Genomic DNA, 142,072 nt, shown 5'->3' on the forward strand with positions numbered 1-142,072 from the left:
TGGCTGGTGGCTCAGTCCCACTTAATGTGACCTCTCATTCTCCAGTTGTCTAGACCAGCTTTCTTATGAGGAAATTGCCTCCCCGTCTGTCCTATCTTATGCCTCACATTTCCTGATCATCATGTCACTTTTCTTAAGTGGCTTAGGTGAGTCTTGGTTTCTTTCTACCAGAGGAGACCAGCTAATAAGCCCAAGCTCTTATGTGCATGGCACCCATTCTATGGGGTCAGTTGTCCCACGTAGGTTTGGAATTGGGACCAAAAGACCTCCTATAGAGAGGGGGCTATCCTGGGTCCCAACCATCCCTCACCATGAGGCAGCCTGCTCTTGTGCAGTCATCTTTGCCTTGGCCCTAATGGATGGCTTCTGTGAAACACTACCAGCATCCATTGGGTTCTTATGAGTATGTTACGCTTTACTTCGGGTGGCTACCTGGCTTTTCGGTTCATTCACTCCCTCCACAAATGCTTGTTGTATATGTTGGAAACACTCACTCTCTTAGGGAGAACCACAGACCCAAAGCTATTAAATAAGAACAAATTTGTGAGTCTTCACAGTGTTTGCAATCCAGTCAGTCAAATCAAACATTGGAACAATTCCCAAGCCATAGCCTTACATATTGCTATGCTTGTATTTGTTTAACTCGTTTAAAAAGTACAGATGATATACACACACATTTTTAAAAATTAAAGAGTACTAAAAGGCTTATGACATAATGTGGTGGTTAATTCCCCGCTCTATCCAGTTCTCTTCCTATGAGGCAACCACTAGACTCTATTACCGATTTCTTCTGGAATTTAATGATTTCTATATATCTAAGGGTATACCTATGCTGTTTGCCATCTTTTGGTTGCTTAATTATAGGCCTTCTTGATTAATGTCTTATTGTGATAGATGAGGCTTAGTACTCTTACACCAATATTCTCTCTCCTTCCCCTCACCCATCCTTCCAATATGTTTATTTTATAACTTTTGTTTAGATCAACATTCAGAGCCTAGTTATTATGCCAATTATGCTTAAAATTATTCACAGCTGAGTATTGTAATGCATGCTATTGTTTTTTGTTTTTTTTCTTTTGTTTTTCCTGTAGTTAATAATTGTTTTGTTGTTTTCATCTTCTCAACTTTCTTTGCACACATTGCATATTCTTTCCATAGCAGACCTTTCTTTCTTTCTTTCTTTCTTTCTTTCTTTCTTTCTTTCTTTCTTTCTTTCTTTCTTTCTTTCTTTCTTTCTTTCTCTCTCTCTCTCTTCCTTCCTTCCTTCCTTCCTTCCTTCCTTCCTTCCTTCCTTCCTTCCTTCCTTCCTTCCTTTCTTTCTTTCTTTCTTTCTTTCTTTCTTTCTTTCTTTCTTTCTTTCTTTCTTTCTTAATATATTTTATTGATTTTTTACAGAGAGGAAGAGAGAGGGATAGAGAGTTAGAAACATCCATGAGAGAGAATCACCGATCAGCTGCCTCTTGCACACCCTCTACTGGGGATGCGCCCTCAACCAAGGTACATGCCCTTGACCGGAATCAAACCGGGATCTTTCAGTCTGCAGGCTGTCGCTCTATCCATTGAGCCAAACCGGTCTCGGACATAGCAGACTTTTCCATAAGGTCAATCCTAGGGGGGTAATCTGCCATTTCCAGTTGTTTTTTTCCCCCGGAGGTGTCCCTCCTGGAGACTTTCATGTTCCTCCAATCTTGACTTGCTGTTCTCTTTGCCATTGAGTTGTCATCCTGGGACTTCACTTAGTTGTCATCTTTAAAATTCCCATTCCCTTTCTTTTGGGTCAGGGGTCTGTGTGTCCTAGATCTCATAGCTTTCTCTTCCTTGGTTTACTCCCTTGCTTTGGTAAAGCATATTCAGGCAAACAGTGTGGTCTAACAGCAGAGGGCATGATTATGATCCCTCCAGTCTGGACTGACTGCCCTCCGAGGCTTCGCTCCATCCTCTGCCACAAAATTCATTTGGCTTTTCTCTTGATTGGATCTCCTGCTTCCTGAATCTCTCTTCCTTGGTTTTAGTGGTGAACAATTTGTAGTTTCTTAAAAAAAGGGTCTGGAGTGGTAATTGGAGACTTTGCACAGGTTAAAACAAACAAAAAAACAAAAAAAACAAATAAAACACCCAACTTTTTTTTTATATAATATATTTTTGTTGATTTCAGAGAGGAAGGGAAAGGGAGAGAGAGATAGAAACATCAGTGGTGAGAGAGAATCATTTATAAGCTGCCTCCTGCACACCCCACAGTGGGGATTGATCCCACAACCCAGGCATGACCAGGAATCGAATCATGACCTCCTGGTCAAAGCTCAGCCACCGAATCATGCCAGGTGGGCCCAACTTTAATGGATAATAAATAATTTATATTAATAAAAATAAAAATATATTATATTATATTAAAATATAATAAATAATTTGTCTGGATAGAGAATTCTGGGTTATCTGTTCTTTTAGAATGAGGAGGGTCTTGCTTCATCTTCTTCTCTACTACTATGGATGCTGAGAAGTTCAAGTCCATTGGGACCCCTCATATGGGACCCGTGCTTTTCTCCCTGGAAGTCTGAAAGGTTTCCCCTTGTCCTCAGTGTCCTGAAAATTTCCAGTGATGTGCGTTGGAATGGAACTGTGTTTAGCCACTAGGCTGTAGGCTCAGTGGGCTATTCAGTCTGCATGGTGCAGAATTATTATTATTATTTTTTAAATATATTTTATTGATTTTGTACAGAGAGGGAGGGAGATAGAGAGTTAGAAACATCGATGAGAGAGAGTCATCGATCAGCTGCCTCTTGCACACCCCCTACTGGGGATATGCCCGCAACCAAGGTACATGTCCTTGACCGGAATCGAACCCGGGTCCCTTCAGTCCCCAAGCCGACGCTCTATCCATTGAGCCAAACCGGTCTCAGCACAATGGTGCAGAATTATTAAAAAGACCCTGGGTTACCTAGACACAAGCCAACTAGACCTCAGGGAACTACACATAAGCTTAGCTTTCTATAGTGGCACCAGCTTCCTCTCTCCCACCCTTCCTGAGTGGAGCCATGAGGTATATCTACACTTTCCCACAGACTTCAAGGTCATCAAGTGCTGGGCAGTTAGCATTACCCAGCAACGCAAAAGTCAGGTACCCTGAATCCAATCTGCCTGGTGCCCAGGAGCTTGCTATTTCCTCCTTGACAAGACTGCTTCCTTACAGTTGCCTATAAAAGGGAGACCCTTAGTGAGGGCGGGGGTACTTCCACTGGAACCAGACTCACACTGTGGCCCAGCAATGCTCTGTCCCCAACACGCTTCTCCAGGGCATGATTGAGAGTCAGGGATTCTCAGCCCTTGTCTTTATGTCTCTTCTTATATGTGTGTGTTTTTCTTTATCTTTTTCCAGTAAAGACTCTTCCTCACCACTTACTGGGAGATGTTGTGTAATTCTCCTTGAACCCTGGTGCATGTCAGAGGTGAAGACCCAGAAGGACCCATGTTTACAACAACCCTATAACTCATGTTCTTCCGGGTGGGGAAATAGCCTTAAGTTATTTCGAGAATGTTTAATCATCTCCATTTGCTCTGTGTGTCTCCAACCAACACACACACACACACACACACACACACACACACACCCAATGCTAGAGCTCCTAGGTTTTTCTTGTATTTGTCTCTGTCTCCTTTCTGGGAGATTTCTTCAACTTGATCTTCCAACTCTTCCCTGTTTCACATGTCTGCTCTCATGGTTTTTTTTTGTGTGTGTGTGTTGTTGTTTTTTTAATTTCCAAGAACTCTTTTTTTTTTTTTTTTCCTCGTTGTTCTCTAAATGTTTCTTTTTAAAATAACATTCTGTTCTTAGTGTGCAGCATTTTCACTTATTTCTCTGGGGATATTAATGATCTTAAAATTTGTTTTTTCTTCTTCCTGCACAGTGTCTGCTGCCTCCAGGTCATTTGGTCTCTGTATTAGGGAGGCTTTTCTGGGAAGCCTGGTAACCTTTGGGTGTCTGTTTAGGATTGAGGGTGGTGATGGGGAGGAGGGACCAAAATGATGATGGGAGACCGAGTGGTGCGTGGGGCTCTTTGACTTTAAGCTTCACTATAGGATGATTTTGGTGGGCTCTTTGCTAGGAAACGTCAGGGTCAACGCCCTTTTTAAAATTATTTTAAAGAGAGGAAGTTGGGGAAGAGAGAGAGAGAAAGAGAGAGAACACATCAATTTGTTGTTCCATTTAATTATGCATTCATTGTATGTGCGTGGGACAACTCTCTAACCAACTGAGCTACCCTGCCAGGACTAAGTCAATGCTGTTATTTAGGCCATTTCTTTTGGGTGATCAAATGCCCAGAGGGTTCTTTTCTGATCTCTTGTCGGGAGGGCAAATGTCGGGTGCCAGTGTTGTGGAGGCCGTGTTGGAGAGAATTTGGGGTGAGGGCACTAATGAATTCTCTGCCCAAAGATTCTGTTTTATCTTCCATAGAGGATAAACCTACAGACTCCCTGCGCTGATGGAGAAAGGGGCTGGATGCCCAGCACGGTGGAGTGCTGTTCAAATCTCCTAATTTTCAGCAGCTCCTTACTCCAGTTCTAAGGATACCCACCTTAGCAGGCAGCTCTTGAGCCCTCTGAGGATTCGGCAGTAGAATCTAATCCTTTGTCGGTTTTCTCTCATTGACTTAGGATTCAGCTCCCTTGGGCCGCACTTTCCAGTTACCTCTTGTTCATTTGCTTTCCAGCCCCCAACCCTCAAGCTCCCCAATTTGTTGCTGCAATATCATCTCCTGTCTTCCCTGGCCTTGTAGGTTTATGTCTTTAAAAAAGTTTTTTTTCAAATTAGTTTTGAATTGTGGAAGGCAACAAACTCAGGTGTGTGACTCAATCTGTCACTTTTGCCTGACCTCCCACTATGCTCTGATTATCCCACTGAGTGGTCAGATCCTTTTAGAGGCCTCTGTCCTGTTCACTTCACCTCAGTGGCCTGGCAGTTAGTTAGGCCCCCGCTGGGCTGCTTCTCAAATTGTGGCAGCTGGGAGGCAGGAACTGGTTCCCCAGGGACAGAGCCCCTCACCCCCACTCTTCCCAGGCCTCTCAGAGCCTCAAACCTGTGGTTCCTTCACAGGGAGCTAAGATGGATCAGTTAGTTCTTTGTGTGAGAGGGGACGGAGTCTAGCCAGATAAGGCCAAGGACAACCCAATCCAGCAGTTGGTGGGCCTTCATGTCCATGTGGCCAGATGCTGTGATGGCAGAGAGGATGGACCACCCCCTGGAAAGGAGCTGACATTGTTCTTTCTTGTCTTTATTCAAATGCTTGCCTTTTGAAGCCTGATCATTTTGGGGCCCAGGTTCTTTCTTTTCAGAACTAAGGCTCACTCTTATCTGTCAGGTCAACTCCTTCTTGATGACAATGTCCTCACGTATGTTAGAGGCTATGGTCTGCTTGCCTATGTCCCTCCCAATTCATGGGACACTGTTGGTACCCACTCAACAGCCCTCTCTTCCTGTTTAACAGAATATTGATTGTTGGGCCAACCCTAGATGGTCATGAGCAGTCAAAGCCAGTCACAGCAATCCCATTGCCCTGTGTCAAAAACAAGCCAGAAAGATATAGGAGGCATCAAGCAGAAAGAGACTATGAGGGATTCTCCTGATGCTGCCACTGAGTACATCAGGCCATGTACGGGCATTGTACTAAGGATGTTATATTCAACTAGAGATATATTCTTATATTCATAAGAACCCTTGGCTGGTTTAGCCTCATGCTGGGGCAGGTGAGGAGAGGACCAGCAGGGGTAGGTGTCAAGCTCGGAGGGCATCTTGGCAGAAGAATGAACCAGGAATGGCAAATTCAAGCACCCTCAGAGGCAGGCAGGTAGTGAAATGAGATGTGTGAGTCTAGGTAGGGAGTAAGACCATAGGAAGTGGGATTCTGTGGTGGTGTGAAATGCTTTGACACAAAAATCAAACACCACCACAGCTCTGTTAGCTAAACAGCCATACACAGGAGGCCCCCACCTCTGCTGCCCTGGCCGTCCTCTGTGACCAGGCAGGAAGCGGCTCAGGCCCCTTGCTCTCATCTCAGGTGGTTTCCAGGTGTCTCACTGCACCCTCCCCGCCTCGGGCTGTGTAGGAAGCTGGGACTCACTCTTCAGCCTTGTTTGGAAGCCCCTAGGAGGAACATGTTGCAGACCTCTGGCTAGACACTTCAGAACTCCCTGACCTGTAGCCTCATTTAAGGGCAGCCTCTGGGTCAGATGCCCGCAAAGTTTAAGGATCTGAGGGTGGAGCGTGTTAGGACAGGCAGGGTCTCTGGAGAGCATTTGGATGACCTCCTCAATGTGCAGATGGGTAGATGGGACCCGGAAAGACAGACACACATGTAGGGAGGAGCCCTATGTCACCTTGAGTATTTTTGCAAAGGCTGAGTGACTACTCGTGGGTGATGCTACAATGAAGATTCCCTTCCCGAGTCGGGGATGAACCGTGTCTTCTGGTTCTGAGAGTATCTGTCTGACCCAAGGCCCCCCATGAAGCCATTCTCCCTGTGGATGGCAGCTCATTTCCTTTCTCATTCAGTTTGAACACTCCCCATCTGGCTTTGCTTTGGAGCAGTTATTATTGCTAATCAACCATCAATCCAGCCCTAATGATGCTGCCTGAAACAGTGTGCAGTGAGGGCTGGACCACATCTGCCATGGCCGTCCTGGGGCTGCCAGATTGTGACCTGCCAGGAAGTGGCAGGGGACATCCCCAGGACAACTCTGACCTCTTCCGACCTCCCTCCAGGCCCTTTAGAGGGTAGAGACCAGGCCTCTGCCCTAAGCCTCTCCCTCCCCTTTCCTTATCTTAAGGACAAGTGGGCCTCTCAAATCCACCTCTCGGCCTGGCTAACACTTGAAACTGACTTTGGAGTCTGACCCACGGCATGGAGATCACCCAGAGAAGTGGGGAGAAGAGACTCAGGAGAGGGGGAAGGGAGACAAAGGCTCTGGAGGTCAAGTCAGCTGACATGGTTAATAAGGAGGGATGCCCATGCTCATCTTGAGCTGTGGGAAGACTGAGCTCCTGGTTGTGTGTGTGGGGGCCAGGGAGGGGAGGCATTCATGCATAACTGTACTTGAACCACCATGAGCTGGGTCCTATGGTGGAATGATCAGGGTTAGGAGGCATGCTGAGTGTGAATTTTTGCCCTTGACTTAGATAAAATGACCTACGCTTTCAAAGCCTCAGTTTCCCCAGCCGTGAAATGAGGACAAGCACAGTCACTATGCCCACAGCAAGGAGGGGTGAGGAGCCCCATGGGGAAGGCCAGTGGACACTACAGGAAGCTCTGCACACGTGAGGCCTTGGCTCTGACTCTGCCTCCCCGCTACACCCTATCTCTTCCCTCCAGGTCTTCTCAGGCCTTGTCTCCAAAGGATGAATCACCTAATACCGACCAAGAGTTCATTGCAGGCCAATGAGACACTGGCTACAAAGGGAGAAAGTAGGCTGAGGATCAAAGTGTTGTCCTGAGAATTTTTTTTAAAGCAACTCCTCAGTTCCTGTTGGATTAGACGTTTCTTTTGGTTCACCCTCAGCAGGCTCAGGGCAGCAGAGCCAGTAGGAGTGGGTGTGTTTTTGAAGTCACTCTCCTGCTCAAGACTGCACGGCGGCTCCCCATTGCCAACAGATAGGCATTGAGCAGCCACCAGGGCCACCAGTGTGCCAGGTGCTGGGTAATGGGCATATGGTGGAGTGCAAGTCACAGTGTAACAGTAAAGATCTTCCAGCTGGATCTTCCTCACCATCTAGAGGAGATTTACTTGGGTGGAGGCAGGACTTGAATCAGCATCATTAGGGCTGTGACCTGGGGATCTACCTTTTAAGCAAATTCCCCATGTGATTCTCTGCACACTGACGTATGAGAACCAGCCCTTAGGGATCGTGAATCTAGGGGTTGCCCTTTGCCCCCGTGTGGATTTTCACCCCTCACACACCCCCAATACCAAGTAAGAAGAATGAGAGAACTAAGGAGCCGAGATAAAGTCACGATGGCCCAATTGCCGACAAGGACAGGCTCTCATTCATCTGTCACCTCCAATTTGTTCGATCTCCCCAAACATTTGTTGACTACATTTGGGCCACTTCCTCCCTGCTTTCCCTTTCTGGTTGCCTCTTGATGCACACGAAAGTAGTGCCCCTACTTAGGAACTTACAACGGACACATATCCTCATAGCCCAAACATGTCACATTGTCTCAAACCCACATAGGCAGAAATCAGGGTTTGTGTGGTAATTTTACACCTGATGGCACGTGGAAAAAGTGGGAGAAAGTTGCAAAATAACAATGATTTCAGTGAGATAGACATTTAATTCTTTTCTACTTTAAAGAAGCCATGGAGAGGTGTCGGGAGGTGTAGGATGGCTTTATGAAATCACCCAATATGCAGGCACTTTCCAACTTGCTTCTCAACCTTCTGCATAGGTTTGCTATGAACTTTCCACTTATGGTCCTCTGTGTCTGCTCCAGCTCCTGCCCTTATAACCACCTTCCCGTTAGTACAAAAAATAAAGAGGGGAAGAAAAGCATACCTCCTTGCCTTCAAGACACCTTTTGGGAATGACACATTCCTTTTGCTTACATCCCTTTGGTTATATCTTTGTCATGGCTCAAAGGAATCTGGGAGATGTAGTCTTTATTTCAGGTGGCTGTGTGTACAATTAAAAGTCAGAGGTTGTATAATCAAAGAAGGGGAGAACAGAAAATGGGGGTCGCTAGCACTCTGTGGCACCATTATAGTTCTTCAAGCCGACTCGTGTTTGCTGTGGTGACAGCTACATTGGAGTTGATTTATAAATATATATGATTATCTTACCTCTATTAAGAGCAAAACTGGAGAAAATATGGAGACGTTAGTAAGAGTTAGAGTGAGATTATTACAAAGTGAATAAGAGTAACTTGTAACTTTTCAAATGAGCATGTATAATCACTTTGGATTTCGGAACAATTGGGTGTGGAGACCACCTTTGGAATACTATATCCTCCTAAGGGGAGCAATGCCCACAGAATATTCTTTTCCGTGAAAAATGTCAGGCATGTCCTCTGTTCCTCCTTCACACCCATACAATCAGGATCAATGTGCCTTTCCTAGTCTGACTTTCAACCCCACACCATGATGTATCCCTGATTTCCCCACCCCTGGAGTCTACCCTCACCCCATTCATTTTGTGCATAGATTACTCTTTCTGATCAGTCCACTCCTTTGCTCAGAATGCTCCAGTGCTCCACACATGATTTCCATCAAATAAAACCACTCACTGTTTCCTTAACTCACCCTGGGCCTTGGCTTCTCCAGGCTTCTGCCTAAGCTGCTGTCACTGGCTTGCTTTAGCAAGTTTCCACTGGCCCTGCTGGAGAGGAGCATGTGCTGGCCGGCCCGAGGAGGATGACGGACATGTGGAGCAGAGCCGCCAGCCGCCCACAGACCAGCCTGAGAAGCAGCACCACCAGCTGCCTTTGTGCAGGGAGGAGCTGGCCCGCACAGGTCTGTGAGAATACATGCCTATTGGGTGCCTCTGCGATTCTATAACTATTTCTTATGTATAATACTATCTTTGCAGCAAGAGCTAACCTATACACCTAACTAGATACACACTTCCCACAGTGGTTCAGCCAAGATAGGAGTTTATTTCTCTCTCATGGTAAAGCTGTGGCTGGAGCAGTCTGGTTCCGAGCCCTCCACGCAGCAGAGTAGAGACAATCAGAGGGGTGGGTGGGAGTGGAAATTCAGCCGAACTCCCAGCCCAGGGCTGTGGGGAATATGAGGAAGAAGCACAGTTTTCTAACTTCCCCAACCTGAGGAAATAGCTTTCTGTGTTCCTACAGAGAGCAAGGATGCATGCCGGCTGTCTTGCTGTGTTTTTGTTTTAACTTTTTTTTAATTCTTTTAAAAGAATATCAAATGTAAACTATATTAGTCAAGGTTCTCCAGAGATACAGAACCAACAGGGCATGTGTATAGATATATAGAGGAGATTCTTTATAAGGGATTAGCTTACATGATTATGGAAACTGAGAAATCCCAAGGTCTGCCGTCTGCACGCAGACGAGGAGAGCTGACCATGGAACCCCAGTCCACGGAAGGCCCCAGGACCAGGAAGCCATAGTCTAAGTCCCAGCCTGAGTGTGAAGGCCCAAGAACCAGGAGCACCATGTCCAAGGGCAGAAAGTGGATGTCCCAGCTCAAGCAGAGAGAGTGAATTCAGCCTTCCTCTGTCTTTTTAAAAGAAATATATTTTTATGGATTTTAGAGAGAAATGAAGCAGGAGAGAGAGATAGAAACATCAATGATGAGAGAGAACCATTGATGGGCTGCTTCCTGCATGGCCCTCACTGGGGATCAAGCCCAAAACCTAGGAATGTGCCCTGACTGGTAATCAAACCATGACCTCCTGGTTTATAGGAGGTCAATCACTGAGCCACGCTGGCCGGGCTCCTCTGCCTTTTTGTTCAACACCGGTCCTCAGTGGATTGGATGACACCAACCCACATGGTGAGATGTTTCTTTATTCAGTCTATATTCATTTGCTCACTGCTTCCAGAAGCATCCTCATAAACATCCCCAGAAATAATGTTTTACCAGCTTTCTGGGCATCCCTTAGCCCAATCAAGTTGACATATAAGACGAATCATTACAAAAACAAAAGTAGAAAGAATAATATAATGAACCCTCATGTATCCTTCATCTAATGTCAACAATTATAAACTCAATACCAATCTAGTTTCATCTATACCCCCTCACCCTGAGAGAAGTAAGAAACTTCTAGACATCATCCTATCTAATAAAGAGATAATATGCTAATTGACCGTCACACCCTCACAAAGATGGAGGTGCCCACAGCCAATAAGAAGGGAATATGCTAATTGACCGCCATACCCTCAAAGATGGTGGTGCCCACAGCCACAAGATGGTGACACCCAGTTCCCTTAGCCCCGCCAGGGTGGCAGGTGCATGGCATGACTAGACACTCCCTGCCCACCCCCAACCCCACCCCCCACCCTGCCATCACCACCATATTTAGCAGAGGGCTGTTGTGACACCAATCACACTGATTGTAGCATGGCTGTTTTGCACAGATTTTGAAAGTTGTATCTACCTGATGCCAACACAACCTGGAGAAAAGCAAGAATTTTGTCCTCAGTCTTGGAAAAAATTTTTGATGTCTACATGACTGGTATGCTTGATTTATTTCCATTTGTTGAGTAAAGGGTCTTACCCCAGATCTGATGTTTAGCTCCAAAGTAGTTATTAGAAATATATATTATTAATTTCAGAGAGGAAGGAAGAGGGAGAGAGAGATAGAAACATTAATGATAAGAGAGAATCATTGATTGGCTGCCTCCTGCATGTGCCACACTGGGGATTGAGCCTGCAACCTGGGAATGTGCCCTTGGCTGGAATGGAAACCAGGAACCCTTCAGTCTACAGGCTGAAGCTCTACCCACTGAGCCAAACTGGCTAGGGCCAAAGTAGCTCTTGAAACAAATGCTTCTGGGCTCCATAAACACGATGCTCTGCAGCAGCGTTTTTCAACCGCTGTTCCGCGGCACCTGGTGTGCCGTAGGTGCAGACAAGACAAGAATTTTATAATTTTTCACTATTTTGTTTACTTAATATTTCATAATAAAGTAATTATAAAATACTTTCTTTGTGTTTATTTGATTCCTATTCAAGAGAATTACTTTATATATAGTCAATATAGGCACAGAGTTAAATTTTTTAACATTTTCTAATGGTGGTGTGCCTCGTGATTTTTTTCATGAAACAAGTGTGCCTTTGCCCAAAAAAGGTTGAAAAACACTGCTCTACAGGACGGTTTCTGCAGGTGGTCGGGGTGGAGACAGAGGTGACAATGCTATTTCTACCCTACAGGGTCATGGTCTCCATTTTGGATTGGGAATTATAGATTGCCTTCACCTTTCTTTTCTTTTCTTTTCTTTTCTTTTTTTTTTTTTTTAATGCTTTTTACTGAGTTTTACATGCTAAGCCAGCAAATATGCCCTAGGTGTTGGTTTTGGCAGGAAGAATATACAAAGAAAATACCCCGATGGATGGAGTATTCCTACAAATCTTTCTGTCCTCAAGAATCTGCTTTGCTGTACTTCTGTGGACTTTAATGGGGGTAGGGGGAGTAAAAAACAGTTATCTCAGCCTGATGGAAGAATATCGAAAGTAAGAGCAATACTGGGCCATGTGCTGGGAAATGTGGATTCCAGTTCTAACTCAGCCAAGAATGGTTGTGACCTTGTGGATAACCCCATTTCTAAGCCCCCAGTCTCCTCATTTGTGAAATAAGGGGTGGGTAAGAGAGTAATCATTTCATTCTTGGAGACAGCACTGCATTTATGTTTTTTGAATTCTCTGTACTGCTTACAGCCTTCATAGCTATCTCCTCATTTGATCCACACAATGAGCCTTTAGGAAGGTTTGACAGGGATCAGCATTATCCCCATTAGACAGATCAGTGCATTGAGGCTTAAGAATGATAGGTGTTTACCCAATATTTCCTTAAAAATGCAACTCCCCTTCCTAATCCACAATAATTCCTTCCTAGCAGGAGGCTCGTGCCTGTTGATATACTGGTGAATGTGGGCATCTGTCCTGAGTTTCTCTGACATGTGAATATGAAGGATACATTTAGCAGGTGGATTTCCCTAGGTTTACAGTGCTGATCTGTTCCTTGACGATTGCTTTTGTCTGATGGAAAACTGGGAGCAAATTAAATGTCTAAGAATAGAGTATAATTAAGTAATTTCATGGTACACTCACTTGTTGGAATACTATGAAAACATTTAAAATGGAAATTATGAAGATAATCATGTAGAAGGACAGGAACATTTCTGATAGAATTTTAAGTTTAAAAAGCAGGATAAAAATATGCAGATTATGGCGATGAATTTGATATATATGCATATTGACAAAGCCTGAAATAGAACAGGAAACAGTTCCTAGTAGCTAGGTATTCAGTCTTTTCATTTTTAAGATTCTTTTTTAGTGGTGGCATCGTGTTTACTTGACAGGTAATGGAAAAAGGAAAGAGTTGCTGGCAGGACTTGGTTGAAATGACCTGGCGTGTGGCTTGGGAGGTCTCCCCTGACTGCCTTCCTCCCTGAGTTCTCTGGGGGCCGCGGGGGTGTTTAGGGTGCGGAAGAGGATGCATGGGTTTGTGAGAAGAAGGTGTGCACTGGGATCTTGCCCTGCTGTCACTGCTGGGAACATGGTTATTGTCTTTTTTCCTTTGCCTCACCTCACTTCTCCTGTTCTTCATTCTTCAAGTCTCAACCTACAAGTCACTTTCCTGGAGTCAACCCCACCTGCCCTCCCTACTTCCCACCCACTAGGCTATGGGCCCTCCTACGGGTCCCTTCCCCAGCACCTCAAGCTGTCACCCATCTCTGCACCTGGCAGGCATGGTGATTGTATTTGCATTTTAGAGGCCCCTTCTAGGCTGCAAGGGATGGGGTCCTAGAAGCATCTGCATCAGTTCTTCGCCCTGACACAGCACAGATATATTCAGTGAATGGTCCTCCTTCTCATCTTTAAAAGGGGGCCTGATTGGGACAAAAGAAATTTCTTCTTCCAGTTCCACATTCTGTAATTTTACCATCCAGTTTGTACCAGATTCATTATATCAAGGAGCCCCTGGGATTTGAAGACAAACCCCAAATTGGAAAATGGCCTCTGTCTGTCTGCCTGTGAACACAGCATACCTTGGTGTGGACTGCAGTCTGATCTGAAGGTCATGTTGGGAGTTTTCATGGCAGGTGGGCTGGGTGCGGGAACAGTCTTAGCAGTCTTCTGGACAACCGGGCTGCAGGGTGAGGGCATTTTGCGTTTCTCTTGCTTGTGCCTGGAAGGCCAGCCACAGACCACATGTGACAGTGTGGCTGTGCCTCCGAGTGTGAATCTGAAGAGCCAAGAAGAGCTGAGTTCCCCCGATGTCCTGTGTGCACCTGCCTGCTGTGGAAGTGGGCGTGTCTGTGCACATGGCTGGCTGTGTCTGTGTCAGAGCGGGGCGAATGCTGGTGGAATGGCTGGGTTTTCCGGGCAGTGTTTCTGTGTAGAATGTTTGCACATGGCTTGGTGGATGAGTGGGCTTCAATTCAACACGTGATTACTGCCCGCTTTGTGCGGCAGGCAGGGCGCATACGTATCCGCACTGTGCACATAGCTGCATTGTGCTCGCCTCTGTGTGTCTTTGGGAATGTGTTCTTGGCATGCACACCTCCTGCACGAACAAGGCTTTGGGTGTGCACATGCCTGGGCTCTGTGTGCGGCTACTGGCTCGCGCACCAGCTCCGCTCGTGTCCGCAGTCAGGCGCGGCACGTGCGTCGGCCTCCACGCGCGCAAGTCCCCGGGTGACCCGCGTGTGCAAGGCCCTCCCGGGCGTGTGCATTTGGTGCGCTCCTGCCTGTCTCCTCGCACGCAGGCACGGACACACCTCCACATGTCTGAGTGCACGTTCCCCTCTGTGCTAAGTGCGGGGCGCTTCACGCGCGTGTGCTCCGGGCTGCGGGCGCCCGGGCATCCGCGCTGGGTTCCCTGCGTCCCCCGGGGCTGACCCCCGCCCCACCCCTCCGCTCCGGGCCGCGGGCCGCCGCGATTGGCCGCCCGCTCCCCCTCCGTCGTCATCCCTCCCTCTCCTCTCCCTCCTTTCCCCCCTCTCCTCCCCCCTCCCCCCCTCGCCACCCGCGCGCCCGCGGTCCCCGCTGTCCCCCGCGGTTCCGGCGAGGCCGCGCCGCGCCGCGCTCCGTTCCCATTGGCTGCGCGCGCCTTTGTGTGGCGGCAGCTGCGGCCCCAGCGCCTTTGAATGTCGAGAGGAGCCGGGAAGGGAGCCTTTCCATGGGCCATCTGTCTCCCCGCCAGCCGCCGCCCCGCCGCCGCCCGCGCCCCGCGCTCCGCCTCCCGCCCCGGCGGCTCCCGCAGCCCCGCCGCCCGCGCCCGCGCCCGGGAGCCGCGCCACAAAGGGCCCGCGCGCTGCCGCCGCCGCCGCGCGAGGAGCCAGGATGGTCCTGGTCCACGTCGGCTATCTCGTGCTTCCCGTGTTCGGCTCTGTGCGAAACAGAGGTATCGCTTTCTCCTTTCGGGGGCCGCCTCGGAGCGGGGGTCGCCGCGGGCACCGGGGCGGGGGCGGGCGCCGGGGCGGCGGGGGGCTCGGGCACACCCGCGGGGCGCAGGGCGAGCCGCGGCTTCTCCCCTCTCCCTTTTTTGGGGGGGACCCCTGAATGAGGGGGCGGCCGCCCTCGTGGGAGCTTTTGTAGTGAAGTTAGGGTTTGGCGGATTGAGTCCCTCCCTCCCCAGCCCCATTTTTCATTCTTTGCAGCGATCGCAATGCCCCCAGTCAAGGCCCCTTCCTCTGATCCCAGCCCCGTGTGATCGGCAAACGGAGATACATGCCTGTGCGCGCGCGTGTGCGTGGGGTCGTGTGTGTGTGTGTGTGTGTGTGTGTGTGTGTGTAAACATACTTCGTTTTCTGTGATGTGCTTTTTTTTTTTTTAAAGGTACATGTGTGTTTTGTGTGTGTTTTTTTGTGTGTGTTTGTGTTTCATTTTTTGGCCATGGATACGGATGGCTGGGTAGCTGGGATCTGGTCTTGGCCCCATCCCATGCCCTAGCCCCCAGCCCTCTCTTGGGCATTTGCATGATTTCCCGTCCCATCCTTTTCTCCCTTGAATCCTTTCTGTATTTTGCCCTTGTGCCACCCCCTTTACTCCCTATTGCCTTTGTATGACAGTTGCATTCACGGGTTCAAAATGCTTGGGTGTGTGCATGTGCGTGTGTGCGTGTGTGCGCAAGAGTGTGCGCGCCTCGGAGAGTCAGGCATGCACTGCTGGGCACCTCTGGGCCCAGCTCGAGCCGGTGCCCGGCCCTTGGGTATTGCTGTGAGGACGAGGTGGGGAGCTGCCCTGCCTGGCCGATGCCGGGGCAGGCGTGGACCCCGCAGCAGGCCAGCGCCGGCTTTGTTTTTAACTGTGATAGATGGGGTGTGTTTGCACGGTCCCCTTCCTCACATCCCTTTCCCTAACATTCTGCTACCGTAGCTTGATTTCCCTCTCCCCGCATTTCTTCCATCCTCTTTTAATAATAATAATTTTAAAAATCCCCACTTCCCAAAGCAAATCCGGGATGCATTTGGATTCATTTTTTATTCTTTTTGTATTCTGCTTCTGGACTCACATTTTTCCTCTTGGAATTGTTTCTTCTGTCCTCTCCCACTCCCCTTCTGCTTCAATCCCTGCTGGCGAAGCCCTCCCCTCCCCTCCTGCAGGCAACGATGATGTCTTCCCTTAGCTACCCTACCGGGCTGCTCCACCAAGACCGAGGGGGGTGGGTGGGGGTGGGGGGTCGAGGGGCCAGAGCCTCAGTGCGCCCCAGGGGCCCGATTGGGCGAGAAAAGGAAAGCCCAGCCCCCTTTCTCCCAGCCCAGCTGTCCCCAATCCCACGCCTCTCCCCAGAACCCAAATGGCAAGGTTGACCCTCTTAGGCCTGTTTGAACCGCAGTTTTTTTTGTGTGTGATGATAGAACGATGACATTCTGCATTTATCAAATCTTTTTTTTTTCTTCATTGTGTAGCTCAGTGAATGGTCAACTCGCTGCTGTGTGCGCTGTGACCCTCTGCCTCCGCATTTAGCTGTATTGTGACACCCCTCTTAACCATCTCCTGTCTCCATCTGAGGAAGCATTGCTATTTAAGCGGCAGTATCCCCTATCTCAGGCCAGCCTAGCACTGGAGAGGGGTGGGGGGAAGTGGGTGTGTGAGGAATTGGAATGGGGGGGGGGGGCTGGATGAGGTCTCCCTTGATATGCCAATGCCCCCTCCCCCAAATCACAGTTATGTTTTATTACTTGGCATTTCCTCTGAAAACGAATGTGGGACATTACACGAGGCAGAAATTAAAAAATGATTAAGAAGGATGTTGAGCCTGAAAGTATAATTATCCTGATTAAATCATTATCATCCTCATTAATACCACCGATCTCTAAATACCATTGCAGGATGCCGAGTCCATGTTTTGAAATTCAAATTGCTCAGCTGTCTTTAAATTTTATTTTTAATTACCCCCTCCCCTCACTCACTCCCCCCCCCAAAAAAAAATCCAACAGAAAATATCCTGCTCTTAGGTCAAAGTTTACTTTCAAACACGCCCACAAGAAATTCAAGGGCTGAGGATGACTGGGCTGTGGGTAAAAATGAGCACAGTGTGATAAGAATTCATGACCTTCTGATAGAGGATACTAATGCTTAACCCAACGAGGTCCTAAACCACAATCTTCTTGTAAAACTATTAGACAGCCTGCAAGCTTAAATCTGTTCTTTTTAGTTTCCATTGTAGTAATATAGGATGTAGGCCATTTCAGAATAGATGTAGAGAAATAACCATTTTTGTATCTTCATCTTGTTTAGCCGAGTACATTGCACTGTAAATCCCTGTTAAGTGGATTCCTTTTGCCTTGCCTTGGCGTGGAGGCCATAGCACCCCATTTCCCACTTATCTGGGTGACCATCAGCTACCTTTCCGGCAGCACCCAGGCATAAGTGAACAGATCACATTTAGTCGGAGGCAAAAAATAATTACACCTCTGAAAACCTTTGATAAAATGAGAGTTGCTGCTACTCCGTGGCCTCTGAAAATTTGGTGCAGCAAGGTTCCTGGCTTAAGGGGGAGCCATGGCCCATGGTGTCTTAATTGTTTAATTGTAAAATGTCAAGTGCATCTTTGGACATCTGCCTTGGCCCTCAGAGCTGCCCCTTTAATGGCCGGCTCTCCTCTGCAGCCTCACTGGCCAGACCTGCTTGAGACAAAACAGAACAATAATGAAAGAATAAGGCCCCTCCTTCAAGGGCCCTTCCAAAATAAAGTCACATGTGGCCTCCCTAGATTGCCGTGTGGCAATCTGAAAAGAAAAGGGGGCGGGGGATGGGGGAAAAGAAAAAAAAAAAGAACCAAAAAGGAATCAATCCCCAGCAAAACGGTGCTCCATTAAACAGGGATAACGTGTTCTGCTGTGCTGAATTACTTCCTGTTCTTATTTTGTGGGTAATTTTTTTCTGTACCAAATATCCTTTTGGTTGTGTATCTTTTTTCACCTTTTCTTGTACTAAAACTAAAGCATGATCTGTATTTTTTTCCATCCCCCAGTTGACAATGTACAGCGCTCGGTTAGAGATGTTACCCTGCTGAACCGCACTGTGGTCGTGTAGCCCCGGCCATCTGCTCATTGTACGCTGCTTTTGTTCTGTTGCCCTTCGAAGCATGGTGGACCCAGCCCTTTTCTTTTCTTTTCTTTTTTTTCCTTCTTTTTTCTTTTTTTTTTTTTTTTGTATCGTGTGCATGACAACATTGTTACACACAGAATCCACTAATACTAATATACAATCTCTCAATAAAGAACTAGTTTCCTATATTAACCTAGTGTGCTTTTTCTCTTGCTGTTTCCCCATTTATTGTCGTATCCCGCTGTTTAGATATCCCCCTCGCTTTTCTACCCCCACCCTCACCCACCCACCACTCCCACCTCCCATTGTAAGACTTGAGTGAATGCCTTTCCCCCCCCCCCCCTTTTGTTTTGTGGCACAGATATGGTGACCTTAATCTCATCCAGTCCATATCTTTTCACATTAGACCTCTGAGGTGATGGGAGGGGCGGTGGTCCTGTCACACCCAAACGGCTCAACTGCGTAGAGAGAACCCCTATCTTTGGCCACCGGTGCAGCTAGGAGCCTCCACATTTCATCCTGGTTTCCAAGTTACACGGCACTCGGGTTGTGATGCTGGTGACGAGAAGGGGCTATAACACTCACGTTGAGAAAAGGGATACTGTTCTTAACTAGCAATCTTGCAGCATTTCAGACTTGCCTGAAAAACTCATTTTTCTCAGTTGTGTTTTAACTTTTCCTTTTACTGTCTCATTGATTGACTGTCCTTCAGAACCATTCTGGGGGTCGGGGGGTGGGGCTGACATGTCCCATGAGGTTGAAGTCATGATCTGGAATCTTAAAGTACCCTCTTCTGTGTGCATATTTACATTTTGGGGACTGGCGATGTGAGGTGTGCATGCAGATCTTGCAGAAGGAGGATGCGTGAAACAGAAGCCAATCGGATCGCCCCTGCATTCACCCCAGGGCCAGCCGCCTGACTGTTAGCATAGGAATAAGGGGTCTGTGCCCTCTGCAGGCTGGGAGCCAGTTAAAGCTGATTATAGCCTGGTCCCTGACAGCTGTCTCATCGGTGACCCTAGTGCCTCTCCTGAGAAAGAAAGCCAGAGCTCTTGGCCTTGTGTGTGTGTGTGTGTGTGTGTGTGTGTCTGTTGGGGAAAGGGGGTGGGGGGGGATCAAGAAGGAAGCCAGCACCTACCTGGAAATTGAATTGGAAGAAGAGGCCTTAAAAATGCATCTTTCTCCATAATTTCATTGGAGAGGTATTCCCTCCCCCACCCCCACCCCCACCCCCACCCCTCTCAGTGGAACCCAAATTCAAGCATTTGTCAATTACAGCTATTCAGTGTCAGCCCAGAAACAAGCCTTGCTCAATGAGGTGTTTTAGACACCAAGGAAATCAGTGGATTGAAGAAATCCACGGTGCCTTCAAAGGGTCATCATTTTGGAGCCACTTTTCCTTGGGCTGACATGACGCCTCCTCTCTCCTCTGGGCTGTCTCTCTGGCTTGCCTCTGCCCTTCTGTCGGCCTTCCTTCCTGGGCAGGCGCATCCCTGTCTGACCACAATGCTTCCTGGCCCCTCTATGGCCAAGGGGGTAGGGGGACTCTCCTCTCCCTCACCGCTGCCCTTGTGGCTCCAGCCCTTTGTTCTCCTGCTCTCGCAGCCCGAGTGGGAAAGCTGAGCTGATTTACTGCGACACATGGACACACACGGAAGTCCCCAGTGGAGCTCATGCTGTAGTTGCACAAGGAGAGAGATGCAGGTCTTCCAGGATTTTTCTTCCTTTTCTCCTCCTCCTCCTTTCATTTTGCTTTACATGAAACTTTACATTTTGTAACCAGTTTAAGAAATAAAACAACCCACCCCTCAACAATAATAAAACGACTGCAAATCAGAGGTTCCCCCCGAATTCTTGTCCTAAGGAGCTGTGGCTCGTTAGATCATTATTGACCAACTCCAAAATTTTTTTCCTTCTACATTAGTGTTCTGTGTGTCAGAATTATTCGACCAAGACATTTCAAAAGTGGTTTAGCAACCTAGACATAATACGGAAAGTTAGAGTGTTAACGGGAAGTCATGTTTTAGCATCTTATCAAATGCATCCTGTGTTTTCACCCAGATTGTCGGAATAAACACATTTATGTGAAGTAGCCTCCCACCTAACCTCCCCAACTGGATGATCCAATCATTACAAAGCCAGTGCACTTCATATCTACCCTCTCAACCATCTGACATAGATCTGTCTTAACAACTTTTGACTCCAGGGTTTTGGAAAAGCCATCTGTTATGTAGATCCGACACCGCACTTTCTAACAAGAGGGAGCACAGCTCTTGTTCACAGCTCCCCTTTCTGAACAAGAGAACTTCTCTCTAAAACCAGAATCAGATAAGGCCCACTTAACTGATGAGTTGTCTTAAATGATAGTTTCCCATCAACTAGCCAGTACTGGTGAGAGCATTCAAAGTTAGGGGGAAAGGCCACCAAGAGTCTCCATGCCCTAATACGCAGATGACAGAGACTGGGCCACTTCTCTTTCTTTTGCAGTTTGCTCACCTCTTGGTCCTTTCCCCACCCCCGCATCGAACCAGCCTCCCCCAACATCTTTCCCATCATTACATAAGCAGGCAGCAGTGCCACGCTGGAAAACCCAATGGTTTCCTGGGCTAGGGAAGCAACAGCTTGTGCAGGACCCAGGTGCAGTGTGGGGCCCCTTTCCTGCACAGGAGACACAGGCCCTGGACTCCAGTCCAGGGGTGACCGTGGATGGCTCAGTCCTCCTCAACCACTGTTGCACAATGTACAAGACCCGGTGCCTTAGTTTTTCTATAGATCTAAACCGCTCTTTAAAAATTCCTGGGTTAACATAATCGGAATGTGAATGAGTATTTATTGGTTTCTGGCATGGCTTAGCCACAGGTGAACTGATATATTTCCAAGAGAACTGGGAGAGAGGGCAGCTAGGGGCAGGGGGGCTTATCTTGAGAGACTCAGATTTTCTAGATGACTTCAGAGGGAAAAGCAAACATTCATAACCCCACATCTGAACCACTCGCATAGCCTGCACCTTCATGCGTTCAGTTCAGTCATTCATTCACTCACTTGTTTGTTCACTTAGTTAATGAGTGTTTATTGAATACCTACTTGGGGCCAACTGAAAGGGGATATGAGAACAAGGTAAGATCTGGGTGCCTGGCCTCCTGAGGCTCATGCTGAGGCTGGGAGATGAATGCTAAAATGTTATGTGCCTAAGTGCCCAAATGAGGGCAGAAGATTTGGGCACTTGACTGGTGAGATGCAAAGAGCTTGGAACAATTCAGGTTTGAGTAGTAGCCCCGTCTTGACCTGAAAGGGTGAACTGAGGCACTGCTCTGAGCGTCAACTGAATGACCATCATAATACCTACCTGATAGGGTTGGTCAATATTTGAAGGCCCGACACACAGCAGGGGCCCCCATTCCCCACAAGTGTAGGCGTTGACTAGCCTCAGGGATCAAATAAAGTCAGAGATGACCTTGCTGAGGAGGTGAGGTTGAGATGTGCATCAAAGAGTGGTGTGTATATAGGAGGGAGGAGCTCCATGTGGGTGATGGGGAAGGAGTGAGACCTTGGCCAAGGCCAGTGGTTCTGGTTGGCAAGAACAGATAGTGTATATGAGGAGGGAGGTGTGTGTATGCATGTGTGTGTGTGTAGGGGTGCGTGTTCAGCCCTGTTACATTGCACAGCTACAAGAGGCTCTGAGACCATTGGCATGTCTTTAAATGAGCACAACTCCAGGAATTAAGCAGCAGAAGTCTGGAGAATGGGGGAGAAAAGCCTGAAGGAGACATTGTCTCTGAAAGCCCTGGTAGAGTGTGGATTTGCTCCGTTAGCCATTGGAAGCCCTCTGGGAAGAGTTCTGTTTCAACCACTTATTTTGGCAGCTGATGACACCAGGGTGATCCCAGAGGGTGGAGGCCAGGGAGGAGGCCACGACACACTTCCAATGGTGACAGAGCCCAAATCAGAGATGTGAAGGATGGGAAGAAAGACACAGGGGCCTTATGAAAGAAGAAGTAAGCGGAACTGAGTAAGCATAAGCCTTTTTTTTCATGTTTTGCTAGGCTATTTTCATAAGCATCATATATCCTATCTAATAAAGAGGTAATATGCCAATTGACCATCACACCCTTTCAAATATGGTAGCACCCACAGACAGTAAGGAGGGAATATGCTAATTGACCGCCACACCCTCAAAGATGGCGGCACCCACAGCCACAAGATGGCGGCACCCAGTCCCCTCAGCCCTGCTGGGGCGGCAGTACAGGTGCATGGCACCTGCCTCGGGAGTCCCCAATCCCTTCAGCCCCCCAGCTGCCCAGGGTCTGCCTGAGGAATGATCAAATGACTGAACAAGCAGGCTGCATGGGGTGACCGGGCCAGCGGAGCTGGGGGGAGAGGGGCATGAGAAGCAACCAGGCTGGCAGAAGGACAGTTAGGGGTGACCAGGTCAGTGAGGAGGAGCAGATAGGAGTAACCAGGCAGGCAAGGAGGGGGCAGTTGGGAGGTATGTGTATGGCCGGCAGCGGGGTGCAGTTAGGGGCAACCAAGCAGGCAGGCAGGTGAGCGATTAGGAGCCAGCAGTCCAGGATTGTGAAAGGGATGTCCAACTGCCTGGCTTGTCCAATTGCCAATCTAGACTGGCAGTCGGACATCCCCTGAGGGGTCTTGGATTGGAGAGGGTGCAAGCTTGGCTGAAGGGACCCTCCCCTCCATGCACGAATTTCATGCACCAGGCCTCTAGCGTTTGTGTGTGTGTGTGTGTGTGTGTGTGTGTGTGTGTGTGTGTGTGTGTATGAGATATATATATCTCAGCATAATATTCCACTTGATGGTGGCTCTGCCCTCAGGCTCCATGGCTTCTGAGGTACTTAAATGGCCCGGATTGCAGAGCCACTCCATGCTGGTCTGCCTACACCTTCCTTGGGCTGTTTGGGAGGAGGTGGTTAGTGGAACAGGTCTGACAGCACCCATGCCTTTCTGCCCACCATCAGCCCCTTCCAGACAGGCCAGATAGGTGGAGGGGAGGGCCGATAAGAGAGAGCTTAGGGAGGGAAGAAGATCTCGATAAATTCTTCTGAGATCTGGGTGCTGGTCTTTGTTCTGCCACAAATTTCCTCTGTGATCTTGAGCAAGTCAACTTCCTCCACCGGGCCTCAGTTTCCCCATCAGTGAAAGGGCATTCTGTGCCCTGGGCAAATGAAACAAAGCGAGAAGCCAACCACAGGCCCCAGTAACAATAATGAGGCACATTATCACAGTGGCAGCCCTCCAACAGACCACCCAGCACAGCAGGAACAGCCCCTCTTCTAGCCCCACTCTCCTCTAACCCATGGCCCAGCTCGGTGCCTGTGCTTCCTCTCTGCCAAGGGACAGCATTGGCCTCATTGTCCCTTCCTGCTCCAAAAGGCTGTGATCTCCTTTTGACGAGAAGAACATTTCCATTCTTTTCGCCTCCTCTTCTCCCCTACCCACCCGCTCGTTAGCGCTCAGTGGACAGGCACGCACCTTCCGCACCTTCCGCACCTTCCACGGTGGCTGTGCCCTGGGAGGGAAGGGGAGCAGCAGTTACTCTGGTGGCCTGTGCAGAGCCCTGAGTACAGGCCCCATGGGGCCCAGGCTTAGGGTCAGTCCTGCTTCCTGGCCCTGCCGCTCTGGTCCGGCCTCTGAGCAAGAAGCTCCCTGAGAATCACTGCTCCCTGATGCGGCCCTGGCCTTAGAGGTTGTTCCGAGGGCTGAGGACTGCGGGGCCGAGGCTGGGCTGGGGGAGACTGTCAGCCCACCAGGAAGTCACCACGCGGTGGCTGGTCCCCAGGCGGTGGTGGCAGTGCTGCACTGGCCTCCGGGAGCCCGGGAGGGAAGTGAGTGTGCTGCTGACTCAGCACCAGGCTGCGGGTGGAGGGGGTGGAGGAGCTCTCGGGCTGGGAGGAAGTGAGAATTCAGCCAACACCTGTCTCAAGGAAGGGCAGGAAGCTTGGAACAGCTGCTGCTCCCCCTCTGGGGCTGTGAGTGGGTGGGAGCGGGGAGGCTCTCTCAGACAACCCCCTCCCAGGGTGGCTTGCCTTGCTCATGCTCTCCTCTCCTCTCCTCTCCTCTCCTCTCCTCTCCTCTCCTCTCCTCTCCTCTCCTCTCGCAGCTGCCAGGCCTCCATGCTACCCCCTCCTCGCCGCTGAGGGGCTCACAGTGCACCTGTTCCCCAGGCCACCCCACTCCTAGAACAATTGCTTTTGCTCCCAAACCCTGTGGGCATTAATGGGTTAATGTGCCCCCCTCCACCTCATTCCCCATTCCCTCAAGTCCCCCAGCGCTGGAGACACTGGCTTTCCTTAAGTCAAAGGGTGGCCCTTCCAGGGGGTCCTTAGCCTCCATGGCACTCCTGGGAGAGGGCAGGAATGCACTGAGGGGGATGCGCAGGGCCTGTCAGAGCTACACCCCCACCTATGAGGCCCCCACCTGTGAGGCCCCCACCTATGAGGCCTGCTGCTGCTGACCAGAGCTGAGAAATCTGCCTGGCAAAGGTGAGGCTGTCACAGGGGAAGACCGGGGCACACAGGCTGGCTCCCTTTTTCAAGGCTCCCTGCACAGGTCACCCACTGCCCAGCAGTATGGGTGCCCAAATCTGTGCCAGGGAGAGTGACAAAATGAGCTGGTCAGGGCCCGATTCGGTTGGCATGCACCGGAGCCCCTTTGGACACCAGGGTGGGTAGGTCCTGGCCTTGGCCTCACCTTTGGTGGACTCCCCTCCGCCCCTCCCAACTCCCCACCCTCCCCACATCCCTGGTCATAGATGGAGGTCAGGCCTGAAGGTGGGGGAAGTGGGTGGGGGGTGCGGGCAGTGCTCAGCTGCTCTGAGAGAGGCAGGGCCCAGGAGGCAGCTCCTGCCTGACATCCTTTGGCTGAGGAGATACTGAGGCTGCCCAGGTGGGCTTGCCCAGGGACAGAGCTGTCGGCCCAGAGCAGCATGGGAAGGGCAGCAAGAGGCAATGGGAGAGAGCCTTGGCCCCACCAGGATCCAGGAATCCAGCTGTCTCCTCACAAAGAGGATCAGGACAAGGGGAAGGAGGAGGGGAAGAGAGGCCATCTGGGGGAAGAGAACACCAGCCGACTGCCCCCCGCCTGGGAGTGAGCCGGGAGTATCATGTGGAAGGTAAAAGAGAAGCCCAGATGTGAACCTGAGGTGGCGTTTTCCTGTTCTGCCCCTTCCCATCCCATCTTATAGAGTCCCTGACCAGTGCAAGCTTCCTCTGGAGTTGCGGGTGGGGCCGAGAAGGAGCAGAAAGCGTGGGAAGGTGGGAGGAGGAAGTTAGAAACCTGCTCTGCTGTCTCGCTCCTCAACAGGTGCCACTCATCACATGGGTGCCCACCAGGTCTGTGCCCATACCTGCCAAGCCCTGCCTGGTGCTGACATGGGTGGGTGGGCGCATCCAGACCAGAGGGGAGCCTGGCCAGAGGGGTGTGACAGACCGTGAGCAGAACTTCTGCTCAGCACTAAAAAGAGCTTCACCACCCTACAGGGTAAACACAGCCTGGCTTCCTGCTTTGCTACTAAATTTGGGGAAAAGGTGATTTTTATATTAAACTAAACAAGGAACTCTTACGTCACCAGTTGCAAATTTTGCATGAACTTTTGATAAAAACATGGAACTTTGATGACATATTCATTTGGGGTCCCTCAGCTTGGCCTGCCCCCTCTCACATGCGGGAGCCCTCAGGGATGGGAGGCAATCTGGCGATCAGGGGAAGGTGATTCCTCATCACACCTCTTTTGCTGCCATTGCTCGCAGGGCAAGCCTCGGCTAACCCTGGTTACCTGAGCCTCGGGTGGCCCTGGGCAGTTGGGCAGCCACCATCCGAGGCTTGCCTGTGCCTCCAGCCTGCCCTGGGTGACTGGGAGGCTGAAGGGACTGGGGACTCTGGAGGTAGGTGTACAGAGTGGGGGCAGGCCCAGCCTTTCCATGCACCTGCTGCTCCCGTGAGGCTGAGGAAGCTGGGCACTGCCATCTTGTGGCTATATGCACCGCCATCTTTGAGGGTGTGGCAGTCAATTAGCATGTTCCCTCCTATTGGATGTGGGAGTTGCCACCTTTTGTGATGGCGTGAGGGTCAATTAGCATATTCCCTCTTTATTAGATATGATTATTATGCCTCCTCATTGTTTCATAGGGGTCTGTCAAGACTCCAGCCTTGTTTTCTAGGTCTTAAAGGGCAATGCCCAAGTCTCATCCTTAGCCCTTTGCTCAGAACACTTGGAGCTCTGGGTAGAGGGTGTGCACTTTGTTTTTGACAAAAGCCAATCAACCAGCAGCAATGCTGATCAACAGGCAACACTGCTGTGCTGACAATGAGGAGTGACAAAGCCCAGCTCCCTCACAAGACATCAGCCTCCTCCCACACCCCCTCTGCAGTACTCTGCTTCTCAGTCCACCCTGTGTCCCCACAGCCCCTCTGCCTGCAACACCCTGGTCAACCTCACACATCTTTGAAGGCTCAGCTCAGCATCAGGCACTCCGGGCACGCCCTTCCCAGGACAACTCCCCAGGATGGCTGAGAGAGCACCAGCACACACTTGAAGCATACTTTCTGATGGTTCATGTGTCTGGTTCTCAACAGACTGAGTCTCTTTAGGGCAGACAAAGCGCTTAGGAGAGTGCCAAGCACAGAGCAAGTGTGACAGGGGTGTTTGCTGTTGCCATTATCATCCCTAGGTCTCCAGTGCCTGGCACGGTGTCTGGTCCAGTACAGGTACTCAGTGCATATCAGTTTAATGAGCTGAACAAATCCATGATCAAACCTGAGCCTCATTATAACCCTGTTGGGGCTACAAGGATTGTTCCCATGGAGCATAGTTTGGAAAATGCTGGCTTGGGACCTGGGTCATCTAGGCTCAAGACTGGCCCAGGGCAATTCCCTTATGCTGAGAGGAAATGGAGACTGAGAGGAAGACCAGCAAAGGTGGCTCATCAGGTAGTGACTGCCTGCATTGAAGGCCCCCTCATCTAGTCTTCCAACCACAAGTGCCATCCCTCGCTGCTCCAGAGAAGACTCTTAGGTTAGAAGTCAGTGGAGAGCCGGTCACTCTCAGTGACACACTTGCTGGCCAGCGAGGCTAGGCCAGCAAGTGTGCCTTTTATTCTTGACCTTACCCAGATTTCTTGGGGGTGGGGTTTCTCCCTACCAGCTGGGAGCCCCTATGGCCTTTAACCCCCAGCTACATTTGACATACTGCACACGATCCAGGTAGCACTCCATGTTCACAGAATAGTGCATCCAGCTGCCCATCCCTGACACACACCCATCTCCACACAACCCCCATGTAATCCATATCCTTATACTACTACCCCAGACATTTAGCACATCAGCATATACACTCATTACTATCTTTACACAGTAGACCAGAACACAATATATACACACACTCACATTCTCAGATGGAAATACATACACACCCTTAATCACATGCTGCTCACACAGAGATGTGCACACAGGTACATGCCATAGTTCCTATGCACATTATCTCAGGAAGTACAAATTTAAGGGGCCCAGGCCTGCTGGAGAGCCCAGGCCAGTGGCATCCAATTGTCACTGCCCCAATTGTCACTGCCCCAATTGTCTCTGCTGTCTGCACAGGCCCATGTTGGGGCCCAGGAGGGGCAGTGTCTCTCTGGGCTCCTGAGGGAGCACAGCTGATTTATCACCTTCTCCACTGTAACCACCTGGTGATGGATGAAGCAAACATTGCAAAGTCCCTTTGGGATGCTGTGGTTTGGAGGGCTTGGTGGAGGAGGTGGGTCTCAAGTTGGGGTTGAAGAGTGAGTTCCATGTTAGTAGAAAGTGAGAGAGAGGAGGACAGTGAGGTGGGGGGAGGCTGCCTGAGAGGCATGGGGAGGAGTGAGCTTGGCTTGTGTCCCCCCAACCCTGAGAATCCTGCATTAATTACAGGGTCAGTTTGGGCTGAGTTGAAAGAAGAGGAGATGAGGCTGGGAAATGGTCAGCAGCCCTGCTTGACTGGGATCGCTGAGCAGCGACCCTGCTGCCTGGGAGACTCCTCAGCCAGTGCTCAGCCTCTGCACCAGGTGGCCGGAGGAATTAAAGAGATGGTGCATTAATATTAATGTTGCTGCCCGCTTTATAAAGTGTCCTAACAAGCTGTTGAGCCAGGCACACTCAGTCTTATTTACAGCTGCTATTATTTCTCTGACATTGAGATTAATTTGACGATAGCTGTTTATAAGCTCTTCTATCATCAGATGGGCCCATTACCTGGGAGGCGAGGAGGGCTGGATTTAATTTGTGTTCAGCGCACTGGGTTCTCCTGCTCGCGGAGTATGTGTGGGAGGAACAGCCATAAATCACGCAAGGCACCAGTGGTGCTGAAACCGGAGGCCTAGAGCGCCAGGCACTAGCACACTGTGCGAGAGAGGGCATCTTGGCAGGTGGGTGTGTCTGCAGACCCAGACAGTTGATGGCAGGTGCTCATCAATAGCCATGCCGGGAGAGAGACCCTGGGACGTCACCTGGCCAAGGAGCTTCAAACTCTAGAGTCTACACCAAGTAAGAATCACCTGGAAGCCTGTTAAAACCCAGATTCTCTCAGCCTTCCAGACCATCGTCACCTCTGGGGGTGGGGCTTGGGACACCTGCCTGATACACTCCTGCCTCAATGAGTCTTTAATACACACAAACATACACACACACACACACACACACAACTTTTAAAAATGTGATTTGTTTGTTTGTTTATTTATTTATTTATTTATTTTCTTGTTGACACTATTACAGTCTTGCTCTATGAGGGCAGGGAGAGCTGTGCACAGGCCTGAGCTGTACCCTCCAGGTTCCCTTGCTGTAAGCACAGGCTCCCTTCCCCAGATGCCAGAAGAGAAAGGAACGGGGAGAAGGGCTGGCAAAGAATGAGGTTGCGTCTTGAGCAAATGGTCAAGTTTGCAAAAGCCGTCTCTTTACACCCACAGCGTCCCCTCCACCAGTTGTGAGCCCTCCCGCCAAGTAGGAAAGAAGCCTCAGTTCCTGACTGTAACACTGGGCACCTTATAAGCATCATCTCTGTCATATTATGTTGATCTCCAATGACCTTTTTAAAAATCTGATTGAAGGATAAGAAAATGGAGGAGTTGCAAGAGGCAGTTTTCAGTTACTGCGATGGGGTTTAACTCCAGCTCACACATCACAAAGTCCTTTCTATAACCTGGGGGAAGGACCCAGCTGTGAATTGCACGCACAGATAATGCATCCTCAGCTGTCAGTGAAACTACCCGTGTGTGCTGGAATGGGGTCCACAAGAATTCGAGGTGGCAAAGAAAGGGATCCTCCTGCTCCATGCATCTAAGGAGTCTTCTTCCGAGGGCTGGGTATGTTTTCCCGGGTGCCTCTGGAGCAGAAGGCAGTGGATCCTTCTCCACTCGTGCTTGGCTGACCCTGTCACTGCAGACCAGTGGTCGAGATAGTTGTGGGGCAGGAGGGCTCAATGCCCATCATCCAGGAAACAGAGGCTCAGAAAGAGGAAGGGACTTGGCCAAAGGCACTAAGCTGAGATAAAGACCATGACCCCCCTCTTCGCCATTCTCCATTCTCATTCCTGGACCAGGAGGGCAGGAGCCACAAAGTCTCCATGTCTGGGGAAGGCCCAGGGAGGGGCGTGCAGGTTAGCAGAGGCACCTGCAAGAGGTGAGGATGGACGTCTTAGGGAAGCAGCTGTGATGGGAGAAAGCATTGCAGGGTCCGGACTTGGGGGCTGGGCTCAGATGCCAGCTCCCAGACTCACTGGTGTGTTGAAGGGTCAGGGTGGACATTAACTGACATAAGTTTGTAAACTATCAGGGGTCCCTGAGATGTGAGGGCTTCTGTCCATTTGAGCTGTAAAGATGAATTTTCTCATGCATGAGACACAGTGTGATCAGGATGTGTGGTGCTGAAATCTAACAGTGCTACGGGAACACGGGGCCCCTTATATCTTAGAGGTCAAGCAGGAGGAATCTATACAAGAGTCTCAATAGCTGGTTAGGACATCTCTAGGGTCTCTGCTTGATACTCTTCAGGGCTTTCAAAGAAGCTCTCTACTGTCTGCCACAGCGTTGTGAGCTTCTGAGATGCACACACTTTCACATTTCTCAACTGAAACTGGGATGTACCTTATAAATACCTGTGTGTCCTAGTTTTAATTGTCTTTTAAAAATTCTTTAACTGGTTCATATAGTGATGGTGCACTGTGCAACTGATGGCCTCTTAAGCTGGAAATTTGTCACTTTTTTTTTTATACCCTATTCACAAAATTTGGGGGACCAGGGGTAGGTCTGTAGAGGTCACATTTCCCTTCATCTTGTTTTAACATTTCTCAACTCCTCACATCCAAGGTCTCAAGAGAATGAACACACCCAAGAGGACTGGAAGTCAGGAAAAGGGAGATGAGAGTTCAATGGTCCTCTGATGGGGACCATCCTTGTTAACCCTGTTAGCCTCCAGCTGGTCCAGTGGGAGGAGTACCCTCTTTCTGCTCACTTTTCAGGGCCTGGTGAGGATCTCAGGGTATACTTGCTGTTGAAAAAGCTTCAGACATGCCCCAACTAGAACAAATGCTAACTTCCTTAACTTTCTCTTTCTTCTCAAACCAAGCTGTTCTAGCCTCCTTTCTATACCCATCTGAGGACCATCAATCTTCCAGACACTCAGGCGACCTTCTGGAATGCTGATCCCTCCCTCTCCTCTAGCAGCCATGGTATCCTAGTCCTCTGGGACAGCCCTTCCCGGGGCCTCTGCTGCCCTGCATTTAGTGCCTGCTTGGCCTCCTGGTACCTCCCCACCCCTTGTGTACTCAGATGTCCCCCTAAGACTTTCCCTAAACCCAACATTGCACTGTGATCCAGGGCTTTCCATGGCCTCACTGTGCCTGCAGGACCCCAGCACCTAAATACCCAGTTCAAGCCATGACAGGAGTAGGGGAGGTATCCAACTTACATAGATGATGATGATGACATGGAAAGGTCTCCATGGTGGGTGGACTCATGGGCAGTTGCTGGGCTTAGGCTTCAGGGCTCATCCTTGGCAGGGTTGTCATGGCCCTTGGCTCTAAGTTAGGATGAGGTTGGCTCAATGCAAAGCCAGGTCTATATCTCCACCATTCTTCCTCATTTACTCCTTTATTATTTAAATAATTACAAAGTTCCTACTCTGTGCGAGGAACTGTGCCGAAGCTAACAAAGAGATTGCCTAATCTTCCTTGCATTCATACATTCATTCATTCATTCCACAAATGCTGATTGACTGACCCTGTTTCAGGTGTGTTCTAGACACTGACAAGCAGCAGTGAACAAGACACAGACAACTGAGAGCCGGGAGAGTCATGGGGTATCACTCCCAGGGCTTTGCCTCCCCAGACCCCTCTCAATAGCATTGTACTGGCTCTTCTCATAGTGTCACCTTTCCCCCACTGACCCTGTGCCTTCATTCTATACCTTGGTTGCATCTGATCATGGTGCACATGCAGAGGTTTTGCACTCAGGAGAAACTGATAATCCAAAGACTAGAGCAACTGCCTACCAGGCCAGACAGAGCCTGGGTTGGATAGACAATATTCTGTACCTTGAGCTGCAGCATTGACTTCAGGTGAGGACACCTGGCTTGGTCCAGTTCTTACCCCATCATTGGATTACCTGGGAAGCTTGCAAAACTCATTCCCATGTCCCACAGCAGAGCTATCTTTCTGGGGTATAAATCTGTATTTTTATTTATTTTAAGTACAAGCTAGTTGTTTTGTAATTAAACATGAAGGAAAATGTAAGCAGCATGGAAGACTCATCGCTGAACAGTTTAACTCCTGCTCCCCTACCCACGTCACCTTCGCCCCTAGGTCCCTCCCCAGAGGTGACCACTGGTCATGCTCTTCCTGTGCCAAGCACAGTGCTAGACATTGTGCATGTTGGCGTGAACATAACCCATATGTTCCTGCCTCATGGAGCTCACAGTCTAGTGGAGATGACTGGGCAGGACCAAATGACCCACAAATACATGCATAATGTGACAAAGGTCAGGCACAAGCAGAACAGAATGTCAGGAGAGAGAGTATCAGTGACAGTCATCTTGGTGGGCTGTGCTGCAGGAAATGGGTGTGGATGGGATAAAGACTTCACAACTACCTGTCAGAATCTGGATGATTCTGAAGGAATTCTTGGGGGGGGGGCGGGTCTCCCCTCTCCATCAGGACCCTCTCCATCATTTCTCACTTGGTACCTGGGGTACAGAGGGGAGTAAGACTCCCCTGATGTTTGGGCATCACCATCCAGTTAGGTAGACAAGACATTATCTGTAATTAGGTTTCCTAAGGCTGCCATAACACATTACCACAAGCTGGGTGGCTTCACACAATAGAGATCTGTTCTCTCACAGTCTGGAGGCTGGGGTTTGGAATTAAGGTGCTAACAGGGCCGTGCTCCCTCTGAAGTCTCTAGGAAAGGCTCCTTCCCGCCTCTTCTAGCTTCCAGTGGTGGCTGGCAATCCTTGGAGTTCCTTGACTTGTAGACATATCACCCAAGTCTCTGCCTCTGTCATCACATGGCACCCTCCCTGCTGTCACATGGCCTTCTCATAAGAACACCAGTCACTGCATGAGGACTCCCTCTAACCCACTCATCTTAACTTGATGACATTTACAAAGAATCCCGCTTCCAAATAAGGTCACATTCACAGGTACGGGGGTTAGGACTTTAGGGTATCTTTATTTTTGGGGGGAGGGAACAGAACTCAACACACAACAAGGATGAGACCTGTAGTCCCAGAGACCAGGACAGCCTGTGAGGGCTGTGAGGATTCAGGGAAGGCACATGGTCCCTGTAGGCTGGGTGGGCAGGGCAGGGCAGGCTTTAGGAAGAGGAAAAAGCTCAGTCCACGGGGTGGACCGGCACCTGGGGAGGAGGGCAGAGCGTGTGCCAGTGAGTGAGCGGAAGACGGCAGAGGCAGGAATGCACAAAGCACACACTGCATAGGAAAGAGGCTCTGCTGCCTCCTCAGAGCCCCTTCCAGAACGCAGGCCAATAAAACGAGGCCACAGCGATTCTGAGGGTAATGCGTCCGTCAGGGCGTCCTGAAGGTAGCTCCTCACTCCTGAAGGAAGCTGCTATGGGACTGTGGAGTGTTCTCAGCCTTCCTCTGTGACCTTTCCCAGCTCCCACTGGCTGTGGCCTTCAGGTATGGTGACTATCACCTGGGCCCCTGCGACGAGCTCACACATGACCTTTTAGTCCAGAATTTCTGGCCCTCAATGAGGTGTTCCAAACACCCACAATAATCCTTCTTCTCCTTCTATGCCCACACCAACCAGCTCCCTTTTCTATCCTCTTCCGGGTCCCACACAGGGAGAAACGTGTAGTTGGGATGAATGACATCCGCCTTCTCATCACTGTGTCCCCAGTGCCTAGAGAGGGTCTGCTCAGAGGATGCAAGAAATATGTTTTTCTTTTTAAAAAATGTATTATTGACAGTATTACAGATGTTCCCCATTTCCCCCTCCTTTGCCCCCCTTCACCTCACCCCTGCCCCACTCCAGGCCTCCCCCACACTATTTTCTGTATCCATGGGCTATGCCTATATGCATAGATGTTCTTTTGACTTAAAGCATCCACAGCAAGAGGAGAGACACCTGACAGTCAGCCCCTCAGATCTTGTCCCTGCAGGGCCCAGATTCCCCAGCCCTTCACACACAACCTCGGGATGCCCGGGACCACAGAGCTGTGGGGGAGGCAGAGCCCAGGGCCAAGGCTTCAGTCCATAGCAGGTAACTTCTCATCTGCTTTCAAAGTGGGCTACCATGGGATATTGCATTTCAAGGAAAGTCTAGGCAACTAGAGAAAGTTGAAGACTAGCCTGTCCCTCAGGGAGCAGCTGGTGGGAAATAGCTGGGAAGGGGAGAGGACTGGTTCTGATTCACACCACTGGCTGGTGGCAAAGCCCGGGTGTGAGCGTGTTTCCCAGATGCCTGGCAGAGAGGGTCTTACCCCTGCACCCCACCCTGCTGCAGTCCCCTTGGATTAGATAATAGCTTCTTGATCTCCCGAGAGAAGTGCTCAGCAGCTCTGAGCTGGCCCTCCCCAGCTCCTGATGGGATAATGAAAGCAAAAGATGAACTCTCACCCTTGCTCTCCAACGTGAAATTTCAATTCCACGCCTGTAGCCTAGCTGTTCTAAAAAAAGAAGAAAAATATTAATTGCCTACATTGATAATGATAAATCATATGTATGTAGGTATATGTGTATGTAATAGATATATAGGGTATTCCCCAAAATGCATACACCCTTCAACAGCTGATGGCTCAATTTTGAAAATGAAATGTATTTTAATAAACACTGCCTTTACATATTTTGGGGGACACTATATATATGTGCATATGTTAATATCTGACTGGGCATTACAGGTACACGATAAACCATTGAAAGGCAGAGGGTGCACACAGTAAAAACAGGGTCCCCTCCCCTGTGCCAGTCACCTGTTGGCCCTCCACAGTCTCCTCTGGACCCTGTGGAGGATTGTCATGCTTATTCCACTTGATCCTCCTGATGCCTGTTAATGTGATTCTCAAGATCATTATTAAGTATACATGATTACGGAAGGAGGAAGAAGCAGGCTGACTGGGGAAGAGTCTGCCTCACCGTAGGGTGGTGGTCCAGGTGCAAAGGCCCACCCCTCCCCAGGTGCAGCTGGGAGGCCCAGGAGGCTTCCATCCCCTGCCTGTGCTGGCTCCTGGGTGAATGAATCTCTAACCCTCCACAGCTTTTGTCTCCTACACAAGCAAATGAGGGGGTTGGGTGAGATGCTCTCAAAGATCCCTGTTAGCTTAAATTTCCATGATCCTATTATCTATTACATGCCCCGTTTCCCCACTTAAAGAAATTAAGAAATAGGGCAGCTTTGAAGATAGTAGCTCATTTATGTCCCCGGAGGATTTCAAAGGCGTTTACAGATTGCAAGCAAAATGGAGCTCACATTCTGCTGCAATTGGCTTGCCAAAGGCACCTCCTTCCACTTACTTCCCACTGAAAAGTAGGGGGTGTAGTCAGTGGGCCCTAGGCTCTAGGCTTGGGAGCAGGTCCAAAATGAGAAGGGTTCAGGGGCAGTGCCTTCCCTCTCTGATATCAGTCTTTTATCCACTGGGCCAAGGGGTGTGCCCCACGGGCCTTTGGGATGTATTCCTAAGGAAGCCAGGTTTTCCCATGTTTCTACCTGAGATTTCTTAAGCCCGGGTTTACCATTTCAGAGCCAGCCTTGGGGTGCTCCTAAAAGGGATTTCCCTCAGATGCTTGCCTTCAGGAGTGGGTTGGGGGTGGGGGTGGATATGGAGAGGTCCTACAGGCCCTGGGAATTTGGCCCACCCATCAGCAGTGTCACAGCTCTATCCTGAACATCCTCCTTGTGACTCATGCTCTGTTTTTGAAAACCCTGAAGAGCAGCATGGAAGCCACCCAAATAGATAGATGGTGGCTCAGCCACGCCTAACTCGACTGAACCATTGAGAGCCTCAAAGCTTTGTTACTTACAGACTCAGGGTAACTCGGCCTTGGTCCACGAAATCATGGTAACCTGCTTGGGTGAACAAATAAAAGAGATCTGTGATAACCACACCAAGCTCAGTTGTACTTAGGTGTGTTCAAAGTGCTTGGCAAGTTTCCCTTCTCGACAGTCCCCAACTGGTTCTTTTCTTTAAGTCACCGAAGCACAGCGTACAGGAGTCTGGAGGACTATAGAGATGTGTTCCCTCAGCCCCTCCCTTTAGCAGAGATGGAGACTGAGTGGTGAAGGGGGAAATCATAGGATGAGACAGTGGCAAAGGGCAAGCTAGACCCTAGGGTATGAAGTCTATAGAGATCTTTCCACGCCTCAGTATAGAGTTAAACCAAGGCCAGCCTCTGCTGCCACCGGAATGGAAGGTCACAGGGTATAGGTTTTGCCTGATTTGCTGGCTACTGAATCACCAGCACCTGGCCCAGGGCTGACACATGGTAAATGCTCAATAAATATTAGCCTACCAAATGAATGGGGGTTACAACACATTCTAAATCAGAGGAGTCTGAGTAAGTGTGGCTTTGCTGTGCTGTCAGCCAAGGAAACACCTTTTCTGGGCTTGGAACATGGCCCTGAGGTGAGCGTTCTTAAATTCCTCCACCTCCTTTGGCTGCAGAGGAAGCAAAGGCCAAGTCTATCCTGGCAGAATAGATGGCTCTATTTTAGGTGTTAAAAAATATTGAAAGAAACATGCCACAGTGTCCTCAGCCAGGTCTGCCTTTGTTTGCAAAGCTCTGACTTTCATAGGAGCTGCACCACCTGCAAGAGATGCCTAGACCTGGCTTCTCCCAGGGCCTTTGCTGGTCCTGGACTTAAGGTGTCCACGAATCAGGATTTACCCTATTCATCCCGGCAAGCCCCCTCCTGTGTGTGGTTGAAGCCTTCTCTGTATGCAGCCCTGTCATGGGCCCAGGGAAGGGGACATGGGGAAGAGCAGGTGGTCAAGTCGCAGTCCAGCCCATGGGTGCTGCTGGGCTGGTAGAGGTGCCATGACTAGCATTGTCATAGTGAGCTGGCCTTGTCCCTCAGCCTGGTTGCAAGGTCCTTGATGGCAGGGACATGCCTCTTTGTCATGAGTCTCTTTGGGCTTTTTGAGTGGAATTGAAGAGGTCACAGAAAGTAGTTGGGCTCACCAATGAGAATGTGATTTCCAGGCTTACTTCTCAGAGGGCCTGAGGCCCAGGCACTGCTCCCTGAGCCACACTTTCTTAGGGACAAAAGATCTCCCAGGATCATGCGCTCTCCATCACTTCCCCATACACTTCCCCCAACCAGGAGAAGTTTGCTTAGGTCAAAAAACCCTCCACAGGTAGCCAAGATGTGCTAACGAAGCTTTAAAGAAAGGTTCCCAGGACACAGAACACATTTTTTCAGTAACCACTGAGAGGCTCAGTTTGTGGGGCCTCGAGAGGACTTTACTAGGTGATGTCTGCCTTGTACAAAGTTTGAGGTGACTCCTGGGCTTCAGGCCACTCCCCAAACCTCCTTGTAAGAAACCCTCCTTAATTCATGGCTTGATGCCTAAATTTTAGGACTGGTTTACAATGAGATTTCTTTTCCCTAGAGGTGGCCAAAGAGAGGCTGGAGGTTACCCTTAGGTCTGCTCTGAAGTGTACTGGTTGAGAATGGCCTTTGCTGAGGACACATGGCCTCTGGCAGCATAGCAGCACCAGGAGAACCGGACCCCCTGGACTCCTCCCAGTTCCGCTATGTGCTATAGGCTGGAGGCTTCTGGAAGCAGCTGATTGGCCAGGATTCCTGGAACTTCAGGGAAATTCAGATGGTAGAGGAGCCTGGCCCAGGATGCAGGAGAGTTCCAGCTGAGTCCCTCCCAGGTTCTCTGGGATCTCTCTGTGACAACAGGGAGTGTGTGGGCTGGGGTTCTCTGGGACTCCCCTTGCTTCTAACACCCTATGAGCCTCTGGTTTTTCTGAGATATCCCGACTGTCTCCTTCCCTGCTCCTCCAGCCATGTCCTCTGCAGGCAGCTTCTTGTTCGAGGAGGGGGAGTGGAGTTGGAACCAGACTTGGGTGGGATGTGAGAAGGTTTTGAGCAGCAGGAGTTTGGATGGCAGGTGGTCCCAGCCTAGGCCTTAAGGCTCCAATATGGGCTCTTTAGAAACCCAAGTTCTATGTCAATCACCCCTTACCTCTGATTCAGGGTCACATAGGGTCAAGGGCCCAAGGATTCTGGTTTGGGATGACCTATGTCTGTGTCCAGAAGTCCTTGGAGAAGCCTTTTCTATGCTGAGTGAACACATGTCATTATTTCTTCACAAGGATCCTGGCTTTAAAAAAAAAAAAATTTAATTTTAAAATTGATTTTTAGAGAGGAAGGGAGAGGGAGAGAGAGAAACATCAATGTGAGAGTGAAACACTGGATAACTCCTGCACCACCACCCCCTGCCAGGGATTGAGCCTACAACCTGAGCATGTGCCCTGACCAGTAATCAAACAGGCAACATTTTAGTGCACAGGACGATGCCCAACCTACTAAGCCGACCAGGGCAGGATGCTGGCTCTTGGTATGCAGGATCCCAAGTATGATATCTGGCCAGGGCACCTTCTCATTTTGTGACCGTGGATATCTCACTTAACTTTTGGGTTTTCACTTAGTAACGGGGGCCTCTAACTTTGTGGCTAGATTTTCCTGAGAGTGCAGGATGTGGGCAAAGGAGAGGAGTGACTGACTGCAAAGGAGAGGAGTGACTGACTCCAGCAAGGTGGTCACCGTGAAGGAAGTTAAAATCATTTGTGAACAAGTGATGGAGATCAGTACAAGTTGGGATCTAATTAAGAACTAACGCCTGTGACACAGGCATATGCTCTCTGGAGCATTAGAGAGAGATGGATTGGCAACAACTGGCAGTGTTATGCCGGCCTCCATCCCAAGCCTTGCCCAGTCCCAGAGGGCATCATGTTTTTCCCAAATGCCCCATCAGGCCCTGTAGTTCACTTTATAATAAACCCCTGAGAACGTGGTGCAGGTCATGGAGAATTGCTTCCTGATTTCCTTATGCTCTTTACGTGGGAGAGCCCATTGATACCTTCTGGAAGATTCCAGAACTTTCTTAATAGCACAGTAGTTATTAAATGCTAGATAGTAGGATTTCTGAAACTTCTAAACTGGAAGAAAGTTTTCCTTTCTGGAATGGCTCAAACGTAGTTTTGTCTTGAGACCTTTCTCTACCCTTCCTAGTCCTGAGATTAGGTGAATTCATTCATTCATGCATGCATTCATTCACACCTATGAATTGTCCACTATATGTCAGGTGCTGTGCTAGGGGTTAGGGAAATGAGAGGAAGTGAAACAGTCTTAGAGAGCAAAAATGCAAGTCTAGCAAATGGCCTTCTGTGTCCTGATAGAAAGAATGGATTTTCTGAAACTGGCTTAAGGCCCAGTCCTCTCCTGTTGGGCTTCTGGGATTCACACCAAGAGGAAATTCATCATATACTTAATTTCTAAGAAAAAGGAAATAAATCACCAAAGCAAAACAACACTGTGGACCTTATAAAGCAAACACAACAGGAAGACACCGGGGTTGGGCGGATGAAAGGCTCCTTCCAGGCTGCCCATCTGCTGGGGGATGTGGGATCTCTTCTTACAGGCGCCGAGTTTTGGGACTTTTCCAAGGACCTTTAGGGATTTAGCTTCCTATTCATCTGGTTCAACCATCTCCAGATGTTGGCCAGATGACCCCTGAGGTCTCCTTCTGCTTTAAAATTCTGCAATTCAAGGGGTTTTCTGGATCTAAGCTCAAATTAGAGGATTGTATTAATGTTTAGCACAATTGGCGGAGGACAATTTGTCCATAGTAGCAACCTGGAAGGGAAATGAGCTCCCACTTGGAGGAAGAGTGCTCTCCGTTCCATGCAGTGATGCCAGCCTTGTACGGACACTCTACGAGGCAGAGGAGAATTGGTCTTTGAATGACAGGTGGGCCTGTTGGACCCATTGCCTGGTGTCCTCATAATCAGGCAGTTGCAGTGAAAACGTAGCCCCCAACCTGGGCCGTAACACCCACTTTTCCCAAAGCCTGGAGCAAACTGTGTTAGCAAAACTTCTGGCCACGCACTTCACCAAATAGGCCTTAATTTCCCCATCAGCCTTCTGTGACTGTGCTCAGTTAAGACCAGATTCAGCACCCTTGACTATCAGGTTAGAGGTTTGGTTGTCAAGCCTTCTTAAGCGTCGTCGGCATCACTTCAATGCTTTATTCAGATCACTGGGCTCTACTCCTTGATATTTACTGGAGTTGGTCAGGGATGGGGGCAGGCATCTATATTTTTTTATCACTTCCCTGTGGGATTTTGATGACTAGCCTGGATGAGAGCCACCTGAGGCCAGTGTGGTCCCCTTGGCACTGCCCTTACCTGGGGAGCTTAGTAAACATGAAGATTTGTAGGCCCCTCCCCAGATCTACAAAGTGAGAGCCTCTGTAGGTAATTATGATACAGTCTGATAGTGGAAAACGACCATGCTAGGCTTTGTCTGTTTCCCCAGTCCTCCATGAGCCCAGGTGCTTGTGCAAAGAAATCCTGCCCAATCACTATCCTAAACTTGGGCCATGGGATGGGAAGCTAAGACTGCAGGACAGGGCTTAGTCATGGGGTTGAGGAGCAGAAAGAAGCTCACCCATATGAAGGTTTGTCACGGGTGTTGTCCTCATCGGCAGAAGCCAGTGGGCCCTCCTCCGGAGGTGCTCATTTGTGCAGTTGTCTTCAGGACAGCCCCATGGACTTCAGTCTTCTCAGTCACACAGTAGGTCCAGAAGCACTTACTGCACACCAGGTCCTGGCTGTGAATGAAGAAGTGGGGCGAGCTGTGTTGAGTCCAGCATGGTGGCTGAAATTACAGCCTGGAGCCATAACGCTTGCACTGACACCCTGCTCTGCCCTTCACTCCTGTGTGACATTGGACAAGCCACTTAACCTTTTTGAACCTCTATGTCCTTATGTTTGGCAACTCATATCATTAAACCAACAGCTGTTTATTAAATTCTGATGCACAATGAGCTGGACTTGACCATATGTCATTTCGAAGAGCTGGGTACAGAGTCCTGGACGGGCCATATCAGGCATCCTGAGGACAAGGCAGAGTTCCTTGAGGGTGGAACAAAGGAACTGGTATCTACACAGGAGTGCATCCCCAGGGCAGTGCTGGAGGGCTGTGGGTTGGCTGGCAGGCCCTCGAAGCCTGGTCTGTCTGCCATGCTTCAGCAATGCCAAATCCAGGTGCACTCCAGAAGCTACCAGCTATCAATGAGGCCCTGGTGAGGAGCTCTGGCTGGAGAGGGAGGGGAGCCCATTGTAGTGCTGACCCTGCCATTCACTCATGGGCATCCTTAGTCAAGCCACTTTATTTCTTTCTGCCTCAGTGCTGAAAGAAAACACACACACACACACACACACACACACACACACACACACACAAAAACACGCCCCTGTTCTGCCCAGAGGTTCAGTGCACAGCACAGCTTGGGTTCCGTGGCATCAGGACAACATTGTCACTCCATTATCCCCTGGGTGGGCATCTCAGGCTCACTCCCAGCTCATTTGGCATTCTAGCTTGTTTGGGTCCTAGGAGAGAGGGCCACCATCTGTAGAACTAGTTGATGTTACCCTGGCAACAGGCAGGTATAGTCCTGGGAAGGGCTGGCCTGAAGGGTTAGGGTTCTCCTGTTGGGACAGTGGAGGGGAGGCAGGGCGAGGGAGCCAGCCTTCTCTTGTTCTGGCTACAGGAACAAAGGTTCTGTTGCCTGTGCAGGGCTGTTTTAGCCATCCTTGTTAAACCCTGCACATCAGGAGAGGGACAGAATCCGCATGCTCCCTTTATCTGACCACACTGCAGTGCCGTTATGTAAGGGCTGTGTGCTGTCCAGGAGGCCTCCTGAGGCCCGTGGAAAATGAGATTTCTCCCCCTGGCGCCTCTCCACTCTCCCTTCTCTTCCCACAGCCTCCCAATGGCTCCATCAGCCCCACTGAGGGGGGGGGGGGGCGCTTCCTGCTCTGAAAGGAAGCCGTGTGTGTGTGTGTGTGTGTGTGTGTGTGTGTGTGTGTGTGTGTGTGTACTTAAAACTCCAAAAGTGATGAGTGGACAGAGGGCCCACTCATCCTTCTCATTACTTGCCCCAAGCCCCCTGCCCACTCACTAGGCCCCGCCAGAGTGTAGTCTCCTGTAGAACGTGAGCTTCACACTGCGGTGCTTGGTCTAGCACAGCCAGTGCTCAGCCTCTGGGGAAAGACGATGCTAGCCAAAGGCCAGGCAGGCCTAGTCACAACGCACGTTCCCACAGAGCATCATGCAGGCTTTCTTGCATCCTGACAACCACTGCCTTCACAGGCAGATGAGGAAAGTGAGGCTGGGAGGGAGGGGGGAAATAGGTTGGATTGGCCCAGCCAGTAGTGGGCTCCGTCTAGGCCTCTGACTCCCAGTGGCCCCCCGTGTCCTGCCTGAGAGGACTGGCCTGGTTGATGCCTCCCCAAGAGTAGGTCACCTAGTGGTGTCTCTTGCCTTTGATGACCCAATCCCAGGAGATACAGTGATAAGCGAGAGCATAGTGTTGTGGCTGGGCTTGGTAAAGCCCTGTGATGCCAAGGCCGCGGCCAAGCATCCCAATAGGCTCCATGGGCTCCATGATTGCCTGTCAATCACCCCAGAGCAGACACGTGTGTGAACAGCCCTCTCTGATTCTTGCCAGGACTGGACCCTCTCCAGCACCCAAGGGGTGGGGGGAATTGTCATCTGCATCAGGCCTTGGGGAAACTCTGAGGTAGGCCTGCTCCTGCCACCTTAGCCCCAGCCCCAGCTCCCAGCCCCCAGCCCCCAACCCAGACTCCAGCCTCCAGCCCCTAGCCTCCAGCCTCCAGCCCCCAGCCCCCAACCCAGCCTCCAACCCAGCCCCCAGCCCAGCCTTCAGCCCAGCCCCCAGCCCCCAGCCCTCAACCCAGCCCCCAGCCCCCAACCCAGCCTTCAGCCTCCAGCCCCTAGCCCCCAGGACCCATCCCCTATCCTCCAGCCCCCAACCCCCAGCCCCTAGTCCCTAGCCCACCCCCAGTCTCAGCCCCCAGCCCAGCCCTCAGCCCCCAACCCAGCCCCCAGCCCCTAGCCCCCAGCCCCCAGCCCCCACCCCAGCTCCCAGCCCCTATCCCCCAGCCCCAGTTCCCAGCCTCAGCCCCTAACTAGCCCTAGCCCCCAACCCAGCCCCAGCCCCCAGCCCCAGCTCTAACCCCCAGCCCCCGGCCCCCAGTCCCCAGCCCCCAGCCCCCAGCCCAGCCCCCAACCCAGCCCCAGCTCCAACCCCCAGCAACCAGCCCAGCCCCCAGTCCCATGCCCCCAGCCCTGTGTCCCCGAGCGTCCCAGCAGCTGCCCGCCTTCCCAGAGCAGATGGACAGTAGCTCCCACAAAGGGATATGGCCCCCGTGCTGCGGTTCCCATGGCAAACTCAAGCCCCTCGTGTTTCTAATTATCCTGGGGTTCTTTTCTTCCCTGCATGAGCAGGGTGAGCAGGCCAGGCAGGGCACTCTTGTCATCCTGGTACCCCGCCCCCCACCAAGGGGCTCCCTGAGGAGGCCTTCTCACATCAAGAAAACTGGGGCTCTGGCAGCTTGCACACCAGCAAGAGAGCTTTTGTTTCTTTTAAAGTTAATTTATTTAATAAATAACTAAATTGCTCTGTACCTGCCGTTAGGCCACTGGCTTTTAAACAGCAAAGCCATCGCCCATCCTTCCTGTCCACTTTAAGTCCTTTCTAAAATCAACATACAAGAGGGAGGAAAGGACATTAGCCGGCTGGCTTCTCTGTGTCCAGAATCTCTGTGAGGTAAGTGTTAGTGTGCCCCTTTCCTGGACAAGGAAACTGAGGCTCAGGGTGGCTAAGAAGCATGCCCAGGACAACATGGGCGGAATGTGGGAGAGACCACAGCCCAGTCCAGGCAGGACCAACCCTGAACTTTGCTCCTGGTGAGAGAAGAGGCAGAGCAGAGGTACAGGAGATAGTTTTGTCGGGGGGGGGAGGGGGGGGGAGGGTGTCTTTTGAAACTTCCCAGATGGGATCTCCTCACCTGTATGCTGAAATATTAGATGAGAATTTGCAGGGTGTTGCAAAATTATGGCCTGTGACTTGGGAAAGAAATTCTTTTGGGGCCTCAGTTCAGTTTATTTGAAGTTAAGTCAGTGAACATCAGTTCAAGAGGTTTTTTGTTTGTTTGTTTGTTTGTTTGTTTTAAATTTTATGTGGAGGGTGGGGAGGACCTCAAAGATGCAACACCAAGGCCCTGCCCCTTGAGAGCCCAGGCTTCTGGGAGGAGGTGACAGCGCATGAGACAAGCACTGGGCTGTGGCCACTGCAGCCCCAAGTCAGTGCACAGACTGCCAATGCTAATTTACATTGTGGATACATTTCTATGAAAAATCTTAACAGAGGTATAAATGCATCCCATTTAATTACATCTTTAGTAAACAGACCTTAATGAAAAGAATAAAGTTTCATAAAACTGAGATGGAAATTTGAGACAGAGAATGCCAGCCCTCCCTCCCTCCTCTCCAGCATTTATTGGAACCTGCTATGTGGGAGACACACGCTGAATGAGGAGCTTTCAGTGCGGTGAGGGAGGCAGACAGATAAAAGGCAATATCGAACCAAAAAGTGCTCAAAAATGAAGTCTGTTTTTTAAAGAGGAAAGCTGTATCAACAGTGCTCCAAAATGGCTGTGCCTGGAGGTGTCACAGGAGCTCACAAGAGGGCTGCTCGCTCAGATCTGGGGCTAGGAGAGGTGACTGGAAGGACAGAAGTATTTTGCCAGGAGGTTGAGGTGGGGAGTTGGCCAGAGGGTATTGAGAAGAAAGGAGAACATGTATGAAGGTTCTGTGACCCACGTGTATGCCAGGCTGGAGGGTCTTCCCTCTCAGCTCTGCTGTTTTTGACGTGGTGACCCCTAAGGAAAGGGAGAAGGGACAGGCTACTGCTGGGAAGTATGGGGACCACAAAGGAAGCCTGAGTCACTGTGCGTGTTCTCAAGTGGCCAGTCTGATGCTGCCTGGGCTGGGGACCCGGCAGAGGGTGTCCCTGGGGCTGTCTCTCTTTCTCCCCCATTGGCTTGGGTTGGGTGTGCAGAGGCATCGCCTGAAGGAGGACAGAAGAAAACATGCAAGGAATGTGACTCCAGCAGGGCTTAGGCTTCTTTCCCTCAGAAATGAATCCATCGTAGAGAACCTCTTTGACTCTTGGGCTCCTCTGGCCGCATGTGAGAGGGGTGGTGTGAGTGTGGTGCAGCCTTGGGCTCTACTGTTTCCTGGGTCTCAGTCTCCCATCTGTAAAATGGGGCACCACTATCACCCTGCCCTCCCCTGAAGTGAGGAGGGCCGCTGTTACTGCTAGCCCATCTCGGGGACAAGACCAGGCACATCCTGTCATCCACACTGACGCCAGCTTTCCACCACGCTTGTCTCTGGGGAACCAGGCTCTCCCTCTCAGGTCCAAGGGCAAGTCCAGCCCCAGGAAAGAGGGACCTGGGCCCAGGCAGTGCTGTGCTCTCTGCCCATCGCTGGGCCTAAGTTCTCGCATCGCTGCTCAAGTTGCCCCTGGCCCAGTGCTCCTTGGGCTCCCAGCTGCATCAATGTTGGCCCTTCTCAAGGTCCTCCTATTTCCAGAGAGGCCTCCTGGAGGGAAAGCATCCTTTAAGATTCCCAGGAACAAAATAAACACTGGGGGCAGTGGCGGTGGCGGTGGCGGTGGTGGGATTCCAGGGACCACCCATGGGAAGGTATTTTTGGGGAGATGCATTTCTCCGTGGCTCTCTGTCCCAGGACTCAGCTGTAGCACCTGTCATACCTGTCCTTCCCACCAACCCTCTCTTTGCTCCGTCCCAGCAGACCTCACAGGCAAGGTGCTCCTCAAGGCCCCGTCAGAGCTTCCAGAGGAGCTGGGCGAGAGCTGTGGCCAGGGCAGCTCTCCTGAGCACCGCCTTACTCTGCAGAGCCAGGCGGCTTTGGGAGGATTGGTTGTTAAATGAGAGGCTGCCAGGATTTCAAACACAATTTTTTTGCAGCTGAGCAGCTGGGTCCCTGGTGGCACAGATCTCTCCTGGACCACTGTTTGCCCTCCTCCTGAGAAGGCAGGCCCCGTGGTGGGAGAACCTCCAGATCTGCAGCTGGGAAGACAGGGAGCAGGGCAGGAGGACATCCTGGACCGATGCCACCAGGGCCCCAGGGCCCCAGGACCCCATCGCAGGCTCTGGCTCCAGACTGCCTGCAGAGCTCAGACTCCCTGCTGAGTTTGGTTTCTGCAAATCTGTGGATTCCAGAGATGAAAATTCTTTTTTGTTTTGTTTTGATTAGAATCCTTCCCCTTATGTATCATTTAATATTTGCAAATTAATTAATGATTACACTCATCTAGTGTCATCTCTTTCTTTCCCATTGTTTATTTTACCTACAGCTGAAGGTAAAATTTCGCCCACTCCACGAATGCGGCAGGCTCTCTTGACACTTGCACATCCTCCTCCATTTCCAGCTTTTCCAACCACCCTCCATCCATTGTCCATCTCCTTTGATGTCACCACAGCCCAGGCATGGCCCCAGTGTGACCTGTGACCTGTGACTTGTGACCACAGGGACAGAAAGTCTGAGACTTCCTCCTGGTGAAGTGCAAAGCCTGAGGTGTCTCCATCCCCAGTCCCCAGCTCTGGAACCTCACCCACACCTAGCCGGCCAGGCCAGTGTGGCCAGGTCAGGGAACCCAGCTTGTGTCCTCCTTCCTATCACCAAGGTGGGCCAGGTGCCAGCCGAGGGCCCAGCCCAGGCAGGGACAGGAGCTGCCTGGGTGAGACAGCCTCAGGCCAGACAGTGGCTACCCAAGAGGGAGAAACACTCAGGCCCCATCCACTGCGGGAGATGGTCAGTTTTGGGGGCTGAAGACAGCGTCACATTTTCAAAATGCTAAAAACACAATTCTCCTACAAATATATAGTGAGCATGAGTCAAATATTTATCTAAGTCGTTAATGAGGGAACCAGCAGGATGTTAGTCAAGAGGAATTTCAAGATTATATATATATATATATATATATATATATATATATATATATATACACACAGACACATTAATGGAGGGAAAAGAAGAATGCTGAGATAAGATTGCTAAATTAGACTTAAAGCTAGTTAATGTCCAGCAGATAATAAGGCCATACCCTTTGGTGTTATATTCTCCACTGGACAGAAATCATTTGCGCCTTATCGATTTTCCACGGGTAATGTCTAACTTTGCAGAGACGGGGCTGTCTGTACCAGTAGTCAGGAGTAAGGCAAACAGTCACATTGCCCTAGAAAGCCAGATGGCTCTGCGGCAGGACTCACAGACAGCGCTCTAGTGTGACTTTGAAAGGATGCCCAGTCTTCTTCGTGCCTTATGTCAAAGTTTTGGATTTTGTTCTTAACAGCAGCCAGAAGTAGTCAGAAAACCGAGGGATTCCAGCCAGAGAGAGCCCAGGACCAATGGCACAGCAGGATTTTAAGTCCAAGGCCACTGCCCACTCTGGCCCTGCCTTCACCTACTTGGTTGACCCTTCCTCCCAGCTAGAACTCCACTGTGGTTATTAGAACAACCTGGGCCGTTTATGATGGACATGAATCCCAGAGGGTGGGAGTGCCCAAGACCTCATCCTGGGCTCCCTGCAGGCTGATGCATGTGTGCATGTGTGTGGGATTCTGTTTCCTTTCCTCACAGGCACTCTCCTTCAGGGCGCTGCCCAGAGCTGGGGCTTGAGAGCCTTTTCCTTCCTGAAACACCTATGGCCCTGTTTCCTATCGTCTCCCAAATCCGTGGCTGTTTCCTTGCATTTCTCCCATGTTACATTACCCCACCGCACACATTATAACACCTCCCATAAGCAAACCCACTCCTGAGAGGCTTCGTGAAACAGCATGGCCACAGTGGAAAGGGGCCATCCTTACCGACCACTCCTCACGTGGGACCAAGGGTAGCCCACCCCGCACCACTGCACTAATTAGAAGATGGCTCTGCCTACCCCTGGCAGATGCAGCCAGAGCCAGTGCACACCCACAGCTGCTTCAGCCCCAGGGACAGCTTTGAGCCCGCACAGACTGCTCATGCACAGGTAGATTTCCAGAGTGGCTTCCAGGGCTCTCTTCAACCTCTTGGTTGGCAAACCTTTTACAGTCCCAATGGGACATAGTCCAGCCAACACTGGCATATGTTCTCCGGGGTCCTGCTCACCACGCTGGTGCCAGCTCGTATCTCTTAAGTTAGAGGCTGCAGTTGCCAGGACGATGTGATGTCAGGGGCTAGCAGAAGCCCATTCTACCCCAGCAATTACAGGGTTGCTTCCTGGGCCTTAAATCAAATGGCACAGAAATGAGAGGGACATGGTGTGCTCTCTGGGGATGTGAAAGTGGTGGCATACCTTCCCAATTGGGTATAAATGACTATGATAGAGTGTCTTGGCTGGAGGCCCTGGACACCGGGAAGACACTGTGTGTGTGTGTGTGTGTGTGTGTGTGTGTGTGTGTGTGTGTGTACAGGGTGTTGAGGCTGAAACTGGAGCTTTCTGTTTTGGTTCTGCTGATCCTTGTGGACAGAGAACTGCCCCTGGAGCCTCTAAATCCCCCAGATTCGGCTCCTCTCTGCTGATACGTGGAAGGAGAAACAAGCTTCATTTAAAAAATGCACAGAGAAAAATCTAAGTGCAAGCCACAGGCCCTCCTCTGAAGGTGTCTGCTCTCACCCTCGGCAGTGTGAGCTGAGCACCCACCACCTCTTTCCAGAGCTCTCTGCCATTCACTCCCCATCCTCTTGATCCACTTTTGCAGTGTTGGCAGGGCCCCCTGGAGGTAATTAATTATTAAATTAGTGTTTGCCTTCTTAGAAGAGTGATTTTTATCCCATCTGTAAGTGATAAGTATTTCAGCTGAGCCCGTGAGGTGTCTGGGCTGGAGGAGTTGCCTTTATAATACTTGCCAAGTAAACGGTGATATTGTCTCCTTAAATGAGGGGATGGGGCCAAATGGCTCCTGGTGGTGTCTGCCAGCTCTGACATGGGCTCCGCTCCATGAACCCATGTCCACAGGGGGCGCTGTCAGGTCATTGGGGCCTCCCTCTCAGTTGCTTTGCCTCATGGAGCCTTGGCAGCACATGCTTGACCCATCAGTTCAGAGGGAATGCTCTCACGGGTGAGAAGGGAGTGCTGCCGGGTACCCACAATACCAGGGTCTCTCCTCCTCCTGACTGCCCCAGTGGCCACACTGGCAAGGCAGGCTGCGTGACAGGCTTCTCCCTCCATGTTCAAGGATCTGTAGGCTCTGACACCCCTGGGTCTCTTTACTCATCCTCGTTGTCATCATTATCACCATTGTCTCTGACATTTATACAATCTGATGGTTTACCAAGTACCACCATATGTATCGTCACCCTATTTGAGACACAAACTCCCACTCTGATAGAGTTGGGGCAGGTATAACCGTCACTGTTGGATAGGAAACAGTGACTCAGAGGGTTTAATATCAATTGTCTTCTAAGGCCAGTAAGTACTGAGGCCAGAACTAGAATTCATGTCTATTCTCATGTCTTGACCCTTAGATTATTTAAAAAATATATATTTTTTTATTGATTTGAGAGAGAGAGAGAGATAGAAACGTCAGTGATGAGAAAGAATCATTGATTGGCTGCCTCCTGCATGCCTCCTACTGGGGATCGAGCCTGCAACCTGGGCATGTGCCCTTGACTGGAATCAAACCCAGGACCCTTCAGTCTGTAGGCCAACACTCTATCCACTAAGTCAAACTAGCTAGGCGACCCTTAGATTTTTCCTTCCTTCCTTCCAGTTGCCCAAAAGCAGACTCTTGAGGCAGAAGGTGATTTCAGAGACAGCCAATGTAGGCTGTGCAGGCTGCCAGCCCAGCTCCTGGGATGCAATTTGAAGAACCTGAAAGTCCAGAAAATGGCTCTTGCCCAGCTGGGCTCTGGAGTCAGATCTGAGTTCAAAACCTGTCTCTGCCCTTGAATGTTGGCTGATGGGAGGTAAGGTGTGCACTGCATGGCTGGGCTCTAAGCGGCTCCACTGGGGCTGGCTCCTGCCTTCACAGAAAGCTCACAAAGGCTGCTCCAACCTTTCCCTTCAGCTTCCTGCTGCCCCAGAAGATGAACACCTTGCTGCCAACCAGACTCTCACTAATTTCCGAGTTCCCAGAACTTCCTTTCACTTAGGTGCAAGTGACTAGGGATCATGAGCATGACCTCTTGCAGAGGGATAGGCTTGTAACAGGGAGGAAACAGGAACCCAGAGTGGGCAGGTGTGTGCCTTGATTTCACCACAGAAGGTCTTCTTTCAGAGATACACACAAGAGCCTTGGCCAGGGCATCTGGAGTTGTGTTCCCCCCCACCCCCTCTTACATCAGCTTACAACCAAGACCTAGACAGCTCCATCCTCACCTGCCAGATATCCGTGACATTGGATTGTCCCCAATGAATCAAAGCTCGGGCATGGTGGATGGGGGATGGGGATCAGAGCTCCTGACAACGTGACAGTGCTGGCCTTGCACACCACATCCAGTTGTGGCATCCTGGACCATCCAAGGAAGGGCACTTCAGCTTCTGGGAACTTTCCAAGTTCTTGGCACCAGGTGGGCTGGGTCATTTTCTGCTGATTTTTCAATGGGCTGAACCAATCCAGTGGGTGTCTTCGCAGCCGGCCGACTTCCCTTTCCCTTTGAAAACCCAAGAGCTGAGGGGAAATCTGAGACCGAGCTTGAGAGTCTCCACAATGCTCTCTGTGTAAGGCAGCCAGAATGGGAGAAGCCCTTCAAAGCCCCGGATTCTTAGAAACAGGAAGCTGACTGCTGCCTTCTGCCAGGAGTCAGTGAGGTTCGCCTTCCTGGGCCAGGCCTGGAGTCTAGGCTTCGAGTTGGCTGAGGGGGCCAGGCATCCCTTCATCCTGCCCTCCAGCTTGGGGGAGGAGGGCAGGGACCTTAATTAGATGTCATTCTCCTCTCACATCTTCCTTCAGCCTTTCCCAGGGTCAGGAGTGGGGTCCCGGGTGGGCAGGAAAGTGGGATTCCTTCCAGATCAAAAAATATTCGACAGTGTCCATGGCTTCTCAATGGTACAGAGAGCAGGGATTACTGTGTCATCACTGAGGGCAGGGTAGACTGTGTGTGCTTGTGTGCATGTGGTCAGAGAGGTGGCAGGTGGGAGGAAGGAGGCAGGTAGAAGGAAGAGCCAATACCAGGAGACCAGGTGTTAAATGTCAGGTGAACATCAGGTGGCCTGAACCCTTGCCAGGAGCTGTGGCTGGTCCAGGAGAAGAAACTCAGCCCCTTGCTCCTAAGATGCCCACGGCCAATTGGGATAAGAATCTGGCACAGGTGAGACCATTGGCCAGTAATGCCAGGCTATATCCTATGAAAGGTCAGGTGGTATGGCCATGACTGCAAGGTCAGAGGAACACACAGAAGGAAGTCAGGGAAAGCTTAAAGAAGAGGAGAGCGAGCTGGAGTGATGCCATGGGGCTGTGGGTCTTGAATTGCAGGGGACTCGGCATGGCTGCCTGCTGTTGACTGAAGCATGAAGTCCATTACCAAGGCCTCTATGGAGACTAGGCCTAAAGCTGTTACCATCAAGGGATCTGGTCCCGGTGACAGGAGAGGTCAAATATCCTAAGGGCAATGACCGCTTCCCCTTGGCGCAGCACTGCTAGGTGGGGTGGGTGCTCACTGTCTTTTTCTCCCTGGTTGATCTGACCTTAGGCTTTTGGGATGCTAGGAACTCTGACTTTTAGGGCACCCCCCAGCTCAGCTTGGGACTCCCATCTCTTAGCCTTCACTGGCTCCATTTCTCCTGGTCTCCCTCTTTAGCTCTGACTTTAAGGCACATGTGTCAAACACAAGGCCCGCGGGCCAAATCTGTCCCGCCAGGCCTTGCAATGTGGCCCGCACCGCGCTGTCATCACTGCACTCCGCTGCATTTCCATCACAATGACAGTTTATGACTGTTCAGTAAACCATTCGGCCCGCGATTTAGGCTGGATTTTAGATTTTGGCCCCTTCTCTGATTGAGTTCGACACCCCTACTAAGGAATGGGCTGGCTGTTTCTGACCTTCATCTTTGTATCTCCTATCCTCTAAGCCTTGTACTCTGACCATGTGGGCAGTCCCTGGTGCAGTCTTTGTACTTGGGCTCGACCCGTTTTTGCCCACGGGCAGGGACCTGAGTGTCCATTTCTTTGTCCCCAGAAGAGGGACTGGGCAGCCAGCAGGTCACCAGTGACTAGCTGTGGCTTTCTTAAGGATGATGGCTTTTCCTGGCCCATGAGAAGAGTGCTGTTGGGACCTTGTCTCCTCTCTGACAGATCAAACAGGGAGCCTCAGTCTGTTAATGAGCAATTTGTAAGATCCCATGTCACATGCTTTGGGGAAATGAGGAAGAGGAGAGATGGGAGCAGCATTACCTATATGATGTCTCTGTGCAGGCTGAGAATCCAGGGCCATGGGCTAGGAACCTAAGGGGAGGCAAGGGCACAGGAAGCCTGGCCCGGGAGCCCGGAACTTGCTTGGTCCTGCTGGGAGGTGAGGACAAAGCTGCTCCACCAGACCCTGTCTGAGGGTGAGGACCTGGGGGCATGGTCCATTTCCCAGGGAGCCCTTTCCCTGTTGCACTAGCCCAGGCAGGCCCGGAGCCTTCCAGGCTCCCAGCCATGTGGGCCACACCAGACTCTGGGTTAGCAGACCGAATTCCAGCCCAGTCAGAGGGCGTCATGCAGCACTTCGCCTCATGCTCTGCTTTGCCAACCACAGGTGCCACTGAGGACATCTTGTTCTTATTGTGGAATTTTTCACATGTCTCTGTGTCACTCAATTAAGAATGAAGTTTCCTTGTATTTAAATTCTATAATGGATACAAGAAATGAGAGCACAAAAGGACCTGAGCAAATCTCATGCTCTTCTGGACAGGCAGTGATTTGCTCATGGCCACCTGCTACTCAGGGCTGTGCTGTGCCTGGACCACACCCGAGTGAGAGGACAGGGTGGGGGCACAAATGAAGGGAGCTGGGGCTCATTCCATATGCCATCTTCCCACCAAATCTCTTCAACCAATGAGCCACCTTCAGGGCTGCCAGTTAAGCTAGTACCAACCATTTCGGCAGCCTTGGTGCACTCAATTGTCTCTGTGGACCTTCCTGGCACCATGGGATGATAGAGGTGAGGGGACCTCGGGCATTTCTTCCGGTGGTTCCCAACAGAGCAGGAAGGTACATTCGGTGTCCAGGAGTCCATCTAACAATATGCACCTCCTGCCAGAGTCGGGGGATGCCAGAGTGGGGAAGGACTACAGTGCTTAGCCCCTCTATATGGTGGGGCTCTTACTAAGACCTAGTCACACAGAAGATAAATAGAAAACCACAGATCTGATGCAAACTCAGAAAACCTCTCTTTGCTACCCCACCCCCAGAAGCCTTGCTTGGCCTGAACTGTCCTAGGGAGAGACCTCACATGTTGCGAGTCATCCTTTCTTCCCTCCTCCTTTTAAAGAGACTTACCGAGGTTTAGCTGATGCGCAATAAACTGCACCTGTTTAAAGTGTCCACTTGGATGGGTTTTCACATATGTATGTTCCTGTGACATGTTCATACTAAAAAGTATTCAGTATTTACCTGAAATTGAAATTTAACTGGCATACTTTACTTTTACTTTCTAACCGGCAACTCTGAGCTCCATCCCCTGAGCTGTAGAGAACGCATGCGTCCCTCTGCCCAGGGATAGCCTTCTGGTGTGTAAAGACACACCCCAGTGCTCCCACGGATATGAGCCTTCCTGGTGTTTCCCCTGGGCTCAATGCCATGAGTTAATTAATGGTGTTAAGATTGTGTTGGTCTTTTTGAGTCTTGTCCCATGGCTTCTGTTGAGCTTGTTCCGCTCAAAACCCATAGCTCACGTTCACTAGAGGGCCATCAGGCAGGCCTCTCCTCCAGCCCTTAGGCAGAGGTTCCGCAACTAAATCTTTGCTTCTCCGTCTGTGGCAGTGATATATCATCTTGTTGGTTTGTAGGCCATTGGAATCTCATGGCAGCCAGAGTCTGTCACCTTGTCAAACACCTGTCCTTCCCAGATTAGAATCTATTTAAATCTGATAAGCCAGGCAGGCCCATACATCTTCATTCAAGTAACTGGTGGAAATGTGGACCAGTCCAAAGCTAAGCACAGAGGCCATTAATGTGCCCTGAAGAGGGCCCTGCTCCCCACCTCCCTCCCCTATTCCTTCCTCCCCCTCCTCCCTTTCTGTAAGTTGACATTAATCAACAGTCATTGGGCCAATTCACCCACGTGTAGTATCTATTACCTAGACTATCTCTTCCTCCCCCTCCTCCCTTTCTGTAGGTTGGCATTAATCAACAGTCATTGGGCCAATTCACCCATGTGTAGTATCTATTACCTAGACACTTCTCATTTCTATCTATAAACAGTTCATGACAGTCCTCTTCAATGTTCAGATGCATTTGTTTCAGTGAATATTTATTGAATGCGCCCTGGTGCAAGGTGCCAGTTGCCTGTGAACATCAGCTCCATTACTCGCTGGTGTTCCTCATGTCCCCACCTGGGTCTCCCAGCCACGGAGCTCATTCTTCAGGGAACTCCACTGGCCCTGAGCAATGATCAGCCTCCTCTCGCTCCCCATCCCCATTAAGGGGTTACAAGCCATTTTAAAAGCCATTAGAAATGAGTCAAGGTGTTTTATATTCCAATCTAAAATTCCTGATGTCATCTTCTTTCTTCATGGGAAAATTTAAACACAGTGAGGTCTGAAGTGTCTGGCCTCTGCTGAGCCCCTTGGTTCCTGGAGACCTGCTCCCCTGCCCTCAGCTCACATCTGTGGTCGTCCCCTGTGCGCACAGTGATATAACCTGGCTGGAAGAGGCAGGCTCAGTGAGCGTGCTGGGTGGCTCCCCTACTCTTTTTTAACTTAACCTAATGGATTCTCACTGAGTAATTTGATGCATGTAGGTCAAGGACTGGAGAGAGGGTGACAGAGGGAAACGAACAGGTATTGAGCACTTATGTTGTATCAGACTTACAATGCATTTAGTGCTCATCATATCCTTTCTCCCTGACCAAACTTGGGTTGCCCTGTTTTCAAATTGGAGAAACGGAGGTTGAGAAGTTAAGCGAGGAGCCCAAGATCACACAGCTAGGATGGCTCTGGGATCCATGCAGAATTCGAGTCCAGCTCTGTGCAGCTTCAAAGTCTGTGTTCTTTCTACTGCCCTTGGAGCTGAGCTGAACTATAAGTATAATATGGCAAATCCCATTTTGGAGGGAGAATGAGGTTCATCATAGAATTCCTTTTAATGTCGGATCTGATTCATATAAAGAGTCTACTGTTTTTGAACACATCTATTGTGTACAGTATGGCAGACTGGGTTGCTGCTCTCGGGACCCAGAGAAATTGAATGACTTGTGAAGTGTCTGAGCTGAGAGTCAGCAGTTCTTCAGCTCTGAGGGCTCCCCGTGACAGCAGCACCTGTGGGAGGTGCCTGTGGCCAGAGGTAGTCAGCATAGCTGCTGGGAGCCATGGAACTCTATAAGCCAATGGGCTGGCGCCTGGAAGGTGGCTGGCCAGAGTGTGCAGGGCAGTGTGGGACCAGAAGGGAGGTGGGGCCAGAGAGGGGTTCAGCCATGACCCAGGCTGGGACAGTGAAGGCCGTAGACTCACCAGAGACAGTAGGATGCAGTGGTGGCAGCGAGGAGTGGTTGTGGGAAGTGGTAGAAACAACACAAGTGGGAAAAGGATTGAACAGAGAGGGTGGAAGAGAGAGACAGTAAGAGGGAAGTGCTAGGAAGGTTCCTAGGATCCTGCCTGGACTTGGGTCCAGGTGAACTCTGTACACCCAGGGGTAGGACCGGTGGAGGAGCAGGTGGGAGGGGAAATGAATTTGATTTGGGTGGGTTGGGTCTGAAATGTATATAGGAGAGCTAGGTATAGAGCTTCCTAAGGTGTGGGGCTGGCTTGAGAGATTTGGGGTTATAGCTGTGAGTGTAGCCAATGACAGGGCCCACCTTGCCCAGGGTCTCCTGCCAGGCAGAGGCACGTTAGGGACTAGAGCACCAGTATCTGGACCCAGAGAGCTCTGAGTGTCCGGAGCACAAGTGTAGCCACAGGGGGTTGGGCACAGGACCCACCTATAGCAATGAGGCCAGACCTTGAGGTCCCTTATCTCATCCTGTCCCACACAGGGCTGCCTGACCTGAGGCAGGGCCTGGCTGGCACCTAGGGGTAGGCAGTGAGGGCAGTTGGCAGCTCCAGCACTAGCCTGTTTGTTTCCAAATCCTGATGCTGATGGGGATGCCCAGGAACAGGGGAGGCAAAGGCAGTTGTCTTTCCTCACATCACCCTCATTCTGTCCCTGAGCAGCCCAGCTCCCCTCTAAAAATGACTATTTATGGAGTTCTTATTTAAGTTTTCTAAAACCTTCTGGAACCTGACTTTTGCCCCTGCCTCTCCCACCTCCTGGGTGGAGATGAGACTATAAATTGCATCCTAGCGCATGCAGTTGGGCTTCCTCTGTCTGGCCTTGAATTCCCTGTGTTTGTGATCTATTTGAGGTCCTGGGATCAGTGACAGGCATACTGCCTCCCTCTGCAGGGAGTGAGCAGCCTTTGCCCCTGAGGGTGGGTAGGAGAGCAGCTCTGACCTAGGCACTCGGCTTCAGACCCACCCAGCCCTCTGGAGGAAGCGCTTTCCCTTCCTTGCAGGGCCCTGACGTTCCCTCTGGCACCTCGGCCGCTGGCTGATCACTGTGCTTCTTTGTACCTACTGTGTTTATGAATCATTGCTGCTCCCAACAGGACCTTGTAAACCCCTTGGTATTTCCTTCTAGATGGTCTCCCTAGGGTTTTGTTTAGTTTAGTTTTTTTGAAGTGGAAGGTTAATCCTTTCTAATGCAGAGGCCATTTCCAGACCTGTGGCTCCAGCAGAGGCTGGCATGGAAACAAATGACTCACAGCTGTTCTTCATGCCTGGCTTTTAAAGGTCAAGGGCAGGCAAGCACTGACTGGGAGCTGGCCTTGAGACATATCGGTAACTCCTGCCTGGGAGGAGCAAACATCCTGGTAAGGGTGACAGGGAAGACATGTGACATCACAGGCATTACATCATTACAAATGTCACAGGTTCCCAGGGAAAACCTTGTTCATGGAGAAGCATGGGGACTGGTGGCACCTTCAGGAACTAAGGGAGGCAGTGAAGGGGCTAGGGAGCCTTCCTGGGAGAGGTGGGACGGTGACTGAGCTTATCTTGTGAAAGCCCACCTGCCAAGACCATTAGGAACACACCTGCAGCCAAACACAGCAAGCGAGAGCACACATCGAGGGAAACTGCGGGCACACCAGAGGAGTTATTAAAAAGGGCACTTAGGGAGTCTGGGCTGGTGCTCTTATAGTGTGATCTTAGAGTTGGTAAACTACTGGCTGCTGGAACAGTTGAAAGTCATATTGTTAGAACACACAAGCCTATTTGGAATAATTGCTGTCAGACCAATTTGTCTGTGGTCTTATCTGGAACCTGTGGGTGTGAGTGAGCTGGTGTCAAAAGAATGTGAGTTTAGATAGTCTGTGCTGTGCCCTTCATCTGTTTTAGGAGTCACTGCACAGACCTCTTTGCAAGTTGTGGCTTCTAATTCAAGTCTCAAGTCTCAAACCAGTGCCTAGTGGCCCGCAGGGCCATTTCCTACTTCAAGTTTGTTTGTGGGCAGGGTGCTTGCCCTCTCTGTGCCTTGGTTTCCTCATCAGTAAATGAGGATAATAACCATAGCTACACCACAAGTCCAGAGGATTATATGAGGTAACATATGGGAAGCACCTAACCGTGCTTGGCACACAGTGGGTTCAGTATAAATGCCAGCCATCTTTATTACTACAAGTCTTTAAGACTGGGAGAAAGAATGTTAATGACTCCACTGCCCCAAGAGAAAGGATTGTCTGCAAGTTTATTTCCCACTTCCAGGAAAGGAAAGGATGTACTGTGATAGGAGAAACTGTGACCGAAGAATGAATGGCAATGAATGAATGAGAGAGAGTTCCAGGTGTTCAGTGTCTTACCAGTGATGTGCCAGCAGCTGTCATCATTCCCACTTCTGTGTACACACACCTGGCTTCCCACAGTTAGGAGGAGAAGGAGGAAGAAGAGGAGGAGGAGGAGAAGGAGGAGGAGGAGGAAAAGGAGGAGGAGGAGGAGGAGGAGGAGGAAGAGGAAGAGCCAGCCAGTTGTGTGTTGTGTGACAAAGGTCAGAACTGCTCAGGCAGTGAAACTGAAAGGCAAACTCACCATTGAGGGCTCTGCTTATGGCCTTCAGTTGAAGGATCCTCATGCTCAGTTTAACAAGGCTCCCTGTGCTAATGGCAGTTTCACCCCAGGAAGGTGCTGATAGAGCTTACATCTTGGCAGAGAGCTGGAGCCAAGCCTGGAAACACTCAGAGCTATCACCAGGAGCCATCCATGGGCTTTGCCGCAGGGAGGGCCTCCCAGGCAAGCGAATGGAAATCTGTCACAAAGGAATTGTAAACAGTGCCCAGTGAATGGAAGTGCTGCTTGTTCCTCCCACTCTCGTCATTGGCATGGCACATGGTGAACTCACTTTATGCCTCATTTCCTCAATTGTCCAGGTTAATGGAAATGGTCAGTAAGAGCAATCCCTGGATCCTTTACACATGTCTTTGTAATGTTTACAGGACCTTACACACACACACACACACACACACACACACACACACACACACTCATTAATCAAACATCTCCTAGGCACCAGGGTGTGTCAGGTGTGGGCTGTGTGTGGGTGGCAGCTGACCAAGACCCTGCCTCCACCCTGGGGAAGTGGCTAAGTCAAGGCTCCTGGTGACAAGCACTGGGTGGAAAGTGACAAGTGTCATAGACAAGACAGTCAAAACATGCCCAGTGGATTCAGGCACCCTCTGCTCCCTGCCTCTCCCCACCCCATGACAGCTCTCTTAGTTTGTGTTCCCTGAGCATCCAATCATTGTGAGAGTTTAAGAAAGGAGTGGACAGCTGCCTAGAGCAGGTGGGCTGCGGCCTTGCAGGAGATGACTTCAGCCCTAGCATTTGCTGGTGTAATGGGGTTACTGGCAAATCGCTTTGGGGTGGGCGAGTTTGCAGAACAATAACTGCTGTGGCGTTGGGTGGAGAAAGGAAAGAGACAAGGGCCTCTGAGCTTGGTCTTTGTCGATGAGATCTGCCATGTGCCACCATCAATAGGACGCATGCTTCTGGGTCAGCTGCTTCTTTCTCACTCTTGTCATGGGCATCTTCTTGCCAAGTCCCCTTTATTACGAATCTATTCATTTCAACGCACATTTGGTAAGTACCTACTGTGTGTCGGCAGTGAGCCAGAAAGCAGAGGGCCCACCTCATGGAGTTGACATTCTATTGTGTCCCCAACTATGATTAAGTATCATCCCAGGGAGGGTTACTTGCATGTTAGTGGGGAATCTTGAAAAAGTCTTTACATTCCAAAGGGGTGAAGCCCTACTGGTGGAATCCCAGGCATGGGTCAGACACGCAGGGCGTGCACCCAATGTGAACAAGAGGGGTGGGGGTATGGTTCAAGGAAACCAGATCCAGCCAAGTAGCTAGACATGTCTGAGTTATGGCCTGGGCTGGGCCATGGCCTTTCTGTTCCTTTCTCCCAGGTCCTTGGATGCCCACTGGGAGAAGAAGGGGCTGGGGGACCACAGTGTCCAGTCCCCCTGGAATGACATCTGGGATGCCAGGCTCCCTGGGCTAAGAGCCTCTTGTCAGCAGAGTAATTGGATATGACTTGCAGCAGCCTGGGAGCAGAGATATTCAAGCCAGTTATGCTATTTTTAAACGCCCTCTCTTTCCCAAGTGCAGATCTTGAGCTCAGCAGGAGAGAATGGCTCATCTCTGAGCCTGGGGAATCAAAAAGCAGTCCCCCTACCCCCCAGGGCTTAAATCTCCCCACCCTCATCCTTCAAAAATCAGATTTCACATTGGACAGCTGCCCATGAATCTTGTCACAACCACAGGCCCTAGTTTGGGGAAGGGTAGACTCCAGGGACTGTGGGGTCGAAGGGACATATGCTGGTTTGTGCTGGCTGCCCAGTTGGCCAGAAGTGGGCCCACAGCCCTGGTCCCTTGGTTGCCTGGTAGCACCAGAGGCTCACCACTAAGCCTGCAGGCAAACATGTCCCTGCCTGTATGCTGTCTGCCACAGTCTCTGACTCTTCCTAGCAGCTCACAGCTGCCTGTCAGGCTCTGAAGACAGTGGGAGTCCGGGCAGAGAGCAGGCTCCCTCCTGTCATATGTCTCTCTGGGAGCTGAGCCCCAGGCTGAGCGCAGCCTGGGAGGGTGGGGAGAGCTCCTGGGAGGTCAGCACTCTGTCAGTGCTAATGAGGCTGCCTCCTTGTTTCTTCTCACTTGCTGCGCTTCCTCTTCCCTGTCCGGTTTCTCCCCCCCCCCCCCCCCACCCCTCCTCCTTTCCTTGTCCCTCCCCCTCCCCCCCCCCCCCCCCCCCCCCCGTGGCTGCAGCCTCTGGCTGAGGGTCCTCTAAGCCACAGTTTGACTGTGAAATAGTCCCTCTCTAAGAGACCCTGGGAAGACAGGAAGGGCAATTGCTACTGGTGCTGACTACCCCCCACTCTTGGAGAAGGGCAAGGCCACCTCGGGCTGGAGCTGGCCTGGAAATGGAGGTGCTATGAGCCGCCAGTGCAGTGAACGTCTCCTGCTCCAAATGTCACACCTGTGGGCTAATCACTTGCCTTGTCAGAGAGGAGCACACAGAGGCTCAAAGGGAGCTTTTGGCCAAGTTCACTGGCAGATCCTCCCAGTCTCCCTGACGAGAATCTTCAAAATACCCCAGAAGTCCCAAGGCCTTGGGTGCAAAGAATGAGGGATGCTTCAACTGCAAGCAACACAGCCCCCTCTCTCCCCACCCCCAAGAAGCTGGAGGTGTTCTGGGTGTCTTCCTGCCTTGGCCAGAAGACCTGGGCTCCGTGGCATGCTCTTATGTTTGTTGCTTCTGATGACAAGCCTTGAACTCAGTTTTCAAAATTGTTTGGTTCAAACATTGCCAGCTGGGCAGTCTGCCAGGATCTCTTCTCTCTGGAGTGGGGTTAGAATAAGGTGGCTGCCCGACCCTTTCCAAGGTTGAACTGTTGCTCAAGTTCAACCCAGAGCATCTTCTATAAAAGCAGCATCACTCAAGCCCAGACTTAGCCAGATATGGTGACATCTGAGGGGCCCTGGGGGGACCCTCTTCACCCCAAAGTATGCCTGTCCCATGGAGCCTGAGTTCCCCCCCCATGTCAGGGGCCTCCCTCTGGCCTTCTGAGTAGTCCTGAGTGATGGACACTAAGGGGAGCAGAGGCCACACTCCAGCTTTGGACTCTACAGAGCTCTGGAGCTGACCCCAGATTCATCTTGTGTTAGCCAGGGCCTTGGATGGGTGATAGCAGGTTGTGTACTTTCTTTGCATTTCAGTTAATTTACCTTCTAATGGGGAAAGAAGGAGAGTTGAAATTTGGGGAGAGGAGGTGAAGACAGCTGTGGGAGACCCTGGGAACCTTGGAGGTGGGAGGATGAGGAAGGAACAGAACAGCACTGGAAATTGACCAGTTTCTACTTTGCTATACTTACATTTTTTTATTATTTTATTTTTAAGCTACTAAATGTATTTTAAAAACCATATAATATATGCACATGGTACAAAAAGATGTAACTATGTGGAGAAAACCATATTTCTCTTCCTCTGCTGCCCCAGCCACCAGGTTCCCTCGTTAAGGGGAACTGTTATCAGGTATCAGGGACCTTGGATGAGAGAGTCAGGGTGCCCAGGGTGACACCAGCTGGCTATGCAAGGCTGGGGATTATCCTCAGCCCTTTTGACTTTGCTGTTGGCATTTTCTCTGCTAATTAACATGTCATGAGGGCGGAGAGGAGGAAAAGCTCAAAACAATAGATTTATCTATTTGCCAGCACATCTGGGGAAAGGCTGTGTGTGCGAGGACAAAATAGGCCAAAAATCAGTGCTTCGCGTTCTCAAGGAAACATCTAACTATGGGTTTAAATTCTCTGTCTCTATTGCTGATGAAAGCTCTGAGAAATCGAGGTGCAACTGCAAACCCTCATGGAATAAGAGTCAGAGAGAGAGAAGAGGCATTTAAAGCTCTCTGGCTTTGTGGGGGGAAGGGTGACTAAGAGATATGGCTGTGCTTAGGGATTCATCCATCCATCTGCCTAGTAACTGTGCAGTGAGCACCCCAATCCCATCCAGCCCTCTCCTGAGGGTGCTCTGGAGGCTGCAGGGAGAAAAGACAAGGATTTTGCTCTCCAGACATCCAGACTCACATTCAAAACAATAAGAACATGACTCAAAATTGAGTCTGTACCTCAATAAATGGCAGTTAGCTTTTTCATAGCAATCACTCCAAAGCTTGGCTTTAAGACAACAACCATTTATTCAGCTCACAATTCAGTGGTTGATAATTTGAGTTGGGCTCAAAGAATGCAGTTGGAAAGTTGGCCTTTTTTTTTAAAAAAAATATATTTTATTGATTTTTTTTTTTTGCAGAGAGGAAGGGAGAGGGATAGAAAGTTAGAAACATTGATGAGAGAGCAACATCGATCAGCCGCCTCCTGCACACCCCCTACTGGGTGTGTGCCCGCAACCAAAGTACATGCCCTTGACCAGAATCGAACCTGGGACCCTTGAGTGTGCAGGCCGACGCTCTATCCATTGTGCCAAAAACAGTTTCGGCAGGGAAGTTGGTCTTATTTAGTTTTATCTGGACTGATATATCTATATCCTTGATGATCATCTGGGACAATTTATCTCTGTTGCACATGGTCTCATTCTCCAGGAAGTTAGCCTGGGCTTGTTTATATCGTAGAGCCAGAGGAAGAGAGAGAGAGAGAGAGAGAGAGAGAGAGAGAGAGAGAGAGAGAGAGAGAGAGAGAGAGAGAGAGATGCTTAATCCAAACCACTGACTTTCTCCTGAACAATTTCTGGTTCCAGAATTCTGTTACTGGACCATGTATCTCTGTTGTCTCTGGGTTCATCCCAGGAATAGGAAGCCAGCCAGGGTGCTTCTCTTGGCAAGGAACCCTGGGGTGGCTCATTGCAGGGTGCCCTGGGCACTCTCCCCTGCGTGGCTTGATGGGGACAGAGGGAACATGTGAGGAGTGGGTATTCTCTTTGCCCCATCTCTGCAGCCAGCCCTGAGCTGGGCCCAGAAGAGGATGAGAAACATCTGTCCCCTGTGAGGCACCTCCACAGATGTCTTACAGTGTCCCCTGCAGGTGGGCAAGTGAGGCCAGTTCTGAGACACCTCTACTCTGCCTTTCCCAGGCAGCTTCTCTTTCCTCCCTCTCTTTCTCTCTCCCTCTTGTTATTTCCTTTCTGCTCTCTCTCCTCTCGCCTGCCTTTCTGTTTCCTCTCTCAGTATTTCATTCGATGTCCTACCTCACTCCCTTCTCTGTCACACACACATACACACACACACACACACACACACACACACACACACACACCAGGGTGTTAGACTGAGGTGGCCATGAGCAATAACGGTTGGGAATCTAATTTAATTGCCTCTGGCTTCCTCTGAGAGCAAATGGATACCCTCCCACTGATGTGATTTGATTTCAGGGGCCTGGGGAGGCCAGGACTCCCACAGTGGCCAGACTCACTGGCTGCTGTCTGAAATCCCACCATCAGAACTTCATGATGTCTTCTTGCAAAAACATTACAGCTCCCAAGAAAAGCCACTGTCTAAATGTTTTTCCATGGCAGTTCAGAGTGGCCCTGAGAGCCAGGCTGGAGCAGGGCAGAGGCACACACAAGAACTTGTAGTTCTCATGGGGAAACAGGAGGTGGACGATGATGTTACCCTCGGTCCTGTCCAGTGTTCACAGGGCCTTTGCATAAGTGAAACATGTCTTGCAAACCTCAGGAGCAAGAGGCACAGTTCAAGTGGTTTTCTGAACTCGGTCTGCCCATTTGGGGCACCAAGCAATGTTATTGTGAGTGCCCCGCCACTTCATGAGCATTGTTGGGGTTTGGGGATTGGCTTTTTAAAAAAAATGCACTTGAGTTTTTATAGAGAATACTAGAGGCACAGTGCACAAAATTCATGCACGGTGTGGGGGGTGGTCTCCTCAGTCCAGCCTGTACCCTCTCCAATCCGGGACCCCTCAAGGGATGTCAGACTGCTGGTTTAGGCTCAATCCTGGGGATCAAGCCTGCACATGCTCAAACTGGAGGGTTAGGCCCAACAGACTGATAGCTGGAGAATGAGTAGGACAGGAGTGGGAAGAAATCATAGGGCTTCCCTGCAGGGAAGGAAAGGGAGAGGCCCAGGGCTTTGGGCAGGTGGGTGGAGATGACAGTGACGAGGTCCCGAGTCTCTGGAAGGTTCACTGACAGAGGGGAGATTTGAGTCTATGCCTTCCCTAAAAGCCAATTGTCCATGGGAGGGAGAGGGCAGAGCCAGGGAACTAGGGCACTTAATGAAGCGAGGGGACCTCCCAAGGAGGAGGGTGGTGCAGAAAGGGTCCAGGACACCCAGAGGACACAGGCCCATCTGGGGTTTCCTCTGGACTGAGGATGAGGGGAACGGAGTCAAGGGGTGCAGAGGAGCCTCAAGGGGGAGGAGCAGAGGGGGCCAGGCCAAGAAGTGAGAATGTCAGAGACGGTGACCCAGGCAGAGCCATGAGGCTTAACCGAGGCCTCTCCAGAGCAGGGAGCCTCCTCAGCAGTGGGAATAATCTAGCTGTCTTCTCATCTGAACAGTGCAGTCACTCCAAAGTAAAGTGGCTTCCTTCTCAAGACTCCAGGGCTGAGAGCAACCACTTTGAAGCCCTTGGGTAAAGAGAAAAGAGAAGAATGGGATGCATTGTGGGGCAAGGACCAGGGTCCCTGTGGCAGACCCACCCATCAACCAGGGCCAAATCGCTCCCTTACTCCCAGGGATGTGGGATCCTGGGAGAGGAAGGTGGGAACCAAACCCTTGAGGAATCCAGGAAGGCAGTCTGGCATGTCCCATCCTCCCCAGGCCAGTTCTCAGGGTGTCAGGTTCCCCGCTGTCACTCAGCTCACTGACCCAGTATCACTCTCCCTCCCAGGTGGAGGCAGAACAGGCCTTGAGAAGGGGTAAGGGGATGGGGGAGGACAAAGGCCCCGGGATGGTGTGGGAGAGAGGATGGTGGGGGGCAGCTAGCTGGCAGGGACACATTTTATGGCAGGCGCTATGGTCAAAAGACCTCACTCAGTGAAGGCGAGAACTGGCTCTGCCTCATCCACCTATAACCCTGGTGTCCAGCACAGACCTTAATGCATAGCCAAAACATGCTGGCTGAGTGAATGAATGGATGGGTGAGTGAATGAAATGAACAGTTGGACATGTAGGAAGTAGCATCTTGCTAAGCCTTGGCAGTATGCAAAACAGCTGCCTCCCAGTGTTCAGCACTGGTTTGCGTGATGGCAGAGGAGCAAATGCAACCAAAGGAGCTGGAAACACTCCTGACAGAGAAGGGAATTCTTTCAATAAGTGTCGGGGCCCAGTTTCAAGTCCAACATAGACCGGGGTGGCCCAGTCCACGAGATGGTCAATGCAAATCACAACCCACTACCCCAGAAGTTTAAGTGGTTTCAGAGCCAGAACAAAACCCCCTAACCAAGGAAGGCGGGGGGAGGGGGGGGGTGTCTGCCCTGCTGAGGGCCTTGGTTATAAACCATGCATAGTTTCTCCCAGCTCATGAGTCAGACATTCTCCTAATCCTAATATATAGGATTAGGCTCAGTTTCCCCACAAAATGCCAGGGTGAGGAGCCCCAGACTGCTTCTCATGACTTGTTCTCAGCTTCACCCTCTCTCCTGCCTTCCGCAGTAGCCACCACCTCCAATCCCTGACCCTTCCAGCAAGATCCCCACTCACCTTCCTGCTGAACACCCCTTTGGTTAGAACTTAGTTTCTGGTTTCTCATCTCTGCTAATTCCCCATCTGCTTTCTAGCTTCCAAAAATCTGTAAACACCTGTTGCCTGCTCATGTCACCTCTCTTATTCCCTCTGTTCTTTGTCCTTTTACCTGCTCTTTGCCTCTTTGCTCTCATTTCAGCAGGGTTTGGGGAGGAACTGAAGCTGCAGTTTAGCAGGAAGCCTTCCTGACAGGCCGAGTCCCCTTCCCGGCCTCCCCGAGGCCTGCAGTGCCGGGAACTACATACATGTCTGCTCCTGGGGAATTTACAAGGCCTGCTTGTCATGGAGCTCAATTTTATTTAGCAAGTGACGGAGACCCTGTTAGATGTTGCCTGAGCCCAGCTTATTCCTAGAAATGGTTGCTTTAAATAAATTATAATATTAGAACATACTATTTAATTATATTTGAATGGTTAGTTGTTCCCCCCCCCCCAAAAAAAAACTGCATAGAAAACAACTTCTGGTTGTTTTCTCTTTGGAAACGAGGGTCCCATGGGCTAGCCAAGGCTTCAGGGGAGCTCAGAGCTTGGCGAGGCCGGACACACTGTTCTCCATGTGGCATCTATTAGAAAAGGCGGTGAGGTCAGAGGTTGCGTGGGAGGTGTCTAATTCAAGAAAGCCAGTCTGCTTCAGGGACCTTAAAACCTCTTTCACCAGTGTGTTAATTTTTTTACAGGATGCTTAAAGAAAGCACCTCTTTCTCCTCCAACATGGAAGGCACGGGGTCTTTCCTTGGTGTATTCAAAATGACCATGTGGACATAAACGCAATGACCTTGCTGTGTCCTAATGAAGGTCTGGAGTGTCAGCAGCTGCAGGAAGTCCTCAGGGTGGTGGCAGCATCTGCAGGGGAGGGACGCAGCGCTGGTCCTCACCAGGTCTTCTCTCTGTCCTTGCCTCTCCAGGTGCCCCCTTTCAAAGGTCTCAGCATCCGCACGCTACCTCCTGCCGCCACTTCCACCTGGGCCCCCTGCAGCCGCAGCAGCTCACGCCCGACTTCTCCCTGGCCCACCCCGTGCAGTCACAGCCGGGCCTCAGCGCCCACATGGCCCCGGCCCACCAGCACAGCGGCGCCCTGCACCAGTCCCTGACCCCGCTGCCCACCCTGCCATTCCAGGATGTCACAGGTCCCTCCTTCCTACCTCAGGCCCTGCACCAGCAATACCTCCTGCAGCAGCAGCTCCTGGAAGCCCAGCACCGCAGGCTCGTCTCACACCCCAGGTGGGTGCTTCCTGGTGGCCAGTGGGGCTGGGGTGGGATCAAGGGCAGTCACTATGCAGCCCCTAAGTGGGTCTGTGCCTGGGCAGCGTTTGCTCAGTTAGATGAGAGGGATTTGTTTAGGCTGTGGGAGCTCTCTTGACTCCACACATGGTCAGTGTGCATCCCTGTTACATTGCCCAGGTAGGGACGGGAGCAGGGCAGCCGGTGGTCACTGATGCCTGCAGTGGAAGTTTGCACCTGGGAGGCGATTTGACAGGGCATCCTCCATGTCCTCACTAGCGTCCTGATCACCTGGTTCTAAGACCCAAGATCCCGAAGGAATACCCAAAGGACATGCTGCTCCGTCCTGCCTTCCACGAGCGCCTGGTCTGTTGGCGAGAGCAGCTATGAACAAAATGGAGAGAAAAGTCAGACGTCACTAATCTAAAGGTCTGAAGGAGCCAGAGAATTCTTCCTTCAGGAGCCTCAACTGTCAAGAGAAAGAGTTGGGGTAGCTCAGTGGCTCTCAAGCTTCTGTGTTGATGGTTATGACTATTGATACTTATTCAAAATTAAAACAGAAATTTAAAAAGTACTTATTAATTCATTTGAAAATAACCACAGGACTCATTATATGTTAACACCAATAATATATTTTTTCAAAATAGTTATATATTAATGTGGTAAGAAGAGTGACCCTTTTTCTTTTTTTTTTTTTAGAACATACTTGTAAATCTCTTCAATGCCTGGCTTAATAGAGGACAACTGTGTTCTCATGTGTTGCAAATCACATGTCACATAGCTACTGGAAATCTCTAGTGCTCACCTATGAGGGAATGAAAAAGGAAAGAACATCATAGAATGATTATGAACATAGTTTTGAGCTCATAGCTATGGAGGATTCCCAGGGGGCTGCGGCACACTTTAATAATCTTTTGGCTAGATGATCTCTAAGGCCATAAGCATCCATAGCTGTAGGGGTGAGTGCTGTATGGGATCAGAGGGAGGAGGGGTCACCATGACTAGACTGTTCAGGGAGGCCTTCCTGTAGGAGGTGGCTTTGACCTGGGCTGTCAAAGCTGGGAAGAGTGTGAAGAAAGGTCAAGGAGAGAAGAGCCTGGGGGAGCCGAGGGTGCACAAAGGTGGGCGAGACTACAGGAGGCAGATCTGAGTGTCCTGAAGACAGCCCACCAAGGACCATGGAAGTGGAGAGGGAGCAGAAGAGCCTGGGAGCCTGGGAGGGGCAGGTGACCTGCAGCAGACAAACCCAGGAAGAGGCCTCAGTACAGTGGGCAGCCGGAGAGAACAGGAATGTCTGAGTTACTGGCTGCTGTCCAGCTGGGAAGCTTCCTCAGAGTTTGGGAGGAGGGGCAAAGCTCCTGCTCAGAAGGCTGGCTGGGACTGCTCAGAGCTGCTGGGAGCTGGGCTGGCCCGGGCAGCCCTGACACCAGGGCCTCCTTCCCTTCCGGTGCAGGCGGAGTCAGGAGCGCGTGTCTGTCCACCCCCACCGACTCTACCCCAGCTTCGACTTCGGCCACCAACTCCAGACACCTCAGCCCAGGTATTTGGCTGAGGGCACTGACTGGTGAGTCTTTCCGATCCCTGGGAGAGGGATGGAGGGTAAATGGCCTTGCCCAACCCATGGAGTTTCTGTTTCCTTCCCTTGACTGGTACAGGAGACCTAGTTCTCAAGCCCCAGGCTGTGCCCCTGTCCTCAGCCACTCTCAGGGCCAAATGGTCCCCAGGGTTCCTGGTCCTGACAGTTAGCTCAGATGTGGTTGGGTGCCCATGTGCCCATATAAGGCTCAGGGCTCCTGCTCCTGCAGGGGAGATGGGGGCAGAGATACAAAACATTTCCTAAGCTCAATGAGGGCTAGGAAGCAGTGGCGCTTGGGAGAAGGGCAGAAAGAAGAGTCAGAGAAAGCTTCATGAAGAGGGTGAACCTCAAGGGACCCACAGAGAAGAGCCAGAGCATACCAGCAAGGAGATAGCCAACCAGATCGGAGACAAGGACTCGGGGAGAAGCTGGGGAGAGGGGTTGAGGTGGTGTAGGCACTGGGCCTCTGTGAAGGCTTCCTGCTATCCTGCATGCGGGATGGAGGTCTTCGTTGCCCTGGGATGCAGTGTTGCTTGGTTTTGGATCCTGGGTCACACCATATGTTCTGTTCTAGCTAGGAGAGGGCTGATCTAAACTCAGGTTGGATGTGAACTCCCAAACACTTGAAAAACTCATGCAGTTTCCTGAAGTAGTTAGAGGTAAAGGGCTTCATGCCTGAAACTTATTTTTAAATCGTTCAGGAAAAAATTCATAGAGAAGTGTAAGGAAGGGGGTGGTAGAGGGAGGGAAAAAGGGAGGGAGAGAGATAGAAAGGAGAGAGAGAGAGAGAGAGAGAGAGAGAGAGAGAGAGAGAGAGAGAGAGAGAGAGTAAAATAGTAAACCATTACCACTTGGGGAATCTGGGTGAAGGGTATCCAGGGATTTTTTTTGGGCTATTCTTAGGGGCAAAAAACTTTTTTTTAAAGAACGTAGAAATATACAAAATAACAGAAAAGCCTCAATGGGAAGGATAGACTAAACAAAAAGATGTGCAGTTGTGCCATTTCTCAGCCAGTTAGTCACACAGATTGGCTTAGTCCAGGATTGCTTTGGGAGCAACCTAGGCCTGGCACCTAGGAATGATTCCAAAGGATAGCTCTGGTTGATTGACGGCCAACAGTGCTCCCAAGACAGGAAATAGTTGTTTCAACCTGCTCTGTTACCCCCAGCCCCTGCTGGCTCTCAGGTACACTCTGTCACATTGAACGCTCCCCGGAAAGACAGATTGCTCGGCAGCCGAATTCAGCTCAGCCTTTTCTAATTAGCAAATTCAAATCAGGGAGATTTAATTGCAGTTTGGATTGAATTCTGTCCCTCAGCATCCAGTCAATCCAATCTAATTCAATCCAGCCACATGGGCACCCAGAGCCCTTGCACGCCCTGAGCGATCCGAGCAAACACACGGGGGCCAATGTGGCGAGTGGGACTGGACAGGTGACACAGGTGAGAGTCCCGGAGAGAAGGCAGGAGGAGCATCCGGGCACTGCCCTTGGCCACTCTGATTATTTAGCCAAATCTCCTCTCCTTCCTCCCTCCTTTCAATCCCTCTGCATTCCTGACCCCTGCTGGTCTGGGGAAGCATGGAGGCTGAGGCCCAGAGGCTGGTCCGTGCCCCAGCAGGGGATACTGGGAGGCTCCTGTCCTGAGCCCACCTGAGCCCACTCCTGGGTTTTTCCTCCCTGCTCAGCCCCCACTTCCCAAGTAGGCAGCCCTTTCTCCTCCCTTTAATTAGCTCTGCTCCACGAGGGCCGGCCTCCTGTGAGTGACAGAGGCGTTTAGTACTTGTGATCATGCTGATGGCATCCTGCCCCCTTTTCCAGGGAGGCCTCTCCTGCCAGGAGAAGCACGGTCTGGAAATGAGATGGCAGGAAATGAATTCTAGGAGTGTTACTACCACCTCTGCAAGGAGCCCTGGAGGGGGAGGTGGGGAGAGAGTGTCTGTAACCCCTTTTAGCATCAGAAACCACTGAATTCTGCCCTAAATTCTTTCAGGAATTAAGACACCTCACCTGCCCTTGTCTAGCCCCAGCCTTTTCCTCTTCCTTGAGGATATTTTAGTTCCACTCAAGCAGCTTCAGTCAACCCTTTCTGGCCCTGGCCTGATAACCTGACCCTGACCTTGAGCCACCACTCCCGGGTCTCCATCCTTATCACGCTCCCACTTTTATTTACTAGTTTTCAAAATGAGGAGTTGGCTCCTTAGCATTCTTCAAAGGGATCAGTCTTCTTTAGGGTCGCCTTGTGGATTTGTACCTGTCAGATGTGTTTCAATCTATTGCAGTTATGCTCATTGATATGCAAATTGTCCAAACTCTGGCCAGTTCCCACCTCCTCAGGATGGTTTTAATATGACCCTGGTAGTGTGTTCAGTTACTATAAAATGTTTCCCTCAAACTCATTTTGCACATTTCATGCTCCAGACCTGAAATTAACCATTTCCCCAAGGAGCCCTGGTTCCTTTTCAGAAGCATGAATGGATCGATTTTTAAGGAATTATAAGTTTTCCTATGCTTTTAGGAGTGGGGTGGGGGTGGGGTCCAGGGTAACAGGTCCCGATACACAGAAGCTGAGGCCCTCTTCTCTTGTTTGCTCCAAGTGGTTAAAGTATGGCCTCTACCCCCCCAGTCTATTTGGACCTTGTCTTTGCTTTGAATCCCTGACTAGCTCTATTTGGATTTTTCTTTTAGCATTTCTCTTGGGGGGCGGGCTGTGTGTCCTGGAAGGGTGCTTAGGTGCACTCATTTCAAAAAGTTCTACGGGGTCTTGACTATTCTAGCCCCTTCAGACCTTACAGAGCCCTTTCTTATCTGAGTCTCATTTATGTCTGTTAAGAGAGGGGACGGGTGACGGAGGTCCAGTTTCTTGCAGTTCTGGCAGTTTGTGACTCTGGCTCTCCACCATGGGCTGGATGTCTGAGGTCCCTTCTGTAACCTGATGGCTGAGTACCCCCTGCGGCTCACTGTGGCCATGTCCCCGCAGGGATCTCAGTGTGGACGCCAGCTTGAGCCCTGCTCAGTTCCAGGTGCGGCCCATCCTTCAGCACTATCAGCATTACCTAGCGACGCCTCGAATGCACCACTTTCCCAGAAACTCCTCCTCTACGCAGATGGTGAGTGGGGGGCTCTGCCAGAAATGGACTCCTATTGTCCTTTGGGGGACATGATGGGCTGAGGCCTGCAGCTCCTTGTGTCCCGCTCCCTGTGTCCGGTTCCTCTGTGTGTATTGCTCCCAGGCAGGCCAACTGCTCCCCTCCCCTCCCAACTCTTACTCCCACTCTGACTTGAGAGCACCTGTTGCACTAGAAGCTCAGCTGCAAGGACTGGCTGGGGCAATGGAGGGTGGAACGGGGTAGTTTCAGGTGTGGGGAAAGGCTCGGGGCTAATAGCAAGCAGGATGGTCTCTGGACCCTGTATGACTTGCACTTAGTTAATTTCTCAGGTTCAGTACCTGCGTGGTTGTTAATTTACTTATCTGTGAAATGGGATGAAGACATCTGTCTGGCCTACCTCACAGGACTGGTGTGAGGAACATAAGAGACCCAAGGGGTGGCCTGGCTGCTGATCCAGTCAGCTTCCTGCAGGAGGCTGGCTTCTCCTCACTGCAGGGCACTGAGTCTGCCAAAGGACCAGGTTCCCTTTGGGGGCATTACAAGCTGCATGGAATGAAGGTGAAGATGTTTCATTAAACTAACAACAACAATAATAATAATGTAACAAAAGACTGAAAATCTTCTTATTCCCAGGCAGCTTCTTCACGTTGCTACCCCAAAGCACAATTCCAGCCTGCCAGTCCTTGCCTCTGTCTTTAACCACTCAATACCTCAGTCTCCTTATCAGTAAAATGAGGGGCGTGGGGGCAGTAATCTCAGCAGTCTCTCAGCCCTCAGGCCCTCCGGTTCCTGTTATGAAGCACCATTTTCTGAGAATAAAAGCTAACATTTATTTAGCACTTACTACATACCAGGTACAGCTCTAAGCAATTTAAATGAATTATTTAAACCTCTCGATAACGCCACATGAAGAGGCAACATCCCTATTTTATAGATGAGCAAACAGAGGCTTAGATAGGTTAAGTAGCAGGCCAGGGGCATGTAGTGAATGAGACGAGGAGCTATGCTGGACACCTGGCCCTCTGACTCACACCTGGGTCGGGGGGAGGTGAGTGAGGCAGCTCCAAACAAGTACAGGGGCAGATCCTCTCTGTATTGAAAAATTTGACATTTTGTTCATTACAGATATTTTATATTAATTTTGATTTTCTTAAAAAAATGTTGCAATAAAATACTACTTGTCTCAATCACAGTGCCCTCTTAAATGTTGTGTCCTCACTTGCCCCACCTGGCTCAGACAGTGTGGAGTTAAGAGGGAGGGAACTGACTCTGCCCCCCACTTCCCCAACTGCCTGGGTTTGAAATGGTGGCTCTGCCGCTTGGTTGCATAAGTTGGGCCACTTACTAAATGTGCCCGTGTCTCATTAACCCTATCAGTAAAATGAGGATAGCAACTGCACCTACATTGCAAATCTGATGAGATCATTAAATTCGTTAGCTATCTGAAAGGCCTACAACAGTACCTGCTGGCATGAAATAAATGACCCATCAGGCCAGGTGTTACCTCATTGATTTTGTTATTCTTTCTGGGGCTGGTCCAGCATAAGCTTGGTTCTTGAGGGGGTGAGGGAGACCAGGAGCAGGAAAAATTACACTTCTGCCCACAGTTTCTCAGAGTATGCAGATTGGCAGTTATGGGAAGAGGAGTCGGATGCTGAGATCATGGAGCCTTGAATCCTATCTGAGGCATTTTCTCCCCAACAGGTTGTCCATGAAATCCGAAACTACCCTTACCCGCAGCTTCACTTCCTTGCTCTCCAGGGACTGAACCCCAGCAGACACATCTCTGCTGTGCGGGAGAGCTATGAGGTACGCCTGCCCCTCTGTCTGGGAATCCTCTGGCCAGCTTGACTCCAGTGGGATTGGTAGAGAAGCTATTATTATTTATCATGTCCTCTCTCCTTTCCCTTCCTGGTGGGTAGGGCATGAGGTCGGCAGGAGGAGCCTTGGGGTTGAGAGGAAGAGAAAGAAACTGAGAGCAAGTAGAGATATTTCATTCTTTCAGACAAGTTCTTCTGAATGGCTGTGTGAATGCTTCCTGCTAACATCTGTCAGTGCCTCTCCCTCTCATCACATGTGTACATGTGCCTTTGCACACGAGTGCACACGTCCACATTTTTCCCTTTGCAGGAGCTACTACAGCTTGAGGACAGGTTGGGAAATGTGACTCGAGGAGCTGTGCAGAACACCATCGAGAGGTTCACCTTCCCCCACAAGTACAAGAAGGTGAGTCAGCCAGCAGACCAACATGCATAGTAAGGGTGAGGGTGGGGAGGATGTAGGTTGTCTAGTTGACTTCGGCCTGGCTGTCCACAGAAGGGCACAGTCCAAAATCTAGAAGCCTTTGCTCTGATTAGATGCTCTGAAGCAGCAATGCCTTCCCAGGTTTTCTCCTTGGCCTCTGTCAGGTGTAACCAGGAGGGGAGATGGTGGCCTCTCATTAGTAAGGGAGGAGGCTGGGTAAGTGTGTGCATGTGGACTTGTGAGTTGGTATATTAGGAAGGTGTACAGGGAAATGAATGTTAGTATCTGAGTGAGGGGAGCAGGGGGAGTGTCTGCACAGAAGGCTAAGACTTGCCTTAGAAAACAATTCCAACTCCAGTCTCACATGTAGACAAATGGGCAACTAAGGCATCAGAGCAGCAATTTTTATGTAAACTAAACTGCTCTAAACATATAGTCTGATATGAAGACAAATAAATAAAATTTTAAAAATCTAAGAATTAAAAGCTTGACAAGCACTGAGAATCTCAGAGCAGGAACATACTCATTGTGGTCAATCCAGAGCCCATCTTTAGCTCCTCAGGATAGACATGTGTAAGTAGAAGAAATAAAGGAAGGAAGGAATGGAGAGAAGGAGAAGGGAAAGAAGAAAAGATGGGAGGGAAGGAGGGAGAAAGGGAGGGAGAGAGAAAAAGAGGGGGTAGAGAGAGGAAGGGAGGAGGAAAGAAAGGAAGAAGGAAGGAAGGAAGGAAGGAAGGAAGGAAGGAAGGAAGGAAGGAAGGAAGGAAGGAAGGAAGGAAGGAAGAGGGAAGAGAAGGAGGGAGAGAGGAAAGAAGAAAAGAAAATTAGATGAATGAATGCATGGATGGATGGATGAAGCATGCTGCATCTGAAAGTGGAGGAGAAAGCTGGAGACAGGGAAAGGGTGTAAGGAGAAGTAAACAGGATAAGGGTAACAGAAAAGATGAAGCTGTTTATGCACAGCCACCATTTTGCAAAGGATTGATTCATTGGTATCCAGTTCCTTTCCAAACTCCTAGGGCAGTGTAAAGTTTGTGCCTGGGACATGAATTGCCAGGAACAACAATAATAAAGTTCATTTGGCTTTAACCTCTGTATTCTGCAGCAAGGAGGAGGGGTGGAGATTAGGCAAGAAGAAAGGCCTGGGAAGAGTGTAGAAGTCTGGGTATAATTTAGGAGCTTAAAAAGAGACTGCCTCCCTGGAGGACGGAGGTGGGGGAAGAGGTTGCAAGGGCCAAGACCACCAGTTGAATCTGCTCTAGATAACATGCTCCCCCTTTGTATTTCGTAGAGAAGACCCCAAAATGGCAAAGGCAAGAAGGAAGAGGGGGAGGAGTCAGACACTGATGAGAAATGCACAATTTGTCTGTCTATGCTGGAGGATGGAGAAGATGTGAGGTAGGAGGCCAGCCTTTTGGATTCGTCTTCTTTCCCTCGAGGGTATTGGTAATCAGTCATGTGCTGTTTGTCGGGTGGGGTTTTCTTGTGTGTGTATGTGTGCGCACGCAAGCCACGTATGCCACAGTGTGCTTTATGGTTGTTCTAGGACGATAGAGTGTTGAACATTCTAGATGTGTGGTGCCTATGGGTATGGACTTATAGATAATAAGTTTCAGAGAACAGCCTGCTATTTGGCCTGGATGGTCTAAGACATTGGTTGGCAAACGCATTAGTCAACAGAGCCAAATTTCAACAATACAACGATTGAAGTTTCTTTTGAAAGTCAAATTTTTTAACTTTTTCTAGCATCACTTCTTTAAAATAGACTCGCCCAGGCTGTGGTATTTTGTGGAAGAGCCATACTCAAGGGGCCAAAGAACTGCATGTGGCTCACGAGCCGCAATTGGTTGACCACAGGTCTAAGACAAAGTCATGGTTTTGTTTCAGGCTGCACTGAGAGGCTGCATGCAGAAGGAGAATTTGGGTGTTCTCCCTCCTATAGTGATTTCCCATCCCAGCCACAGCCTCACTCAGTGGCAGAGCTCCCATGACCCTCTTTGGCCTGCCCCCCAGTAGTCCTGGGTGTGAGTAAGTCTCCTGGTCCCTTGAGTAACCGTTATCCCTCAACTCCTGGAACAGCCCTGGGGTTCTTCCCCTCAGGCATTCCTCTGACTCTCCCCCTCTCTTCCAGACGCCTACCCTGTATGCATCTTTTTCACCAACTCTGTGTGGACCAGTGGCTCGCCATGAGCAAGAAATGCCCCATCTGCCGGGTGGACATTGAGACACAACTGGGAGCTGACAGCTGAGGAAGGAATTAGCCAGTGGATGCCCCATTTTCCTTCACCAGGTCCCCCCACGGCCATAGCCCTTGCAGCCAAACTTTGCCTTCTGAGCCATTTGACGTAGAGGAAAAGCCTGCAAGCACATTTTGTGGAGAGAGGAGTTGGTGGTATCAGTGTCCGAGGGAAAGGAAGGGTCGGGGAGGACCCACCCATCCATAATGGTGACTGTCCCCATCTGCCTCGCTGCGCGGGAGGGAGGGAGCTGGCCGTGCCCAGAGCAGGGGTGGGAAGGGGGGGCCCATGCTGCTGAGAGTCTAGAGGTGATCCTGAAGGTCCTAGCTGATAGGCCGGCCCCTCAATCCTGCCCTTTGAAGGATTGTATATATACCTCTCGACCACGTAGAAACCATGTAGGGGTCTCTAGCTATTTCTGTGGATGGCAACCAGAGCATGTTAGCTTAAGAAAAATGTTGTGTGTGGTGCTCTAGTCATCTTGTGGTGGACATGTCGCTATTATCGAATTCGCACCAAATATTTCTCATTGAGTTTCTTGTTTTGGTGCCTGACCAAACCAACCAATGACAGCCCAAATCTTCCTATCTTTAAGAGAGAAAAGGGAAAAGAATCAGAAGTGGAAAAAAAAAAAAAAAAAAAGCCAAATCTTGTTTACGATGAAAAAAGGATTTTTTTTTTTCACCCAGGTTGGGAAGCAGGGAGGTGGATAGGGGTGTCCTTGTTTTGTTTTCCATTTTGTTTTTTCCCTTTGCTTTGGTTTTTCTCATGTTTACAATGCATGGAGCATGGAAGGGGCCATCTGAGAATGGGGAGGACTGGAGAAGGAGCAGATGGGGGTCTTAGATGGGCCTCTGAGGGGCTCAGCCAGGGTTGGGAAGGCAGAGGTTGAGTAGGTAAGAGAAGAATTTTGTCTTGAAGGAGGGAGCCCCAGTACCAGAGCCCATCCACTTAGCCCCAGCCATTCTTCCCCCCTCCTTCAACCTTCCCCCCATTCCACATTGAATCAGGGAGGGGCCAGCCTTTAACTAAAGTAGCCACCAGGTTCCTCAGAGCCAGGATACCCCTGCTCAGACCAACTTCTTCCTTTCAGCCTGCTTATGCCCTGTCCCAAATAGGCAATTTGGCCACTGCCTCCATATGCAAAAAAATTAACCAGATGATGAAGCTAAGATAGCATAGAGGATGGATACTTGGTCCTGGCCAAAGTGCTCTCAGCTAGCACTCAAGGGCTGAGGCCAAATACTGTGGACCTTGAGGAGAACTTGGAACTTCCTTTGGGATGGCTCAAATCTTGATGGAGACTCTTGGAGATGGCCCTGGCCCTGAAACCCTGTTGGCTGGGTTTGGGAGGCATTGTGTCCCTAGCCTCTGGCTCTTTCTCTGACTCTTTGATAACATTGGGTAAGCCCCTTTCTTTCTCTGTGCCTCAGTTTCCTTCTCCTTGGAGTGGGGAGAAGAACAGTGCATCTCCATTTCCACTTCTCTACCTCACCTAGCTGTTGTGAGGATTAATACTACCTGCCCACATATTGACAGTCTCTCTTGGGAACCTCCTTGGGGTGTAGGGGTGGGGGCAGTAGGAGAGGCAGACCTGAAGTTCCAGGTGAAACCATATTGTGTTTCTTACTGCACCACCCCACAGTTTTTCTGAACCTTAAGGAGAGCAGAGAGATGGAAGAACAGAGGGATGGAGATGGGAAAATCTACCAAATCCCACCAAATCCACCAATCCCAACCCAACTTTCTTTATCTATAAGAGGAAACCCCCGGCTCAGCTGGGATTCTGCTCTCTTCCTTTACCCCTCCCCTCCATTTGCACTTCCCTCAAAGGCCTGTCCCTCACCCAAGTCTCAATGCCCTTGTATCAATAAGAGAAGACTAGGGGATCCAGAATATTTATCACATATATGAAGGAATTCCATAAGGTTAAGGAAATTGAGTCTGCATTGCTGCTACAGAGGGTAAAACGAGGGCCAATGGGTAAAAATGACTGGGAGGCAGATTATGGCTTGAGGCAGAACCTTCTAGCACAATGGGAACTGTCAGGTGGAGGGATGGCTACTCTGGACACCTACAGGCAGAGTGGAGGAGGTGGCTCCTGGTGGGAGGTTGCACAAATGTGTTCCTAAGCCATCCTTCCTGAGCACCTGCCAGTGCAGGTGTTGGGACAGGTGATAGCAAAGAAGAAATCCCTCCTCTGGGAGCTTACACTGTAGCTGAGGAGCAAAGACACAAAGAATAGTGCAAAAATGGTGAATAGTCTAATTCTGGGTTAATGGCAATAAGCCTGACCTCGCCCCCTTCCCTGATTCCAGTGAGTGAACAGTGTCTCTAGGGCTAAAGGTGGAGACCCCAACAAGGTGGAAAGTACCTCTGAGTCAGAATTTTTGGGAAAGTTGTCCCTGTATGTTGGGAATTCTTCCCACCCTGGTTTGACCCACAGGGAGCCAGGATTGTCTAGGGAAGGTCACTCCCCTCTTAGTCTTGGGCTCTTGTTCTCTCTAAGGCCAGTGGGTAGATGGAGTGAGAGCTGGAGTCTTGGCTCTTCCCTGACAAAGTGGATAGTGCTAGAAACCTGCTTTCCCCTCTCTGGGCCTCAGTTTTCTCTGCTGCCACACGAGGAGGTTGGATTAGATGCTTGCTAAATTTCCTTCCAACACTCACATTCTCTGATCCTCCCTGACATCAATACATCATTCACGTCATTAGAGCGGTGTGCCAACTGAGCTGTTGAAATGACTTGCTGTGGGCACCGATGTCTGTTTCAGAGGCTGAGAGTGGGCTGTAGTCTCCTCCTCCTCCCAGTTGTCTGCAGGCTCCCGGAGTGCCCCAGGCTAACTTTAGGCACTGCCTGGGGTGGTGGGAATCACCTGGAAGGAAGAGGTCAGCACTAGCTTTGGGGATAGAGCCTAACGCCCCATTCCCCTCATCTCTTTGGGGCCCTCTTCCCTGCAGGGGGGCACAGGAGGTGACAGAGTTCCAGGCACCTCCAAGCTCCTTTATCAGGGCATCTGTCTGGCCAACAAGAGAGGACAGGGTGTCCGTGCTTTTGCTCCCTCGAGGCCCCTTCCCCCTTTGTCCGGGAGCCGGGAAAAGGGGAGAAGAGGCAGGCTCAGGCCTCAGCATCTCACACCCACCACCTCCAGGAGGAGAGTCCCCCTGTTCTCCTCCTCCTGCTCAACTCAAGGGACTCAGACCCCTTCTTGACTGAGACGCATGAGTGCCTTCTGGGACAAGAGCTGCCCCAGGACCAAGTTGGGCCTCCTAGCCACAGTGCAGCCCTGGCCACAGTGGGTCCACCAGGGACACCAATCTAAAAAACCAACACCACAGCCTGGCCTGTGAGGACAAAGGGTGGGGCTCGGGGCTCCTCCACTTGCCAGGACCCCCTTGGGCCCTGCAGCCCTCGCCTACCACCTGTGGCAGGACACTAGCTCCTCTTCTGCAAAAGTTCCCGGCCTCTGTGCAAGTATTCTTAACCCTTTACGCCTAACGAACAAGCACAGTTTTTTCAATGGTGAAGAAAAAGCACCAGATTTTTTTTTTCTTGAAGAAATCCCCCAAGCCACCCCCCTTCCCCGCCGGTCGGCGGGACACACACTCCCCGCGTGGGGCTGTAGCAACGTCTGTCAGGTCCCCTACCCTCGTGTTTCATCTCCTGCGCGCGTAGAGCAAATGCTAGAGCGATTTCAGCTGATAGAAAAAACAAAAAACAAAAAACAAAAAACATGGCACGTTGCTAGTTTACAGGGTTTTGTGAGTTTAAATGCCTTATATTTAACAATCATAATTTATGACTAACTTGTAGATATCGTGGGTTCTTATTTAATTATTTTTATAGTTATTTTGCATTTTTAATTATAATTTATTTATTTAGAAAGGATACTAATTTTTTTTATTACTCCTATTACCTCATTTTGCCGTTGTTTCTGGGAGTGGAATGCTTTGCATGCATTGGTACGATGACAAACAACTACGAATACAAAAAAAAATTTTTTTTAAATAAAATTCCGCGAACTTTATTTCGTCCAAATATCAGGGTGTGTGATTGCAAGCTGTCCTACTGTGGTGCTGGCCTCTTTGGATACATTCCATATGAAATGCAAACCTTTGATTCTGTATGCTGTGATCTAGTGAAAAACTCCAATATAGTGACTGTATTTAGCACATATATTAATATAATTTGCACTCGTCAGCAGACTGGGATAATCCTTTCACTTGCTACCCTCTTCCCCCCTAACTCCTGTCTTCCCTTGCCCTTCCCACACCTCAGCCCACCCTGCCTCCATCGTCTGAGGAAGCTCTGGGGGCACTGGAAGTCACTCTCTCCACCTGGGCAACAAATCCCTCTGGTTCCAGAATGTTCCCTTCAGACATGACCAGCAGGATCCTGGCTTATGAGAATGAACCCTGGACCGGAGATTAGGAGGCTCAGGTTTTCAGACCAGCTCTATTGTAACCTTCTCTGTGACCTTGAACAAATCCATTGGCCCCGCTGTGTCTCAGTTTTCTGGGTTTTGGGGTGGGGGCCAGGAGGTGAGCTGGAGGGTCTCCAGGGTCCCTGGGGTTCAGAGAAAATGACATGGATTTGATGGGAGACAACCATGCTGTGCTAAGTCACCCTCCCAGAAGAGAAGAAAGGAAGGAAGGAAAGAAGAGGAAGGAAAAGAGCAGACTGTGAATGTGTCCGGTGGATTTGCTCCAAGGAGCTATCCGGAGGGCTTCTGTCCTTTCATATGCAGCGTCCTGGAGGGACAGGGAGGCAGGACATGTGGTCTCATCCCCGGATACAGGCCATGTGCTTTCACAAGGCTTGGCGGTCACTTGGAAAGTGAGCTGAAACCCATGTCTTGTTAGTTATGGGGATGGGATGAGCCCCAAACTATGGTGTTTAGAATTGGCACCCCATCCTAGCATTTCTTGGAGACTTTCTTATTGAGGAATCACCCTTGATAACAGATTGGGACACAGATTTTAGACTCATGGCTTCTCCGCCCCAGTGTCTCCTCTTTACTCTCTGCCATTGCTCCAGGGGGCTCTGGGCAGGGGGTGCTGCTGTGGGTGTGGGTGGGCTCCAGTCTCACCAGCCCCGGAGGAGTGCTAGGGGAGGGTTTGGGGAAGTGGCGGCCTCAAAGCCTGCACAGCTGTGAGCTGCGATGCCTTTGAGCTGAAGGAGAGAGAGGAGGTCCATGCCCCCAGAGGAAGCCTGGCAGGGAGTGGGAGAGCCACTCCTGTGCTTCCCGCATGTCTGCTCTTCCCTCCTCTCCTTCCCCTCCTTTCCAGCCCGCCTTGCCTCTTGCCTCTTGACATCACTGCCTTTGCCTAATGGAGCAGCTCACCCACCACGTGCGGCCCCCTGGGATGGTGCTGATGGGGGAGGAAGTGGATGCCCAATTCGCAGCACTGCCTGGCCAGCCTTGGAGAAGTGGCTGGGCCGTGCACGGTCCCTAAGCCCCAACTTTGCTCCGGCTGGACCATGGGTCCCGTTCCCTGGGCTTCCTGCCTGCTGCTTGCCCGGCTTCCCTTCCTGCCTCCGCCCTGGAGCCTTGCTCTCCTGCTTTCCTCGGAGAGGGCTTGTGGAGTGGCCCACCGGGCACAGACCACCGCTGCCAGGCCTGGCAGACACTGCCCTCTTGGCAAGGCTCCTGGACGGACATGCCTTACGCTGCTCTGCAGGGTCAGAGTGGGAAGGGGCCCTTTGCCCTGGCTGGGCTGTGCCCCCCACTCCTCACCGCAGCCTTCCCTTCCCCTCCCCCAGCCCCACCCCTGGCCTTGGCTGCAGCTCATTTCTCAGCTGTGGAGCCAGCCACACTGGGCCCTCCAGGGGGTAATTTGGTTGCCCCTGGTAAGTGAAAGGATTATCCTCAGTGTTGATTGTCCTTTTTTTGTAATCCTCCTGCTGTTCTGTTCTGTTGTGCTGTGCAACATTTTGCTACATAGACTATTTTATAGCAGAAAGCTAGAAGAATATTTATTATGAATATTAAAGCAATAGTGCATCAATGAAAAGGCGGAGACATTAGGAATCGTGTAAATGCTTAGATTCACTTTTGGTGGATTTTTTGTACTTTATTTATAACTAATAAAAATGACCTGCATTGCTAACTACACCTCATTGGTTCAGGGTGCTTATTTCTGTGCAGACCAGGTGTGTGTGTGTGTGTGTGTGTGTGTGTGTGTGTGTGTGGCGGAGGTGGGGAGGAGAGTGTCTGGAAAAAGCCTCTCATAGACCTTGTCTTTATCCACTATCTTTCTCCACACCCACCTGTTCCTCCTCCACCCTCCCTGCCTTTCATCTGCCTCCCTCCCCCCCTCCTTTCCTCCCTTCTTCCTCTGCTTCCCCTCTGCACCGCCTCCTCCTTCTCCTCCTGTCTCAGGCATTATTTTCTTCACCCTCTTTATCTCTCAAAGAATCTGTTCCATGCTGTGAATCAAACATCTAATTCACCTGTTTCCTGAACTTTAGTTTATGGTTTTTAAAGGGGAAAGTACCAATTCTTGATCAATCTACAAATGTAACCTCTTGTGTTTTGACCTGGAGGGCACCTCAGTGGCTCTGTAGGGGAGATGGGATGTGATTTTGACAGTTGGCATGGATTTCTTTTTCCTTTGGAAAAGCCCAGTTCAGACCCTCAGCATTTCTAGACTAGAGCCTGGTCTCCATGTGCGGGTGAGTGAACCGAAAGATGGCTTTCGTTTGTAAACTGCAAACAGAACCCATAGTAAGGAACTGTTTGTTAAAGTAATAGCCTTCCCTTTTTAGAGTGGTTTTAGGCTTACAGAAAAGTGAGCAGGATGTTCCGAGTTCTGTTACCTTCTCTGCTCCACCATGGCTCAGTTACTTCATTATTCACATCTTACCTCGGTGTGGTACATGGTTACAATTGATGAGCCAACATATATACATTATTATTAACTAAAGTCCACAGTTTACATTAGGTTAATGAATGTTTAAATCCCTCATTTTTGTTCAAGGCAGATGATCCCAGATGCTGTCGCTTTCCACATTTTCCATCTATGTCTCTCCATCCATGAATCAGGGATCGCTAGTCCTGGCCCCACCGCTCACCTGTGTGTGGATGGGAAAGACACCGCCCTTCCTCGGTTTCCAGCTGTATACATGTGGACGGGTAGACTAGGCTCCCGGTTTCCACATGCCCCAGGTCTTTATTTATAGACACCGCCTCCTCGGTAATCCTTGTCCAGGTCATCTCTGTTTACACAGCCGAGGTTCCCCTAGGAGGAAAGGCCTGAGCAATTTGGGGGGAAATGGTTCTCTTTCCTTAGATTTTGTCCTACCCCTTTACATGGGCATATGTACCCTTCCTAGTCGCTACTCCCTTCCCGCACTTTCCATTGCAGTGCCCGGGAGGAAAGGGACTTCTCAGAAAGCATGCAGGTTCATCCTCTGTGCAGGCGGAGACTCTCATCACCACGAAGATCCCAGGAGGTTAAAGAGGAAGAGCATCTGTCTGTATTGTCAGGGCTCTCAGAGAAACAGAACCAATAGAAGATGACAATATATGATTGATAGATAGATAGATAGATAGATAGATAGATAGATAGATAGATGAATGATGGTTGAATGGATGGGTGGGTGCATATAGATCTCTCTGTATATCTGGAGATCCGGAAGAGTCCCATGACCTGTCATCTGCCAGCTGGGACCCAGGAAAGCCATGTTTGAGCCTGAAGGCCTGAGGACCGGGAGAACCAATGGTGTCAGCCTCAGTGCAGGGGCAGAAGAAGAGCGATGTCCCATGCAAGCAGGCAAGCGGGAGGTGGACAAAGTTTCCCTTCCCCTCCATTTTGTTCTATTCAGGCCTCAGTGGATGGGATGAGAGGCCCCCTCCCACACATCAGGGAGAGTGATCCACGTGACCAAGTCCACTGATTCAAACGCTATTCTCACTCAGAAACACTCACAGACACACCTGGGCCCCCAGGGGCCAGAGTGACACATAAAATTAACCATCACACACTATCTCACCTCACCCAGGCCTTATTGAGACCTCCAGGCTGGAAGTGCAAACCCATCTTCCCTCCGGCTCATAATCACACCACCTCCTCACCCCTCCTTCGCCCCCCTCCCCCACCCCCAGCCAAGTGCCACTACCCAACCTCCCATTAAACTTGGGGCTAACGTGCTCTTTCCTCCTTTAAAGGGCATTCACTCTCAAAGCCCATCTGTTCGGAACTTCCTTTTCCTTTCCTGAGGCCAAACTTCCCACCTGTTCCTGAAGCCCCTTACCTTGTCCTCGCTCAGGGCGTTTGGGTGCCCACCAGTCCGTGCTCTGCCAAGGGGCTGGGAGTAATGTGGGTGCCATTTAGGATGGACACACAGCACAGGGGTCCATAGTAAGAGGAGCACCCACAGTGCTTCTGACCTCACCGGGGTGACCCCACCTCATCAGATTCATAACGTGTCTGAACTGGCTGAGTTGACTTCTTTCAAAACCTTGGAAGAAAAGGATTGTTCAGCCAGAGCTGAGGAAATAATAACGCAGGCTTTTGTTTAACCTACTTAAGAGTAAAAGTGTTTTTTAGACTGTGGTGCAACCGTTTGTATGTAAATAGCTCCTGCTAATTGCAAACTGAGTTTTAATCTTTTCTTTGATGTAGACCCCTGGAGACACTTATTTGGAAATACTTGGTTAGCAGTTACTCGAAAGCAATACAATCAAGGTTCTTTCCAAACCCTCTTTCATGTAGGCTTGTCTCTAAATCCGGTGAGGGAAAACGGAGCTGATATAAAACCTGTCGCTCAGAAGTCACCCTTACAGAGAAGGCCTTTCTGCTGAGGGCAGCAGCTGTCAGTGGGGGGCGATTGGTGGTGAGGAGCGGCAGGCAGAGGGAACAGCCCCAGCAGCCGCACAGCAGCGGACAGTGTGCAGCAGAGCTGGGCGTGGAGCTGTGGGCAACCTGCCTCAATGGAAACGGCCCAGGTCCCAGGAACTTGGGAACCAGCTGGGGGTGGGGAGGGGGTTGTCTCAGATCTGAAACAGGGAGACTGAGTGGAGGAGAGACGGGACTGAGAAAGAACCCACACAAATGAAGTGAGAGGAAGGGTCCAAACACCTTCCAGTTCAGAAAGAGACACCGCCCATAGCGCACCCAGGGGTCTAAGTGTGACATTTTGGAATTTATATTGGAGCCAGGGATTCAAATTGCAGAATTGAGATGGACTTTGTGGACTTTTTACGACCAAAGGGAGTCCAGAAGAGTTTGAGGCTTGCCTGAGTTTTCATCCAGGGACAGACAAGGAACCCGCTCACAGAAAAAGGTACAATAAAGCTGTTTAACGGCGACTTCTCCCCAGTCCAGCACAGCCCTCTGGATTCCTACTTGTTTAACACTATGGACGTACTCACCCCTCGGTGCAAGTGCTGGGTTAAACCTGATTGCATAACAACTCATTTAGCCCTCAGAGTAGCCTACCAGGGAAGTGCTATCACTCTCCCCATTTCACAGATGAGGAAACTGAGGCCTGAGAGAGAACATAACGGGCCCAAACTCTCCCTGCAGGTGAGAGGTGCAGCTGGGGCCTGCCTACTGGCCTGTGCTTCCAACCCTGGCTGCTCTCCAGAGCCCCTAGCCTTCCCGGAACCTGCCTGGAGCCAGTTAGCCTTGCTAAGAATTTATACCTGCATGGGGGAGGGCACAGGGGACGCAGCAGGGCAGCAGAAACCCTTACTGGGTGCCCTCCTAGCCAAAGGCTTCGGCTCAGGCCCCGGACTGCAGGAAAATCAGAAGTGGGGCTCTCAGTTCTGGTGCACTCCTGCTGTGTGATGTCCAGCCCCTTTGTGGCTATCAGTCAGGGAGTGTGTGTGTGTGTGGAGTGGGGAGGGTGCACATGTACTTGAGTGTGCAGTTCTCCTGCTGCCTCTTCAAGGTCAGGACCCCCTGGAGGGCAGCTCTCAGTTCAGATTGCGCACACAGAGCCCCAGGCAGTAGGCGCTAAATAACCCGAGGCCCCTCCCACACCCCTCCCAGTGGAATGCAGCAGCCACAGGCTGTCCCAGGCTCCGACCCCTTAGGCCTCAGCTGTGTCACCACAGCCGGGGCAGCCAGCGGGCGCTCGGCAATGGTTCTCTGGGAAGTGATGGAAAGAATCACATACCTTTCACAGGCCCATAAGTCGCCCCCACCCCTGGCCCGCCGGTAAAAATACTTCCTCCTGACGGTGTTCTCCATTTGTACGGGGTTTATTGAACCTGGGAAAAGGGTCCATTTTTAGAGAGCAGATGTCAAGATGCATTCTTTGTGGGGTGTGGTTGGTAATAATTTCATTAGCCCAGCTTTGGCGGCGGGAGGGGGGTGGTGGTGGTGTTAATTAGTTTTTTTTTATTAAAATACACCATCTCCTTCCCCATGTCTGTCCCCTGGGTGAAGCCCAGTTTCCCATCTGCACCCCAGCAGCCTTGGCGCTATTATTGGAAAAGAAGATGCAGAGTTATTTCAAGCAGCCGTGGCTTGGGACACATGTTGATGGTTCCTGTAGGCCCCAGAGCCTGGGGAGGGGCAGGCCTCCCCAAGAACTCACCCAGCGTGTCCCCCGAAGGACCACGATGTTCTGGCCCACAGAGGCACAAATCACCTTCTGGGCCCCAGTCCCAGCTCCAGGAGGCTTCGGGGAAAGTCTGCCGGAAGCCAAGCGGAGGGGTGTGACGGTGTGGTGGGGAGCAGCTGGGGGAGAAGCTGGGAGGAAGGGCCTCCGGCCCCTCAGACAGAAGGGAAGAGGTCTCGCCAGGTGAGTCCGTCTCCTCGCTTCTTGTCCAGCCACCGGCCGCAGCCGAAGATGGTGGCCACGCCCGAGCTGGTGTTGGTGACCTCCACCTTGTCCAGCAGCCAGCCCGAGCTGTAGCCGCTGCTGTCGTGCTCCACGCGCACCTTGCGCAGCTCGCCCAGGTCCAGCGTCTCCAGGAAGAAGTGGTCGGTGCTGCCGCGCTCGAAGAGGTTGCGCATCTTCTGCTTCAGCTCCCGCTTGCCCGTGTCCCCGTTCGACCCGAAGACGGTCACGAAGACGTTGGCGTCCGTGCCGGCCCCGGGCTCGTAGCCCGTCGTCACGATGACCTCGTACTTGACCGGCACCAGGCTCTGGACCTTGCTGGCAAAGCTCTCGGTCGTCTTGGTGACTTCGAATACTTTGAAGTACTTCCTCTTCCTCTTGAGGGGGATGAGGGTGTCACAGTTAAAGAAGTACCTGGGGGCGGGAGGGGAAGCTCAGTGAACACCAGCCGGGCCCACACCCTCCCAGGACCCCTGTTCCTCCATAGACCCTCCTTCCCAAGGGACAGGATACAGAGCCAGAAATGTCTGCATTAAAGCATGAGGATTACGTCTTGCTTACCCTAACATCCAGAGTGCTCTCCACCCATCCAGCTGCCTTTTTTGCATTTTTATTCTCCTTTTACGTTCTCCTTTTGCTGTTCTGAATTTTCATCTAAAATGGGTTTGGTGAAAATGCTGCAGCCAACTGAGTAGGGCGGAAATCCTTACACTCCCTATCTGATCCACCAGCTAGTTCCAATGAGCTGCTCTGTAACAGAACCGGAACCAGCCCCCCCCCCCCCCCCCCGGAAAAATAGGCAGGGTTCACTCTCTGCCCTGCTGCCCATTGGTGCAAGTCACCACTGCCTGCCACCTGGACACATCAGCCTCCAGCCCATCTCCCTGCTTCTCATTCCCCACGGTCAGTTCTCTACGCAGCAGCCTGGTGATCCCGTGGAGATATAATCCCAAGAATGCCATTCCCCTGCTCAGAAGACCCCAGTGCTTTCCATAGTTTTGCAAAAATCACCACCTTTCAAAGGCCTGCAGGACCCTCTTGATCTGACCCTCCTCCCACTGTTGACCTTCCCAACCCATCACCTGCTCTTCTCTTCTAAAATCACTCTATGCCAGCCACGCTGATCCCCTCACTCCCTCAAAGGGGATGAATATTTCACCCGACGTTCTTGTCAGAGGCAGTTGCAGGGTTCGAAGTGACAATCCCAGCCAAAGCCAAAGCCAAATGGAATCATGGCTATAGAATGTGCTCAAGTTGGCTGACTTGAAATGTGTGTGTGTGTGTGTGTGTGTGTGTGTGTACATGCTCTTGGCTGCAGGGTTTATGGGTTAAGAGAAAGTCCCTCACTGAAGAAACCACCATACTTAGAAGCAAGATCAGGGCCAAGAGCACCAAAAAGTCCCTTCCCTAATGCCATTCCTACCCCACATCTCCCCAGTTTTGGCAATGACTCCAATAATTACCAAAAAAGAAGTCAGAGAGCACAGCAGAAAAACAGTGCATAGGCGTAACGAGGCTAGAGTCTGCCACCTGCGTGACCTTGGGCAAGTCAGACCCCCTACCCAGCCAGACTTTGATTTTCCCATTGGCAATGCTAGAGGCTTTGATTGAACTGCTATGTATTCTTCCCACTCCAAACTACTTTTTAAATTATTATTATTATTTTAGGTTAACTCTTATTTTTTTTATTCATTTTTACTTAAAAAAATATTTTTACTGGAGAGAGAGGGAGAAAGAGAGAGAGAAAGAAAGAGAGAGAGAGAGAAAGAGAGAGAGAGAGAGAGAGAGAGAGAGAGATCACTTGCTTCCCACCCATACACGCCCCAAGCTGGGATTGAACTTACAACCAAGGTATTGTGTTCATAATGGGAATCAAACTTGCAACCTTTTGGTGTCAGGGACGATGCTGCAGCCAACTGAGCCACTCGGGTAGGGCAAAAATCAAACCCATTTTAGATGAAAATCCAGAACAGCAAAAAGGCTTGGTTTTCTGCAAACTTACTAAATGCCAGGGTTTTGCATTCTTGCATCTCATTAACTCCCATAACAGCCCTGAGTTGTAGGCATCATCCCCTCATTTCACAGAAGGGGAAACTAAGGCTTTAGGAAGAGAAGTCACTGCTCAAGGGTGACCCATAACCGGGGCCCAGAGCCAGCCTGCCTGGCTGATGAAGGGCCCACTATTTAAAGATACTTCGAAGGACATCCTTATTCTGCTTGGAGTCCTGTCCTCCCCCAATTTGTCTTGATAAATCTGGATTGTTATAAAGCGCACTTTCTTAGTGGGGGAGACATTTGCATTCTTTGTTTGAAAATTTCTTTAAAATGTATTTCTTTATGCATATGCTCACTAATATACATAATTCTACATAAACGCACAGATCGTGTGATCATATGCATGTTTTTCTAAATTCACTCCTTTTCTTTTCCTTTTTGCTTGGTGTTAGCTCCTTTTTTCTCCCTCATTTCCATGTCAGCATCCCACGGTTGCCTCAGATAACCCATCACAATGACAAGTGGATCTTACCCAATTCCCTTCCATTTCACCAACCCTGCCCAGACACACACACACACACACACACACACACACACACGCGCATAACATCAGTGTTCCATGTATAAAATGGCATCAGTCAATACATGTTTTTCCATATCTTGCTTTCTTCACTCAACAGTCCTTCCTGGGACTTGCTCCAAGTCATCTGGTACATATTTAATTCATAGTTTTTAATGGCTGAAAACTCTTCCCTGGTGTAGCTATAAGGAGATGTTTTCTAATAGACATAATTGTAAGATCACCAAGCTGCAGGACCTCAGGGCTTCGTGGGATTAAGACTAGCTGGAGAAGGACACGAGCCAGGTTGTTCCCCCTGGAAGTAGGTGGGGCGGGGGGAGGTCATCAATAAGAGTCAAGGCTAAAGCAGAGAATAACAAACACAAATGTAACTGAATACACGAAAAAATACGTGGAATAGGATCACACTTCTGGGAACAGTGTGTCTGTGAGTTGTTAGAAAAATGCCAGAGAGAACCAGCCACCAAAGGCTCATGATGGCCTCCTCAGATAGGTAAGGCTCTAGGGAACCTTTGCTTTCTTTTATACACTTTCTTTGTATTATTTGGATTTTTACAATGATTATGTATCACATATGATATTGGGATAGAAGAATGAGGCTATTTCTGGTCTTAAAAATAAAAGGAAAGAAAAAAGTAACACAAGCCTCTCTGTGTGTCCTTCCTCCGGAATCCTGAGGACGTTAGTGACAAAGAAAAGCTGGTCTCAAAGGAACACGTGTTGCCGCAGAGGAGCCAGAATTGGGAAAGGTTGGGAGATGGAAATTTGACATTATCACGTTCAAAAGAGCTTGAGATTAAATTCACATGCAATTCATGGGAAACCAAATATTCCTGTGATGGTGGTGGTTGGGGAGGTACGTGGAAGCACATTGGGGCTAGGTAGTGGCTTTTATAATGGCAGCATGCCAGCACATGCTAGACCAGTGGCATGCCAATCGTCACAATGACTAAACATGCCTGCACAGTCCCCCTTCTGAATGGGGAGACATTTGTCTTCCAGCAGCAACCACAGGCCTGAGACCTGCACAGGCCCTGGGCTGGAGCCAGACTTCTGAGAGCCCCAGGCCGCACCCTGGCTCTAGAGAGCATCAGCTCGCCTGCATCCTCCCTGCCTCCAGAAGAGGCTGAGGCACAGAGAGCTGATGACTTATTGCCCAAGGCCACACAGCTGACCCACGGTAGCTCTGACATCTGGGGGTCTAGACACTCTGCTCCCTCTTCCCTTGGGGAAGAGCCCTGCCCTGAGGACCTACCTTCCTCCTCATCCAACCTGAGGACCAACGGACAAAAGGCCAACCTCCTTAGGGTGAAGGAAAAGAGGCTTCCCTGGGAGTGGAGGCAAAGAAATCCCACAGCTTGGCCCCAGGACAGTGGGACTGGAAGTTCCCGGGCTGGGCCTTCCCTTCCTCTCCTCCCAAGACCGGAAGGTGTGGGTGGTGCTGAGGTCTCTGGCTGTCTCTCGTTCACAGTATCCAATTAGAGCAAACTCAAGTGATGACTGTTTTATTTCATTATTGTATCGAGAAGCAGCATTTTGTGTTGTTTATGTTGGGGGTTTGCGGAGGAGCAGAGCAGCAGCTGTGTTCCCTGTGGCGGGTGAGAGGGGAGGTGGGGGAGGCAGACACTGGCTGCAGGAGGAGCTCTGAGCTGACCCTGGCTTGTTGGTGAGTCAGGGTTCCTTCGGAGAACTCTGCCCCACCTCCAAGTCCTTCCTGTGCTGCTCCCAGCAGCCATGCCCCACTTCTCCTCCAGGACCTACTACTCCCCAGCTGTCCTTCTCTAGAGCAACAAGAGCATGGTAGCCCCAAGCGGAGCTGCGATGGCCTGAACTGTGTCCCCTCAAACTCGCATGCTGAAGCCTGAATCCCCAGTGTGGTGGTGTTTGAAGACAGGGCCTTCAGGAGATAATTAGGCTTAGATAAGTTCATGAGGGTGGGGGACCCTGGATGGAATTAGCACCCTTAAAAGAAGAGAAAGAGACACCAGGGCTCACTCTCTTTCTCTGCCAAGTGAGGACACAGCAAGCCAGGAGGAAAGGCCTCATCAGAACACAACCCACGCTGGCACCCTGGCCTCTTACTTCCGGCCTCCAGACGGGGAACAGCCGCCCAGTCCTAAGTACATGGGTAAGGCAGCCTGAGCTGGGTAAGACAGAAGCCCAATGGTCAGACCCCTCCCTGCCAGTTCCCAAAGGGGGGCTTGTCAGAGGGGGCTGATGCCTGGGGGCCTGCAGGCTGCAGGTTGAGCATGGACAGACATTATTTGAGGAGCTTGGGCTCCTGAAGGCTGGATCCTGTAGTTGAGGGGCCTGCCTCGGTCCCGCAGGCCTGCACCTAGCTGCTTCTGTCTGGTGTGCTTACCGTGAATGGTGTGGCCTGGGCAGGGCCAGCCCCCAAAACCTGCACAAAGTCCTGAGGGGCCAGCAGCAGTTTTGTGGGAATGCCCCAGCCCGAGCCGTGACCTCAGCTCTCACTCACTCCTCAGGCCCACCCTCCCTAAGGCAAGCATGGCTCTTAGCTTCTTCTCCCACCTCCCCTGGATCCTTGGCAGTGTCTTTCCTGCCTTCCAGAACCTCAGGCTCTTTTCTGGCTTCCAGCGTGGTTCCCAAGTGGTTTTAATTAGACAATCTGATAACTGTGGACGGTTACCCAGGAAACTAAGACTCTTAATCCTCCAAAAATGCCTGAGTCCCCAGGAAGGCCCTGGTGGGGGGAAGGCAAAGCTCTTTATTGAAGGTGGGCGTGGTGTTACCCCAGCTGTCTCTGGCCCCGGCCCTGCCCACATGGATGGCGGCCTTTCACTATGACCGGGGAAGGAGCAGGCTTCAAAGCTGTATTTCTTTGTCATTATACAGTGACAGGAGGGAGGGGAAGGAATGTCTCTGCTGTCTGGCACTGTCTGGCTTGCTCAGTGTTACTTCTTCCAAAGCACCAATGGCATAAAAGGCTGAGCATCTAAGGGAGTCTGGCCTTGTCCCCAGTCCCTAGGGTACGCCTATGGTTCAGATAGCTCCAGTTCAGTACACCTGCCTCTCCCCTTCCTGCCTCCTGACTGAGATGACTCCTTCCTGGACTGTGCTGTCTTACCCATAGCCCAGCCTCAGGCTCTGGCTAGGGGGCGGGGTGGGCAGAACACACTTACACATTGCCGTACTCCATCTCAGTGATGGTGATGGTCTTGACGTGCCAGAGCAGCTCTCTCTTGGGGATGAACCGCTCCTCCCTGGCAAGGTGGCCCACGCAGATGGCAGCAAGGTCCCCCAGGTAGACGCTGTCAAACTCAAATGTGTCTGTGGTCCCCCTGCAGGACATAAAGGTGTGGCCAATGAGAGCTACCCGTGCCCACTGACAGAGGAAGCATTTATTGAGTACCTACTGTATTCTAGGCTCTGGTCTGAGGAACAGGAACAGAATGGCAAGAGCTGATGTAAGGTCTCCATTCCTTGAGGGGTTCAGACTACGTTTGGAAGAAGATAATCACCACCATTAAAAAGTACTGCCTGCTGCCTGGCCCCCGCACCAATGGATGGCAACAACGCATGGGGTTGAGAGCAGGTGAGGCCCTAGGCCCTGGGTGTTGGCCAGAGAATGTGATGGAGTGAGAGTGGTAGGGAAGAGTTCTCTAATGTGGACCCAAATTGGCAAAGCCATGAGATAGAAAGAGTCGGGTGAGGAGGTGCAGACATTTCTGGGGGTAGTGCTAGCTTGGCTGCAGGCTGGATCCAGTGGGGAAATGCAATAGAAAGGAGGTGAGAGACACCTAGCCAGCATGGCTCAGTGATTGAGAGTGGTTCAATTCCCGGTCAGGGCACATGCCCAGGTTTCGGGATCAATCCCCATTGTTGGGTGTACAGGAGGCAGCTGATCAATGATTCTCTCTCATCATTGATGTTTTTTTCTCTCTCTCCTTCTCTGAAATCAATAAAAAATACACAAAAGAAAGAAAGAAAGAAAGAAAGAAAGAAAGAAAGAAAGAAAGAAAGAAAGAAGGTGAAATGCAATAGTCTGTGGTATGTAATTGCCAATCAGAGTTCAAACTTTGTCCTGACGTAGAGAGAGTTTAAATAAAAGGCAGGTGAGTTATGGGAGGGAGAGATTTTATTGAAGTAATTTTGAAGAGAGTGGGGAGATGAAGTGGGCATATGAGCAGCTCAGAGGCGACTCTGAATGGGGGCGGAGGTGAGATTCTCCAGGATGTGTCTGCCAACAGGGAGCTGTGAGTGGAGGCCCCTTTATAGGAGACCCAATTTTGGCTTTCCTATAAAGAACCTTAGAGGCTGTCTCTTCCCTTCCTCCTTCTAACCAGAACTTAATGACTCGATGCTGTCTTCCATGCTTCTGCGATTGTACGGGCAGAAGTCCTCCTTTTCAACTAAACCATGAGTTCCCTGTCTGTGTGGACAGGGGATGAAAAAGTCTGCAGTGATGAAAGGTCTTGTTGCACAGTGGGGCTCTTTAATTAATTAACGAGCTGTTGCTGTAGCTGTTAACTTAAAAAAAAAAGGCATGTCTTTGATATATAACATTGTGCAACACATTAATTTGATAACATATATTGTACTATGATTGCCAATACAGTGATAATTAGCATCTCACTCGCATTATGTAATCATCCTTTCTTTGTAGTGGCTGGAATAATTAAGTTCTAGTCTCTTATGGTGGACTCTATTTTTTAAATAATTTTTTTTATTGATTTCAGAGAGGGAGAGAGATATAGAAACATCAATGATGAGAGGGAATCATTGATAGGCTGCCTCTGCAAGGCCCACTATGGGGATCGAGCTTGCAACTCGGCATATGCCCTAATCTGGAACTGAACTGAGACCTCCTGGTTCAGAGGCTGATGTTCAACCACTGAGCAACACCAGCCAGGCTGGTGGACTCTTCTTAAATGGCAGTCCCCTTTTAGCTTTTCCTTTATAAACTTCCTGTTCATCCCCAGGAGATCCCATAGAATCATCACACAGTAGGTACTCAATAAGCACTTGCAGTTTAAACCCATTAATATGTTTATGACCCCCCCCCCCCCAAGGGGCTTCATCCTTGGGGTTCCTCTCTTACCCACTCCACCCCCAAACCCCTGTGGGCACCCCTTTTCTTACTTCCTAAAGGCCCGCTGTCTAGAAGAATTTTCCACGAGAAACTCTTTGGATCTGTTCTTCCTGCCCTCCAGGATGAGCCAGACGTTCTCCCTGGTTTCGCCTCCATCGCCCGTTTCTATGACGATCTCGTAGGCTGCAGCAAAGGAGGGAGAGGTCAGTGGAGGGGAAACAGCGCCCACCATCAGGGCAGGAATTTGATGGCTGCTCCCTCCAGGTCCTACATTTGATCTTAGACCAAGTCTGCGGTGGGAGGGGGGGAGTTAAAATGGCCACAATTGAGGCACTAAAAATAGAACCTGCTCTGATTTGGGGGGCTAGAATGGTGCTCCCATTTTATTTATAGTAGCAGCCTCTTTGCATGGGGAACATGGTAGCTGCTGGGCTTGGCTCTCTGACACACAAAGCGAGATCATAGGCAAATAATAGGGGGGAGTAGTGGGACCCCACTACTGGAAGGGTCTGGAAAGCCCCAGGCAGGCAAGACTCTAGAATAGCCTCAATTCTGCAGCAAGCAGTCCCACTCCCATCTTGTCTCAGTTTTCACGCTGGTTTCGGCTCAGTGTCAGTCACAACCTCCCACTCACTTCCCTCAAGCTCATCTGGATTCATGCCATTTGTCAGTGCTGGGCTGGACTCTGAGTGACACTGGAACTCGATCTCTAGCCCCAGACACACACACACACACACACACAGATTATACCATAGGATAGAACATGGGAACCCTGTGACAAAGGGCCCAAGTACCATGAGGCAAGAGGAAAAACCTGGCTCCCTGTTAGTTAAACTTTCTCCCTTGCTCACTCCAACCACTTTGCCTCCCTCTGAGCTGTCCCCAGTGGGTTTTTCCTCTACCTAATTAGTCCCTGAGATTCAGAGCCATGATCTGGTACCAGTATCTTGGCTGCTTCGGGTCCACCAAACAACATTCACCAAACAATACCTCCCCAACAGTATTTCCCACTGGGCAGCTGATTCCCCTCCAGCTGTAAGAGTCTCTTCTTTAGATTTGTCAACACCATTTCCCACCTCCCTCCTAAGCTTATTCTCATTTAGCTGAAGATTCGGCCCAAGCATCACAGCCAGGCTGAGCCCACTGGTAACCCCACGTACTGGTCTCTTCCAGCTCATCGTGGATCTCATTGTTGGCACAGGCCAAGTCGCGAACTGTCTGTCCATCCCCCTCAGTCTTGGAGAGCCACGAGTCACATTGGAAGCGGAAGACCTCATCGCGGGCCATGTCCTTCACATCCACGTAGCTGAGGTGCCAGCCTGGAAATATCCCTGAGGGAAAGAGATCATGGGGATGGGAGGTGAATGTGCTTTCCCTCTCCTCTGACTGTGTGGTCCTAGACAATTTCTCTTATCTTCTCTGGGCCTTGGTCTCCTTGTTGATGAAATGAGGGGTTGGGTTAGATGATCTCTGAAGGCTTCTGTGGCCCAAAGAGTATAATTCTCTTAAAAGAATCCTTAACTTGGGGTTCATGAACACTGAGAGGATTTGTGTAGGGGACTGAAGCAGTCTATGGGCTCAGAAAAAAATGTGCTATAATTATACAGAAACTTTTTGCCAGGGATAGGCTCATTGTTTTGTCAGATTCACAATGAGGTCTCTGACCCAAGAACTAGACCTCTTGGAGTTCATAAAGCTGAAGGATGAATCCTATGACTTCTGGACACCAGTGTTCACCTCACTCACACCCATTATCCTTATAGAGTCCATTCAGACAACATCTCCTCCAGCAAATCTTCCCTACTTTTTCCCCATTGCCTACTCAGCCTGTATCAGATGTCCTCCTTGTGCCCCTAGCACCCTGAAAACAAGCCCTGATCACCCTGTTTACATGTGTCTCTTCCCACAGATCATGAGCTTTTGAGGACAGGGACCAGGTTTATTTGTTGTTGTTTCTCCAATGCCAGCATAGAAAATGGCATGTAGTAGTTGCTTAATTAATGGCAAATGAATATTTTGTGATTTTGAGAACATTCACTGTTTGACAATCAGGGGGGGGGGGGGGTCATAAACAGGTATTTCTGTAGGGTACATTGCTAAATCTGATACATCTTTCCCTAATATTAAACAATCAGCTGTTTCTGTTGTAATTGGCAGGCATTCCTTTAGAAGTGTTCCTCAAATTATAGCCATCACGTATTAATCTATGTGTATTTGCTCTGTGAGCTGCATGCTATCCACACTGTGCATTGGTTCAGTTACTCTCAACCCTTCAGTGTCCTTGAGAACTCAAAAGCTGAAGGACCACATGTGGGGAGAAATTCCAGTGGTGTAACAGGTTATGATGATAATGATTTCTGAGGTCCTTTATATGTCTATGAATTCATATTATTCAAAAGAAAACATCTAAAGTCATTTTGTGGTTAAAAAATTCCTCCTTTCAGGAGAGTTTTCATTTCAGAGGAAGCAATACAGAGCAAGATGAATTATAAAACCAACACTCTTGTGTTGTAATTTGTTCTGTATTATAAGAGCTATCTGGTAACTGGAATTAAGGAGAAGTCATCGTTTATCTTGATTTCCCTCTATAAACTATATTTCATAGTAACCAAATAGCCTGAGAGACAATTTTTATTAACAGAATTCTAGCTGATAAGTGGATAAGAAGTGACAATTAGAAAATCATCATTTATAACCCTAATAGATCATCACTGGATGAAGCCATGAGATGAAAACTTATGGGGGAAATTTACAATGGAGTAATCAGGCTGACAGTCTCTGGGTCCTATTGCATGTGGGTGTCAATAAGAGTGGGACTGCTGTGATGTAACATAAAGTACACAGGTCCTATTTTAAAGTCATTCTGATATTACCTATAAAGTATTCTTGCCAAAGAAAGTTGAATCTGAATCTAATCAAGACTCGAGAGCTGGCTTCCAGGTTTTAGGAAATATGGGGAATAAAGAGGCAGCAACACCTCCAAGAAGCAAACAGATAGGGTCCAGGATGTGGAAATTCTATAGCTCATTGGACCCCATTCCTTCAACAAGTTAATGGTATAGAAAAATAAAGGGAGTAGATGCTGCTCTACAGTAAAAGAGATTAAGGAGATAACAACTAACGGTAGTGTGTAGACCTTGTTTGCATAAAGATTCAAATAAAATTAAAACTGCAGATACATTTTTATGTTATTAAGAAAATTTGCATATGGAATGAAAATTGGATATCACAAAAATCATTGTTAAGTGTAATAACAGCATGGTGATTTCATAAGAAAATATGAAACATACTAAAAAGAGAGACATATTAAATATGTTTGGGATGAAATGACAGGTTTTGAATTTTATTTTATATTAGAGGCCTGGTGCATGAAATTTGGGCATGGAGGGAAGGTTGTCCCTCAACTTAGCCTGTACTGCCTTCAATCTGGGATCTCTCTTGAAATCTGGTACTACTGGCTCCTAACCACTCACCTGCCTGCCTGCCTGACCACCCCTAACCACTCTGCCTAACTGCCTGATCCCCCCTAACTGCTCTTCCCTGCCAGCCTAACAGCCTCTGCCTTGGCCCTGACACTATGGCTTTGTCCAGAAGGATGTCTGGTCTAATTAGCATGTTACCCTTTTATTAGTAAAGATCTTTCAGCAACCAAAAAGAAACAAAGAAAAAAATAAAAAGGGTAAAACATGCATGACAAATTATAATTGTTGAATCTATGTGATGGGTATGTGGAAGTTCATTAATATATTTCCTTCACTTTTGTACACATTTAAAAATTTTCATTAAAAAAGAACAATTAAATAAACAAAAAAGATAGAAAGGTAGATTCAGGGAAAGAAGATTGATATGATATTGTTAACTAAATATTTGTAACCTGACTTGCACAGTAATTTTTCAGTATCCTCATCTTTTTGTGTGTGTGGAAAACTCTCAAACAAAATATATTTGTCCTCATAAATTTCTGTGCAAGGGAAGCATAATGTAGCTTGAGTATTTTTAAACGATATATGAAAAAAAATGCGACATGGAGAGCACTTAAGGACATGTTTAGCTGCCTTAGCTTATATTTAACATTTAAACTTCCATTCCTGGAGGAGAAAGTTACTATAAAGAGAAAGTTAGGCACAGAACTTGGACCTCCTGACTCTAATAACACAACCACCTGGGTTTAATAAGGATACAGAAATATTCTTTTCCCTGCCAGTGACATGGTCCAGCTTTCAGATCCAGAGTCTGGGTAAAGGGGAGAAGGCCCCTTTCTCTGCCTACAAAAGGAAGAAGATAATATCAATGACTCAGGATTTTTTTTTTTTAACGTCAAAGAGCCATGATGAGGCCAAGGCAATCCCAAAGTCTTGGGTTATTCAAAGGAGGAATCAAGGTCTTTGAAAAGCCTGGCACCTAAAAACACTGTTTATAGCTGTCCATGGTGCTGAACGACCTCTTTCCGTTCAGGATTTTGACAGTCAGTGATGAGATAGAAGAATTGACAGTCCGGATTTTTGCACAGAAGAAGAAAAAAAATCAAGAAAACTGAGAAAGTCTAATATGCACACAATCAATGTCCCTGACTGGAAGCCAGTATTAGAGGGCTTCATCAGGACCCTGAAGTTCATGGCCAGTATAATCCTTTATAGGAAATCCACAGGAAGTGAATCTAGTAACATAGCCTTTTTCTTAATTTTTATGTCTGAACTAGGAAGGCAGTGCTCCAATGTCACAGAAAATTGATAACCATTCATCCTTCTGGAAGAGAGTAGGAGGGACTAAGCCTCTCCTCTAAAATTTGTCCAGAAACACTGGCTCTTTTAACCAATGGATGCATTTACACGGTGGCCACCAGCCTTTCTTAGTTGTCTGCCACCCCGGGGAGGGGCTCCGGTGGAGTGCTGAAGCCTACCTTCACCAACCACCCTGACTTTGAGTGGAAGGTACCTTTGCTGTCATGCCAGACCCTCAGCTTGCAGAGGTGGCCCAGGCTCAGCATGTCAGGGAAGTTGAACGTGTCTGTGTTGTTCCGTTCAAACTTGTTCCAGTTGGCCGACTGCTTCAGGGCAAGGGTCCCACTGTCCCCATTCTCTCCAAAGATGGTGATGAACACGTTGGCATCAGTGCCAGCACCTGGGAAGATACAAGACAAGGGCTCTGGGTGCTGGTCTTTCTGACACACACCTCTCTTGCTCTGCCCTCCTTGAAGGAGCCAGGCATGCAGATGGGCGAGTTCAGAGTCAGTTAGGCCAGGGTAATGTTGTAATGGGCTGGTTACTGTCCTGCAACTCTTGTGTCTCCTACTCTATCCTTCATTTATCTCTGTGCTTTGTACATGGTGGTGGGCTCACTGGGGTCCTGTTTAGCATGTATGAATGGTTTAGTACAAGAACTCACCTGGTTCTGGGGAATACGCCCACACTTACATGAAATGCCATTAGACTGGCTTTATAGTTTAGAAATACAGGTTCCATCCTACACACTGTAGGTTCAGAGGAAATAGGAAAATCTCTTGTTTCCCAGATCTGCCTCTGGTTGTCATACTACACCAGAGTTCATATTGTTTGCTTAGGCCAAATAGAGATATTGACCCCAATTAAAAAGAAAATGCTTCTGGAAGAGGTGATCCTGTAAAGCTTTTTTGATACAGACCTTGGGGTCATCAATAAATTTACCAATTATTTTCTGAGGATGCAACATGAGGGGATGATGGGGCTTGAAAATATGTGGAACTTTAAACAAAAAGAATGAAAGCTCTACTGTGAGGACAAAAGGAAGAAAGGAGGAGCCTAAAACAAACTTTACCAATTATACTGGCCTATCAGTTGTGCCTGAGATTTTGCCATGAGTGCTTTTCTTTGGCTAAATGTTTCTCTCTTGAAAATGTAAACTACCAGGGCCAACAAGCTAATCCTAAAGTAGCCATTTTTAATCAGTGTAAATGAGTTTTCCAGGTTCCTTGCCACAGCCCCTGGAGAACAGGATTGATATGGGGAGTGAGGTAGGTAGGAAGCACCGCCTCCTAAGAAGAGTGTTCCCTCTCAGCTCCAGGCCTTTGCACACACTAGTGCTTTGTTTGGTCTCCCCTCTGCCTCAGTGGCTTCTGTTTGACTTTCTGGACTAGACTTTAGCACCACCTCTGGGAAGCCCTCCATGACCCTTGTCTTTGGTCCCCATCTAGGTAAAGTGCCTTCCTCTGTGTTTCCCAGCACGTGTGCTGACAGAACCTCACTGGCATTGCTCTATGATAATATTAAGCCCCCAAAGGCTCAGGGACATATCTCCATCCTAAGACCCTAGGCCAAAGCCGGCACACAGATGATGGTTGCAAAGCGCAGGGATGTGGGAAGTAACCAATGGGTGTCAGGTGTGCATGGCACCTGGGAGAGGGGCATTAGGAAGAAGCAGGAATACAGAGGTGCTAACCATACTGTTCAATAATGTTCTCCATCCACTTCTCTGAGGGAGGAGGAACAGAGCCAATTCAGTCCCTGGGAGGAGGTCCAGTCCTTCTGTCCAGACAGAAAGTAACACTCTGAGGAAAGGACTTAAGTTGACCTAGTTTTGGAAGGCCATCTAAAAAAAATGTCCTTGAAGAGTCCAGGACCTGAGCCAGAACTTGAAGAGGGGCAAGAGTAGTAGGAAGTGGGAGGTGGGAGTAGGAGATGGGGGGACCCCTGACTCACCCAGGATGTCACTTGTCTTAACCGAGACCAAGTAGGAAGTGTACTCCATCATCTCCTCCCCATTAATGACAGCACACATTTCACACACCAGGGTCTTCTTGCCCTTCCGCAGGGACAGCCAGTCTCCATAGTAGAACATGGTCAGGTCTCCAGAGTTCATGTTCTTCAGGAGGATCTGGGTGAGAAGACCCGGCATGGGAACGCTCTTCCCACCCACTGGCCCCCACCTGCTAATGCAGCCCCTTTGGCTGAACCCCAAGGACCCAGAACCCCCATCTTGAGACAAGTTCTTCTGACTTGGACTCAAAACGAGTGGAAAAGGTCCTCCCTGAGATGAAGACCCTGCCCCGTGTGCCTTGCACGGGTTCTGAAATCCCCACCATGACGACTCTAGTCTAGGGATTTGGAAATGGGCCCTTTGTCCAAACATGTTTCCAAGGTTAGGCACAAGAAACATTTGCTGAGTGAAAGATGGAAAGTGGACCAACCATTGTCATCCAACTATCTAATAGGTAAGGTTCTTACCTCTGGGTCCCCTAACACGTCTGCTGAAAGAACCTCACTGTCATTTACTGAAGTTGGCCAGATTGCCCTTGGTATGGGCACCATATTGTTGGCTCAAAAAAAAAAAAAATCTGCTAATGGATAAGAAGGTGTAGGAGCCTGAGGGATTTGGGATAGAGGGCCTTTGGTTGAGGTGAAGGAGAGACTTATTCAGGGGGAATAGAGGTCCAAGACAGAAAAAGAGATACCACTAACTGAGTGATTACCGGGACACCAATAGCATCTTTGCTGGGCTGCTTCAAGTTCCCACCACAGTCTCTTGCTGTCCCAGCCTCTGCTGCTCCCCTCACTCCTCCCAGCTCACTTTCTCAGGAAGCCCACACTAAGCCTCTGCTTGCTGCAGTGCACACTATGTTCTCTGGCAGCTGATTCAATTTTGACTGAGCATAAATAAATAAAGCTGTGTTCTTTGATTAATTCATGTCAAAGGGGGTCTATAGGATTATATACTGGTTTGTGTAATAACCCTCTCAGGTGACATTTGCACTTTATTAAGTCACTGACAACCCAAAAGAGCAGGAAGATGGTGTGGGCCATGGTGGAAGGGAGAGCGAGAGTACAGTCACTTTACCCTCTCTAGGAACCACTCGGGCCGGCTGCCCAGGCCATCAATTCGGATCCGCATCTTGGTGAATGGAGCGATGTCCAGGATCTCCATGAGGAAAGTGTCATTCTGCTCCCGCTCAAATCTGGGGGTGCAGAGCAGGGGCATGAAAAAGGGAAGCTGGCTGTGGTGTGAAGCCCAGGTTGTGCCACAGACCAGTTCAGGGTAAGGAGAGAACAGACTTTTACTCAGCCTCCCTCTCACCTCCCACTGATTCCCCAACAGCCTGTCTCTTACACCCCAGATGTGTTTCCGAAATACTGGGTTAAGTGAGTTTGCCTGGTAGAAATGGTCCTGAATCAAGACCTATCAGTTCTGGGTCTTAATCTCATTCTGCTAGCCACCTAAGTCACCCAGCTTCCCTCGGGGATCTGGATTCCCCATCTGTGGTCTGGGGGGAATGATGTGAGCCCTGCAATCTCAGCAGGGCTCCCATACTGAGGGGTTGCCTTGGAGAAATGGTCAGCCTTTGACCCATGTCTCCCAAGGCCTAAGCCATTCTGTGAAATAGTTGCCCTCCCAGTCTAAGACTTTGGCCTGGTCAGCCTCAGGCTGTTCCCAGGCACAGATACTAACGTGTGAGTGGGTGGTGGGTACTTTCCCCAGGATAGCCTTTAGCAGGGGTGGGAGCCAGGAAAAAACTGGCATAGAAAGGGAATAAAGGGCAGCCAGTGGCCATGCTCCCCAGTTGTCACCTCTTCAGCTGCCAAGTAGAGAGGCTTCTCTGAGATACACAGGGCAAACCCGGGATCACTTCAGCAGCCTGTCCTGAGCCTGAGGCCCAGGAAATTCACACTAACACAATACTCTCAACTAGTCTACAGACCTTACAGTAAACATTTCCTAGTGACAGGTGGAAAAAAAGGAGGGAGGGAGAGAAGGAAAGGGGGAGAGAAGGAGGGAGGAAGGAAGGGAGAGAAGGAAAGGGAGAGAAGGAGGGAGAGGAGAAAGGAGGGAGAGAGATGGGGAGGGAGAGAGGGAGGAAGGGAGAGAAGGAAGGAGAGAAGGAGGGAGGGAGGAAGGGAAAGAGTGAAGAAGGGAGAGAGAAAGAGAGGGAGGGAGGGAGGGAGGGAGGGAAAGAAAGAAAATTAAGGAAGAACAGGTGGGTTATGGAATGAGGTAATCAAGGAAGGCTTTCCTGAAAGAGGTAGATTTGAGCTTGACCTTGAAAGAGAAAGATCTTGAAATACAAAAGAGTGGGTGAAGAGCACTCCAGGAGGGGAGAATCATAGGGACAAAGGTGTGGAGGCTGGAAGGCCCCAAGGTATGAGGGAGTGTGAGGGAAGCAACCTGGCTGAAGGCAGGGTCGGTCGGGCTAGAAAGTGGAGAACTAGATGTGTGAGGGGCATGGGGCAGAGGTGGCCCCTGGATACCTGGCCTTCTTTTTGTCCAGCTTCATTTCCTCTGTGCTACCGTTGATGCCATAGAGGGTCATAAAGATGTTGGAGTCCGTGCCACCGCCAACATAATCGCCCGTCCACACAGTCATCTCATACAGCTCCTGCCATGAGAGGGAGGCAGGTCCTGAGCTTTGGCCTCACCCACCAACCCCACTGACTTGCCTCATTCTCACCTAAGCTCTGTGGCTCTGAAGAGAGGTCCCTCACCCCCACTAACTATGAAAGACTGGAGAGCAAGAGTCAGACCTTTTACTCTATGTCCCCCACTGTGCCCAGGTTAGTACTAGAGAGAATTCCATTTCACATAGAGAATGTGTGTGCAGCAGATACATGACTGAATCCCAGCGTTGACCGATTCCTCAGTGAATCGAATCCCAGCCTAAGTTCACGCAGCACGTGGTGGCAGGACAGTGGCTTTGGGAGCCTCCAGAGTTCCACTGGAGTCCCAGACCCCCCACCTGCAAGCTGTTGAAAGTGGGCAGATGCCCCCCCTTGCCAGCCTCTTCTTTGTCCTCGTGAAATGGGGACAAATACTTGGCAGAGTTGTGAGAGCTCCAGACACCAGGCCTGCCATGTGGTTTGGCCTCAAGAAGTGGCACCAGTTCGGGTTGCCATCTCCTTTGCACACACCTGGCCTCTTCCTTCCCCTGCGGCTGCCACATGATAGGTATTCTCACCTGTGCAGGTGCTTGGTACCCACACACCAGAAGCTTTAGAACTCAGAACCCACGTTATCCATCACAATGATCACGCCACCACTGCTGGACCTGCTGGATGCTATGTGCTTGTCAAGCGGTGGCTAGGATCTTTGCCATAGATACCAAGATCAGAAGGAGTGTTTTCAGGCCTGGCCCAGGCCATAGGTTTGTTGAGGGAGTAATTGAAGACCCTCTTGCTTTACCAGGAAACTCCAAGTAGACCAACTAACAAGGGCATCTGATGGGCACAAAGCTAGTGAGAATAAAAGCAGGAGCCTGATGCCTTTTTGCTCTTATCCAGAAAGACATGGAACATAAAGGGTCAAAATGGGCACCTCGTGGTCTTAAGGAGACTGGCTCCCTCCAGACTCCTGTGTTCTCTGTGTCCATAGCTCTTTCCTCTTCTCTCTCTCTCTCTCTCTCTCTCTCTCTCTCTCTCTCTCTCTCTCTCTCTCTCTTAAATATATTTTATTGATATTTTACAGAGAGGAGGAAGGGAGAAAGATAGGGAGCTAGAAACGTCGCCTCTTGCACACCCCCCACCGGGGATGTGCCTGCAACCAATGTACATGCCCTTTACCGGAATCGAACCCTGGGCCCTTCAGTCCGCAGACCAACGCCCTACCACTGAGCCAAACTGGTTTCGGCTTATATGTCTCTTTTTATATCACAGTTGTGTTTCCAGAAAGAAACACCAAAACGGGGCTTTTGTAATTCCAGTCTGATATCAGGTGTCCTGGGGAGACAGCCAGCCCAAAGAATCCTGTAGCTCTTTGTAAAGCGACAAACCTGTGTTCTTTTGTCACATAGATAACAGGGATGTGGGTCCGGATTTCCATGGACTGAAGAGCTCAGAAGGAGATGCAGCCGCGCCGTGGGCTGTACATGTGCTGGGGGGCTGGTGCACATACTAGTACAGGCACACCCACCCACCTGCACGCGGGGAACTGGGTCAGGACAGAGGTCCCGGGAGAAATTGTGTGCTCACCCACACAGACCGTCTGGCCACAGATGGAGTCGTCTGGGGAAGGGAGGAGGGGCTGTCTATGTTGTAGAAAGTTCTGTCCTCTGTCTTCATGCAGGGGAGGGGCAGACATCCACCCTCCTGCCTGTCAGGTTTTTACAGTCCGTGACTCAGCCCTTCCTTCTGTTTCCATAGACAACACGGCAGCGCACGCTCAGGCCAGGGTGGTTTCTTCTGACCTTTGTGGGACAGCTTCTGACTTAAATCTAGTCTCCCATTGGTTTGGACTCAGAAACCGAGATGAGGGCTAAAGCCTTCTGTTGACCTCACCCACGGCTTTCCCAAGAGAAAGAGAAGCCTGTGGGATCACGTGAGCTAGAGGCCTCTGGGCTGCCAACCAGCCATGTTCCCTGGACATTAGCCCCCAGCCATCCTGCCTGCTGCCCAGCACTGACCTGTGAGTTTATATTAACTCATCCCAGGTCATTTGGTCAGTTAGAGATGGAGCCAGGGCAGGTGGTCAAAGGGTCTTATGTAGACAGCTCTCACTGAGACCCAGAGGCTCACAGAACCCCAGTGCCACCTGTCCCCATCATGTCCTAGAGGGGCTGATGGAGCAGACTTGGAGAATACTGACTCTGAGCATCTATGTAGAGCTGCTACTTTTCAAGGCTCATCATGATTACATTAGTTAAGATCTTAACATGAAACAGAATGGCAAGCATGATTTCTGAGTGCTATAAGGAGAAGACCAAGGCCCAGAGAGGCTAACTGACTTACCCAAGGTCACACAGCAGCAGACCAAAAGAGACCTGAGTCTCCTGGCTCTGGGCAAAGCGCATCTGGCTGGTAGACCAGGATGCAGCTTTGGCCAACACCCCAGTGAAGAGTTTCCTGCTTCCCTCACATCCATCCCCCTACCCCTTCCCCACACTACCTTGAATTGCCCTTGCTGTGAAATGCACACACTCAGGGCCCATCTATACCTTCACCCCAATGTTCACCACCGTGGCATCCAGGAGGTCAAAGACTCGGGAAGTGACACCATCTCCTCGGTCCTTGGCAAGCCAGCAATTGCAGCGCAATGTGTACTTGGTGCCCAGGGTGGGCACAGCCAAACTCAGCTCCTCCACCAGCCAGCAACTCTCGGGGGCGGCCCCATCATGGCCCAGCTATGTGGGGACACAAGGGGCTTTGAGGATCTGGGGACCACTGGGAAGGAAGCCCTCCCTGCCCTGCTCATCATCCCCTTCAGCCTCCTCCCTCAGTGCTTCCTTCCAATGTGCTCTGGATTCACTGACCCAAGTCCCTCCTTGGAGGGGAAAAGATTTTGCAGATACAATTAAGGTCTCTAATCAGATGACTTTGAGTTAATAAAAAGATTATTCTGGGTGGGCCTGGCTTAATCAGGTGAGCCCTTTTAAAAGAGGGTCTAAACATCAGAGATGGAAGAAGTCAGAGAGATATGAAGCAGAAGACATTTTCTATTGGCCTTGAAGAAATGATCTGCCATATTTTGGAAGGGGTCCCATGGTGGGGAATGCAGGAGGCCTTTGGGTTGGAAGCCTCAGTCCTACAACCACAAGGAAATAGATTTTGCCGATAACCAGTGAGCTCAGAACAGGATCCCAAGCATCAGCTGAGACCACAGCCCCAGCAACAATTTGATTTCAGTGCAGTGGCATATTGGGAAGAGAACCAGCTAACTCACCTCCACTAGTAGAATCCTGACCCAGGAAAATGTGAGATGATACATTTGTGTGCCCTTAAGTTACTAAGTTTATGACCATGGGTTACACAGCAATAGAAAGCAAATACACAAGGCATTCCCATTGGGTGGAAAACTGGGACCTGGAGGGGTGGGCAACTCACCCAAGGTGAGGGCAGAGGCCAGGGAATCTTCCCCTGCTACCTGCTCTGAGCTGGGGCTCAGGTCAGTTCCTCTGCCTGCCCTCCATGCCCCTCCCACTCATGTACAGGTCAGCACCTTCCTTCCTGGGGGTGGTCACTATCCCCAGGCCCCAGGGGCCAGCACCTCTATTTTCTTGATTTCGCCGACATCCAAGCCTCCAACGTAGAACTCCTCCACGGAGCCGCAGCTGAAGCCCTTCTTCCCTCGGGGATAGTCCAGCCAGATGCGGTTACTGACCTCATCGTCCTCTCCGAAGAGGATGATGAAGGCCCGGCTGTCCGTGGCTGCCTCCACGTGCTTTGCAGTGGTGACTGACACATAGTAGGGAATGACTGCAAAAGATCAGGGGCCCCAACTCATGACAAGCCAGGTAGACCTGGGCAGGCTCAATGTGAACTTGGAAATGGGACTTGGAGACTTTGCCTCCTGGCCTCCGAGACAAAGTGCAAGGGAGCTTTCCAGACTGGTGAGTGTCTACCCTTCAAGGAATGAGGGAGCTGTTGACTTCTAAGTGAAGATCAAAGAGAGCGTCCTTGCCACATGAAAACTTAGTTGACCCTAGCACTCCCAGGTGGAGTAAGAACCACCACCTTTCCCCAAGTACAGGGGCTGCCAGAGAAGCTTCCTATATCAGCAAAAATGAGGTCGGCAAAACCAAGGTCTCGCAGATAGTAAGAATGTAGAGAAGAAGAATAAAAGAGTATTGGTAAATGAAAATTCTAGTAAGTATCCATTTCCATCCACTAAACCAGATGGAACAGCATAAAAACTTGCTCAGGTCATGTGACAGAGAGTTCTAGTTACCCACTAAGTATTTGTTCTGTTTGCAGCTAGGGGCAGTCGTGATATGTAAGCAGATATTGGAAATTTTTATTTTATTTTTTAAATAGGTTTTTATTGATTTTAGAGAGAGGAAGGGAGAGAAAAAGAGAAGGGAGGAGAGAGAATCATTGCTCTGCTGCCTCATGCACGCCCCCTACTGAGGATACAGCCCACAACTCGGGCATGTGGCCCAACCAGGAATCAAACTGTGACCTCTTGGTTCATAGGTCAACACACTCAACCACTGAGCCACACAAGCCTGGCAGGGAAATTTATTTTAAAGGGTCTGACTCAACAGGGAGGAGCACCTTTTTGCCCCTTCCCCTTCCATTTATTCTGCTTGGGGTGTGGATGTGAAGGCTGAAGCTCCAACAGTGGAACCATGGGCAACCTTTAGGATGTAAGCCACTTGGGAGGTTGCCAGAGTGATTCAGTTGAAAGAGCCTAACTCCCTGCCTTCCCTGGAGCTGCTATCTCAGTACCAACTGTCTACCCTTGAACTTCTATGTGAGAGAAAAGAAAAATCCCTCCATTGTTTAAGTCACTGGCAGTTTCTATTGATACAAGTTGAAAACCCTTCTCCTGGCTCATCTTCCTCACTAGCTTGGGAGACACTGCCCTGGTGTAGTGGGTTATAGCTTATGCAGTCCATATCTCTTTGAAAAGTTTCCAAGCTAGACCTTCCTGACTGCAGTTACCTGCATTGTTTTCTGTACCTGCCCATGACCTTGTTTCATCTTTATAAAAAGAGCCCTGTTGGCCTTTCCATGGTTGATCACAATGGCTTAATCAAGGAGAGGCACTTTCTCGTGGTTCCTGTCATTTAGTCACACAGTGAGAAGGTAGAATATAAAATGATCAATACTCTCTGCCCAACTCCACAGACCCACCATGTGGTCTCCTGGAGAGGAATAGAGTGGTGTCATGGTCTATACTCAAGAGAACTGAGCAGAAAGGCAGTGCTCATTTAAATGTCCAATAGACAACCTGGCCGGTTTGGCTCAGTGGACAAAGCGTCAGCCTGCAGATTCAAGGGTCCCAGGTTCAATTCTTGTCAAGGGCATGTACTTTGGTTTCGGGCACATAGCCAGTAGGGAGCGTGCAGAAGGAAAATCAATAAAATATTAAAAATTAAATGTCTAATAGACAAATATAGTACTGCCTTATCTCAAAAATCTAGTTGGAAAAAGGGAATTTGTCAGGGGGTTATAATATTGTTATAATGAAGGAAGGAAAAACAGAAGCCAAAGAGTAACTTGTCCAGGGCCCCATGTATTATTGTCAGAACCAGAAGTGGAAGCTAAATCTAAAAAAAACAAAAACAAAAATAAAAACCCAGTTCAAGAATTCTTCCCCCTTCCCTCCCAGCCCCCAACACATCACTCCTTAAATTTGAGTAGCCGAGTCCTCCACTAGCAGGAAGGGATTCTCACTGCTGCAGTTCAGCTCTGTTGGATGAGACTTGTCCCAGGTGCCCTGGGCAGAATCTATAGCATGAGAGTCTGGGTATGGGCAGGATGACCTCTGCTGGTGGTGGATCAATGGATTAAGAACATCGTCACTCTAACTTCTCTTAGCCTTTGTTTTCCTGTCTGTACAGTGGCTAATCCTGCCCTGTCACTTCTTGGGGTTGTAGGGGTGGAAATAGACAGTAGGTGTGAAAACTATGTGTAAATTATAAGACATTAGACACCATCAGCAAGGCTACCATCAGCACCAAGTCTGCCCACCACTTGGTGTCATCATGGCACAGCTCAGAGTGAGTCAGACAGACAATGGTGGAGCTATGGCAGGGCCTGTCTGAGAACATCTTAAACACATTTCCATGTCCTGTTCTTGCTTGGCTTACCCCGGCCCTCCTGGACGTAGTTGGCCATGGGGCCCGTCACCGAGGCGATGTCCACACCTTCCATCTTGGAGCTCAGGGCAATCTCCCAGAAGTCTGCAGGGCTGCTGCAGTTGCTGCTCCGGTCCCCCGTGTACTCCTGTGGGGAGAGCACGACCAGGTCCCCTCCACCTGCTGCACCTGCTGCCCTTGGGCCTCCCCCAGGTGTGAGGATGGGGTCAGGCCTGGCTGAGCCCAGACCCCCTTCCATTGCCCCCCCTCCCTGCTGCCTTTCCCTCACCTTCTCATAAAACAGCCTCTCCAGTCGCCCGTCCTCCTTCTTCAGGGACAGCCACCGCCCACACAGGAACAAGAACTCGTCTTCGTTGGTGTCGTTCCAGATATCCACCTTCTCCACATACCAGTCCGCGCACCACTTGGTGTTGTCATGGCGGAGCTTAATCTTGTAGATGACGCCCAAATCAGCTGCCTCGATGATGAAGGTGTCGGCCTGGGGAGTCCAGATGTGGGGGCTTGGGTGGGAGCTCCCCACCTCCATCACTCCAACCCCATCCAACCAGCTCCTTCCACATCCCCCAGTGGCTAAGCAGACCTTCCTAGCTGGGGAGCCCTCCAGGCCCAAATCTCTAACCCAGAGAGTTTGGTATTCCAAGGCCTCGCTTGCACATGGCCCTGTTTACAATCTAGGTCTTTTGGGAAAATCTCTGTGGGTGTTTGAAAGTTGGACCCGATGAGCTGTGTGAGTGGGGGTGGTACAGACCAGGGGCTCTGCCCTGTCCTGTAACTGGGCATCCTTATTTGAGTATCAGCAAGAGTTCAGGTTGGAGGCTGGAGGGTTCCAAGAAGGCTGGAGGGTAAGATTCCTTCTGGATGATGGGAGCCACTTGAAATTTCCATGGGGAAGCTCGGAGGCAATTGGAGGGCCAATCTTCGGGATACAGGCTCTGGTGGAGGCAAGGCTGAGGAAAGTGCAGGGGACAACATTTCGAGTGTGGATTCAGGAGGATTTATGTAGGGTGTGACATAAAGCCCTCCTCTGGGTGCCTGATAATGCCTTCAGTAATGTGACATTACACTCTGGTAATTGGATTCTTTGGGGACTGTTCAGTGAGATGTGGAGTTCTAGGCCTTAAGTAAAGTGCAGTCAAAACACAAATTGAATGTGGCAGTTAGGAGCCTGAGGAGGAGGAGGAGGGACTGGTAACCTCGAGTGACTCGCGCTTTTCTTCTGAAAAATGCACTGAGTCATTGTGCTGAGCATGATTGGGAGCCCAGAGCTAAATACTACAGGATTCCTCCCTGGGACAGCCCAGGTGGTGGAAGGGCTGCCTGGGTAGACTCTCCAGGTGGAGGCATTAAGCTGAAGATGGGGAGCTGGGCCTTCCAGGCAGCTGGGGCAGTCCAGTCTTCCGGCTGAGGAATTGCAGGTGAATGTGCATGGCTGAGTGCAGGCCTTGGGGCACTGAGTTCATTAGCGCAGCAATGAGCACACCTTATGACATAGTAATTCCACTTCCTGCATCTGTCCTGGGGGGATACTTTCTCAGGTGAGCAAGGAAGTCTGTTGCAGGATAATGGTTACAATGGAAAATTTGGAGCCATCTAGTGTTTAGGACTTGAGGAACAGGGAAATAACTATAACACTTTCATGTATGGGATGTTATCTGGCCCCAGGGAGGAGAAGGGAAGAGGATCAACTCTGTGTGCCCTCCTACCGTTCCTCTCTCGAACTTGTTGGTGCGGTTCTCCGACTTGCCGAGGTACCGCTCCCCAGTATCCCCCAGATCTCCATAGATGGTTATGTAGACCTTGGCGTCTGTTCCTGCCCCTGGAACATTTCCTGTGAAGATCTGCACCGAGTACAGTATAACTGGATCGGCACATGGACAGACAAACAGAGGGACGGACAAAGAGGAAAAAAAGATGGTATCACTTTAGGTTCGGGGGAACTGGATTGGTAGGAGGTTCAGGGATCTGGCCCAGGGCTCAGGAAGGAGTTAGTGTTTTCCTATTATTTGTTCAACTCCACATGGATTCACCAGTGGGAAGATGCCCATCTGATCTGACAAAGTTGGTCTCAAAGACTCAAAAGATGGCCCTACCCGGTTTGACTCAGTGGATAGAGTATCAGCCTGAGTTGGTCAAGGGCATGTACCTCAGTTGCAGGCTCCTCCTTCGCAGGCACCCTGGTGAAAATGTTAAAGCTATTTTATATCCCTCTGGTTCCATATAGGGTCTGTTATTGGTGCAAGTGCAGAAGCAACCAATCAATGTGTTTCTCTCACATTGATATTTCTCTCTGTCTTTCCCTCTCCAACTCTCTCTGAAAATCAATGAAAAAATATCCTCAGGTTAGGATTAAAAAAAAAAAAAAGACTTAAAGGATGGAGTATTCTCCCAGCATCCCCTGAACCATCCACCCCCTATGGCTTCTGGGGAAAAGACTTGGGAATTGCTTGCCTGTGTTCACTTCGTAGTCTGTAGCTCCAGGATCCTTTAAGACCCTAGGAAGGTTATCCCCCTCATGCAGGGACTGAGATGGACTTTCTTAGCAACCTTGCAAATGGGCTCAGAGCCACATTTAATTACATTTAGAAAAGTAAGGTGATGTGTATTGCTCATATGGAATGCATACATGCCCACGCATAGCTCCTAGTCTTTCCTTCATTTTCCCAAGATTCCATGGCATTTTCTCCCCTGCTCTCCTCTGACCTCTCTGGCTGCTCCCTCTTAAGCAGCATTATGGCTCCTGATCTTCTGCCCCCAACCCTATGCCACTGTTTCCTGGTTCTATCCGCTGCCCTTGGCTCTCACTCTGCAAGTCCCGGGTGCTAACTTCCATGAGTTCCATGAGTCTATATCTCTAACCTAGTGTCCTCCTGTGCTCTGAATTCACACCTCTGTCACCTAGGGCAGCCATAGCCAACCTTTTGGACCACTAGTTGTCCACTTCATGGACCACTAGTTGTCCACTGACCGCTGGTTGGCAACCGCTGACCTAGGGGACACACTCACTTAGACTAGACCACAGTCACAATCTCACATCCAAACCTGAGAGCCATCCCCCTCACACTCCCTATTCCCACTTCTCCCCACCCACCCACCCTGGCTGCATTGCCTCGCCCAACACTCTGCTCTTCAAACCTCGCAGGTGCACTGTGAGAACAGCTCTCCAAGGCCTGCCTCCCTCATGGGCAGGAACCAGGACTCATCACCCTGCCCCTGCCCACCCCACTCAGCTCAGTGCAGAACCTACTCGTCATTTCATGTGTGGCATTCTCTTTGGTGTTTAAAAGTCAACATTACCCAAGCCTGTCTGTTTGATTCTGACATGAATCACACCAGGGGTTTTGTCACAGTTTAAACATAACAGTTGATGTCCTCCCCTCCCCCTACTCCACCTCAATTTTTCTCTCCATTTACTTACTGGATGTGCCTTCAGTCCTGCTCCACACCTGGGCAGGACATTTTCTAGGAGCCCTTGCCTTTGAGGTGTGGGGGGTGCCATGTCACCAGGAACTGGGATTAAATGCCCTCCTACTCTTCTCTTCCACCCCCCACTGCTCTCGACAGTCTTTTGGGAATTAGGAAAATGGATTCTGCTTCTGAGTGTTGAGCAATGTGGTTATGCAGTCAAATCTGGCTATTTCTGGATCCTCCTCCCTCCCATTCCCACCCAGGCGGCACAGCTCTCAGTGGAAAGAAGTTTCCCTAGAAACACAAGCAAGCACAGAGTAGGCTTGCTCCATGCTATTAAAACAGAGCAGCCCAAGGGGCCAATGCCACAGCTCCCCAGGGTGTCCTCTGGGTGCAAGTACAAAAGAGAATTATCCTCTAGATGTAATAGCAAAGAAAAGTCAGAGGAAATAATATGAATATGGAGAGGCACATTATTGAGGCAACACTTGTTTTTTATCACTAGGCAGTGGCAACTCAGATGAAAGGAAATGTTAGAGCTATTTTATATCCCTCTGGTTCTATACGGGGTCTGTTATCTTGAATTTTACTCCAGTTTTGTGGGTTGGTTTTTGTTTTGTTTTGTTTTGTTTTGTTTTGTTTTGTTGTGTGTGTGTGTGTGTGTGTGTGTGTGTGTGTGTTTTCAAGAAGGCCATGCAACAAACATAAGCTGGATTTCCAAGGTTTAGGAGCATCTCTGATCTTGTATCAAAGATAAAATACAGAAGTATTCTTTTGTATGTGATCAGTGATAGAAGGACTGTTTTTGGTTTTTTTGCAGGTGAAGTTGATTTTTGACACAGCTTACCAGTGGTGAATAATATGGGAGTGGACATGGACAATGGCATCACTGGTTCAAACAGAGGTATGACTCCACCCATGTGGTCCAGGAAGAATGGTGTGTGTGAGCCTGTGTGTGTGTGTGTGTGTGTGTGTGTGTTCACTCACACAGTGTAAAAAGAAAGGAGAATACAGGGCTGAGGACTGAGTCTGAAGTAATGCTACATGGCACGAAAAAGGGAACTAGCATTCAGAAAGGTAGGAAGAGAACAAGAAAATGGTGGTACTACAGCAACAGAAGAAGTACAGCGTGTGTTCTGGCTAGTGCAGATCCTACAGAGAAAACCACAGCCACAAGGAATGGGACAAGTTAACTGGCACAGCAGAAGAGAAACCCATGACCTTGGACACTCTGAAGCTGCACCCTGTCCCTGAGAACAAATACACAACAGCCCCAGTTACAGCTGACTCCAAGATGTTCAGGATTCATCCTAGGTTGGAACACCTGGATCCAGCAAGAACAGAGGGGACCAGCCTTGTGGATTATAGCCAAATAAACCAAGAGAAAAGAGAAAACAAGACCCGGATAATGCAGGCACAGGAGAACACACATTTGGATGTATCATCCCACTGTCAGGCCAGGAAAAGATTTGAGTACAAACCCTGCAGTGAGACTTTGAAGAATAGCCCTGCCATTTATTAGCTGTGGGAACTTTGACAGTTATGGTGCCTCTGTGAGCCTCAGTTGCCCCCTCCACTGAATGAAAGTAATAATAGACTCTTCCTCCTGGGTGCAAAGGCTCTGCTTGGCACAGGGCAGGTGCCCTATAAGGGAGGTGATAAGGGTGATGGCATCACACTTACTGTCCAATGGTTCCTCCACTTCCTTGTAGATTTGCCTTAAGGACCCATCTGACATGTATTTCTCAGTGAAGATGTCAAAAGGAACCAGTTCTCGAATAGTCTTCTTGTCATCCTCTGAGGTGGCAAGCCATCGATCACAAGCAAAAGTCACGGTCTCTGTACCCTGGGGTGAGGAAGAAAGAGAAAAATTAGCACTTAATGAGGAAACTGCCCACTTCAGGGGTTCATCAGCATGTCAACACTCATGGGGACCAAAGACAAGGGTCATGGAGGCCCATAAATAATGCAAAAGCTACAGCCCTGCCCAATTCTAGCAGATCGAATCTTACACAGCCACATCAGTGGTTGGTTCTTGAAGGCCAGAGCTCCCAGAGTCACTTAAAAATAAATATCTAATAAAAAAAATTAAAAAATAAAAAATAAAATAAAAAATAACAAATAACTGACAATAAAAAATAAAAAAATAAAAAATAAAATAAAATGCTTCTCATGTAAAAATAATAATAATAAATAAATAAATATCTGAACCCCATCCTGGAGACTCAGATTCAAAGGGTAAGGGGAGAGATGTGTATTTTTAAATTTCTACCAAGTCACTCATATCCACAGCTATGACTGCCTCCTGGGTTTAGAATTCTATAGTTTCAGAATGTTTTCCAAGTTGTTCAGGTGGGTTTCTGCCTGCTGGTGGACCTTGAGTAGCAGAAAGGGCAGGCTTGGTCACTCAGCAGTAGCATGGCTTTGGGGTGGCTAGCAGAGACCTGGCTGCCCAGACCCTCCGTCTTGACCCCTAAAGCAAGACCTGGGACTTGAGCTCGTTTCTGCACTCAGAGCGAACGGGTGTGTGTGTATGGTGTGTGTGTGTCTGTCTGTGTGTGTGTGTGTGTGTGTGTGTGTGTGTGTGTGGAATTTTTCTCAGAATAGTTTATCTTAACTTACTGAGGCTGCAGGTTCTTATAATGAATCTACCTGGAGTCTCTTCTGGTAAAGGGAAAAACAACAACAAACAGCAAGACAGATCAATCAGAAACTCACATCTTTCTCTGGGAGGAGCCTGCGAATTTCCACGTAGGAGCAGTGCCACCCAGGATTTATGCCCGTATTATCATGGCCAATCCGGATTTTTTCAATGACTTCCCCCACATCTTCTAGCTTTGGAAAGGAGAAAATGCACCAGATGTTGACTGACAGGCTAAGAAAATACAACCAAAGCAAAAACCTGCCTCCCAGGGCATCAGCCTTGAATTCTTTTGAATTTCCAGGACTCACTTTCTTCCGGTACATCCCCACTGTTCCCCCCAAGCCAGCCCTCACTTTCCTCTACACATGCCTTGTTCATGCTCCCCTTACCCTCACCCCACTTAAAAGTTAAATCACCTCCATTCAGTCAACATCTGGAATGCTGCCTTCCCTTTTGATGGTGGAACCCATCTCTTTGCCTATCGTTTCTTATCACTGTAGCAGCTCATTTCTTGCCTGAGAAGTTGACTTGGATATCAGAAAGTGAGTTCTGGTTCTACCCATGCCATGTTTTGCCAACCTGACCTTCTCCTTGGCTCCCCAAGAGTCCCCTTCACTTCTAGTCATTCATCTTCTATATCCCTCAAATTCTAGTCCCTTAGATTTTACATTTTCTTGCCACAGGGCCCTTGCGCATTCTTTCCCTGCCCATCCCTTTCCTCTTCTTTACATAAACCAGTGTCTGCTCTACCTCATCATTCAGTTCTTAGCTTAAGGATCACTTCCTCAGGGAAGCCCCCTGACCACCTCCAGAAAGTCAGATGCCTTCATGATAGGTTCTTACAGCATCCTACAGACACCCCATCCCCACCCCTGCTGCCCCAACCCAAAGCCTTTGATCCTGATACCAGTTCTGAAGGACAGGACAAGGCTCACCCTCCTCCCAGTTTCTTGGATGTACTGAGGCCCAGAGAGGTTGATGAGCTGCCCACCTTCCTCTCTAACAGCAGCCCATCAGACTTGCCTACCTCTGAGTGCAGGGCTCCTTCAACTCACTGGTCTTCTGGGTCCACTTCACCCCCCAGGCCTGGCTCCCAGAAGCCTGATGAGTCCACATACCTCCATAATGAAGCGGGAGGCTGACTTCCTCTCAAAGAACATCTTCTGCTCCCGTTTGTTGGTGCACAGGTTCTTCTGCTCAGTGCAAATACCATCGCAGCCATAAATGACAAGGAAGACGCTGGCATTTGTACCAGCGGCAAAGACATCGCTGGTGTAGATGGTGATCTCATAAGGAACAACTAGGCGGGAAGCCAAAAGGATGTGAAAATAGAAAACAAACACAGGTAAGATGCAAGAATCCATGCACTGGGCCTCTAGTTTGTATATAAATATGTATATTTACCATGGGTCACACTGAAGACCCAGAGAAGAGTTCAAGAAGAAATGTACCCTATCCTATGATCTTGACCTTGAAAGGAGTCGCTTTAGAAATCACCTCCTCACAGCCTTCTCCAGAGGGGAAATTTGCTTTTCATTTATTGCCATGGTTACCTTGCTGTGCAACTATAGTAATAATACTTGTAATAGTAATCGTTATCGTTCACTGAGTAATTATTAAGCATTTTATATTTCTTATCTCGTGTCACCTTCAGAGTGACCTTATGGAGTAGGTATTGTTGTACTGAATTTTACAAATGAGAAAACCCAGGGAGGTGAAGCAACTACCCATAGGTCACCATATGACCAGACAGTGGTGGAACTTGAACTTGAACCCAGACATGTCCAACCCCAAATCCTGTGCAGCCAACCTCTATGGGTGTTGTTGTCATGAACTGGAATGAGTACTGATGCCTACCCACAAGCCACGGGAGGAGCAGCCTAAGCAGGAGACCACTGGTCCCATGAGGGCCTGGACAGTGGGGTAAGGGGAAATACGTCCCCACTCTTCCAGGATCCCAGGCAATAATGGAAGTGTTCTCTCTGCATTGTGGGGTCCCCTTCTTAGTCCTCTTGGGTTTCACCATGGCCTATAGCTTATAAGGCCTTGAACAGAGAAGCTGGCAATGGGTTTGAGCTTCCCCAAGACTAGTTGGCTGTGGGAAAAACTCTGGAAATGTCTGGCAGGAACAGCCCACCTTCCACCCATTTTCCTGGGCCTGGGCTCCAATTTGCTTCCTGGTTTCTAGCTCTGCCACTGTCACTGAGTTGCTGTGTGTCCTTTGGCAAGAGGTTATGCTTCTTTGGGCCTCAGTTTCCTTGCCTAGAAAATGAGGAGGTTTAACGAGACAGATCTGTGGCTTTCAGTTTCTTTAACTGCAGATTTTGTATAAATACATTTATCAAGAATATTCAGGGGGGAAAAAACTTGACTTTTTAGAGCTAAGGTGCTTCTCTAGATGGCATGAATTGGGGGACAGAGGACTGTCCTTTCTTATCTCTCTCCTCCCACCAGCTGCCCTCAGACACCCCTTCAACACCTGGGATCCTCAGAACATAGGTTGAAAACTGAGGTTTCTCCCAGCCCTGGCATGACGTGATGCTGACATTTGGAGCTCCAGGCTGTGTTCTGCCTCCCCTCTGAAGCCTATCAGGTCAGACATGACAACAGCTCCCTTCCTCATTGATATGCCTCTACCGTGTGGTTCACGTGTATTGGCAGCCTTGATGAACTGCCCTGGGTCCTTCTAGGCCCCAATGAGGATGCCTGGGCCCACTTCCCACCATTCCCGAGCTGGGGCCCTGCAGCCCCTGGAGCTCCTGGCTTGGGCCCTAGGACATTCCCTATCAGGGCAGTGGGTTCTGGGCAGCAGATTCCTTCCTGTGTGCCCTTCAAAAGGGGTGTCCATCGCTCATCAGTCTGCAAGTCAAGTCTTTCCTGACCTTTTTTTCCCCTTTTTTGACAAATGTGAATGCAGGACAAAGGGCAGATGGATCAATTTTAATATTAGGCTTGAACTGAATGTAATTAAGGTCAGGCCTTTTCTTCTCCTTTTTCTTTTTCTGTAAAGAGCAAGGCCTGACCTAGGCTCAAAGGAAGAAATGAGCTCTTCTGTCCTGAAGATTCCCACCCAATGCTGCCACCAGCTGTGTGCATCTGCAGGGTGGGGTTGTGTGTCTGTCTAGGCTGCAGGCCAGACCAGGGGCAGAGGCTGGACCTAGAATTTGCTTTGTATATGCAAAGACTTTACTAGAATAAAGTGTCACTTATTTTAGACTTTAAACTGGAAAGTATTTTGACTCTCTGACCATTGCCAGTTTAATTGCTGTAGGCCAGTGGTCGGCAAACTGCGGCTCGTGGGCCACAGTTTGCCACTCTGTTGACTAATGAGTTTGCCGAATAACTGATTTATACTAAGAATGAGTTGCGTGGGGGAAATATTTTAATACAGCTAATTATTTGGATTTGAAAAATTGTACTCTCTGAGTTTAGTTCAGATTTTAGAATATTCAGACAGTTTTTTAATAGTTTGACTTCAGTTTGAGTTCTAGTACCTAGTATTTACCTATATGTATAGAAACATTTGATATATACTTTCTGATGATGATAGAAGATGGAAGTGTCAAAAATTCACCCAGTTATTCCCCTTCTTTTTGATTTGTCCCCAATCAAGATAAAATCTTACAGTGGTGACTCTTCAGCATGTAATGACTGGAATGGGGACAGGTGATGGGGTTGATGACCATACCTCACAGTTAGACCTTTATCACTCTTCCTTTTGGGGTCTTACAACCATCCTTTTCTAATATCTCTGTTTTGGCAGATGGGGAAACTGAACCCCAAAGAGGTGCAACTCTCCGCCTGTTCTCACCAGCTAATTTGGGGTGGAGTTTGGAATAAATGCCATATTTTCTTTCCTGGGTCCAGGGCTAAGCCCACAGCCTTCACAGGACCCAGAGAGTTTGGAAAAGGAGCAAAAGACTCAGTCTCCTAGGTCAGCCTGGCCCAGAGTGGACACTGGAAGAGGGATTAGAACTGAGTTGCAAGGGTGGGTGATGGGATCTGGAAACAGGGCCAGTCTTGATGTGTGTGTTTCTTACATGGTGTGTACAGCCTCGTCTGAAGCTCCTCGTGGAAGAGGTCCCTGACGATGGCCCCGTCATCTTCATTCTTGCTTAGCCAGCGGCCACAGGGGAACGTCATGCTCTTTCCAAGAGATGGGGCGTCCACCTCTACCCACTCTACAAACCAGCTTGGATTCCTGCCTGGAGGGAGGGAGAGGAGACACAGAACCCATGAAGGATTTTGATATGGTGGTCTCCTATCCATAATGTCAGGGACTCCAACCATCCTTCTCTACTCAATGTCTGATGCCTACAGCTCCACCATGAATGTGTCATCCCTTTTGCACACAGCATTGCACAAATGATGCCTATAAAAACACTGGGTCACATGCCAGGCTGCTGTCAGTGACATTAGCAAGAGCAAAGGAGCATGGAGAAGAGATGACAGGAGGGCAGAGTCTGAGGGGAGGGAAGCAAGGACGCTGTCCAGGGTGGAAGGCACTCTAAACAGGGAACCCAGAGGTGCCAGAAAGAGACTGTGTTAATAAGGACTTCATCATTTCACCCCATGGCAGCTCACTGGCCTCAGTTTGTGATTCATGATGGGAAGGGAAATCAGTGAAGGATCAATGTTTCTTCCTGGGAAAAGGAGAGCTCAGGCTTAATAAAAGCCATTGCAGCCAAACAGAGAACCCAGTCTCTTAGCCCCAGGTGCTAAGAGGAAGGCCTCCTTCTGTGGGCATAGAAGACATGATTTGAAGACCAAGTAAATGAGTCCAATTTTATGGAGAAAGAACAAAGTTGGGCACATCCTTTAGCAGTGGTGTTAGTGGCTTCTGGAAAGGATTGGCTAGATCAGTGGTTCTCAGAGTGGGATCCCCAGACCAGCAGCCTCAGTATCACATGTGAGAAATATGAACTCTTGGGCCCCACACAGAACTGCCAAATCAAAGACTCTGGGGATGGGACCTAGAAATCTGTGTTTTAATAAGTCCTCCAGGTGGTTCTGATACCAACTCAAATTTCAGAGCCACGGAGCCAGATCAGGGATTCTCAAATCTGATGGCACATTAAAATTACTGAGGGTGGGGGTTTAAGGAAAGTATTTAAATCATCAGTATCCAGACCCCATCCCAGACCAATTAGATCAGAATCCTGCATGCAGCCAGGGCTCTACCGGGCTGCAGGGATTTAGGAAGTGGTGTAACTATGAAAGGCAGGTAACATCCAAATTTCCCCCGGATTCTTTCCTAGACACCCACGGGGACCTGTCTGTGGTCACTAAGTTCTTAGCAGGGAACAGAGGAAGGGAAGTCAGACCTGAGTTGTCATGGCCGATCCTGATTCTCCATAGATCTCCCAGGTCCAGTGCCTCCACTGTGAAGACATCGATATTGCCCCTCTCAAATGGGGTGCTGTTGGTCTTGGAAGCTTTCAGGAGGCTCATTCCTGCCAATCAAATGACCTCAACATGACTGGCTGGCCCTGAGACCTTTCAAACCTAATCTGCCCAACCCTTTTAGTCTTTCCTCATAATGACCAACATTTGAGTTTTCATCAATTTTAGACTGTGCAATTACCACCGACTGGGCACCTTTGGAATATTTTATTTTGGTGTGTATCTTTTTATTGAGCTTCCCAATAACCCTCTGAGGTATGTATGTTTGCTTCCAGTTTGTATTTGAAGAAAAGGAGACACACCCAGAGGCCAGATGCCTTGTCTGAGACCATCCAAGAGAAAGTGATGGGGCCCTAAGTCAATGCTGCTCTCCTTCCATACCCCTCACATCTCTATACCTGGGGAGAATCCAGTGACAAAGCCACCCTCCCCATGTTCCCTGGGAAAACAAGGGCTCCCCTGAAGGGTGGGAAATGTGGAAGGAATGGCTTCCAATGCTCCCCACCAGCCATCTCACATATACAATCTATCCTGGGATCTGGGCTGTGGCATCAGTCTGAAATCTGAGGTGGTCTCAATATCATCGCCATCCCCTCCTGCCTCAGCACGTACTACATTGTCTTCAAGTTCCTTTACCCCTGTAAGTCCCAACTCTGAGCCCTCTCCAGGTAAGAAGTCTTCTGATATTCACAGACTCCTAACAGACAGACCTTGGTCCAATGCCTGGTTTTGCCACTTAACATCTGGGCAGCCTTGGGCAAATTGTTTAATTTTCTGAGGCTTGGTTTCCTCAAATGCCAAAAGGGGTGGGCGGGGAATTATTAATCAACTGGGATAAAGTTTCAGATTAGTGAGATTAATAAGCCCTAGAGATCTGCCGTATAACACATACTTATAGCCAACAATAATTATTGCATATACAATATTTAAGAGGATAGATCACATGCTAAGTGCTCTTCCCATAATAAAATACAATAAAACAATAAAGGGGAATTCTTAAAGTGATTTAAAAAAAAGGGGGGGTGGGTGGGAATGAAGGACCATTCTGGAACATTCTGCTGAGTCTTCCAGTCTCTCTGGGGATAATGTGGGTGAACCTCAGACCTGCATTGTTTTCTTACCAGTGTCGTCTTGTGTACCAAAGAGCGTGATGAAGACATTGGCTTTTGTGTCTGCCTGCTTCTTGTCCCCAGTCTTTATGGTCACTTGGAATGTGGTAGATTTATCTGCAGGAGAGGAGTGTGGAGAAGTGAGTGGCAGATTGCTCCTCCCCTGCAGGAAGGAGAGAGAAACATATTGAGTGTGTTTCTATGTTCATGTTGACCATTCCTATGAATCGCTGTGCTTGCAGGATGTGTTCCTTTACTCTGGAAACATCCTGAAGGCAAAGATGAGGTCTCCCTTATCTCCAACTCACACTGGAAGCCCTCAACCAATAAAGCTGTAGGATGCTTAGGGGAGACTTGGGTGACTGTGAGGGTCAGAGGCTCATCAACCAGAAACCTCAGTCTGACTACTCCAGGTTTAGAAGACTTTTGGGGATTTGAGTTGCAAGGAATGGAGCACAAACATCATAGAACTCTTAAAAATTCATTCTTTTTCTTGACAAAAGTGTATTGAGGGCCTCAGATGTGCTTGGCTTAGTCTGAACCAGCTATTCTATCTATCCTATCCTATGCTATCCTATGCTATCCTATGCTAACCTATGCTATCCTATCCTATCCTATTTCATTCCATACCTGTTCTGTACATACCCAGCCTTACACTGGACATGTATGAATATGCTCACCCACTCCTCATTCTTGCCATGAAAGAATGAGAGGGAAGTACAGATAGAAAGCCAGAGGAAGACGTATCCAGAGTTCACAGGGGAAGGAGGGGAGATGGAGACTTCAGATGGGGCAGAGGTAAAGGGGAGGGTTGCTGGAGGGAAGAAATAAGTCCTAGTTGAGGAAACCTTTCTGCTCCAAGCCCATGTTGTCGAGGGCGTTGTTTTCACCGCCACCCCCACCCGCCTCGTCCTCGTCGCTCGGCGGCAGCACAACGGACTCATCCACTGACAACAGCTCTCTGGACAGCTGGCCATCATCCTCCTCCAGTGCCAGCCAGCGTTGGCATGGGAAGTAGTACCTGTGGGGATGGGGAATGAGGAGAGGTTGGGAATATCTCCGTGGAAAGGTCTCATGAAGGAGTAGTCATGGGCTGAGAAATGAGAGGCCCTTCGTGGGGATCCCCAATGCTCTCGTCTGCCTTCCATGGCATTGCCCCCATCCTACCTAGCCTGGTAATCACCCCAGCAGTGTCACTCACCCTTTGCAGAGAGCAAATGTGGAGACAAGTCTCCAGACAACCAATTGAAAATGCTGTGTTGAACCTGGGACACAGCTGACCCTCAATCAGGCTCATATTGGAGGCATCTAGAGAAGAGAGGCTCCTGGGGACTGCTCCAACCCTTTCTCAAGCTAGTCTGTTAGCCAGGCTACTTTAGCAGAGAGGGTTGCACACTGAACCCTTATTGTTGCTTCAATACAAGGAAACAAAGACATGTAAACACACAACAAGAAAGGAGGGTAAGAAAGAGGAGGCGATGAGGGGAGCAAGGAGTGGAGAACGGAAGGAAAAAAGAAAAAGGATGGGGAGGAAGAAAGATGAGTAATGAGGGGGTTCCATTCCAAAGAGTGATAAAACTAAAATACTTGGTTGTAAACTTAACAGAAATGTGTAGCAGCAGTGTGTAGAAAATTGTAAAGCATTACTGAGATACCTCAAGGAACTCTTGGGTTAATGGAAATGTAGCACTTAATATTCTAAATATGCAGTTCCTCATACATACATTTAATGGCATAACAATCAAAATTCCAATAGTTTTATTCAAATCACATGACTTGATGTGAAAAGGTAAGACTAGCTAATATTTTTGAAGAATGATGAAAGAGGCCAAGTAGTGACAGATATTAAAAAGAGATTATAAAGCTACAATAATTTAAAGATTGCTGGGCTGGCCCAGAAATGCTAAATCAATGGAACAGATTTAACTGCCCCTAACAGAGCTGCAAGAGGAAGCAGCAATGCTCAGTTTGTCCCTGTCCCTATGTTTTTTTGTTTTTGATTTTTTTTTTTTTTTGCAACACTTTATCCTTTCCAGCTTAAATTGATCAGGACAATTAGATTTTCAGAACATCTGGAGAAGTAAGCTGGGCTGGCATCAATGAGCCCATTTATCCGAAGAGCAAATGAAAGGCCACGAGGATGGAGCAACTTGTTCAGGGCAACCTGGCCAGTTCCTGGAAGAGAGCCTACCCCAGGTCAGGACTCTGGATCTCAGCATGGGGTTGTCTAATGGCTCTTTGGCACCATCATGATGACCTCATAGAAACCTACATGTCAGGCCATGTAGGAGATGTGCCTTAGTGTTCCCATCTGGAGCAAGCTCTTGAGCTTGTGGGGCAGGAAGGAGGTAAGAAGAGGGGTGAGCCTCCTCACCCCCTACCCTGCATAGAGGGGAGCCAGGAAGAGGGCATGCTCCCTGAGACACCAGGCTAAAGGCCAAGAAGTTGTTTACATATCAACAAATGTGTTTTTATTGAATGTCCATTACATCCCAGGCACTGGCAGGCACTGGGCAGCAACAACACTCACGTAGGACCTTCCTTGCTTTCCCCACTGCCTCCAGCACATCCCAAGAGGGAATGTGGTCTATTGCTAGAAATACTGCATAGCACATTCATCACTGATGGTCTGAAGTTCTGGTCCTGGTTCTGGCACAATTTGATTCTGGGGCTATAGTTTTACTTCCCTTGGGGGTGATTCCTTCACCTGTTGGGAGGAAAGATCCCCCTTTCCAACCTAGCTCTCAGTGGGCCTGTGGGCCAAAGTTGCCCACCACCTGCTCATGTACATTCTACATATGAAGCATGGATTTTACATTTTTAAATGGTTGGGGGGAAATCTAAAGAACAATGATATTTTGCAATATGTGAATATTACATGACATTCATTTTCGGTGACCATAAGCTTTACTGAAACACAGCCATGGCCCCTCATTTAGGAATCATCCACAGCTGCTTTCCTCCTGCAAAGGTCAGGCAGGTGTGACAGAGACCAAGTGGCCCCCAAGCCTAAAATATTTACTACCTGGCTGTTACAGGTGACCTAGAACATTAGAACAATGTACCTGGAGAGACATATAGGTGTCCAAGTCTGGCCATGGAGAGTGGGCCAGTGATGGTCTGGCAGGGAAGGAAAACCCAACTTTCTGGGTTGATCTCAAGAACTGGATTGGTTCTATCAGACTGTTACCTGAGATGGCAAGGAATGCCAGGGGCTGCCCAATGAGAGGGAAGGGAGGAATGCAATGCCCATCTAGCAGTTACATGGATTAAACCTACATTACAGCCCCCACTACCTCCACCCTCAGGCATCACATCCACCCCACCCCCACCCTCAGGCATCACAGCCACCCCACCCTTACCTTCAGGCATCACAGCCACCCCACCTTCAGCCCTCATTCCAAGACTATCTTAGTGGCAGGCATGACCTGTCCTCCTTCCCCTCCAGCCCCACTCACGTGCTCTCAGTGTTCATGTCAGTTATGTCTACTCTATCCAGGAACCATCCTTTGTTGCCCGCATTGTCATGACGAATCCGAATCTTGGTCAGGGCCCCCAGGTCAATGGCAGAGACGGTGAAAGTGTCTGTCTGGGAAGGGCCAGGGTAGCACTCAGAGGGTGGTACCCACCCCACCTTGCATCAGCTTCACTGTCCCAGGATCTGAGGCTGCTGTGAGACCCAAACCGGCAAGAGGCACATGGATTTATGTTGCAGGATGTGTGTTTGGTGGGGAGGTGCGGGGAGGAGGGAGTGTGAACTGCTGCTTGGATATGTGCTGTGTGTGTACATGTGTGCATAAACTCCTTCAGCAACACATTTTAATTAAGTACCTGCTAGGAGCCAAAGTGTAAATCCAAAGTGATTTACAGAAACAGAAGTATTAGTGATTACAGAAACAATTGCTCCCTATTGAGGTGGGAAGATTGAATGTGGATGAGTGTATGTATATGCTGGAGGAAGCAGGAGACAGACAACACTAAGTGAATGGGGTCTTCTTAACTATCATTTTTAAAAACTCTTTAAACCCAGATCATAATGGCCATAATTTCTTCAAGAAAAGTACTGAAACAGAAATAAGCCATGACCCTTAAGTCATGGGAAGGGAGAAAAACCAGGAATCTCTGAAATAAATCAGTGATGAGGCTGAAAGTATTTTTAAATAATTTGATTTCTTTCTATCTTTCTCTGTGTGGATGAGGAAACCTGAGGATGAGGTCTCCTCAAAGGCTTAGAATGGGGACAGGAATGAGAAAGGAGGAATGAGAGACAGTCTTCTCAACAGAGGATATTGTGAGATTTCTAAGGACAAAGGTGGCAGCTGTATTTTTCATGCTTTCCACTATACAAGGAACTTGTACTCCTCAATCACTTCCTGCATCCCAGGCCCAAGATACATTTATTTTAATGCTAAAAGTTTTTGTAACTTCAGGATACAGTTCTCAGTGTGTCTTTCAAAATCCTCATTTCTCCACCCCTAGGTTGGTTTCATCAAGCTTCCCAGAGGCAGTGCTCACCATGGCTCAGCCTTAAGCACAGCCCTGCAGGAAGACTCTTTCTGAGTATCCTCAAACTGGCCTTCCACATCTCTACCTCACATCTTTGTCATGAGGTCCTATCTCCAGAGAGCACCTCTCACTGACATCTTTGGACATCTATGTCATACTCATCATCAAGGCCGTTTACATCTCTCCTTCCCACCAAGTGTCCCTCAAAGTGCCATATTATGGTCACACTTCCTTCCTGAACCTCTGCTCCACCCACTTAGCACTGAGTGTCTGCTACCCTCCGGTAGTTCCTGTGGGGTCATGGAACTGGACCCCCACCTCTGCCTTTCTTATAGAAAGCGTTGGTTCTTACAAAGGAGGCACCACCAGAACACCTTGTTGGACTGAACAAAGCTCACTCCTGGACCCAGCAGTCACTGTGGGTAGAGGGGCTTGGGAATCACCAGAGGGCTCCTTCTGTCTGAGTCCCAATCACCCGCCCAATGGCCAGAAAGCCCATACCCTACCTGCCCCGGCTGGAACTTGCTGGACTTGTCTGAATACCTCAGGGGACGCTCCCCTGTGTCCCCGTACTCCTCTCCATAGATGGTCAGGAAGACGTTGGCACTGGTGCCAGCCTTGGGAACAGTCCCTGTGATAACCTGGACCTGGTAGGTATTGACTGGAGACAGAGAAAGACACAGCATTGAGGACACACGGGCCTCTGAGTGGGCCTAAGGCTCAGTCTCTTGTATCCAGGTAGATGGTGGAAGCTAGAAGTGACTACAGATACCTCCACATCTACACTAACTTGTAACAGAATTTGCCCTTCCTCTCCACCCAAGACTCCCTCCCCTCCCTCCCCCCCATAAATCTCAAGAAGTCATAGTTTTGGGAAAACTCACCCTGTGCAGCCCTCCTACTTTATATCCCCAACACTGAGTTATATCAAGGCTCCTCTAAGTCAACCACTCCTGAGAGCCCTGGGACAAATGCAATGCTAACCCCAGATGGGAACTGTCCATGGTGGCATTTAAGACACATGTCAGGAGAGTTATTTGGGTGCCCACCTATGGGGCTTCCATGTGAGAGGAGAGCTAGGCGCCTCCCTGGGCTCCCTTGTGTGTGTGTGTGGTGGTGGTGGGGGGGGGCTGTTTGACCCTTGCTCAGGCTTACGCGTAGGACCTGACCGGCCAGAGGGTGCCAGCTCCAAGACAATTTCATTGTCCTCCTTGCCCCTGGCCAGCCAGCGGTTGACATCGAACTTGTACTCCTCAATCACCTCCTGCATCCCCGGCCCAAACTCCTCCTCTTCCTCCTCCTCCTCAGACGACTCCTCCTCCTCCTCTTCAGAGGAGGACTCCTCCGATGAGGACTCTTCCTCGCTCCCCTCACCCTCCTCATCACTGCCCTTCTTCTTCTTCATCTTCTTCTGCAGCTTGGCTTTCAACCGCTCCTTCTTGAGCAGCCTTTGCAGCTTGTCCTCCTCTTTCTTCTTCTGCTCCTCCTCCTCGGGGGTGAGCTCCACCTCCTGCACCAGCAGGTGCCGCAGCCACAGCATGTCCACGAACCAGCCCGGCGAGAAGCCCTCGCCCGTGTGCCCCAGTCGGATCTTGAAGACCTCCCCCACGTCAACTGCCTCCAGCTGTGCAAAGAGGGGAGCGGTGGCTGGGGTGGTCCCTGGTGCCCTCCCACCTCCCATGCAGAGCCAGGCACAGGCTTGGTGCAGAGTCACAGATGGAAAGTCCCAGGCCTCAAAGCTCAGAGTTTCCACCAGCTCCCTCTCTCTTACACACCCAGTCTTGTTTCTCAGCCCACCTTCCAGGACCTCTCGCAAGTCCCACCCTCCACCCAAATGTATTTCCATCTAAACCCCTGTGATGGTCAAGATGATCTGATCTCCCTGCTTTTTCTCTTCTCTTTTCTTTTCTCTCTCTCTCTCTCTCTCTCTCTCTCTCTCTCTCTCTCTCTCTCTCTCTCTCTCTCTCCTTTCTCTCTCTCTCCTACTTAAGGGATGGGCTCTGGACCTGCTTAGTTCCTTCCTCAGCACCTTGGATTTCCTCTCCAGTGTTTCCCAGGTCACAGTGTCCATGTTATCAACCTCCCCAGGGAGGCCCACTTCTGTTCCCCTCTTCCCACCTATCTGCCAGCTGTGATGCATCTGCCTCACCCAGCCAGTCGGTCTGTATCCATGTTATCAACCTCCCCAGGGAGGCCCACTTCTGTTCCCCTCTTCCCACCTATCTGCCAGCTGTGATGCATCTGCCTCACCCAGCCAGTCGGTCTGTATCCAGACAATGTACCGCTCTGACATATCTCCATGACTGGTCAGTTTCCCAAACACTTTCCCTGACATTGACTATTTTGATCCTTCCAAGAACTGTGAAGCAGGCCAGGCAGGCATTATAAAGCTAGATTTGAATTGGTGGGAAATCTGAGGCTCAGAGCAGTGCATGGAGGGGCTGGACACAGTGAGGCTTGTGTCACACAAACACACACAAAACACCAGCCTGATCATGCTCCCTACACACACACACACACACACACACACACACACACACACACACACATCTCATATCAAAATTATAAATGTCCCCCAATGAGCACCATCCTTGCATATTTCTCTCCTGCTAACAATATGCCCATATCCTCATCTCTTTTCTCCTCTACTCAAAGGGGAGACCAAGGGCACTAAAGCACAACGAGGAGACCCCCAGGCCTCCCAGTATCCTGCCTGGGAAGCATAGCCCTGCCTTCAGGCCAACAGAGCTGTGGAATCAGAGGCCACCGGGCTGGGAAATGACGGGACTAGTGCCATATTTTGCTAAATTAGATTTATCTACTCCCATGGTTCTCAGAATTGGCAGCACACTAGTATCACTGGTTGAGCTTTTCAAAGAATCCCCATAAATTTCTCATTTAACTGATCGGGTATGGACCAGTTTTTCCTTAAAGCTCCCCAAGTGATTCTAATAAGAAGCCAGAGAACCACTGATCTAGTCCAATCCCTTCATTTCTAGGCATCCCCTGGGCTTCCGCTGCCTTCTCCACACACACCTGGAACGTGTCCTTGGATGCCCGCTCAAAGACTTTCGAGCGGCTGGAGAGGAAGAGCACCTCCGTCTTGCCTTTCTCGCCATAGATCTGTATGTAGACTCGGGCAGTGGTGGCTGCACCACCCACATCTCCTGTCCAAACTTCAACCTCGTAGTGGACCACTGGATGGGCATGCGGGGGAGAAATGGGACATTAGGTAATTGCAACAATAGCAGTGATGGTAACAAAAATATTTCCCAGGCCTGTGCCATGTGTCTGGTGCTTCACAGGCATTATCTCATCTAATCTCATCAATATCTTGTGTAGATACTATCATCCCCATCTTATAGGTGGACAAACTGAGGCAGATAGGAATTGAGTAGGTATCTGGAGTGGCAAAGCCAATCAATCAGACTCCAAAACCCAGTTGCCCACTGCACCACATGCGTCCTCCGGCACCAGGAATGTGGAGTAGTCAGTACAGGAATGTGGAGTAGTCAGGCACTCTCTGCTGTGCCTCCCCCTGGGCGCACACCATGAGGCAGAAGCAGCAAGGCTGTTTGTTTCTTTTTTTCAGTAAAGGACAAAGAGTTGAAATTACAATTTTTGTTTAAATATATGTATCTCTCAGGTGATAACAACATATACATTTAAGGAGAGAAAGTTATCTATCTTTTAAAAGTTAAAAGAGTAATTCATCGAGCTATTTGAGGGTGGAAATTTGTTACAGGTCTACACCACTAGAGGGCGCTTCCCAATGGAGAGCCAAATGCCTTCAGAACTATGAGGCCATATTTTTTCAGTGACTATTTTAAGACTTGCCCTTTCAGCAATGCTGTAAGACAATATCATGATTTTTTTTTTTAAGTAAAGACTTATTTTCAACAAGACGAGGATCTTTCATTACCATGGCAATGTGAGAAATTGGAGGCTGAAAGCAAGAGGACTCGCTGCAAGTCTGAAGAAGTTGAACTAGAAATACCAGGCTCAGCTGGGAGTGAGGGTGGGCTAGCACATGGATAACAGGGGATGCAGTAAAAGCTGGCATTCTGAATGAAGGGGACTCCCAACCCCATTCTGACCCTCGGTTTTCAGAACAATAAGCAGCCAGGTTGATACAAAATTAGGTCAGATAAAAATGAGCAATCGAAGAACAAGCTATTGGAAATTAGCATGTGATAGCTGGAATAAAGTATTCCACAGAAAGGATATAGTCAAGAACAGCTCTGAAGAACAAAAAGGAAATTTCCAAAGAACAAAATGACAAATGATATAAGGGTAAGAAAATCAGAGGAAGTCCAATATCTTACTAAGAGTTCAGTTCCAATGAAAACAGAGGAAACAGAGAGTTGGCAGTTGTCAAAGAACTAATACAAAAAGTCTCCAAAGTAAAAAATGCTTCTGGATGGAAGGAGCCCATGAGTTCTAAGAACCATGGATGAAACTAAATCACAAAAGGCAGTGATGACATCATAAAGTTTCAGAATGCAGGATATAAAAATAGGATCCTAGAAGCTTTTAGAGAAAAAAAAAAATAACCCTAAGGGGTTGGATCACAGAATGGCATCAGACTTTTCAGTTGGAACACAGGGAGCTAGAAAATGGTAGAAAAATTCCTTCTAAACTCAGAATTTTGTAGCAAGCCAAACTATTGATCAACTATGAGAATAGATGAAATACATTTGTAGACATGCAAGGTCTCACCATTTCTCTTCCATGCACCTTTTCTCCAGGAGCTACTAGTAGAGAATGTGTTCTACTGAAATGAGGAAATAAATCAAAGAAGAAGAAAACGTGAAATCCAGGAAATGGGACAACCAAAAAAAAAGAGGAATTTACAAAAAGATGGCAAAAAGGGAAGCTAAAGTAATTGAAAAGTTATCTCTAAAGAAGGGGGCTGGGACAGGGGGAAGGGAACCACTGAGTTTTTATCTTTCTGTTGTTAACTAGTATCGGTATTACTCTATTGGAAATCAAGTTCTAATAAAAAGAGGGGAGGAGCTGATTCTTCACACTGGCGGGTACCATTACAAAACGTGTGTATGTGACACTGCCCTCAAGGAACCTATAGGCTAGTTGGGGACAGAAATTGCACACACGGAAAGACACAAAGGGTTCTGGAAAAGAGAGGTGAGTTCGTTTTGGGGCTCCTCTCAGGAAAGCTTCCTGTGGTGTGAGCCTTGTGCACTTGTTTCAGGGTAGAGGTAGAAACACAGAGCTAAGGAAAGTGAGGAAACACAGGTTCTGGTCCCACTGTCTTCCTAACCCTCTCGATAATCTCTTGCTTCTCTGAGCCCCACCATGACCTATGGCTCTTGCATTATGTGCAATGGTTGGCTAGGTCACCTTGAACTTCACCTTCATTTACAGATGTTACTACCCTGTCCATAAAGGCCCTACCCCCATGCCATTTTTCATCACAACTCTTACTTGGCCATATATATTTATTGTTTGTCTCTCCTGGTGGAATATGAAATCCACGAGGATATAATTTCATCTGTTTTGCTCATGGCTGCCCTCACAGAACCTAGGGCAGTGCTGGCTCAGAGAAACATCCTGTATACTAAAATGGTAATATGCAAATTGTACCTAACAGCAGAACTACTGGAATGACCCGTAGCTATGATGCACACTGACTACCAAGAGGCAGATGCTCAATGCAAGTGCTGCGCCTTGGTGGTCAGTACACTCCCACAGGGGGAGCTCCGCTCAGCCACAAGCCAGTCTGACAGCTGCGAGCACAGTGGTGGAATGGTGGGAGCCTCTCCCACCTCCTCAGCAGTGCTAAGGTTGTCCCACTGCAGCTTAGGCTCATTCTCCTTAAGCCATCTGTTGAACATCCCTAGAGGGCTCCTGGGCTACCAGAGGGATGTCTGACTGCTAGCTTAGGCCCGATCCCCCAGGGAGTGGATATCCTCCAAGGTTATTCTGGACTGTGAGAGTACCGGCAGAGAAACCTCCCTGAATGCATGAATTTTCGTGCATCGGGCCTCTAGTTACATATTATAAATGAATGAACAAACAGCTTTATCTCCTCAGCCAGTCTTCCCAGGAGAAGACATGGACTGCATCCTCCTATCCACAGGGCTGAAAGTGTACATTTCTTATAAAGTCATGTGCTAACTTTGGCCCAGAACTAATTGCTTCATCCTTTGACTCCTCAGTTTCCCCATCTGTACAATGAGCCCTCCTCCCTTCTGGAGACATGGTACCAGGGGAAGCTCCCGTTTTCTCCCCTCAATCTTCCCCTTGGAGATAAGACCTAAGTGGCCCCATGGTCGGTCCTCTAACCACCCCACAGGGGAATGATGTTGCCATCCCACTCTTAGCCCCTCCATACATTTCTGGATCTCCACGACCTCACTGGGATAGAGTTCCACCTGCAGGCGCCCATCAGCATGGTTCTTGTCCAGCCAGCGATTGGCAGGGAAGGTGTACTGCTTGCCTTGGCGGGGCACGCGGATCTGCACACTGGCCAGGAACCAGCTGGCACCCCTGCCCGTGCCATCGTGCCCAATCAGCAGCCTGTTGATCTGGAAGGAAACCCAGGCTGCAGGTGAGCAAGGAGCCAGTGCCCAGAAACCTCCATGCCTCCATCCCTACCTCCCCAAACACCTGCACAAACTGTGACTCACCCCAGTTCCTCAGGAGAGGGAGGCTAAGCAGGAGGAGGCTGGGCCCTGGGCCTGTCCGTCAGTGGCCAGCTGGGGGCAAGGGCACCACTTCTCCCGCCCGGAATCTCTGCTCCCTCTTTAGTCCAGCTCACCTCCATGGGGTGTTATGAGAAGCAAGTGGGGGAACAGGTGTGGCATGAACTTTGAAAGCTCTGGTGTGTAGTTAGTAATGTTAGGCAGGTACTTAATACACACTTAAAAATAATGTCGTGACTTTGCAAGGAAGAAAACAGTCACAGTAGCCATGTTACTGATGGGGCTTTGACTTGTTTTAAACATGCACTGTTATATGTGCATCTGCATTTCCTTTCTGACATATCCATCCTGTGGGTGACAGACTATGTGGACAGCCTCTCAGGAGGCTGTCATCTCTGTCCAATTCCTCCTGCCCTCTTGTTCTGGGAACGTTTCCTCTTTCCAGTAGCACTCAGTACTTCCCTGGCTTTGCTATTTTATGTTGTAATTGTAACATCTTTGCCAACAGGCAACATAGATGATCATGTTACCATCCTTATATGCACATGGCTCTTCAGTGTTCAAATTGCTTTTACGTTTTTTTTGAAATGTTGTTTACTGGGCAATTCTAACATTACATGGAATTATAAGACAGCCTTTGAGGTCCCTTCCAGCCCCCCAGATTCTTTCTGTGATGGTTTGGAGGGGTGATGTTAGCTAGGAGTCTGGTGCCAAAACACCAGATTTAGAACATTGCCCAGGTCAGCTCTGACCTCACTGTTATGGGTACTCGGTGTCTCTTTGCAGCTGATGTACAGACACTAAATACATGCATTCCATCCCCAAAGAGATGCTGAAAGCTTCACCACTGTTCACAACTCTGCTGCTGTTCTAGGTCATAGCAGGAAAACAGTATACCTCATCAACCCCCACGTGAGCATTTTTTCCCTTCAAAATAACTTCATCCTTGTGTACATGAATGGCATGTGTGTGTGTGTGTGTACCCACAATCAGATAGATATATATAGGGGGGTGGGTGAGATGATGTCATGTGGTCCTGGGAAGGAGACTTACAGTTCCAATGTTCAGGGTCTCGAGGGTAAACTCATCCACACGGCTACGTTCAAAATAGTCCTTCAGGTTGTTGTCAGAGACAAGGAGGTCTTGCTTGATGGTGTCAGATTTATCGCCATAGAGCTTGATGAAGACTGTGGAATCGGTGCTGGCCCCAGGGAGATCCCCCGTCTTCAAGCTGATGTGATAGCGGTAGTCTGAACAGTCCGAGGCAGGAAGAAAGGGGGTTAGTGCAGGGCCGGCAGGAGGCAGCATGGAGCAGGAGAGTGGCCTGCAACCAGGGGTGGGCTCTTGCTCTCTCTAAGTAGTGCTGTGACTTGGGACAGGGCTCCCTTCATCCCTGTGGGGTCTCCTCATCTATAACAGCTGAATTCTACTGCCTGCTCGACCTGCCCCACCAAGTGTGAATGTGCAAGGAACAGCAACGCAGGCAACACTAACGTGTAAGAGGCAAAGGATGGAAAGCAACTTCTCATCTGACGGATGAGGAATCTGAGGCCAAAGGAGCATCGACCCCTTCGTACGTTATATGCACAGCATTACTGCTAAGTATTCTGACCTCGGCTTTATAAGTGAGGATCTGGAGCCTCGGAAGCTTATGTGTTTGGCTCAAGAAGTCAACAGCTGGCCAGTAGCCAGCCAGGAGTGAAATCCTAATGTGGACTTAATGTGGACATGAAGCCCCCTGTTCTCAAGTGGACACGATGCTAAGTTACTCTATTTTATCACCCAGAAAGGTTTGCATCATCTGTGCACAAGGGAGGACAACGCGTCTAGGAAAAGGAGAAAGAACCTTTTTTAGCTTTAATGCTATTGTTTCTTAGTGTTGCTCTAATAAAGAGAGGTTCAAATGCACTCAGGCCTCACCCCCAAGGCCACAAAGAGCCTGTGTGCACAGCACAGACAGAGAGATTTTCAGATCCTCCCTTGGAGCCCCTTCCTCTCCACCCTCCGGTGCCTCTCCATGGGATGAAGTGAGGAGCGTGTGCTTTCTCCGGGTTTGCTTCTGTGTAGCCAGAGGAGGGTGCCTGTTGCACCCACGGCCCAGCCAGCATCTGGTCATCAGGACAACTTACTCTTCAGTGTTGCATTGCTATCACTGGGCAGAAGCTCTCGGACCAACTGCCCATCATCCTTATCTTTGTCCAGCCACCTGATGGGCAAATGAGGGGCTGTTAGCATTTTGAGGGGATCAGGCAGACAACCAACCATCACACAATTTATGCAGAGTCACCAGGGAGGCCAGCACTTTGAACTCAAGCAAAGGAAAATGGTTCCACTAGAGCTAGAACAAAGGAAAAGACAGAGGAAATAACTGAGGCACAGCCCAGCCCTTTGAGGACCTACAGTCTGGTTAAGAAGACAGTGTAGACTGGCGGAGGCACTGAAGACAGGGAGGGATGTTAGATCAAAGTAATTGCAACAGGAGTTCAGGGAAAGGAGAAAAGGGAGCTGAAGGGGCTTTGATCTGAGTCCTCAAGGGTGGGCGAGATTTGCCAACAAGGAGAACTGAGGGCTGGGGCTGGATAACTGTGACTCATCTAGCAGCTACCATGGGGTGTGGACCCAGCTCTCTGCTGGTCCTCGGCCAGCAAAGACCCTGGGCGAGTTCATCCAAAAAGACTGTTCCCTCTGAGCACAGAGACCCACCTGAGAATTCAGACAATCTGCAAGCACAGGTTGTCTTAGCCCCAGTGCTCAAGATGGTGTATGGTATGGGACGATGGGCAGAAGAGACATCCTTGTTGTTCTCCAGGGCAACAAAAAACCAAGATACTTGAGTCTTGATCAAGTGTGTCTCCATGTGCCTAAGTCAGCGGTTTTCAACCGCTGTTCCGCGGCACACTAGAGATGTTGCCTGGTGTGCCATAGGTGCAGACAAGACAAGAATTTTATAATTTTTCACTATTTTGTTTACTTAATATTTCATAATAAAGTAATTATAAAATACTTTCTTTGTGTTTATTTGATTCCTATTCAAGAGAATTACTTTATATATAGTCAATATAGGCACAGAGTTAAATTTTTTAACATTTTTTAATGGTGGTGTGCCTCGTGATTTTTTTCATGAAACAAGTGTGCCTTTGCCCAAAAAAGGTTGAAAAACACTGGCCTAAGTAATCTCTTGTAATAGTAATAGCGGCTACATTTTGAAGACTCTAGAGACCTTTGTGATGGACACAAAGGTTTCAGTGACCTGCCATGGCTAGGAAACTGCTATTCCTAGGCTTCTGGAGTGTGTGTGTGCGTGTGTGTGTGTGTGTGTGTGTGTGCGCGCACGTGAGTGCATGGACAGGGAAAGAGTAGTGCATTCATAGCTGGGCTCTCCCAGTGCAGCCCCAGAAGCCTGAGCCAGCCCCAATGAAGTGAGCTCGGGCATGCAGCACCTCATCCACAGGTGCAAGACTAGCCTGGACCTGGGACTTCCAAAGACCAGCAATCCTAAGCCTCAAATTAAGCTCACTATGTACACCTCCCAGAAGTTGCTACTGGTGAATGTCAGGGGCCAACTTGACAGCACAAATGAGACCCATGAATATTGCTCTTTGTTTTTAAAATGTCTCTGACAGGAACTTCTAGAAGCCAGGGGGAACCCAAATTGGCTATGAAAAAAATCCGAATACTTAAGGAAAAAAAGAAAAGAAACTTTACCTCATTGGTAAGCTGGGGAAAGGAAATTAAAACAAAGTAAGGTGTCCTGAAAGATATTAACAGGTAAGAGATGTGTTGGAAGGCTATCCAAATAAAAAATAAACACCTTTGATTCAAAAGTTTGATTTAGCATGTAACTCTCTGAGTTAACTCTCAATTGAATTCTGAAATTGTCACATTTCAACATGAAAAAAGTGCTGAAATCTTAGAACTTAAGTACATATGCTAGCACCACACAGGAACACTGTTGTGTCATCCATCACCTGTGGGGTGGGGATGGGCCTAGCACCATCAACAGGGGCCTCTCTTTCTGCACCAACTACTTCCCTACGCCACTGCTTTGCTCCCTGGTCCTGCTCGTAGGGCTGGGTCTTCCCAGAACTGGGGCCCATAACATAAGCTGGGAAAGTAAAAGCAGGCAAAACCCATACCTGAGACACGGGAACTCCACATTGTCGCTCTCAGGCTGTCCCTCTTCTCTCACCAGCACCCGGTCCAGGAACCAGCCTTTGCCCCCACCTATGCCTGTGTGTCTGATCCTCACCCGCCTCACCTTCCGCATGGTGACCGACTCAATGGTGAACTCATCGGCCTTCAGAGGGGGAGGACAGGGAGGACAGTGAGGCCAGTGAAACAGTGTTCCCCTGGGACCCAATACCAAAGCCAGAGCCCCAGCTGGATAGTCCTTGAGCCCGTGGGTGTCAGGCATGTTAGGTCCCCACTCCCTTCACCCAGAGCAAGCCTCTTAGATGGCTCAGTACCAGCCGTCAGCTATACTTAGCAGAGCAGATCAGAACAAATCAGAGCAGGGAGTGGGAATGGGGGTGATGAGGGTGAGGGCAGGGAGGAGTGGTGGCTCATTGTTGCAACTCACGTTGCCTTTCTGAAACATCACATCGTTATTCTTGCAGGTGTACAGCAGCCGCTCCCCCGTGTCCCCCTCGTCACCATAAAGGCAGAGGTAGACGCTGGCATCTGTCCCGGCATCTTTGATGTCCCCCGTGCATACGGTCACACGGTGCCGGGCCACTATGGGCAGAGAGAAGGGACATCATTGGCTGACAGTTCCTGTACCCCACCCCCCCACCTCCGTGCACCAGCCCTGCTGCTTCCCGCCTCTAAGCATGGCCTCTTCCTCTCCTCCCAGCTCTTCTCTGCGCTGACCTTGCTCCTCCCCCAGCTATTAAATCCCATCTCATACCAACCCAGTCCCTGCAAACCTGCAAATCCCTGTCCCAGACAGATCAGAGGTTCCCACTTTCAAGCCATCATCAGAATGGGAAACATATAAATTCAGGTTATTGAGCCATAGTCCAGGCCTCCTAGGTCTTAGTTTTCAGAGGTGGGACCCTTAAGACTGCATTGTTTGCAAGCTCCCTGGGGCTGGCATTGCAGTATTTGAGGACCACAGGTCTCATGCCAACGTTTTGGCATTTAATTCCATCCAACCCAAGTCCTCCTCCTTCATGCCTCATTCACGATCTCACTGCACACCACAGCCTCACTTTTCACTCAAAACAGTATTTGTTTCCTGAATCTGGTAGGTGTGAGGTGCCATAATTAGTACAAGAATTCAGCAGTGAGCAAGACAGACAACTCCTGCTCCCATGGGTGAAAGTGGAGGGGTGGAGTAAAATCATAAACAAATTATGAGCAGGAAAATGCCTGAGTTACATCTGTAACAAAGATTACATAATGGAGTGATGCCACAGAGTGCAATGGAGAAATAATTGCCTTATTTTCAAAGAAAATACTACTGAATGTGAGCAGACAGGGTATAGTCACTGAGCCAGGAGGCAAGAGACCTTGTTATCGAACTCTGTCTACGCAACGGAGAATCAGGGCAAGGACTTCCTCACTTCCCTTATCTGCATGAGGCTATTTTAAGGGCTCTTGAACATAAATATTCTATAGCCACACATTTTATTTAAAAGCGAAGAACTACAAAATAGTGTTACTTTTGCGTAAGGGCTACTAGAACTATGAGTGACATCATTGTCTATATATTCTTCTTCTTTTTTAAAAAAAATAAATTTTTATTGATTTTTTACCGAGAGTAAGGGAAAAAGAGAGGAATAGAGAGTTAGAAACATTGATGAGAGAGAAACATCGATCAGCTGCCTACTGCACATCTCCTACTGGGGATATGCCTGCAACCAAGGTGGTACATGCCCTTGACCGGAATAGAACCTGGGACCCTTCAGTCCACAGGCTGATGCTCTATCCATTGAACTAAACCAGCTAGGGCTGTCTATATATTATTAACTTTATAATTTTGCAATGCTACTTTACTACTAACAAATTAAGGTCTACCATGAGTGTACCAAATATGTTAATTATATTAAGTGCCAATTCTGATCAGTTGCTAATGTATGCTTGGATGCTATTTGAGGGCTATGAAGATCATTTCAGATTCAATAGCATAGAATGCTGTGATCACTCAGTAATGTCTGCCAAGGAAAAGGACAGGAAATGTTCTGTGTGTTTGCCAATATGCTGCTACAATAACCCAGAGGCAAAATGGTATCCCTTTACCCCTTTGAATGTGGATATTGGATTAAAAGCTTTGTCCCTCCCCTATTAGCCTTAAATAGAAATAGAGGACCCATCAGAAGCAGCATAGTCTGGGATGCTTCCATTTTTTGGAGCATCTTGTACATAATTTGAAGAAAATGTTTCCTTTCATTACAGGGATGCTCTAGAGCAAGCATATCAAACTCACATGCCTCATTTATTTAGAGAAATATTGTTCAGTGCAGATTCTTCTCAACCCCTCACAACCAACTAAAAGGCCCATGAATCTCCCCTCCGTCCCCTACAACCATCACTCCAGAGCTCTGGCACATGGACTTGAAGAGGGCTCCTTCAAGATGGTCTTGAGGATGGACCTCTAAATCCTCCCTGGCATTCACAGGGAGCCTGATGATGGACAGTGGACAAGACTACTAGCTCATTGGCCAGACCCTCATCAGCATACCAAGCAGAGGCTCCACTGCCTCCCCCAGGTGAACAGCTGATGAGCACTTACTGCCCATTATCCTCCGCACAGCTGGGCCCTCTGCAGTCATCTCCCTCACAGTCTCATTGTCATCCTCAAAGGCATCTAGCCAGCGATTGCAGTTGAAGTTATATTTGTCCTTGGTCAGAGTGTTCATCAAGGTCATCTGGAATGAAATCTTGGGGTGAGCAAGTGGGTGTACCAAAGATATTTATCCATGCCCTGTGGTCCTTGTGCTGCTATCTGATCTCAAGGAGGCCAAGGCCATTACCTAGAGGTGACTCTTGTGGAAGGTGAAGTGCCAGTTTAATACATACCCTTTGGGTCCTCTGAGACTTACATTTGCCTAGCAGCCAGGTGCTGGGGCAGAATGCAAGGTAAGACTGCACACCTGAGCATTTTTTAGTCTACTTTGTAAGTCCACGCCACATCAGGAAGTCCCTGTGTGCTGTGTCCAAATTCATGTCTCACTGTAACTCTTTCCCACACTCACTACAAACATAACACACAAAGCAAATGTGTATGTGATGTGACAGGTTCATCAGAAAGGGACTATTCTGGCTCCTCTCCCAACCCCCTCCCAACTTCCAAGATGGTGCATCTCACCCTTTCTAAATGCCATCCAGAGCCAGGAGTCATTCCATCATGCCATGCCCGAACCTTGTAAAACCTGCCGAGATTCGGGAGCTCAAACTACAGTGAGAAATAATAAGGTTTGAGTGGGCACAACCAAGTGAAATGTGTAATCCTCATAGCTGCCCCCCTGCCAAGAGAGAACCTGCTTTGGGCTGTTTCTTTAGCAACAAGGATGGGTTTGCTTCAACCCATCCTCATATACTGTATCCTGTCATGCCCTTGTAACCAGAGGGTGAGGTAGCCGTGTACAGATAGGGTTCAGTCTGATCTGGTAAAATTTAACAAAAATAACTGACCCACAGTAGGATCCAGACTAAAGAAAATCTTCCAAGCAGTGAACTTCCAGGAACAAAATCCAGATGGCAGCCCTGCAAATTAGTACAAGCCCACAGCCCCCGAGCTCTGCTGGGCATTGAAACAGACAAAAAGATCAATACAGCAGCCATGCCCTTTCCCTAGGGGCTTGCAGTCTAGCCAGGAAGGCAAACACAGAAAGAGCAATAAACTGAGTGGTATAATAGCGGCACCGGTAGGGTGCTCTGAGAAGAGAGCAGCAAATTACAAAGTATTCTTACCTAAAGGTCAGAGCTGCATGTCTGCTGGCAAAACAAGCCTTGCTCTAGTTATATATGTATCTATACGGGAAATTTAAAGGTGAATTTCTTTGAAAATGTTCTAAAATTGTCACTCCCTTAAATTTGCTCCTCACTCTCTAATTCAATCCAAATCAGGTGGCTTGACACTAACTGGCTTCAGGATCTCGGGGTTTCTGGATGTTCACAACCATTCCACAATTGACTCTTCCCCCAGGCTTGGTTCTAGACTGTCTGATTCAGATAAGGGCCAAAGCTAAACCACACCTCATTTAATCCATAGGTCAAATTTGGCACTCTTCATGGGGACCTCAAGTCTCC

General features: G+C 49.5%; 2 protein-coding genes across 2 annotated transcripts in view; one reads left to right on the plus strand and one right to left on the minus strand.

The window, feature by feature from the left end:
- The first annotated feature begins 14,697 nt into the window (after window positions 1-14,697).
- On the plus strand, window positions 14,698-82,284 carry RNF165 (ring finger protein 165). Its single transcript, XM_036418099.2, has 8 exons — window positions 14,698-15,079; window positions 66,690-67,005; window positions 68,459-68,569; window positions 71,561-71,690; window positions 73,395-73,499; window positions 73,821-73,916; window positions 75,226-75,332; window positions 76,066-82,284. The coding sequence occupies exons 1-8, from the start codon at window positions 15,019-15,021 to the stop codon at window positions 76,181-76,183; spliced, it is 1,044 nt and encodes a 347-aa protein (XP_036273992.1). The 5' UTR covers window positions 14,698-15,018; the 3' UTR covers window positions 76,184-82,284.
- Window positions 82,285-86,360: 4,076 nt separating this feature from the next.
- LOXHD1 (lipoxygenase homology PLAT domains 1) overlaps window positions 86,361-142,072 on the minus strand; it is a 93,071-nt gene continuing 37,359 nt past the window's right edge. The window contains exons 11-41 of the mRNA XM_036418682.2: window positions 141,129-141,215; window positions 140,553-140,688; window positions 138,399-138,553; window positions 137,956-138,116; window positions 135,949-136,025; window positions 134,873-135,069; window positions 133,510-133,702; window positions 130,191-130,351; window positions 128,310-128,778; window positions 127,661-127,815; window positions 126,107-126,237; window positions 123,497-123,669; window positions 122,661-122,765; window positions 121,461-121,589; window positions 120,177-120,341; window positions 117,255-117,436; window positions 116,211-116,327; window positions 115,176-115,338; window positions 111,791-111,945; window positions 110,356-110,565; window positions 110,079-110,214; window positions 107,531-107,739; window positions 106,482-106,667; window positions 103,807-103,934; window positions 102,401-102,518; window positions 101,266-101,440; window positions 99,527-99,712; window positions 95,752-95,922; window positions 94,642-94,774; window positions 92,682-92,840; window positions 86,361-87,377 (exon numbers count right to left, since the gene is read on the minus strand). Coding sequence (XP_036274575.1) covers window positions 86,897-87,377; window positions 92,682-92,840; window positions 94,642-94,774; window positions 95,752-95,922; window positions 99,527-99,712; window positions 101,266-101,440; window positions 102,401-102,518; window positions 103,807-103,934; window positions 106,482-106,667; window positions 107,531-107,739; window positions 110,079-110,214; window positions 110,356-110,565; window positions 111,791-111,945; window positions 115,176-115,338; window positions 116,211-116,327; window positions 117,255-117,436; window positions 120,177-120,341; window positions 121,461-121,589; window positions 122,661-122,765; window positions 123,497-123,669; window positions 126,107-126,237; window positions 127,661-127,815; window positions 128,310-128,778; window positions 130,191-130,351; window positions 133,510-133,702; window positions 134,873-135,069; window positions 135,949-136,025; window positions 137,956-138,116; window positions 138,399-138,553; window positions 140,553-140,688; window positions 141,129-141,215 — 5,403 coding nt within the window. The 3' untranslated portion in view covers window positions 86,361-86,896. The remainder of the gene's footprint in view (window positions 87,378-92,681; window positions 92,841-94,641; window positions 94,775-95,751; window positions 95,923-99,526; window positions 99,713-101,265; window positions 101,441-102,400; window positions 102,519-103,806; window positions 103,935-106,481; window positions 106,668-107,530; window positions 107,740-110,078; window positions 110,215-110,355; window positions 110,566-111,790; window positions 111,946-115,175; window positions 115,339-116,210; window positions 116,328-117,254; window positions 117,437-120,176; window positions 120,342-121,460; window positions 121,590-122,660; window positions 122,766-123,496; window positions 123,670-126,106; window positions 126,238-127,660; window positions 127,816-128,309; window positions 128,779-130,190; window positions 130,352-133,509; window positions 133,703-134,872; window positions 135,070-135,948; window positions 136,026-137,955; window positions 138,117-138,398; window positions 138,554-140,552; window positions 140,689-141,128; window positions 141,216-142,072) is intronic.

Source organism: Pipistrellus kuhlii, unplaced genomic scaffold (assembly GCF_014108245.1).
Source record: "Pipistrellus kuhlii isolate mPipKuh1 unplaced genomic scaffold, mPipKuh1.p scaffold_m20_p_6, whole genome shotgun sequence".
NCBI lineage: Eukaryota > Metazoa > Chordata > Mammalia > Chiroptera > Vespertilionidae > Pipistrellus > Pipistrellus kuhlii.

What these genes read in the sequence shown, in the direction of transcription:
- RNF165 (XM_036418099.2), top strand. Translation starts at nt 15,019, where the DNA reads ATGGTCCTGGTCCACGTCGGCTATCTCGTGCTTCCCGTGTTCGGCTCT. An exon ending in ACTCCTCCTCTACGCAGATG is followed by an intron (nt 71,691 to 73,394) that starts GTGAGTGGGGGG and finishes TCTCCCCAACAG; the next exon opens with GTTGTCCATGAAATCCGAAA. An exon ending in CTGTGCGGGAGAGCTATGAG is followed by an intron (nt 73,500 to 73,820) that starts GTACGCCTGCCC and finishes TTCCCTTTGCAG; the next exon opens with GAGCTACTACAGCTTGAGGA.